The sequence below is a fragment of the Schistocerca cancellata genome, chromosome 3 (genome assembly GCF_023864275.1).
Source record: "Schistocerca cancellata isolate TAMUIC-IGC-003103 chromosome 3, iqSchCanc2.1, whole genome shotgun sequence".
NCBI lineage: Eukaryota > Metazoa > Arthropoda > Insecta > Orthoptera > Acrididae > Schistocerca > Schistocerca cancellata.
Genome location: NC_064628.1, coordinates 426,010,817 through 426,154,995, shown reverse-complemented (window position 1 = coordinate 426,154,995; position 144,179 = coordinate 426,010,817).

Sequence of the window (144,179 nt, the reverse complement as noted above, 5' to 3'; positions counted from 1 at the left end):
AAAATGTAATCACATGTCAGTACTAGTACAATATATTTGTGCAATGAATATCCGTTTATCATCTGCATTTCTTCTTGGTGTAGCAATTTTAAGGGCCAGTAGTATATATAAAGTGCAGGGATAGGTTTATGACTGGAAATGGAGAAAACAAGGTCAGGAAATACATCGTTGATGGGTAGATGGCGAAGGCGTATATAACTTCGTTTGCATATGTGTCGTGTCTTCCTTTTGTGTTGCTGGCTGTGGACGCAGTATCTTGTAAGCAGCACAAGGTCCGGTATTCATATTGGGAACAATATGCTTTGTGTAAGGCCAGGCAGATGCAAACGGTCGAGAGGTAGCATGGCTGTACCGTAAGAAGTACCCTCAGAGAGACCAACCATGTTACGCAACATTTAAAGCCCCATTTTGGGCGTTCATGTAGTCAGGGATCCTTTCAGGCAGGCGAATGTACAATGAGGATGTGCACTGTGCGTACAGCACGTTTGGAAGACAGGGCGTAACAGGATATTGATATTAACTCCAGCTCCAGGCAAATGGCCTGCCAACATGGTGTAAGGCAAAGATCAATTATTATTCTTTATGTGACGTGTGAATGCGTTAATTGCGTTCCATGTAGGCCATTTTGAACGCCTGTTGTGACGTAAATGTGATACAGCTCTTTACTGTGTTCCGGGATAAAGCCGCGTATGGTGGCCATTCGGTCTCAGACGCCTTGTCACGGTTCGCGGCTGCCCCCATCGTGTGTGTGTGTGTATGTGTGTTTGTGTGTGTGTGTGTGTTTGTGTGTGTGTGTGTTGTCCTTAGCGTAAGTTAGATTAAGAAGTGTGTAAGCCTAGGGAACGATGACCTCATCGGCTTGGTCCCTTAGGAATAACTTTCCAATATTTCCGGGATGAAATGTGGTTGCAGGCACACTGTCCATATCCGGACACATCTTCATAGTGCCGTTTTGCCTCAATTTCCAGTCAGGAATCCGTCCCTGCAGTTGTCGGTTTTATTAATGGTCACACTTTATACGAGCGAGGATGGCTCCAGCCTGAATACCTGTGGGACTTTGTAAATGTGGCGAGGAGTGGGGTTAATATATAGGTGCGCTATTTGTGAGTGACATATTGAGAATCAGACTCAAACGAGAAGTACATCCAGATGGCCGAGACGGTTAAGGCAACCATTCTAGAGAAACGGAGCACCCGGGTTCGAATCCCGGTCTGACACATACTTCTAACCGTTACCATTGATTTATTTCAATGCCTGCAGGTAGCTGAAGTCCTGATTTTTCTTCATAACAAATAAGTCTGAGATCCCCTGTTGAGAGCACTCAGTAATTCGTGAGGATAAAGAAATAGTTTTGTTTCACAAGAAAGACATTTTGTCACTCTGTGCTGCGTGTCAACTGATCATTTTCCTCGAGACTATTCAGAATATTTGACTACAGGCTATGTTCCAAAATCGTATTGCAATTCGACGTCAGTGATACGGGTGTCTAATTTATCAGAGTACTCTCACTTCTTTTCATGAATATTAATGAGACCTGTTCAACTTTCCTGTCTTTAGCTACAAATGTCTTCGAGCCTGCGGTTCTATATGACTTAAGTATTGTATCAGCATACTGTGAAATGAAACTAATTGTTATACAATACAGACCAGAGTTCATGCATGTGTCTAGTGAGTTAAGCTGCTTTGCTACACAGTCTAAGTTACTCATGTTGGCAGCAGTTCCATATTTACATTCAGGAATAATTTCTTCGTTTTCTTTGGTGGAGGAATTTCGGGAAACTGCACTTAGTTAATGCACTTTAGTGCCACTATAATCGATAAGACTACCTTCTCTATCGCACAGTTAAGGTACTGATTGTGTCTCGCTTCTGCTGTGCTGCACACGCAACAAACTATCGTTATGGGAACTATTAAATGTATTTCTTATTCACGTTCGCGATTAATTTCTGAGCTTCTGTAAAACATCATAATCTTGGGGACATTGCATTCTTTTACATTTGAGATACATTTTTGTCTGCCTCTGAAACAGTGTTTTAACGTGTTTTGTGCACAAAGGTGGGGGGGGGGGAGAGGGATCATTCCCCTTTTTTTTATTAATTTATTTCGGATCAATCTCTCCAGTGGAGTCGATAGCATTTGAATTTATGCCACAACTAGTCTATACTTTTACGGTTAATTCGAAAGGAATGGAATCTGTCTCTTAAGGTGTCAAACGAATTTTTGTCTTTATTTTTTCAATAGATATGTTGTGTGTCTTTTTTTTTTCCAAGAGTGCTAGTTCTGCCAGGTATGCAGAAGAGCTTCTGTGAAGTTTGGAAAGTAGGAGACGAGGTACTGGTGGAAGTAAAGCTGTGAGGACGAGGCGTGAGTCGTGCTTGCGTAGCTCAGATGGTAGAGCGCCTGCCAGTGAAAGGCAAAGGTTCCTAGTTCGATTATCGGTCCGGCACATAGTTTTAATCTATCAGGAAAGTTACTTTTAAACCCATTGTTCCTATGTTACCGTTATTGTGTTTGAACGGTACCCTTTCAGACTGAAACTTTTTTTTTTTTTTTACTTTCCCTCGACCCTCTAACCGGAAATACCGTAGTGTAGCCGTTTTGTGTGTGTAATGAACACGCGGTCTATTCAGCGGAGCTGTGAATTATGGCGGAGCTAAGTGAATTCGAACATAGCAATACTGTTGGTGTTCATATGAAAGGTGCTTCCGAACCAAGGTAGCCGAAGAGTTTGGTGTTTCAAAATCAAATATTAGTACCGCATACAGGAAAAGCTGAAGAACATCGTCCGCTATGACACATCACGAAGGAAATATTGTTCAAAAATGTTCAAATGTGTGTGAAATCTTATGGAACTTAACTGCTAAGGTCATCAGTCCCTAAGCTTACACACTACTTAACCTAAATTATGCTAAGGACGAACACACACACCCATGCCCGAGGGAGGACTCGAACCTCCGCCGGGACCAGCCGCACAGGCCATGACTGCAGCGCCTGAGACTGCTCGGATAATCCCGTGCGCCGGAAATAGTGTGTTAGACGGTAGTGACAGACCGTCATTGAAGAGAACTGAGGTGAAAAGATGACTCTCAAGCTCTATCAGCACCAATATATCACTAAGAGAGCTCCATTAGCTAGGAATTGCAAGGCGAACTGGAATTTAAAAAGAAAGTCAACAATAATAGAAATACCTGTAACAGGAAAAGGTACGGAAGCCAAAATATGTTGGCTACATACCAGTGGAAGATAATCATCTGGTTAGACGAGTCCTGTTTAACATTCTTTCCAACTTCTGGCAGAGTTTGCGTCTCAGGAGTGATATATGGTGCATGTTCGGTGATGATTTGTGAAGCGACGTCTTGGAAATCCATGATACCCATGGTTAGTGTGCAAGGTCGCATGCCCGCCAAGGGTTACTGAACATTCTGGCTGAAAAGGTCCATTCCGTGATCCACGTTTGTTCCCCAACGGTGTTGCTGTGTTGCAAGTAGAAGGGGCCCCTGTACACACAGCTCCTATCGTCCAAGTCTGGCCATTTGAGCACAAGGATGAATTACCGAACCTATCCTAGCCATCGAACGTCTCAGATGTAAATATAATTGAGAATTTTGGGTCTGTTTGAGAGAGAAAGTTGCGTGATCGCTATGCACCTTAATCACGGTCACACGAATTTGCTCCTACTTTTGTAAGAAGCGAGGTACAAGATTCCCTTGAAAATCCTACTGATGGCTGCTGTGGCCGAGCGGTTCTACGCGCTTCTGTCCAGAACCGCGCTGCTGCTACGGTTGCAGGTTCGAATCCTGCCTCGGGCATCCATGTGTGTGACGTCCTTACGTCAGTTAGGTTTAAGTAGTTCCAAGTCTAGGGGACTGATGACCTCAGATAGTGCTTAGAGCCATTTTCACTATTTGATGATGCGTCTACCTTAAGCCATCTCGGTGGTGGCCCTGCTCGAGTGCACAGGAGGAAGTGTGCTTTGAAGCCAGCAACAGATTGGCGAAGCCGTCAGAGCGTTTTCTGCCAACCTCGGGATGCGTTCTGCCTAGTGTGGTAACGGTAACTTAGGACTCCACGAACATATCCGAAGGTAAGTAGTTAATTGTGCGATGAAGAAGATTGGAGGGAGATGAAAGATTGAGTTATGAAAGCGGTTTAAAATAGATGTGGGTAGAGTAGATACACGAAGGTGCAGATGTAGGAAGGTAGCATTGTGTGACAGGATGTAGCAGTGATGTGTTTTTTATAATTTTACAACAGAGGAATATGTACGAATATTTATAATCGCAGTTACTTATTTCGGACGAAGTAGGACACCTTCAGATATAGGAGCCGAATTAAGAAGCAAACCGTAAGTATAATCTGTCATCGAAGATATCTGCAACAAGATAATCGTACATGTATCGTGTTACTTTAGTGGCAGCAGCTGATTACTGGACAAAGTCACCAACTGGTTTCGGAAATCTGCTGTGGTGGTTGCCACTGTGATAACGAACACAATGTGAAAGCCTCAGGAATAAGTTATCGGTGGGACCTCCTAGTCATCCATCATTTCTCACAATTTGAATTAATTTTTTATCGAGATAGTCATAACTGAAAAAGAACTAATTTGCACCAAAGAACTCAAACAATTGTAAAACAGTTATTGACATTACAAGATCCAATGTTGTGCTTCATACTCAAAACAAAAATTAAGGGAGCACGAAAAATTTAAAACTCTTAGTTGAGGCAGTACTGAATGACAATTAGAAAAACTATTCGGTATTGAATAATTTATAAATTTAATAAAACCAAACAGTTTAAAACGCCTCGTTATAGCATTACCAAGTTATCAGAGGACCCCAAAACAATTTAAGAACAACAATATTCATGAAAAGTCCGTTCCAAGAGAATGAATGAAGTAGCAAAAATACAGCTGAATAACAAATATTTGAGTCAAGGGCAGTGAGTTCGTAACAGCACAGGATTGCACTGGCACTGACGATCAAGGGGTAAGTGGAGCCTAAGTACGTTAGGCACAGAGGAATAAGCGGCTGAAGGTTGCAGAAGGAAAGGAAAACTCCATTGAGATGGCTGAGGAAGTGGCATAAAAGGTGCCCGAAGAGGTAAGCGACGGCGTCAGACCTCGCGCTGCCGGACAAACAGCTTGCCGGAATCGCGCCGCTCCGAGCAGACGCACGAGGCAATACACAGCCACTCCACTGTCACATACACCGAGGTGCCGCAACCAGGACGAGAATAGCTGGCAGGTAGGAAACTGTGTAAAGAACGAATCGCTCTAGCAAGACAGATCCAAACCAATCGCTAATACAGACAAAATAACCCTTCACCAAAGGAAGCGCTAGATAAGTAGACACCTCCACTAGGTGCAAGTAAAAGGCAAATTTTTAAAAACAAACTGAATGAATTTATTGTCCACTAAGTTGAAATTTGAGTATCCATTGTGTTTTAAATTCACTCAGCAAAAGCTCTAAAAAGACACACATAAAATTTAATATAATCTGCAACACCAATTAATTAAATTGAAAACAATTACATTTAATTGCCCTGAGGGATAGTGAGAAAGGTCAAATAGTATCCTCGAAAGTCTTCGGTGTTGAGACACAAACGTAAGGCCCGTGACTGATGCAGTCACATAAGAGAAGACAAACAAGACCTTTCCTCAGAACCAGACAGGACAGTGGCGAGTAACTAAACAGTTTATCCTTGTTAACGTGCTCGATAAACACCTTCAAGGCCTGGTCAGAGCACGAATCTAAAACAAACACATATTAAAACATGAACATACATTAAATGAATAGCCACGATTAAACACAAATGAGCACAAACTCTTACGATACGAGTACCCCACGAGACGAGAATATTAAACAACAGTAACGTGCCCCAAAACCTTTAGCTCAGTACAGTAACCTTAAATACACTATTACGTCGCTATGAAGGGCACTGATCACAACATGCAGAACAACTTTTATACATTATTTGGACAGAGTGAGAAAGACCTTAAAAAGAGAAAAGTTACAAGTGGTAACTCTCAAGGCTATATTGAATCAAATACACTCACAGTAACTTTAATAAAATGCCAGAGAGCAATACAACGAAGTTGAATGGCAGAGGCGGACCGCCCCGAACAATTGCGATTGAGCGTCTCGCAAAAGATACTAGGAAACTGTAGACTCTCGTAGGATGCGCTCTGCGTGAAAGTTAATGCAGCATAAACCGCTAGAAATACGGTGGGCTGATCCATTTAGTACACGAATGGAAATCACCTTTCCGAACACGGAGCTCTCTAGGTTTCCCATTGATCAACCTTGCACCGTAACGGTCCCCGCGTACAAAGCAACATACTTTTCCAACAAGGTCACCTCCTTGTGCTCCAACGGCCACCTCCTCCCCAGCCCCCACCCCTCGCCGCTCTCACTCTCACTCACTCTCTCTCTCACTCTCTCTCTCTCTCTCTCTCTCTCTCTTTCTCTCTCTCTCTTTCTCTTTCTCTTTCTCTCGTTTCAGTCGCACCACCTCGCGGAGCGTCAGAGCAGTTATGTCACGCCAGTAGACCGCGAAGCAGATATTGGTACTATCCAACAAGCTCACACTGCATCTACTGATGACAATGAAACGAAATCATGTACCCAGTTTACAAAATTACATGCAGAGACTACAGTAAACATTATGTCGGTCAATGTGGGAGGAATTTTAAAATAGGGTAGGAGCAATCGAATGGGAAGGATTTTGTAACGTGCTGCATTTCTGCACCTAATATGAATAACAACTTTTCAGTTAAAAACGTAGAAGGAACTTGTCAAATCAACATTACGAAGAAATGACCTAATTAACTGCAAGTATGAAACTGAAAAATATATAGATTTGAATACGAAAACTGTATCAACGCTAAACGAATACAGTCAGTTTAATCGTACTATATATTCTAATATTAAGGGAGAAATTGTCGTATAAAATTCATATTTGTGTATTTAGATGGTTTGAGGCACTGTTTCGTATGGTTGTGATACATGGACCATGAGGAAATCGGAGCAAAAGAGAATGGAAGAATTAGAGATGTGGTGCTACAGACGAATGCTGAAAATTAGGTGGACTGATAAGGTAAGAAATGAGTAGGTTCTGCGCAGAATCGGAGAGGAAAAGAATATGTGGAAAATACTGACAAGAAGAAGGGACAAGGTGACAGGACATCTGTTAAGACATCAGGGAATGACTTCCATAATAATAGAGGGAGCTGTAGAGGACAAAAACAGCAGAGGAACACAGAGTTTGGAATACATCCAGGACGTGGGTTGTAAGTGCTATTCTCACGTGAAGAGGGTGGCTCAGCAGAGGAATTCGTGGCGGGCCGCCTCAAACCGGTCAAAAGAGTGATGACAAAAAAAATAGATGGTGGTAAATGAGAGATCAATATCGGACAGCAAAATTTTCGCAAAGCCATGTTGTTCACGTAGCAATACGAGGTCACACGCCTGCACTGCACGCGTAACCACCAGTAGGTCAGTACTAGTACACATGCAGCACACACATTAACAAATTAATACATCAACACATACATCTATGCCCATGACAATAATAATCGTAATTGAAGTTAAGTCTGGCGCGACTTTACAATGAGATCTAGAACTAAAGTGAAAACTCTTGTGGCTGTCGTAATGGATGGTATTGCATGGTTAATTGGATGATTTGATAATAAGCTTAGCGATCGAAAATAATCAAGAAAATTAATGTTGCAACTTCAACCGTTTTTCTGCCATTTATTGTATAATTTGGTAAACCATACTGATGCAGAAATCGTGCCTCCCAGAATCATGGAAATCAGAAAATAATAATTGTGTCATAAACTTCGATATTTTCCATTGTTTTACATTTCTGTTTTTATTGTTTCAGTCTCGAATTTTACCAACTAGAATTTAATTAACCCGTACTTTACCTTTTAATTGATTATAGAGTGTGAGAATAACTACTGATCAACCTTTGGTAAAATAAAACTGTAATTTTCCTTTTGAATAGTGGGAAAGTCTGTTACTCACCGTGAACAATGACAGGAGTCACTCTTGGTACGATGCAAGTTACGCTGCGGTTAAACACTGAACTCACATTCAGGACGACTGCGGCTGAAACGCACTTTGGTCAGCCAGATTTGGGTTTTCCATATTTGCCGCAAAACGTGTAAAGTAGATGCTTCTAATACAGGTACAATGCGTGCTCTTTGGTGTCTGCCATCCTAAGCGACCATCGAAACAAGTTTAGAATGAAACAGAGAAAGTGTTTTATTTGAGAATCTAGACTGGTACATAAATACAGCGTTGAGCGATATTAACAGCAATTCTGCCTCAGTATTCAGGAAGAGTATTACTCGCTAACTAATTTAAACATAAACAAGTATTCTACCAGTTTTGGTAAGTTACGATCGGCTGTCTCCAGCTTTTTCTTATGTTTCTGTCGATTAGCTAATGGAAATGGCTGTGATGGTTCATTTGCGGGAATGTTCAAAGGTGTCTTCTTTTAGCTAGTGTCTACCCTGTCTAGTGTCTCTACTTGATATTTACATATTTTTATTTAACTTTGCGGCCAGATGAGGTTTCTGTCTCTGTATTCGTCAGGTGCAGTGAAGGAGATCATTCTCCAAATTAAATCAATATAGTATCTTCTGAATCACCATTAAATTCCCAATTCATGAATAGATCTAATATCTGACATATTTACTTTGTTAGACAAATCCTAAACTTCATGTTTGAGATTATACAGGGTGGTCCATTGATCGTGACCGTGCCCAATATCCCACGAAATAAGCGTCAAACGAAAAAACCACAGAGTACGAAACATATCTAGCTTGAAGGGGGTAACCAGATGGCGCTATGGTTGGCCCGCTAGATGGTGCTGCCATAGGTCAAACTGATATCAACTGCGTTTCTTTAAACAGGAACCCCCATTTTTTATTATACACTCCTGGAAATGGAAAAAAGAACACATTGACACCGGTGTGTCAGACCCACCATACTTGCTCCGGACACTGCGAGAGGGCTGTACAAGCAATGATCACACGCACGGCACAGCGGACACACCAGGAACCGCGGTGTTGGCCGTCGAATGGCGCTAGCTGCGCAGCATTTGTGCACCGCCGCCGTCAGTGTCAGCCAGTTTGCCATGGCATACGGAGCTCCATCGCAGTCTTTAACACTGGTAGCATGCCGCGACAGCGTGGACGTGAACCGTATGTGCAGTTGAAGGACTTTGAGCGAGGGCGTATAGTGGGCATGCGGGAGGCCGGGTGGACGTACCGCCGAATTGCTCAATACGTGGGGAGTGAGGTCTCCACAGTACATCGATGTTGTCGCCAGTGGTCGGCGGAAGGTGCACGTGCCCGTCGACCTGGGACCGGACCGCAGCGACGCACGTATGCACGCCAAGACCGTAGGATCCTACGCAGTGCCGTAGGGGACCGCACCGCCACTTCCCAGCAAATTAGGGACACTGTTGCTCCTGGGGTATCGGCGAGGACCATTCGCAACCGTCTCCATGAAGCTGGGCTACGGTCCCGCACACCGTTAGGCCGCTTCCGCTCACGCCCCAACATCGTGCAGCCCACCTCCAGTGGTGTCGCGACAGGCGCGAATGGAGGGACGAATGGAGACGTGTCGTCTTCAGCGATGAGAGTCGCTTCTGCCTTGGTGCCAATGATGGTCGTATGCGTGTTTGGCGCCGTGCAGGTGAGCGCCACAATCAGGACTGCATACGACCGAGGCACACAGGGCCAACACCCGGCATCATGGTGTGGGGAGCGATCTCCTACACTGGCCGTACACCACTGGTGATTGTCGAGGGGACACTGAATAGTGCACGGTACATCCAAACCGTCATCGAACCCATCGTTCTACCATTCCTAGACCGGCAAGGGAACTTGCTGTTCCAACAGGACAATGCACGTCCGCATGTATCTCGTGCCACCCAACGTGCTCTAGAAGGTGTAAGTCAACTACCCTGGTCAGCAAGATCTCCGGATCTGTCCCCCATTGAGCATGTTTGGGACTGGATGAAGCGTCGTCTCACGCGGTCTGCACGTCCAGCACGAACGCTGGTCCAACTGAGGCGCCAGGTGGAAATGGCATGGCAAGCCGTTCCACAGGACTACATCCAGCACCTCTACGATCGTCTCCATAGGAGAATAGCAGCCTGCATTGCTGCGAAAGGTGGATATACACTGTACTAGTGCCGACATTGTGCATGCTCTGTTGCCTGTGTCTATATGCCTGTGGTTCTGTCAGTGTGATCATGTGATGTATCTGACCCCAGGAATGAGTCAATAAAGTTTCCCCTTCCTGGGACACTTAATTCACGGTGTTCTTATTTCAATTTCCAGGTGTGTATATTCGTATAGTACGTAAAGAAATATGAACGTTTTAGTTGGACCACTTTTTTCGCTTTGTGATAGATGGCGCTGTAGTAGTCACGAACATATGGCTCACAATTTTAGACGACCAGTTGGTAACAGGTAGGTTTTTTAAATTATAATACAGAACGTAGGTACGTTTGACACTTTATTTCGGTTGTTCGAATGTGATACTTGTACCTCTGTGAACCTATCATTTCTGAGAACGCATGCTGTTACAGCGTGATTACCTGTAAATACCACAATAATGCAATAAATGATCAAAATGATGTCCGTCAACCTCAATGCATTTGGCAATACGTGTAACGGCATTCCTCTCAAGAGCGAGTAGTTCGTCTTCCGTAATGTTAGTACATGCACTGACAATGCGCTCACGCATATTTTCAGGCGTTGTCGGTGGATCACGATAGCAAATATCCTTTAACTTTCCCCACAGAAAGAAATCCGGGGGCGTCAGATCCGGTGAACGTGCGGGACATGATAAGGTGCTTCAACGATCAATCTACCTGTCATGAAATGTGCTATTTAATACCGCTTCATCAGCACGAGAGCTATGTGCCGGATATCCATCATGTTGGAAGTACATCGCCATTCTGTCATGCAGAGAAAACATCTTGTAGTAACATCGATAGAACATCGCGTAGGAAATCAGCAAACATTGCACCATTTACATTTCCGTCCATAGAATGGGGGCCAAATGTCCTTCGTCCCATAACGCCGCACCTCACATTAACCCGTCAAGGTCGCTGATGTTCCACTTGTCGCAGACATCGTGGATTTTCCGTTGCCCAATAGCGCATATTATGCCGGTTTACGTTACCGCTGTTGGTTAATGACGCTTCGTCGCTAAATAGAACGCGTGGCGTGCAAAATATCTGTCATCGTCCCGTAATTTCTCTTGTGCCCAGTGGCAGAACCGTAAACGACGTTCCAAGTCGTCGCCATGCGATGCCTGGTGCGTAGAAATATGGTTCGGGTGCAATCGATGTTGATGTAGCATTTTCAGCACCGACGTTTTTGAGATTCTCGCGCAATTTGTCTGTTACTGATGTGCGGATTAGCCGTGACAGAATCTAAAAAACACCTACTTGGTCATCATCATTTGTTGCAGGTAGTGGTTGACGTTTCACATATGGCTGACCTCTTACTGTTTCCTTAAATAATGTAACTATCCGGCTAACTGTCCGGACACTTGGATAATGTTGTCCAGGATACCGAGCAACATACATAGCACACGCCCGTTGGGCATTTTCATCACAATAGCAATACATCAACACGATATCGACATTTTCCGCAGTTGGTAAACGGTCTATTTTAACACGGGTAATGTAACAGGAAGGAAATACTGCCCGCACTGGCGGAATGTTACGTAATACCACGTACTTATACGTTTGTGACTATTACAGCGCCATCTATCACAAAACGAAAAAAGTGGTCCATACTAAAACATGCATATTTCTTTACGTACTACACGAATATGTAATGAAAAATGGGGGTTCTTATTCAAAAAAAAAAAAAAAAAGAAAACGCGGTTGATAACCGCTTGACCTATGGCAGCGCCATCTAGCGGGACAACCATAGCGCCATCTGGTTTACCTTCAAACTAGACGAATTTCGTTCTTTATCGTTTTTTCGTTCAATGCTTATTTCGTGAGATATTTGGCCCGGTCACTATCAATGGATCACTCTGTATATATAGTAGGCCTTTGTAATGTGCAAAAATATTCCAGTAGTTCGTTGAAAATATAAATATCAAAATAGGAGGAACTGCTTTGGCCAGGTTTGCGAAAAATTACCACTGCGCTATTGTTGATGACAGGGACACAGTAGACAACGAGGGTCGGAAGTAGCTGAAATAAGGAGAGATGATATGGTTGTCTGATAGTGGAGAAATGAGTTCCATTTCGCAGAAGGAAAGTTACATTTTGTGATTACTGGAAGTACGCTATGGTGTGATGTGAGGAGTAGAGAAGTTGAAACCGGGAACTAGGACTGAAAGCTGTGCTATTCGGCCGGAGGTGCGTTGGGGGAATTTGTGTTCGGCGGTTTCGGGAAGAACAAAAGTACTGAATCAAAATTTGGATACCAACGAACCAAGCGAAACAAGAAAGTTGACAAGAGGTAGACAGTCCATTTAGTTAATGCTGTTCTTAGATGGTCAACCTCAAGGCTGTCAAAAATTTGCGAAACACACAACTCCCAGTTGAAGAAAGATTAATGGTGCTATTTGCTTACCCATACCTTCGCGCAAAGAAACTTGCCAATTAAACTGTGCGCAGTGGAATTAATAAACCCAAATTTTCGTCCCATCAATCAATCAATGAGTGTGGGTAATCACAAATTATCACTAATTGTGCAAACTGGTAACTAACAATGCAATAAATGCCAGACTTCCTTAACAACGATAAATTTCTTGAAATATTATCACATAATTTAGAAAGCGGTGACTCCTGATGTAACAAACACCGATAAGAAGAAGAAAGCCAAAACTGGAATGACGTGTATTTGAGAACGAATGGCAAGTACCTTAAGTTTTGTTCACGTCCCTGCCATACTACTAACTGCCTGCCTGACTGACCAAAATCCACAGCTATTCAAGAGTGCCAGCTTGCCATTCTCGGACAAAAAGGGAAGTGGTTGTGCAACTGTGCTGCCCCAGCGGTCAAGATGAACCCAACCATGAAATGATTTGGTGTTACTAAATTTACTGCGGCCCATATGGATAGAGCTGTATGTTAATCTCACCAATATCGAAATGAGAGTCTGCTGTCAGCATGTAGTGCGACTGTTTGCGATCAGCTGCTACATCGCCCATAGACGAGATCTGAATCAGAAGTCTGCTATGCGACGCCTCAACCTGAAACATCCTTTTCACAGTATCCCAAATACGAGCAGAATCCGAAATATCCCTGCTGAGAGCAGAACCCATAGTGTATAAAGAACTCACAGCGCATCCGTCCTGTAACGTTTTGTCGTGTATGAAATTAGCGACTGACAATCAGAAAAGTTGGAATTACCATCCCACCAATGATAAAACTAAATTGATGTCGTTGTACTCCTAACAAAGCAAGGAAACTGCGGGAATCGAGTGCAGTGATACGCCACTTCCATAGACCTGAGTCTAAAAATTTCATGTCACGATATTCCAACCAATCCCTGCGTCCTTTTTTGGGCCTATGGAACGCTAATTTACATTGCGGGAACATGAGAAAAATATTTAGATAGGCGCCGATCTGTCGGTCGAAACGTGTGGCCATTAGTTCCCCAGACAGCACGAGTCTGTTAGAAAGTTTTCTAGCTCTATACAGCCCCTATAACGTTCCTCTTAAGAATCGCTCAGAAAAACTGGCAGTGCTGTTTAAGAATCCTCCTTCCACCAGAGAAACGTTTTGTCGACGTTCCGAGCTGGAAAACTTATGGCTGAGGCACCCGATTCGCATCATCTCTCCAAGAAGCTCTGCTCTTACAGGGATCCCCCGTACCAGCGATTCGACATTTTTGCCTCGTGCTAAGCCCAGCAGGAGGTTATGATGGCTCCTTTCTTTGCAAGTCCAGTCTGTTTTCAGGCTGACGCGGCTTGCTGAAGTCGTCTTGATACACACCCAATACACACGTTAGGTCTGCCTGCAACTGCAAAAATAAAAAGAAGAAAAAGGAGGAATCACCTACGCAATCACCGTCATTATATTGAAAAATAAATGAATATTTAAGCAGTCTCTACGATTTTGATTGTACTTATATGAAATGTAGCTCATTTGCTTTTTAACGTATGGTGAAGAGAAAATAGACGTAGCTCATACCTTCGCTTTTCAAATTCACTGGAAAGTAGTCATGGACTTATTGTTTGGGTGCAATAGCACTTACAATATAGGTTTAAAGAAAACGAACTATTAATAACCGGGAAGAGGTAGAAGAATAATGTAAAATGGCTCTGAGCACTATGGGACTTAACATCTGAGGTCATCATTCCCCTAGAACTTAGAACTACTTAAACGTAACTAACCTAAGGACATCACACACAGCCTTGCCATAAGCAGAATTCGAACCTGCGAAGGTAGCGGTCGCACGGCTCCAGAGTGAGGCGCCTAGAACCGCTCGGCCACAACGGCCGGCAGAATAATGTAAGATGCCGAAGAACTTTCAAGAAAATGGACTCAGAAAATCATGAAGAATTAAAAATTCAAGACAACGGAAGGACAAGAATTGTGGTGTTTTCGTGAAAGAAGTGAGGGAGTTTGGAACAATATCACAGACAGTACGAGAAAAAGGTAACAGATATTAGTTCTGACTACAGGAGAGACGAGGACGTGAACTACAGCGAGAGAAAACTGTCCAAATAGAAAATAACAATTTAACGATTATTCATTTTCGTGTGCTGTGCGGAACGTATTCAATTTTGTTACTTGACTACCTGATTGAGGTTTTCAGCTTTCGATACTGTGACTCTTACGAAGGTACCTTTTCTTCCACATTTCTATCTTTTTCTCTTCATCACCTCCCACCTTGCCAGTTCCCTCCCGGAAGCCCGAATGACGAAGTTTCGATTACAGTACTGTAACCGCTAGACTACAGAATTATATGACAACGATGCAACAAAGATTAGCATTTAACTTCTTTTACACAATTACTGTATGTGATTTGAGGTGGTCGTTGCAGGTAAATTCACTGAATGACATCGAATGTTCGTAAGAAGCCATGAGGAGGTGTGATACTTTTCATCGCATTAGAAGTCATCTACCTGTAACAGTCCCGAATTCGCTCTCTCTCTCTCTCTCTCTCTCTCTCTCTCTCTCTCTCTCTCTCTCTCTCTCTCTAAATTAAGAATGGCTCTGAGCACTATGGGACTTAACTTCTGAGGTCATCAGTCCCCTAGAACTTAGAACTACTTAAACCTAACTAAACTAAGGACATGACACACATCTACGCCCGAGGCAGGATTCGAACTTACGACCGTAGCGGTCGCGCGGTTCCAGACTGAAACGCCTAGAACCGCTCGGCCTTTCCGGCCGGCCCCGAAGTTTTTACTGGATTCTTGTAAGAGCCTGTTAATCCCGTTACAATAAGCAGATCTGTGACGAAGAGAAGTGAACTCGTTTGAACGTACTCAGATACCCTAGGATTTGGTCACTTGTATGGGACACACGTTCCTGTAACGTCTCCACATTGTTAGTGACTTTGCCGGCCGCGGTGGTCTAGCGGTTCTAGGCGCTCAGTCCGGAGCCGCGCGACTGCTACGATCGCAGGTTCGAATCCTACCTCGGGCATGGATGTGTGTGATGTTCTTAGGTTAGTTAGGTTTAAGTAGTTCTAAGTTCTAGGGGACTGATGACCACAGCTGTTAAGTCCCATAGAGCTCAGAGCCATTTGAACCATTTTGTTAGTGACTTTAAATTTCTCCATATCACGAGGTCGAAAGGAATAACGTAGAAGGTAATTGGAATCAGTTCTAGTAGACCCCCACAACCTACCCACGAATAGATGAATGTTTTTATTTGTCCTACGTTATGAAGATTACAACATGAAGTGGTGCCATTCGTGCATGAAACACTGCCTTTGCCTTTCTGGAAGAATAGCCTTTTCAAACAGCGTGTGTAATTTGTCACTCAAAAACTGAGGATAAACAGCCCCTTTTAATGCTCCTGGTGAAGAGTAAGACCCGGTGAGTCTTTCGGAAACGTTATCATTATTAACTCCGCCATTCCAGTGCCATCTAAACACAGCAGCATCACCTGGGTGGCGCATACACTATCTGATGTAAACTACTCGGACACCTATTAGTGGACATTAATATGGGGTGTATGCATCATTTGCTCTTTCCGGACTGAAATCAGCTGGGGACACCGTCAATGGGTGCCTGGATCACTTTCAAGGAACGGTAGCACATCTCTCCTGAACAGCCGAATCCTGGTTAGGTAGTATTGTTCGGCGCTGGGTCTAGACCGACGTTGACGTTCTAACTAATCCCAGAGCTGTTCAGTTGAGTTCACGTAGGGACATGAACAAGCCAATCCATTTCAGAAATAGTGCCCAAATCAGTGCCGTGTCTCACAGAAGCTGCTTTATGACAGTGTACGTTGTGGTAGATATAATAGTAACCATCTTCTTCGAGCTGTTCCTCTACTGTAAGCACTAAACAATACTGTAACATGTTTTCAAGGGACGACAGAATAAAGCTGCTTTATGACAGTGTACGTTGTGGTAGATATAATAGTAACCATCGTCTTCGAGCTGTTCCTCTTCTGTAAGCACTAAACAATGCTGTAACATGTTTTCAAGGGACGACAGAATAAAGGGACGACACTTTAACCATGAAATACACCCCCTTATACTTTAACACCAGGTCCTCCGTACTTGTTCACATGATTGCAGGTACCATTCAACAAAAATGTGATAAACCCAAACGTTTTCATTGGTTTGGCACAGGGTATAGCGTAATTCATCACACAAAATCACTTGTTTCCAGTCATCCACTGTCCAGTGGCGTTACCCAATACACTACCTGCTTTTCAGGTATGACTTCAACCATTACTGAGCTACCCTAACTTCATAACGTTAAAAATTATACAAAATTATTGCGTAACCTAGACAGTAAATTGCTTCTGTTAAATCAAAGAAACAATATTTTGGCCATATCTTGTCGTTTAGCTCTTCTAGTTTCCCACAAAAAAATTAAATAGCGTTTCCTATGACTATTCTAATCCTGAAACCAAGCAGCGCCTTTGTGGTAACTACGTGTACTTATGTGTGTCACTACTCTGCTGTACTTAGTGTCCTGAAACACCTTTGAAAAAACTGGTAGCGTAAATACTGCCCAGCAGCTGTCTCGAAGTGGCTCCACGAAAGTGTAATTCACGACATATGGAGGACATTTTGTTACAGATGAGTGAGTAATGAACATAAATATAGGGCCATTGATCTTCGTAATTCTACCTGAAATTTCGTGACAGCCATGGGAGTCTTTACTACTTATTGGTGTGACAATAGAATAACTACATTTTCGTTTGAAACTTCCTGGCAGATGTGCCGGACCGAGACTCGAATTCGGGACCTTAGGCCTTTCGCGGGCTGGTGCTTTCCCATCTGAGCTACCTAAGCCTAACTCAAGACTCGTACTTACAGCTTCGTATCAGCGCACACTCCGCTACAGAGTGAAAATCTCATTCTGAATATATTTTCGTTTGTTTCCTGTGCCTGAGCGCGAAACTGCAACTTTCAATAGTTCTGTATACCTGGCCCTTATAACTAAAGTGCTGCTATTCACCTTGGTCTACATTGTAAGAGGACCCATATTTCTAAATCTCTTGTTCTGTTGTAAAGAAATAATATACTGATTAAGGTAGGTAAAAATTAAGATGCCATCCCTGACAATGAAAGAAGCCACGAAACGGCGGTGTTAATGTTCATGGCACTGAACCGCATCTCGCCAATGCAGTAAAATGACTTCATAGGGAGACAAGTTTCATCATTTTTGCGGCCACACACGGATGCACAAAAATGTGTAAGTCAGATAGAAGATACTAAATTGAAGAATTTCACGTTGGGAACTGACACAGAATTCATCAAACGACCACGGAATAACAGCACGGATAATTATAATGGACATGTCAGACAGAAGAGTCTCTATTCAATACACTCTTGCTGTAGTATTCACCTGTCACAGGACCTGAAACTTAAAGCTGAAATATCATAGTCATCAGGACAACTGACAAGCCGAGAAAAGCAGACCAACTGCTGTCACTATCGTTTCACGGCAGCACGACACGTCTGTGCCAATCTTGCATAAATAGTGCTCATTTCATGTGGAAGCATTATTAGTCTGGATTTCAGCCACCAGGAGAAAGAACTTCCGCCAGTCAGCTGTTTACTTACCTAGCTGTCTACAAGCTTCTATGAAACAGCTGCTCCCTCAATGGGACACTGATGCTGACAGATACAGGACCATCATCCATGTTGAGACTGACATGAATAGTATAGGTGCCACCAACCTCCACGCCGTTGGAAGCTCTTAATAAATGACGACCGTTTGGACACACCATTTTCCCCCCTGTAAACTACATAGTGCCTGCAGAAGCATCACAGCCACCTCAGCTAACTAGCGAGCCATCAGGACAAGTAATTGAAGGTATGAGAGGGAATGGCAGAGAGTGTCTGCTACTACCAATGATGTGCTGTAGCGCCAAAGAAACAGGCATAGGCATTCGTATTCAAATACAGAGATAAACAGACACAATACAGTGCTACGGTCGGCAACGCCTATGTAAGATAAATGTCTGGCTCAGTTGTTTGATCGTTTACTGTTGTTACAGTGGCAGGTTATTAATAATTAAGTGAGTTTGAATGTGGTATTATAGTCGGCGTACGAGCGATGGGACGCATCATCTCTAAGGTAGCTATGATGTGGGGATTTTCCCGTACGACCGTTTCAGGAGTGTACCGTGAATACCAGGAATCCGGTAAAACATCAAATCTCGGACATCGCTGCTGCTGGAAAACGATCCAGCAAGAACCGAATCAACGACGACTGAAGAGAATCGTTCAACGTGACAGAGGTGCAACCCTTCCTCAAATTGATGGGTCATCAACAAGTGTCAGCGTGCCAATCATTCAACGGTACATCACCGATATTGGCTTTCGGAGCCGAAGGCCCACTCGCGTTCCCGCGATGACTGCACGACACAAAGGTTTACGCCTCTCCTGGGCCCGTCAACATCAACGTTAAACTGTTGACGACTGGAAACATGTTGCCTGGTCGGACGAGTCTCGTTTCAAACTGTATCGAGCGGATGGACGTGTACGGGTATGGAGACAACCTCATAAACACATGGACCTTTCATGTCAGCAGGGGACTGTTCAGACTAGTTTCTTTGGCTCTTTAGTGCAGTCGTGGCACCATATTTTGTCTGTATAAGCGAGGACGGCAAGGAGATGTGGGCAGGACAGCAGAAGTCGAAGAAACAGCCATAGGCTCTTCCAGGACAGCATTTGAGCTTTTACAAAAGCATGACCATTTTGCCATAAAGTAGGGGTGTTAGGGCGGCTTTATCGAGCAGTATTGTTTGTCTCAGGTGTGTGACTGACAGACGGACGTCGAGCTTCATTATTTGCTCTGGGAAGGAGAGCATTGTCCACCACAGGCGTTGAATGCACGCGCGTTTCTCTGGCGCCAAGTTTAGTTGTGGAGAGTATAGATTTTGCATTTTAGGATTACTGTTATGCTGTTTGTAGGTGGGAGATCTTACGCTGTGTTATATGTGCGCTGTTGGTGTGGGCAGCTTGGCCATTGGAAAGGAAAATTTTTAGCGACTGCCTGAGCTTGGTGTCGAGGAGGGAGGAGAGGAGAGGAGAGGAGAAATTTTCGAGGGATCCGGTGGACGTCCACAGTAGAGGAAGGTGTGGGCAATTCTGCCGAGTTGCGCTGTGTGCTCCCTGGCGGAGAGCTGCCACAGGGGACAGTTCGGTTTTTACGGCGCGCCGGTTGTGATTCTTTGCACATGTCGGCGCGAGTGTACGCTGGCCGTCGCCTTTGCAGTTCCGCACATGCGGCCAATCTCCATACCACATGTTGGGCAGTTCATTGGTAAGCAAATTGGCAGGCTAGGCCTGTGGTTATCTTTGCTGAGGACGTAGTCTTCAATGCAGCGAATCCATCTTACCTGCAGCCCTGCATTTCAACCAGACTATGTTGTACTGACGTTCAACTAGCGATTCGCACTCTCTGTCAATACCTTACACGCAGCCAGAAAGCGCCGTTGTTATTATCTTGAGAGAGGCGTTTTTTATTTTGACCCGCTTCCCCTTTAATAACTTCGCCAGCCATCAACAGCGTCTATCATAGTATATTTTGTTTCATGTTTCCTTTTTTGTAATTTGAGCTCTAAGGTAAGTCTCATAATGCACATGTTGGATTTGTAACAATGTAAGATGAAGGGAGTAATATATCATTTTTGTACTCTACGTCCGTACCATATTAATTATAATACATTTTGGTGAGCAGGGGGTACGTAAGAAAGGTAGGAAAACTGCCAGAATCTTACAGGTAGGGTCTAATGACATGCTATCAGACAGGTGCAGTTTTCTTTTTTATATTTAATGTTAGAAAGAGATTATGAACGAATTAGACTCACGATAATTTTAAGTTGCTCTATGTACTAATGTATGTACGCTATTTTCAAGTGTGTAATTTGTTGTATGTTTCGTATGTTTTGTGGTTTCTGCACCACATATGTTTTACTGAATTTGACATCGGTGTTGTGAATTTTTGGAGGGTTATCTTCCTGATGTGCCTGTGCGTTTGAGCACGGAGGAATTGTGTTCACTGTAGGTAGGGTTTTGTTGATACTTGTTTGACGTCTAAGTGATAACTAGGAGCAGTTGTTGATGGAAACCGCGAAGTAGCTGATTCTCTTAACATGGAGAGAAATCAGAGTATAGGTAGAGACAAATCAGGAGACTGGGCAGTTGTTCTTCCCACATAATAATCAAATTAGCCTAGTTCAGTATCACGTTTAGATGATTCTGAAGCCGACTGTGAAAGCACAAGGCTGAAGGTATCGAAGACATACGTCACAACAATGTTATCGTTCTCACTAGAAATTGGTCAGTGACTGACGATAAAAGGGCGGTCCCATCTCGAAGCAAACAACGCAAGTAGGAATAAGACGGAAAGCATCTTGGACTTTTTTAGAAGAAAATATCAGCGAAACAGAAGAAACAAAACGAGCGGTTGCAGAATTCGAAGGTAGGCCAACATAAAGCATCAAGAATGTATTAGGAGGGATAGCTATGTACAAGAGGCAAGCAGGCCAATCAAAAGAGGTCGCAATTGAAGCAAAGAGGGACGTTCGTGTTGCTAGACGGCAGGCAACTGGTGCAGGGAAAGAGGCTCTGGTGACCAAGAAGTACGCTAGGAAAGCCATGCGTGTCGCCTATAAAACTCAGGAAGATCTTACCACAATGGAGGAAAAGGGACGCGAGATAATTCGGGAAACTCAGGAACTGATTTCACAGCACTCTGAGTAAATTGAGACGCTGGAAGACCAGCAGACTTAATTGTCACTGCTGGAGCAAGACCATGAGCGTGTCATCGAGCGAGAAGTGGAGATCATGAAATATACGACAGACACACATAACCATATAAAACAGTTGTAAATACAGGGCCCTGACAGACAGATGGGGGACGAGCAACATCATAAATAAACTGTACCAGAGACGAGTAGACCTACCACACATTCAGATATTAGTGAACCGTCAAATGTCGTCGAATCCCTGCAGCAGAGATCTACTTATGTTTGGCTGTCACCCCGAGCGTGCACAATGCAAGTGGCTGGCCTCACAACGGTACCGGAGCGGTTACATAATTGCATGTCATGTAGACGGTTCGATGCGCAAATGCCTGTTGGCAGCAGTGAAATGCATGGCCATAGTAGTGCACAAGACGATGTGGAACCGTGCGTGGTTCCTGTTTCCGCCATCATGTATTTTACACCCAGTTTTTACCCTACTTCCACCTCACTACGTTAATTTAAATTGCTACTGTCTATGAGTTGCTGCTTTTCCTCACCGTAACTATCGCTAGTAGCGCGTATCAAATATCCCCTTTCGTAGTACCTTTGCTCGACTGCTACTACTTCCGGGTCATTGTCTGTCGTAAGCGAGTTCGGGTCGCGAGTTCGGGCTGCCAGTCAGTTGGAACGCGTCTGGAGCGCAGTCGTGACCTGCCCGTCGGTGAGTGGTAGTGCGGCAGTAGTGCAGTCGGGTTGGAGCTTTGAGGGCTGCGTCGACATGGCTCGCCCAACCATTGCCGCCTCACATCGCTTGAGCCGGGCCACGGTCTTGGTGGATCGTCGTTCGGTCGTACTACCGGACGACGCGTTTTGATCCCCGATCGTTCAAGAGTGGGCTGTGTGTGTGTGTGTGTGTGTGTGTGTGTGTGTGTGTGTGTGGGTAGGTAGGTGGGTGGGTGGGTACTGTTCAGGTCTTTGTGCAAGTGTTCATCAGACTGTGTGTGTAGTTGGCGTTATGTCCTCTGACGACTATTTTAGGCGTTGTCGGCATTCCGCGGACAGTCGGTCGGTTGCTGCCGACCAGGGAAGTTATCTCCGCGGGGTGCTGTCGGCTGGGTCCGCTAGCAGTCCCTGCGCAGTGTCGTAGCATGTGTCGAGCTGTCCGATCGCTACGAGCTTCATGGTTCACCGACCCAGGACGTCAAAGGTCAGTAGTGGTTTGAAGTACCATTCATGTTGTGTGGTTCTTTTCGGCGGTTCGCTGTTGGAGAGGTTTTCCTGTGAACTGCACCGAGTGTTTGTGCTGCTGAAATTTAGCCGCTATGCGGTGGAATTACCTGTATTGGTTGACTACAATTCAAGTGCATCAGCGGAATTTTCTGCCTTGTCGCCGTTAGTGTTCCGATTACCTGTCCTGGTCACTAACGTAATTTCAGGCAGTGGCCTTTCCTCACCTAATGTCGCTTTCCAACACGGTGAGTAGTTTTAACAGCTTAATATGTATACATATTTGATTGTGAACAATCACGCCCGTAACATTTTGTGTTTGAATTCTGATGTACCGATTGGTGGCGAGCAAGTCGTTTGTCGGTCGGTCTGTGTCTGTCCCTTGGTTGGGTTCCGATGGATCAAGTGTAGTTGGGTTCACATGGCTCTAAGCACTATGGGATTTAATTTCTGACGTCATCAGTCCCCTAGAACTGAGAACTACTTAAACCTAACTAACCTAAGGACATCACACACATCTATGCCCGAGGCAGGACACTAAGTGTAGTTGGGCTCACCATCTGTCTTACCTAAGTGAAGGAGGGCAGACCGACCCACTGGAGGCTTCTCAGTGCTGCCTTTACTGTCTTTCTCACCGGGGTTTGTCTGTTAACAATGTACCATAGCCAATGATAAAAAAATTCTTAGTTTCACTGTGTTCGATGTAAGTAAGTTTGAATTCCTGCAAGTGGATATTTGCTGAAATGTTATGGACGTTGTGTTGTCTTGTCTTTTCTTTAATCTAGTTTCAGCTACTTAAAACTTAAGGCTTACAGTTATATGTTTTGAAAATTTTGGAAAATTATTTGTGGGCCTTCAGTCTTCGAACCTTATTCTTAAAATTACCTTTCAATTGCGGCCTTCTGCCTTTGAAAAGTTATGGTAATTTATTTTAAAATCTTTAAAATGTTACTGTGGGCCTTCATCCGTTTGTATTGCATCTTGTTTATGTTTGTCTATCCACCCTTGTCTTCAGGCTTTCAGGCTAGCTGTAATATACACACTCCTGGAAATGGAAAAAAGAACACATTGACACCGGCGTGTCAGACCCACCATACTTGCTCCGGACACTGCGAGAGGGCTGTACAAGCAATGATCACACGCACGGCACAGCGGACACACCAGGAACCGCGGTGTTGGCCGTCGAATGGCGCTAGCTGCGCAGCATTTGTGCACCGCCGCCGTCAGTGTCAGCCAGTTTGCCGTGGCATACGGAGCTCCATCGCAGTCTTTAACACTGGTAGCATGCCGCGACAGCGTGGACGTGAACCGTATGTGCAGTTGACGGACTTTGAGCGAGGGCGTATAGTGGGCATGCGGGAGGCCGGGTGGACGTACCACCGAATTGCTCAACACGTGGGGCGTGAGGTCTCCACAGTACATCGATGTTGTCGCCAGTGGTGGGCGAAAGGTGCACGTGCCCGTCGACCTGGGACCGGACCGCAGCGACGCACGGATGCACGCCAAGACCGTAGGATCCTACGCAGTGCCGTAGGGGACCGCACCGCCACTTCCCAGCAAATTAGGGACACCGTTGCTCCTGGGGTATCGGCGAGGACCATTCGCAACCGTCTCCATGAAGCTGGGCTACGGTCCCGCGCACCGTTGGGCCGTCTTCCGCTCACGCCCCAACATCGTGCAGCCCGCCTCCAGTGGTGTCGCGACAGGCGTGAATGGAGGGACGAATGGAGACGTGTCGTCTTCAGCGATGAGAGTCGCTTCTGCCTTGGTGCCAATGGTGGTCGTATGCGTGTTTGGCGCCGTGTAGGTGAGCGCCACAATCAGGACTGCATACGACCGAGGCACACAGGGCCAACACCCGGCATCATGGTGTGGGGAGCGATCTCCTACACTGGCCGTACACCACTGGTGATCGTCGAGGGGACACTGAATAGTGCACGGTACATCCAAACCGTCATCGAACCCATCGTTCTACCATTCCTAGACCGGCAAGGGAACTTGCTGTTCCAACAGGACAATGCACGTCCGCATGTATCCCGTGCCACCCAACGTGCTCTAGAAGGTGTAAGTCAACTACCCTGGCGAGCAAGATCTCCGGATCTGTCCCCCATTGAGCATGTTTGGGACTGGATGAAGCGTCGTCTCACGCGGTCTGCACGTCCAGCACGAACGCTGGTCCAACTGAGGCGCCAGGTGGAAATGGCATGGCAAGCCGTTCCACAGGACTACATCCAGCATCTCTACGATCGTCTCCATGCGAGAATAGCAGCCTGCATTGCTGCGAAAGATGGATATACACTGTACTAGTGCCGACATTGTGCATGCTCTGTTGCCTGTGTCTATGTGCTTGTGGTTCTGTCAGTGTGATCATGTGATGTATCTGACCCCAGGAATGTGTCAATAAAGTTTCACATTCCTGGGACAATGAATTTACGATGTTCTTATTTCAATTTCCAGGAGTGTATTTTAATTATTTTATTTGTAATTGTCACTGCGTATCTTTAGTCACTTGAAATTTACCTAGCTGATTTTTAAGATTTCTTGTTTGGAGGCCTTCAGCCGTGGAAGATTTGGAGTTTGAATCTTGTAGTTGTAAAAGTTCGGCTATGTGCCGTTTTGGTTGTAAATGTATTATTAAATTACAATAAATTAAGATTTTAAGCTGAATGGTTGGTTCAAATGGCTCTGAGCACTATGGGACTTAATTTCTGTGGTCATTAGTCCCCTAGAACTTAGAACTACTTAAACCGAACTAACCTAAGGACATCACACACATGCATGCCCGAGGCAGGATTCGAACCTGCGACCGTAGCAGTCTCGCGTTTCCGGACTGAGCGCCTGAACCGCTAGACCACCGCGGCCGGCAATTTTAAGCTGAAACTGACGCCAACCTAATTTGTCACTTTCCACAATCCTGATCACCTGTTCTGTCCAGCAGGTTTAGCGGGTGTATCAGATGTTTCATGAAATATAGATTGCGTCAAAGTCACAGAGACAGGAATGAGCGCATATCCAACTGAAGACCTAGGTTTCAACTGCAAGCGTTTCATATAGATGCCAGATATTCATAACTATCGGTATAGTGAAATCACGCTACATCTCAAAGCCTGGATACCTCAGTATGACAATTCATTGCATCCTGCTTTGCCATTACGCTAGAAGCGTGAATTTATCTTGCAGACATATGAAGGGTTTGGTGGCGGTTCCTATGAGAAACTTGTCTATCATAAGAGGAATTAATTGAGGCATTGTTCGGAACATACAGGTGGAAATAGATGCATCATAAAATCAAGCTGGATTTAGTGATGTGCAGTGACCTGGATACATCAGGATTCTGAAGCTCAACGAAACTTTAGGGTCAATCATAATGAAGTCTCTAGATTCACCATGGACTTCATGTGACATTATACGAATGTGTTATCTAAAGCTCTCCATCCTGTACCAACAACTTGTAGTAGGTATAGGCGTTTAGAAGTATTCTCTCCTAGCTGAAGTATGTTTATGAACCATAAAATGCAAATGGCATGGAAAATAATAACGATGGGTCGTCCAGGAGACGCGACGGTCGAAGAGACAGTCGGAATGGGCACTCAGGTTAACAGCATCATTTTGGACCACCACCCGAAAGACGACAACGATGACGACGACGACGACAATATTTAATTTGTGGGGAGATCAATTGCGCTGTCATAAGCACCCATGCAAAGTCGCAGCTCTTACACAGTTCAATATTTTACACAGTTCAATATTTTACACAGTCCAATCTAGCTACTATCACGAAAGATGATGATCATGATGATGATGATGAACTGATGAGGATAACACAAACACCCAGTCCCTGGGCAGAGAAAAGACCCAACCCGGCCGGGGATCGAACCCGGGAACCCGTGATCCAGACGTAATGGCGCTAGCTACTATACCACGAGCTGGACCGTAAGAAGTGCCGGCCGGGGTGGCCGAGCGGTTATAGGCGCTACAGTCTGGAACCGCGCGACCGCAACGGTCGCAGGTTCGAATCCTGCCTCGGGAATGGATGTGTGTGATGTCCTTAAGTTAGTTAGGTTTAAGTAGTTCTAAGTTCTAGGGGACTGAAGACCTCAGAAGTTAATTCCAATAGTGCTCAGAGCCATTTGAACCATTTGAACCGTAAGAAGCAGCAGAAACCTTGCACTGCTGGCACTGAAACGAAAGTGGAAGGACAAATCTCAAGCCACTATCCATCGGTTTTACTTTCTGAGTTAATCTATGTCTGATATATTGCGCAAAACAGCACACGATGTAAGATATCTTCCTGAACTTTTTTAAACATATTACGAACGAGGTATCCCACAGAATAGCAATCCGTCCCCTGTTACCGTATTTACGAATCGTCAGCTTAAGGACCTGATTCACGAAATCTGGCCATTAAGCGTTTTTGGTATTATCTTGAGGGAGGCATCGTTTTACCTCGACCACTTCCCGTCTACTAACTTTGCCAGCCAGCAACATAATCTGTCGCCGTGTATTTTGTTTCGTGTATGCGTTTTGTAATTTGATCTGTAAGCTATTTCTGGAAATGCACATCTTGAATTTGTGATGATATAAGTCTGCAGAGAGGAATAAAAATTCATTTCAGTTTCCTGTTCATCCTAACCATTCGAATTATAATAAATTTTTGTGGGATGAGGGTATATCACAATGGTAGGAAACCTTACATTCTCAGAAGTGTGGCCACCTTCCACCTCAGTGTTTCCAGTTCACATCTGTCACTGATGTGTTGCTAAGTCTCAGATGATCACCTCTAGCTCCTGCAGATGAACTCTACTGCTTGTGGCTAACTTTCAAGTGTGCAGTCTGCGCTGTGACAACGCGCAGCTAGGTTATTCAGTTCCGAAGCTGCTAGCTGGCTTGGTAGCAAGAAAGGCACTGTATGCTGGGTGCACTAGGTCTTGCTGCTGGCAGGTGACGCTGTCACTGTGCTTGGATGTGCACTTACTGGGTGGATACCACTTGCGGGCGCCTTCTGTTGGTAGTCTGGACAATGCTAGCTGTCTGGCCTCTCCATATCTCGTCCCTTATCAAAATTAAATTGCTGACGTTCCAATCTCGTTTCACTAGTTCCGCACACCAGGTGTCCAACACGCAGCAAACCATACCATAAAGCACTGCTGATACCCACAGCAGTACATATCACAACGCCAACCTCTACAGTTCTCTAATTTGTAACACCGCTTCATTACTTTAAAAGTTTCTAACTGTGCATCATGGTCGGACAGAATGTTACTAATTTATCTCACACTGTGCCCATGAACTAGAGAACAATCAAGTCTATGTCTATGACTGTGCTGCTGTCCCCTTGAACTTTAGTTTGGAAGTGTACTATCTGTACCATGTGGTGAAATTAGACAGAATCTATTAACATTCTTTATACTGGAGAATCACTCAGTAACTTTATACTGAAATCTCCTGACAGGTCAAATTCGTATCTACCTTATGAACTGAATCAGGCACAGTGTCAAGCATAGAGAGGGAAATCCTTTTGGGTGCTCTCTGTTGAGGCTAATAATGAAAAGTATTTTCCTTGAAAATTCAAACGCTCCCGCACAACAATGAAGCATTTGAGATTGAACTGTTTGGGAAGTAATGGTATGTTTGAATTAGATGGTAACTTCTTCCTTCTCAACAATTTCTTTGAAGAGATATTAGCTAAGGTGTACCACTCCTATAGAAGCCTTAGTACTCATTTTATGTGTAAGTGGTGGTCTGAGATATCAATCAAAATAATGTCAGTGTCGAAGTCAATTAGGAAGTTACCTACTTTTGTACACAATTCCCGTAATATTTCGATGAAGTAAACGTATTGCGCCTTCTCATCTGTATTTTCCTATCAATGAATTATTTTCCAGTGTAGGATGAATTTCCTGAACAGATATACCTCTAACCACACTCCAGACAAGAAAAGGTTTAACCCTTCTACACCGTACCACATAAGTTTGCCAACGTTACCAACAACCACTTACCAATCGTATTTAGAAACAGGCCATGTCTAGTGTAGCCGGGCTTAAGAATGCTCTCATTCACTGGCTTATCAACTAGGTGCTGATCGTATAGCCGAAACAGATGTACAAAGATCACATCAGTAGCGTGTGCCAGTAGCAATCTTGTGCAAGTAACGGCTAATGTGATTAGCCAAATCTTTAACAATAACAATACCAGTCCCTCCTATTATCATTACCTGATCCTCTTTAGTAAAATCTTTACACAAAGCCTGTAAGTCTTACGTCACCTTACTTTGTTGCAGCTAATGATTCAAAAATACAGATATGTTGGTACACCTTATCTAATTTTTCCACGAACAGTAAGCCCGCATCGCACCCTTGGCGGCAACATAGCAGCAGAATCCTCTTCAAATGGCTCTGAGCACTATGGGACTTAACTACTGTGGTCATGAGTCCCCTAGAACTTAGAACTACTTAAACCTAACTAACCTAAGGACATCACACACATCCATGCCCGAGGCAGGATTCAAACCTGCGACCGTAGCGGTCGCGCGGTTCCAAACTGTAGCGCCTAGAACGGCTCGGCCACTACGGCCGGCCAGAACCCTCTAGTTCACTGTTTGCCTGACTAACTAGCGCTAACAATATTGCGTGTCTGCTGTATATTATTACCTGCCCTTGCATCTTCTGTAGGCCCATCTCCACATGACCCTGACAACCCGTTACACTTATTATCAACATTCAAAATGGAACTTACAGAGCACCTTCTCTACTTGGTGGCCTTACTATCGATGGCTCGTTCTGACCTCTCCTCCCTCTCTTTATTCTCTCCAATTTCTATGTAGCTTCCTGTAATTACGCCCTTCAGGGCAAATACTCTTCTTACTTTCTGTTCCACTATAGACCGTATCCCACCGCATGCCATCCTGCAGTTGCACGGGATGGCACCGCTGGATACCAAAATACACACATCAAAAAAATTTGGCATCACCCTGGTTCTCAGAACCCCTGAAGATAGACGTTGACTGTGCATATTGTATCACAGACACAGTCCCTTTGACTGTTCAGAGATGTCACGATATCCGCCCAAAGATGTAAACAACCTTGCATGAGCAGCGCCTATTAGACGGAAGGGTCCGAGAACCGATCAGTTCATCTACATCTACATCCATACTCCGCAAGCCACCTGACGGTGTATGGCGGAGCGTACCTTGAGTACCTCTATCGGTTCTCCCTTCTATTCCAGTCTCGTATTGTTCGTGGAAAGAAGGATTGTCGGTATGCCTCTGTGTGGGCTCTAATCTCTCTGATTTTATCCTCATGGTCTCTTCGCGAGATATACGTAGGAGGGAGCAATATACTGCTTGACTCTTCGGTGAAGGTATGTTCTCGAAACTTTGACAAAAGCCCGTACCGAGCTACTGAGCGTCTCTCCTGTAGAGTCTTCCACTGGAGTTTATCTATCATCTCCGTAACGCTTTCGCGATTACTAAATGTTCTTGTAACGAAGCGCGCTGCTCTCCGTAGGATCTTCTCTATTCGATCAACCCTATCTGGTACGGGTCCCACACTGTTGAGCGGTATTCAAGCAGTGGGCGAACAAGCGTACTGTAACCTACTTCCTTTGTTTTCGGATTGCATTTCCTTAGGATTCTTCCAATGAACCTCAGTCTGGCATACCGACATCAACATTATATGATCATTCCATTTTAAATCACTCCTAATGCGTACTCCCAGATAATTTATGGTATTAACTGCTTCCAGTTGCTGTCCTGCTATTTTGTAGCTAAATGATAAAAGATCTATCTTTCTGTGTATTCGCAGCACATTACACTTGTCTACATTGAGATTCAATTGCCATTCCCTGCACCATGCGTCAATTCGCTGCAGATCCTCCTGCATTTCACTACAATTTTTCATTGTTACAACCTCTCGATACACCACAGCATCATCTGCAAAAAGCCTCAGTGAACTTCCGACGTCATTTATGATTGTGAATAGCAACGGTCCTATGACACTCCCCTGCGGCACACCTGAAACCACTCTTACTTCGGAGGACTTCTCCCCATTGAGAATGACATGCTGCGTCCTGTAATCTAGGAACTCCTCAATCCAATCACACATTCCACCTGGAAGGAGATACACCGCTCGTGTTGTCTGTAGTTCACCGATGCCTAGACGGTCAATACCGCGGTTAGATAGCGCCTGCTTTGTTACTTTGTGCCACTAAGGGATCTCAAAAAGAGAAGTGTCCAGGAGTCTCGGAGTGAACCAAAGCGATGTTATCATACAATGTAAGCTTTCACGGCCGGTATTGTCTTCACTTAAAACTTTCGGGCTGATAGGCCGTGGTCGAAGTATAAAACACTCTCCTGACGTTTCGTCTCCGACTGCGGGAGACATCCTCGGAGGTAAAGCGGCGAACCACGGCCTATCAGCCCGAAAGTTTTAAGTGAAGACAAAGCGATGTTGTTCGGATACGGAAGAAATACAGAGAGATAAGAATGTCGATGACATGCCTCGCTCAGGTCGCTCAAGAGCTACTACTACAGCGGATGTCAGCTACCAACGGATTATGGCTCATGGGAATCCTGACAGCAAAGCCACCATTTTGAATAACGCTTCTCGTGCAGCGACAGGACGTCGTGTTACGACTCAAACTGTGCGCAATAGGCTGCGTGATGAACAACTTCACTCCGGATGTCCATGGCGAGGACCATGCTTGCATCCAGGACGCCTCGCAGCGCGGTACAGATGGGCCCAACAACATGCCGAATGGACAGCTCAGGATTGACATGACATTCTCTTCACCGACAAGTGTTGCATATGTCTTCAACCAGACAATCGTTCGAAACATGTTTGAGGGCAACCCTGTCAGGCTGAACGCCTTAGACACACTGTCCAGCGAGTGCAGCATGGTGGAGGTTCCCCGCTGTTTTGGGGTGGCATTATTTGCGGCCGATGTACGCAACTGGTGGTCATGATAAGCGCTCTAACGGCTGTACGATACGTGTATGCTATCCTCCGAGTAACAGTGCAACAACATCGGCATCATATTGGCTTGCTATTCGTCTTCATGGACGACATGAACCCTGTCCAACATGCCTGGGATAGACTGAAGAGGGCGGTTCATGTGCGACGTTACCCACCAACCACTGTGAGGGACCTAAGCCGAATCGCCGTTGAAGAGGGGTGAATCTGGACCAACAGTGCCTTGCTAAACTTGTGGATAGTATTCCACGAAGAATACAGGCATGCATCAATGCAAGAGAACGAGCTACTGGGTATTAGAGGTACCGGTGTCTGCAGCAATCTGGACCACCACCCCTGAAAGTCTTGCTGTGCAGTGGTACAACATTTAATGTGTGCTTTTCATGTTCAATAAAAACGGAGGAAATGATTTTTGTGTTGATCTCTATCCCAATTTTCTGCACAGGTTCCATAACTCTCTGAACCAAGGTGACGCAAACCTTTTTTTTAAATATGTGTAGCTTTCTCACCACATTCCCGCCATTGAAACCACTTGGTACGCGTGCCTTGCATTTCACTAATTTACGACAGTTTACGCCCTAAAACTTAACTGTATCTTTGAACAAAGGCAATGAAATACTCGGCTACTTGGCACACAAAACAACACGATATTAATTATTAGTAAATTGTATACCTTATCTTCATAAGCACAAGAAAGCTCAGTTACCGGACGACAAATGGAAACAGCGTGAGCACTAGCTATTCCCAATATCTGCAAATAATACTCCTCACAAACATCCGACAAATAAACGAAAAGTATACCTATTCAAAAAAGCAGATAAAATCACACTTGACGCCTTCCTGAGAGACAAACTCCAGTCCTTCCAAATTAGCAATGTAACTGTAGACCAGATGTGGCTCGAATTCAAAGTAGTAGTAACTCAGCAATTGAGAGATTTACACCACATACATTAAAAACAAATGACTGATCTTATCCCCATGGCACACAGAACAAGTCAAATCACTGTTGCAGAAACAACGAAAAAAGCATGCCAAATTCAAACGACCGCAAAATCGCCAATTGGCGATCTTTCACAGAAGCTCGAAATTTAGAGCGAACTTCAATGCCAGATGCTTATAATATTTTCAACAATGAAACTCTGTCTCTAAACCTGGCAGAAAATCCAGAGACATTCTAGTCTTATGTAAAGTATGCTAGCGGAAAGACACAGTCAATGCCTTCTCTGCGCGATAGCAATGGAAGTTCTGTCGATGAAAGTGCCGCCAAAGCAGAATTACTAAACAGAGCCTTCCGAAATTCCTTCAACAAAGAAGACGAAGTAAATATTCGAAAATTCGAATCAAGAACAGCTGCCAACATGAGTAACGTAGAAGTAGATATTTTCAGAGTAGTGAAGAGATTTAAATCAATTAATAAAAGGAAGTCCGCCGTTCCAGACGTATATCAAATACGTTCCTTTCAGAGCATGCTGATGTAATACCTCCGCACTTCATCATATTCAACCACTCGCTCGACGAAAGATTTGTACCCAAAGAATGGAAAACCGCACAAATCACAGCAGTCTTCAAGAGAGGCAGTAGGAGAAATCCAGTTAATTACCAACCCATGTCATTAACATCGATATGCAGCAGGACTTTGGAGCATTTTGGCCTATCGACATACAGTCAAAACGGATTTAGTGAACGTCGTTCTTGTGTCACACAATTAGCTCGTTATTCTCACGAAGTGGTGAGTCCTATTGAGAAGCGATTTCACATTCACTCCGTACACTCCGTATTTCCAGATCCTCCCCCCATGAACCATAGACCTTGCCGTTGGAGGGGAGGCTTGCGTGCCTCAGCGATAGAGATAGCCGTATCGTAGGTGCAACCACAACGGAGGGTATCTGTTGAGAGGCCAGACACACGTATGGTTCCTGAAGATGGGCAGTAGCCTTTTCAGTAGTTGCAGGGGCAACAGTCTGGATTATTGATTGATCTGGCCTTGTAACGCTAACCAAAACTGCCTTGCTGTGCTGGTACTGCGAACGGCTGAAAGCAAGGGGAAACTACGGCCTTAATTTTTCCCGAGGGCATGCAGCTTTACTGTACGGTTAAATGATGATGGCGTCCTCTTGGGTAAAATATTCTGGAGGTAAAATAGTCCTCCATTTGGATCTCATGGCGGGGACTACTCAGGAGCACGTCGTTATCAGGAGAAAGAAAACTGGCGTTTTACGGATCGGAGCGTGGAATGTCAGATCCCTTAATTGGGCAGGTAGGTTAGAAAATGTAAAAAGGGAAATGGACAGGTTAAAGTTAGATGTAGTGGGAATTAGTGAAGTTCGGTGGCAGGAGGAACAAGACATTAGGTCAGGTGAATACAGGGCTATAAATACAAAATCAAATAGGGGTAATGCATGAGTAGGTTTAATAGTGAATAATACAATAGGAATGCGGGTAAGCTACTACAAACAGCACAGCGAACGCATTGTTGTGGCCAAGATAGACACGAACCCCGCGCCTACGACAGTAGTGCAAGTCTATATGCCAACTAGCTCTGCAAATGGTGAAGAAATTGAAGACATGTATGATGAAATAAAAGAAATTATTCAGATAGTGAAGGGAGACGAAAATTTAATAGTCATGGGTGACTGGAATTCGGTAGTAGGAAAAGGGAGAGAAGGAAAATTAGTGGGTGAATATGGATTGGGGGTAAGAAATGAAAGAGGAAGCCGAGTGGTGGAATTTTGCACAGAGCACAACTTAATCATAGCTAACACTTGGTTCAAGATCCAAAAAAGAAGGCTGTATTCATGGAAGATGTGGTGTCACCGCCAGACACCACACTTGCTAGGTGGTAGCCTTTAAATCGGCCGCGGTCCGTTAGTATACGTCGGACCCGCGTGTCGCCACTATCAGTGATCGCAGACCGAGCGCCGCCACACAGCAGGTCTAGAAAGACTTTCTAGCACTCGCCCCAGTTGTACAACCGACTTTGCTAGCGATGGTTCACTGACAAAATACGCTCTCATTTGCCGAGACGATAGTTAGCATAGCCTTCAGCTACGTCATTTGATACGACATAGCAAGGCGCTACGTTCAGTTACTATTGATATTGTGAATAATGTACAGTCAAGAGCGACGCTCATCATTAATGGATTAAAGTTAAGTATTCCACCAGCTACGTCCGTTTTTCTAAATTCTAATTTCCTTGTCCTGTTCCAGACCTCACGCCAGCCTGCGTGAGCTAAAACGCGTGCCTTTCGGCTTCCTCTAGTAACACGGTGTTGGCTCTCCTGCCAACCCACAACAGAAGAAGCCTGGAGATACTGACAGGTTTCAGATAGATTACATCATGGTAAGACATAGATTTGGGAACGAAGTTTTAAATTTTAAGACATTTCCAGGAGCAGATGTGGACTCTGACCACAATCTATTGGTTATGAACTGTAGATTAAAACTGAAGAAACTGCAAAAAGGTGGGAATTTAAGGAGATGGGACCAGGATAAACTCACTAAGCCAGAGGTTGTACAGAGTTTCAGGGGTAGAATAAGAGAACAATTGACTGGACAGGGGGAAAGAAATACAGTAGAAGAAGAATGGATAGCTTTGAGGAAGGAAGTGGTGAAGGCAGCAGAGGATCAAGTAGGTAAAAAGATGGGGGCTAGTAGAAATCCTTGGGTGACAGAAGAAATATTGAATTTAATTGACGAAAGGAGAAAATATAAAAATGCAGTAAATGAGGTAGGCAAAAAGGAATACAAACGTCTCAAATATGAGATCGACAGGAAGCGCAAAATGGTTAAGCAGGCATGGCTAGAGGAGAAAATGTGAGGATGTAGAGGCTTATCTCACTAGGGTTATGATAGATACTGCCTACAGGAAAATTAAAGATACCTTTGGAGAAAAGAGAAACACTTGTATGAATATCTAGAGCTCAGATGGGAACCCAGTTCTAAGCAAAATAGAGAAAGCAGAAAGGTGGAAGGAATATATAGAGGGTCTGTACAAGGGCGATGTACTTGAGGGCAATGTTATAGAAATGGAAGAGGATGTAGATGAAGATGAAATGGGAGATATGATACTGCGTGAAGAGTTTGATAGAGGACTGAAAGACCTAAGTCGAAACAAGGCCCCGGGAGTAGACAACAATCCATTAGAACTACTGACAGCCTCGGGAGAACCAGTCCTGACAAAACACTACCATCTGGTGAGCAAAATGTATGAGACAGGTGAAATACCCTCAGACTTCAAGAAGAATATAATAATTCCAATCCCAAAGAAAGCAGGCGTACACAGATGTGAAAATTACCGAACTATCTGTTTAATAAGTCACGGCTGCAAATTACTAACGCGAATTCTTTACAGACGAATGGAGAAACTGGTAGAAGCCGATCTTCGGGAATATCAGTTTGGATTCCGTAGAAATATTGGAAGATGTGAGGCATTACTGACCCTACGACTTATCTTAGAAGAAAGGTTAAGGAAATGCAAACCTACGTTTCTAGCATTTGTAGACTTAGAGAAAGCTTTTGACAATGTTGACTGGAAAACTCTCTTTCAAATTCTGAAAGTGGCAGGGGTAAAATACAGGGAGCGAAAGCCTATTTACAATTTGTACATAAACCAGATGGTAGTTATAAGAGTCAAGGGACATGAAAGGGAAGCAGTGGTTGGGAAGGAAGTGAGACAGGGTTGTAGCCTCTCCCCGAAGATATTCAATCTGTATATTGAGCGAGCAGTAAAGGAAACTAAAGAAAAATTCGGAGTAGGTATTAAAATCCATGGAGAAGACATAAAAACGTTGAGGTTCGCCGATGACATTGTAATTCTGTCAGAGACAGCAAAGGACTTGGAAGAGCAGTTGAACGGAATGGACAGTGTCTTGAAAGGAGGGTATAAGATGAACATCAACAAAAACAAAACGAGGATAATGGAATATAGTCGAACCAAGTCTGGTGATGCTGAGGGAATTAGATTAGGAAATGAGACACTTAAAGTAGTAAAGGAGTTTTGCTGCTTGGGGAGCAAAATAACTGATGATGGTCGAAGTAGAGAGGACATAAAATGTAGACTTGCAATGGCAAGGAAAGCTTTTCTGAAGAAGAGAAATTAGTTAACATTGAGTACAGATTTAAGTTTCAGGAAGTCGTTTCTGAAAGTATTTGTATGGAGTGTAGCCATGTATGGAAGTGAAACATGGACGATAACTAGTTTGACAAGAAGAGAATAGAAGCTTTCGAAGTGTCGTGTTACAGAAGAATGCTGAAGATTAGATGGGTAGATAACTAATGAGGAGGTACTGAATCGGATTGGGGAGAAGAGGAGTTTGTGGCACAACTTGACTACGACAAGGGATTGGTTTGCTAGGACATCAAGGGATCACCAATTTAGTATTGGAGGGCACCGTGGAGCGTAAAAATCGGAGAGGGAGACCAAGAGGTGAATACACTAAGTAGATTCAGAGGGATGTAGGCTGCAGTAGGTACGAGGAGATGAAGAAGCTTGCACAGGATAGAGTAGCGTGGAGAGCTGCATCAAACCAGTCTCAGGACTGGTAGTTGTAGATATGGTTGTAGATGTAGATATATAGATGTTCACTCAATGTTAGTGTACCAAATAGTAAACTCAAATGAAACGCCTGCTGAGACTGTGTTATACTGGAAGACTCCATAGAACAACTGGCACCGTGTCTGTATTTCGGCGAGTTGCATGCGCAGTGACGATTTGACTGGTCTATAGAGGAGAGAATAAACACACACACACACACACATACACACACACACACACACACACACACACACACACACACACACACACACACACACACACACAGAGAGAGAGAGAGAGAGAGAGAGAGAGAGAGAGAGAGAGAGAGAGAGAGAACTATTGTGTCAAAACCAATTACCACAATGCTGAGTAAAAATATCAGTCAGACACTGCTTGAATAATATAGGCAAAAATATCATAATTAATAAAAGAGTAATAGGAACGTTCTGAATCGCGAGCAGCCGCCGATTGCGTCACGTCAACGGATTATGACACGAATTATGGTACGGAAACATTGCACTACATCTTCATTACCGTAATTACTAGAACCACCCAAAACAGGCGTAGGATTACCCATAAGTATTCAATCCCTCATGTTATTCTTTCATATGTTTCGCTGGTGCATCCTACACTGGCCAAGAAGCGTTTTCCCTCGGTATCAGGAATATTGATTACTGGAACAATGGCAGCCAAAACATTCTCCCCAAGGTAAATTCGGACATTTTCAACGAAACAATATTGCTATCTTGTATATTTAAGTAGTAAACTAATTGATAGATATAATTAACCGTGTCATTTCGACATGTGTTCAACTTCCAATACAGGGGCTGACCATTTGCTCCACTCAAGGAAATATTTCTTCGAATCAGGAACGGGACAACGAGTGAAACGTGCAAGCTTAAAGATGGTGTCATATACACAGAGAGCCTTATGCCTGAAGGTTCCCGAGAATTATAGCTTCACAGGACGTGGGAGGGCACCAACATAACACGAGAAAATGGAGAACAACACATCCGTTTGCGTATGACTGTACCATCTGCGTTAAGTCGTAAAACATGAAAGCAAACCTAAACTCAAACCGGGGTGTATGTAAATTTTAACACCTCTTTTTGATTCTCCGGCCTCACTAAACGCCAAAGTTGCTGGGTAGTCTCCCACAGCCATAAAAACTAACTGCGACCATCACTGGTACTAAAGACGACACTGCGCCGCCGTCACTGCGTGCACTGCAACATTCACTGCTGTTCTGATGGCTGCCTAAGCGATAACGAGCAGCCAAAATTGGCCACCGACGAAGAACTTCGTGGAATGTGGCAGATAGTGCTAATGAACACCAGGAACTTACACGGTTTACATCTTAGTGCGTATTGTACCTGTTCCATATATGCGGCCTGGGCAGTAAAAATACGGCGAATGTCATAGTGCGCCATTTAGTTCTACCACAGTCAGAAAATCTCACAATACTAGCGTATCCAAATAACAGGAGCTATCAAGAATAACACTGATAAGTGACTTAACGCTAATATTGGCTGAAATGAGTACTACTTCCAATTTCCAAAACATTGGTCTGCAAAGTCACTGTAAGTTCTGGGAAGAAACTTAGTGCGAGACTCATATTATTACTTTTATCGTTGCAGATAAAACCAGGGGACCACGACGCATTACAAAGTGTCGTTCGCAGGCGTATATTGGTCTCTAAATGCTTTTCAGATCAATGCTGTGACGGCAGAATCTTTCATATTCATGGATAAAATTATCACATCCCAACAACATTGTGGTGAAGGACATCATCATTATGCCAGTGACTGTTAGAAGTTTTTATTACACTTCTGCAATTTCGGCCTCAGGCCATTATCAAGTGATATGATGGCTTTAAGAAAAGTTAATGTAATGTAAGCTGACACATTTTTACGTCGTCGTAAGTAATGTCTTGAATGAAATTCAGCTAGTAACAGTGAATACATTATATAGGTCGGTGTCAACAAAATATTTTCGCATTCTGAGGAGAAAGTTGGTGACTGGAATTTCGTGAGAAGTTTCCGTCGCAACGCTAATGGCCTTTCTTTTAATGATGTCCGGCCCAAATCCTGTATCATTACTGTGACACTTGAAAGGTCTCTGTTGAATCCCTTTCATGTTAATTTCTTAAATCTGTTTTCATTTACGGCATAAATTCCTCTTCTAAATTTACTGTGGCGTTTCTGACTATCTGGGAGGAGACTGAGTAGTGGAACGTGTTACTTTTACTCATAAACAAGAACGATCTGTCACACTACTACCCTTTGAAACACAGTTTATTTGTAATTCATGTCACACAGTCCCATACGGAACCTACATCGGCTTTCTTTTATATACTGTCTATGATAAGATACTGTCATCCCCCTTCCCTTCTGCGTGAGAGAATGAATGAGCAAATTTATTTCTAGTTGCGTGCTTGAGGGTAGCGGACAAGCCTGTCTGCTAGAGAACAGTAGCAGCAACGTCAGAACAGGTAGCTACGCTTTCTAAAGGCAGAGAGGTTTCTATTCTTAGTCCATTGTCATGTTGGTTTAGGAAGCTGCCTCTCTGGTCACTTCCGCTTGTATCTGTTAGCATGCTCGGTAGGAGCCCAGGTCAGCCCGTCCGCGGAGAGCGTCTGAGGTGGTAAGATCTCCGGCTAAGCGCGTGTCTGCTAAGTCCGTAGGTCAATGGATTTCTTAAGTTCAGCCTAACTGAAAATTTAATCACCTTTATTTCAGGTTTAGCTCTAAAACATCTAATGTTATCTTAAATTGCAACGCAGTGTGATTCGAGTGTACAGTTCAGAATATCTTCCAGTAGTTGCTTTGTCACTACTTTGTGAGTAAAGTGGAACCACGTGTTGATCAGTAACTGTAACTAAGATCATCAATCTCAATTGCGATTGTGCGTGAGATTATAACGTGTCGTCTTGACAATATTTTTCAATATACCAACTTTTCTTTATGTTCAACCCACGTGGGGTGTACTTTGTGAGACCAGTACCACGTGCTTATAACAATTGTTTGACCCATCAGGTTAATAGTAAGACGATAGTAACCAGTTCGAGGTTTTTCTTTTGTACATTGCGTTTCGAGGTAATTTATTTTAATTATCAAACTCATTGTGGAGTTACACTCTTTGTGTAAACCAAGTTGACCACGTGAAGCTTGTGGTGTAAGCATCAAAGTAGCCCTCAGCTATTCTTTTCAGGAAGATTTCACAGAGAGTTAGTATGAATTTAGTATACCAGTGTGTGGTAATTACATGACGGACAGGATTGCGCTACGAACGCAACTACTTTCAATGGAAATTGAATCGGTTGGCTGTGGTTACTTTCCTCTTGCATATGTTTCAACGTTCTTCGTGTGTTATTTTATGAATGCAGTGTTGTATGCAGTCTCCCAATCTTGGCTCCCTATTTGATGTGTTTCGTAAGATTACAAACTCACATTTTCACAATCCTAAATAAGGCAACAGTTCAGTTATGAATCAAGTTTAATATGCTGAAATTTCAATGATCAATGTTAAAATAAATTTCCAAATATAAACTGATTTATTTCTTTTTATTTAAATTCACTTTTTTATATATATATCACCGGTTGTCTTATGACAATTAAAAGATAGTTAATGTTAGTCTGGTTGGGAATTTGGTAAGCTAGACTGGATACCTGGTGAAACAGTTTCTCAGTAGTGCAAGGTTAACTTCCCCAGACAGCTCACAGCTTTTAACCCACTTTTATTGTCTATCAGCACCGCTTTCATATCAAATTAAGGCAACAACATTACACTTGGCGACCCTGTTCTATGATTCCGCTAGACTGTGGAATCTCTTAAACGTTAGATTGCGAGCGCTGTATATATATTTTTTTTTTTTACCTGCCGCGCTCAAACAACTTCTGCGATGTGTCTGAGCAGACTTTCAAAAGATCCACGGAATCCTTGAGCAGCGTTGTGGTGTTTGTCTTGTTTTTTTTTCTATATTTGTGTGTTTTATATGTATGTGTTTTTTTTCTCGCTTGTATATTGCACTGACTGCGATCAAAGATATAAATTTGTTTTGGGTGTGAAAAAGTGCGTACTAGGTTGGGTACCTTTCGTGTGACTGTCGTAATTTTTGAGGGATACATTCATTCTGATTAGTGTGTTGCGTACCGGGTATAAATTGAACCAATGCAGACACGTAACCAAGCAAAAAGTAGGCGGTCCAACAACTTAAGCAACATGGACCAAGGGGATAATCTGACTTCGAACATCAACACGTCGGACCGTTCCAAAATTGCATTGGGGATTACTTCAGAGGAAATGCAAAACTGGACGAACGGGCTCACATCACAGCCAGAAATTAATTTGCCTCCAACTAACCAAATTGATTTAGCAGAACTCATGAAAGCCTTATTCCAACAAAATAATGAAAACGCAGAGAAATCTGAAAAATCGATCCGAGAGCTAGGTGAACAAATGACGCAGAAATCTGAAAAATCGATCCGCGAGCTAGGCGAACAAATAGACGAAAAACTAATCCAGCAGACAAATAAAGTCGACAAGTCGATGCAGAGAGTGTCCGATGATGTCTCACAAAGAATAAACAATCTGGCAAGTGAAATAAAAAGTGATATTATGAAAGAATTAGGCCGTACATTTGAATAAATCGATGATCGTCTGCAAGCCTTAGAACAGGGCAAGCGCAGGCGCGATGCGGAGTCGAAAGAGAGCGTGGAACAGCTACTTAGGAATTTCCAAGCGCTGAGAGAAGGGAACGCCAGCAGGTACTCTCCAGGGTTCAGGAGGCGGAAACGCATTGTCCCGCGTCCGTTAGCAACACAGTAGCGGACAACAGTCAAGCGATTCACGCACTCTAACAGCAAGTAGAACAATTGAAGCAGACTGGCGTGGAAGACAACAGACAAATGCATGATAAGATTGCGGCATTAGCGGATATCATAGGCACGATGAAGGTGAAGGAGAGCGATAACACTGCTACACCGGTAGCGGTCGTAGAGACCGAAGAAGTGCGTGCGCTTCTTAGATTTCAGAAGGGACAGTTCGAAGTGAACAGGCAGCACAACGCTGTAACAGGCGAATTACAAGAACGCGTGGCGCATCTTGAAAGCCGCATGGGGTGTGATTCCGAACTCGCCAATAGCACTAAAAATAGCTGTACAAACAGTGCAGAGAGGGACTCCGGCCATGAGCGAGATTTTGACGACAGGGAGGAATGTATTTTGAGGGGCAGACATGAGAAAAATAGAAACATTCAAGGGCATCGCCGGGAGGAAATGCGGGGATTTGATTTCAAACATTTCCTTACGGTGAGAAAGTTTGAGATATTTCGAAATTCGCTAAAAGGAATACATCCACGAGCATGGCTCGAGCAATTTCAGTTCTGTCTTCCCCCCGACTGGGCAAGTTCACATAATATAGAATATATTTGTGGCTATTAGGAAGGCGAACCGGCGATTCGCATGAGGTCGGCAGCGTGTCACTGCAACTCCACTCGGGAGTTTCGACAAGCCTTTCTCTCCGCTTATTGGTCGGAAGCGGCACAAGATAGTGTCAAGCATGGCATAATTATGCTGCAAAATTTGAACCAGCCGGGTTTCGGCAGCCCAGCACGCCTATTCGACCACATGCAGCAGGCAAATCAATTTCTAAACGACCCATACGAGCCTGTGGAACTAATTAGGATATGCATCACCAAATTGCCGATGAACTTGCGCCACGTCATTCTTGCGGGCCGATGCAAAGCGGACGTGAGAACGTTTAAGACACTTCTCCAAGAGTATGAATATAATACAGCAGAATGCCCGCCTAATCAGGCACAAAGTTATTACGGGGCACAGCAGCGCGATCGCAGTCGTGGCCGTAGTACTAATCAACGGCGTGACTGGTCGTCGCGACGCGGACGGAACAATAATCAGGACCGGTTGTATAGAAACTGGGGTAACACTCGCGAGCACAGGTAGAACAACGGAAATGATCGAGGATGTGGACAAGATCGTGAACGCTACAGGTACGGCAACCAGAATCGATACTACGATGAACACGGTGGGAATAGGATTGTAGGCGGAGCACCACATGATGATGAAATTCGGCCGGCCAACCCTAGACATAATCCAGCAAATGGATATCAACAAAACCGGCAATGACAAATGATCAGCGCAGAAGGCGCCCAATCGGAACAAATGAGTGACATGGCAAATGAGTACATAGGGTGTATAGACAGGAGAATGAATTGATTGGTTTACATTTGTGATATATGCATTTTGAATAACATGTTGGTAAAAATAATGATAAAGATGTTTCTATGTGGTTGATTGAAGTGATGTTTGTGGTATTTTTTCCCTTGTGCAATTAGGATTTAGGTTGGTTCAAATGTGAAGATAAAAGGTTTCTTTGTGAACGAGTGAAATGCTGTTTATGGTTTTTTGTGTAAATTGAAAAGAATCGCTCCTGAGGGAAGCAAGATCTGTATTGAATTAATGCAAAACTCAGGGGAATATCCGATCTGTGGGTATTATGGGTCTGGCAAACCCAGGACCCCACCTGTTAGTACCCTTGTTTCCGATTTTCTGCTTTCAGTGCTACTATCTATCTATTACTATTCTATATCAGTCAGTATAAATGAGGATCTCTTACTTTAGTATGCGTGCTGTATGAATATTTTAAGATTGGAGAACTCTGAGAAAGGAATGAGTAAGTTTGGAATCTTGAAAACAGGATGCGATAATACGATTGTTTAACCAATGGCTTCCCAATATACGCTAATATGTTCATATTGATGATATATGTCTCTTTGTTCTTTATAGCTGAGTACGTAAAGTGCTGTCTGTGGATTTCGTAAGTATATTGATTCCCTTCAAGGTGAAAGAAGAGTTGTGGTTTGTGTAATTTACGTGGCCCTGATACAGTATTATGGCAGTCAAATGACGAGCAGTTTTCCAGCAAATGGAGAATGGAACGGAAATATGGATCCTTTTTGTAGTCTTGACTGATGTTGAGCCAGAGCCTGAAAAATTATTCTGCTTTAATACTTGTCCTAGAAAAGTGACGTTTATGTGTTTTGCTGATGCTGTGAGCATTACAGCTTACTGTTTTCGCTGGTGCGGGATGCACTGCAGCCTGTATGAGTTGAACTGAAGAAATGTCCCTCTTGAAGGTAGAGGAAGATTAAAAAATTTTGATTGTGGGACTGAAGGAAAGCTTGGTTTAATGTAATAAGGATGAAGAAAAACGTTTGTCATTTGAACTGCAGGAGGATTCGGATCTTTCGTGTAAGTTCAATAGGATATTAAGATGAAACTGTTTTACAGAATAGAGGTGACCACAATTTTGCCATTCATGGGAAATGAATCCAGAATGACCACCACAGGCGAAGTAACTGATTTGGAAGCGAAAGGTAACTTAAAGAAGGAACGAAATGGGTAAGAAAATGTAGTATAACCTGTATAATGAAAATATTTTTACCCTTCTCAGAGTCATCTGTGTGATTAATTCTTGTGATAACGTAATTTTAAATGAAATTGTCTTACTGTTTTATGTGTGAATATATGAGTACGATAAATGTATAATTGCGAGTCTCTTATCAGGTGTGTCAACTGGTATAAATGTTTTGGAGTGTAAATAACCATTGTTCTTTTTACTGTGTATGTTTAAGGAAAGTTTCTCCATATTTATCATGTGGCAAGACATACGCGGCGAGCGTCAGGAAGAGGACGCATTAGAACAATGTTTTAGTGGTATAAACACTGTGTTGACGTAGCATTGAAGTAGCTTGTTGGATTAACTAGTAGTGGATTGAAGTAGAATTTTGAGTAATACATGTTTATGGGTAGTTAGTTTGTAGTATAGGCAACAGGTGTGTGTGTGTGTGTGTGTGTGTGTGTGTGTGTGTGTGTATAACATGTGAACCCTATGCTGTCCTGACCTATGCTTGCACAAGGGATAATCCTATTCATTTTAGTGAATTACTAAGTAGCATTTGATTTATTAAAACGCAAGTGAACCACATTAGTGATGTGGATTTAGGTATTATATTGTCAGTTCATTTAATTTTTATTTTTATACTGTCAATTCATTTCAATTTTATTTTTTTATATTGTCAAGTCATTTAACTTTAATTTTTATTTTGTTGATTCGTGTAACTTTTTTATTTAAAAAAAAGAATAAGTCACACTTTTGTTCTTAAAAATTGTTAAAGACAATACCAAGCAGTATTTTGTATGACATTTTGTAATCACATAACTATGATGAACAATTTCTGTGAATGAATTTGAGAACGTGAAAACGAATCGGCTAAGCTCTTACCAGACAGCAGGAGCAGCGTGGAGGTAGACTAGGTGTTAACAGGCGGGTTTCCCAGCAGGACACACTGTCAGCCGGGCCACTTCGGAAGCACGCTCGCCAACAAAAGAAGGGCTGCGGGGCAAACACTTTCCTTTGCACCCGGAGCTAATGGCCGGCCACACCAGTGCGACCCTTCGTGGAGGCGATGACCTGAGATGGCCGAGCGGTCCACCGTGCGGAAATCCCTCCGCTGGCAACGCACCACGCGCACGCGACCGTGACGAGACGGCCGCGGTGAAAGGACAGAAGACAGGGGATAAAGGGGCGTGGAGCCGTTTGACAGGTACTGTCAACGACGCCTATCAACATTTCCTGGCGGACGCCCACTGTCAAGTGACAGTAAATCATAGTTCGATGTTCTCTGGTAGCTAAGGGTGGCACAAAGGAGAGCCATTAAGTGTCATCCTTGCCCAGGAATATTAACCTGGTGTGCCCAACGAGGATACCGCACGAATTTAACAACACAAACATGGAACCAAATCTAGATGTACGTGACACGGGCCACCAAGAGAAACTTCATGAGAGGGCAGAGACGGCGGGATTACAGGCAACAGATGGACAAAAAACCCTACTGACAGCTGCGGCGACGAACCCCCCACCTCCCCTTATATTGTGCCATGGAACAGTGGAACTACTGAGTGTGTCAGTGAACAGTGATTATACGGTTCTTAGTCCAATGCATATACATGTGTTTCTGTCAGAGAAACTTTGACTTGGTGTGTTTTGCAAGGGTTCGATTTATTGGTGTTTATTAGACTGACTCTTCTATTTTGCAGGTGTTCTATTTATTGTTTTTTTTTGGACTTTGACTCTTCTATTTAGCAGGTGTTTTATTTATTGGTTTTTTTAGACGTTGACTATTGTACTATCAGAGCTGTTTTATTGATCAATCTGTTCTTGTGTGATGTATTAGATTTGTGATATTTTGTTTCGTAAATTCATTCCTGTGGCGTTGCTTCGTTTATCAGTCAGATAGCTATTCATTCTCATTGGACTGTGATCGATTAGCCTTTGCATGGGGCATATTTATAGTGAGGAACCCCGTAAGGGTAACAATCACATAATTAATTGTGGTTTCAGTATAATGACACAGTGAGCATTGTTTGTTAACTAACCGAAATATAGTAGAGTGATTAAATTAGTGCCACAAAGTTATTTTAATTCTACAAATTATTATTTTTATAAGATATAGAATTTTTTGCGATAACCACTTTGTAAAACATGTTTTTCCTCTTTTTTTGGTTTGCGGAATGTGCATTGTAATGTTCTGCTTTATAATACTGATGTTATTTTCATATTTATTTTTTAATTGCTGTGGCATCTTTGCTATTTTCATAAATTTTACTTGTTAATAAACAGTCATAAATTTTCCTGTGACCAGTTGGCTCTTGCAATGAGCAATTACTGGTGAACTCCATAAGGGTAACAACCAGGAATTGTTCTCATATTAATGACACAGGAACCATTGCTTTTACTTGATGACCGAATTAGGTCTACACTATCTTTTAAATAGGTGTCACAGATTGTTTTTTTTTTTTTCTCTTTGAAATTGGTAGATTCTAAAGATGTGTTGTAATTATTGTGTTTTAGCAAGTAGCTGGTGACCTTTTGCCTTTTCTTTACATTTTTGGTTTAAGTTGGGTGTGAGAAGCCTGCTTGGGTATGTCCTAGCATGGCCAGAAAATTCCCAGCAGAGTCTTTTCCCGGAGCATTGGGGTTATGAGAGGTCTTTGTAGGATTCGTTCAAGTTAATTTCTTAAATCTGTTGTCATTTACGGCATAAATGCCTCTTCTAAATTTACTGTGGCGTTTCTGACTATCTGGGAGGAGACTGAGTAGTGGAACGTGTTACTTTTACTCATAAACAAGAACGATCTGTCACACTACTACCCTTTGAAACACAGTTTATATGTAATTCATGTCACACAGTCTTATACGGAACCTACATCCGCTTTCTTTTATATACTGTCTATTATAAGATACTGTCATCCCCCTTCCCTTCTGCGTGAGAGAATGAATGAGCAAATTTATTTCTAGTTGCGTGCTTGAGGGTAGCGGACAAGCCTGTCTGCTAGAGAACAGTAGCAGCAACGTCAGAACAGGTAGCTACGCTTTCTAAAGGCAGAGAGGTTTCTATTCTTAGTATGGTCCTGTCCGTCCATTGTCATGTTGGTATAGGAAGCTGCCTCTCTGGTCACTTCCGCTTGTATCTGTTAGCATGCTCGGTAGGAGCCCAGGTCAGCCCGTCCGCGGAGAGCGTCTGAGGTGGTAAGATCTCCGGCTAAGCGCGTGTCTGCTAAGTCCGTAGGACAATGGATTTCTTAAGTTCAGCCTAACTGAAAATTTAATCACCTTTATTTCAGGTTTAGCTCTAAAACATCTAATGTTATTTTAAATTGCAACGCAGTGTGATTCGAGTGTACAGTTCAGAATATCTACCAGTAGTTGCTTTGTCACTACTTTGTGAGTAAAGTGGTACCACGTGTTGATCAGTAACTCTAACTAAGATCATCAATCTTAAATGCGAATGTGCGTGAGATTATAACGTGTCGTCTTGACAATATTTTTCAATATACCAACTTTTCTTTATGTTCAACCCACGTGGGATGTACTTTGTGAGACCGGTACCACGTGCTTATACAATTGTTTGACCCATCAAGTTAATAGTAAGACGATAGTAACCAGTTCGAGGTTTTTCTTTTGTAAATTCCGTTTCGAGGTAATTTATTTTAATTATCAAAATTATTGTATAGTTACCCTCTTTGTGTGAACCAAGTTGACCACGTGAAGCATGTGGTGTAAGCATCAAAGTAGCCCTCAACTATTCTTCTCGGGAAGATTTCACAGAGAGTTAGTATAAATTTAGTATACCAGTGTGTGGTAATTACATGACGGACAGGATTGCGCTACGAACGTAACTTCTTTGGGTGAAAATTGAATCGGTTGGCTGTGGTTACTTTCCTCTTGCATATGTTTCAACGTTCTTCGTGTGTTATTTTATGAATGCAGTGTTGTATGCAGTCTCCCAATCTTGGCTCCCTATTTGATGTGTTCCGTAAGATTACAAACTCACATTTTCACAATCCTAAATAAGGCAACAGTTCAGTTATGAATCAAGTTTAATATGCTGAAATTTCAATGATCAATGTTAAAATAAATTTCCAAATATAAACTGATTTATTTCTTTTTATTTAATTTATCTTTGCATATTATACCTCACCGGTTGTCGTATGACCATTAAAAGATTATAATTAATGTTAGTCTGGTTGGGAATTTCGTAAGCTAGACTGGATACCTGGTGAAACAGTTGCTCAGTAATGCAAGGTTAACTTCCCCAGACAGCTCACAGCTTTTAACCCGCTTTGATTGTGTATCAGCACCGCTTACACCACAAATTAATGCAACAATATTACACACTCTCCCCAATATTTCGTCCAATATGATAAGGATCCCACACCGCTCAGCAGTATTCTAAAAGATGACGGACAATCCTAGTCTGGGCAGTCTCCTTAGTAGACCTGTTTAATTTTCTAAGTGTCCTGCCATTAAAACATAGTCTAAAGTTAACCTTCCCTGAAACATTTTCTGTGTGTTCCATCCAATTTAAGTAGTTCGTAATTGTAATACCTAGATATTTCGTGGAATTTACGGCTTTTAGATTAGACTGATTTATCGTGTAATCGAAGATTAACGAGTTCCTTTTAGCACTTATGTGGATGACCTAACACTTTTCGTTATTGAAGGTCAACTTACATTTTTTACACCATCCAGGTATTTTTTTCTAAATGGTTTTGCAATTTATTTTGATCTTCTGATGACTTTGTTAGTAGATAAACGACAGCGTCATCTACAATCAACCTAAGACAGCTGCTCAGATTATCTCCCAAATCGTTTATATAGATAAGGAACAGCAAAGGGCCTATAACACTATCTTGGGAAACGCCAGAAATCACTACTATTTTACTACGAACTGTGACCTCTCTGACAGGAAATCACAAATCCAATCACATAACTGAGGCGATATTCCATACGCACTGAATCTCACTACAATCCGCTTGTGTGGTACTGTATCAAAAGCCTTCCGGAAATCTAGAAATACGGTATCGATCTGAAATCCCTTGTCAATATCCCTCATCACCTGATGTGAATAAAGAGCTATTGTGTTTCACAGGAACGATGATTTCTCAACCCATTTGACTGTGTATCAAGAGACAGTTTCCTTGGAGGAAATTCATAATATTCAAACTCTATATATGTCCTAAAACCTGCTACATATCGACGTTAACGATATGGGACTGTAATTTGGAGGATTACTCATACTACCTTTACTGAATATTGGTGTGACCTGTGCAAACATTCCAGTGATTTGATACGAACTTCCAGGTGAACGGCTCCTTGACAGCACTACTGCGTGACGGAGACGAGCTGGTGGCGAATCTATTATGCTCTGCGGAACATTCACGTGGGCATCCAAGGGGCCATCGTATTCCGTACACGGCACCACGAAGGCCAAGAAGTATCGTACACTGGCTTGCAGACCACGTACTCCCCTTCATGACGATGACGTTTCCGGATGGCAGTGAAATTTTGGCATTTCTCAATAAGACAATGCGTCATATCACAATGTGGTGGAGTGGTTCAGGGAACACATTGAGTTCCAGTTGATGTGTTGGCCCCAACTCGCCAGATTTGTACCCAATCGAACATATATTTGATGCGACCGAATGTGGTGTCAGAACTCATCGTCTCTTCCCGGAATTTATGGGATTTAGGAGACTTGAGTGTGCTGATGTGGCGTCAATTCCCTCCTGCGACCACCAAAGTCTCAATGCCGCCATGCCAGGACACGTCGGAGCTGTTATACCATCTGTCATACAGGTGGTCATCATGTTCTTGATGATCAGTGTACAGCAGTCTTTGACTGGTTGGATGCGTCCCACCGGGAACTTTTCATCTCAGAGCAGAACTTTTAACTTAAGTCCTCAGCGTTTTGCTAAATATATTTCAGTCTCTGCCTGATTCTACAGTTTTTACTTTCAACAGCTCCTTCTCATACTATGGAAATAATTCCCCGAAGTGTTAGGAGACATCCACTCTTTTTAATGCTTCCCCCAAATTCCTTACGTCGCCGATTCTGTGCAGATAATCTCCTTCTTCCGGACCTTACCAGTTTACCTAATTTTCAACATTCATCTCTACCTGCATATCTCAATTACTTCCTTTCTCTTCTCAGTCTTTGTCTCACCGTCATTACTGCTGTGTTCCAAACTTTCACTTTCAGAAACTTCATCCTAAAATTAATGCCTATGTTTCACTCTAGTACAACTCACTTGGTCAGGAAAGCCCTTTATGCTAGTGCTAGTCTGTTTTTTATATCGTCCTTGCTCCATCTTCTGTGTTATTTTGCTGCCTAGCAAGCAGGATTCGTTAATTTCTTCCATTTAAACATCTCCAGTTATTTTAAGTTTTCCCTGTTCTGATTTCTACTGCTAGTCATCACTTCTTGCCGTTCTCATAGCTGCCCCATCCCATTCCCTATAACTCTGATTTCTCTCGATCCATATTCTGTACTCATTAGACCGTTCATTCCATTCAATAGATCCTGGAATTCTGCCTACGTTTCACTCAAAATAGCAATCTTATCCGCGAATCTTATCACTCATATCTTCTCGCCCTGAATTTTAATCCCATCCTTGAACATTTCTGTTATTTCCAACATTCTTTCTTTGAAGTGTAGATTGAACAGTGTTAGCGAAAGACTACATCCCTGTCTCACCTTCTTTTTATTCCTAGAACATTGTCCTTGTTCTCCCAGTCTCATTATTCCCTCTTGGTTCTTCTTTTTTCCAAAGGCTACACTGTGTCAGCCTTATGGAGACTTAATTCTTTTTAGATTTCTTCACATGTTTTATGCATCCGTTTCCCCTTAGCTTCCCTGCACTGTCTACTTATTTCATTCCTAAGCGATTTGTATATTTGTATTTCTAATTTTCCCGGGCGTTGCTGTACATCCTTCTTTCGTCGATAAGCTTAAATATTTCTTCTGTTACTGTGGTGTCACCGCCAGACATCGCACTTGCTAGGTGGTAGCCTTTAAATCGGCTGCGGTCCGTTAGTGTACGTCTGACCCACGTGTTGCCACTATCAGTGATTGCAGACCGAGCGCCGCCACACGGCAGGTGTAGAGAGACTTCCTGTTTGCTAGCGATGGTTCACTGACAAATTACGCTCTCATTTGCCGAGACGATAGTTAGCATAGCCTTCAGCTACGTCATTTGCTACGACCTAGCAAGGCGCCTTTATCATTTGCTATTTATTTTGTGATGCATGTACCGTCTGACCGATGTTCACCAATTATGGATTAAAGTTAAGTATTCCAGAAGCTACGTACCTTTTTACTAAACTCAACTCCTACAACTGTTCCAGACCTCACGACAGCCTGCGTGAGCTTTAACGCGTGCCTTTCGGCTTCCTCGCATAGTGGCTTGGCTGTCTTGCCAAGTCACAACAGTTGCCATGGTTTCTTCGTAGTTAACTCCTAGCAGCAGTGAAGAAAAGACATCTTTTCGTACTTTTTACCGATATCTACTCCTCTTCAACGGAACGGCCTACAAAGCTTTTCACTATAGCATCATCTGTAGCATCGTTTCTCCCTTCATTACATACTCGTCCTTCCCTACGGCTGTTCGTATGCGCTGATTCTTCCTGACTAGTCCACCTCTTAAAGTTTCGGCTTGTGATGTCTGCATGTATACCTGATCTATCGTTGTCAGTGTCGGTTTGCCATCGATTCCCATGATAACATTGAACTGATCACAGTTATTCACTATCTTGCTAACTTCCTACTCAAAGACTTTTACTCCGGTTATACGATATTCTGCTGCTGTCGACATTACGCTCTACTCGGCTGATCAGAAAACCTAGTGTTCTTCTGATTTCACTTCACTTAACCCATTATAACTAGACCGAGACTTGGCATTCCCTTTGTAGATATTTTAGCTTTCCTACCACGTTGCGACATACCGAATTTCACTCCCCGACCCGTAGAGCGTTACCGTTCTGTTGCTTCTTCAGTCTGTTTTTTATGCTCCCATGTCCCGTGGCAGTACCCTCACGCTAATCCGAATGGGAGACTAGTCCGGCATCTTGTGCCTTCGGAGAAATCATGATGACCGTTTTTCCAGTTACAGGCCACATGCCCTGTGGATGTACGTTATGCGACTTTAAGGCAGTGGGTTCTATTGTCTCCTTTATGCTGATGCCGTTGATCTTCCGGATTCGTCCACCATTTAGGGGCAATTTCCCACCTCAAGGGCAAGAGAGTGCCCACAACCTATGTCCGTTCTTGCGCTCTCTTGACAATACCGTTGAGGTCTTATGCCGGAAGTCCTGTACCACCATTGTCGGTGGTTTTTGTTTAATAGTAAGGCAGCAATGGAATTACAGATATTGGCTGTGAGCGGGAATTGTTTGAAATCAATGAGGAAAATGCTGTGGCGCGCACAGCCACACAAACGCAACGGTCGGCTACAGCGGCAGAGTCAAGCGGCGCCGGCAACTTAGTACCGGCGCGTTCCGCCAGCCAACGCTAGAGGCGTTTCCGCCAAACATTCAATCAGCCGCAAAACCACGCACGCGCACGAGCCTTTTTCCGGCACGGATGGTCACACGATGATATCGCCATCCGCCAATCAGGGACCGCCAATGGCCGCCAATCATCACTCTGGAATCAGCGGAGGGAGACTGGCGCCGCGGGGTTAAATAGCCGGAAGAAAAGAAAGCTGGCCAGCACCGTCCTCTTCCCGTTTCCCAGTGTGGCTTTCGGCCGTCCTTCTCTACCGATGACCTTCTCCTTTACCTGACTCATCTCTTCTCCGAACAGCTCAATTCCCGTCGCTCCGCTATCTTCCTTCCTCTCGACATCGAACACGCCTATGACCGTGTATGGCATTCCGGTCTCCTCTTCAAACTCCAAACCTTCACCCTTCCTCTTAACTACATTCGTCTGATCGGGTCCTTTCCTTCCCAACGTCATTCCTACGTCACCATCCATAACACGGATTCCTACACCCTCTTCGCCTCCGCTGGTGTGCACCAAGATTCCGTCCTCTCCCTCTCCTGTATCTTCTATATACGGTGGACATGCCGCTGCCTTCACCCCCCATCCACCTTCTCCAGTACGCCGATGACACAGCCTTCCTTGCCGTCGCCCCCACCTTGCAGCGCTGCCAACGCCTTCTCCAATACCATCTTGACCGATTCACCATTTGGTACAACCAGTGGTTGCTCAAGGTCAATCTTTCCAAAACCCAGGCGATCATCGTAGGCAAAACCACCCGTTCCTTCCGCCTCCTCGACTTCTATGTCACCATCTATGGCCGTCCTGTCGCCCTCACTGCGATACCTTGGCGCCACCCTTGACCGTCGCCTCTCCTGGACCCCCCCATCTCCGGACAATCCAAGCTAAGGCACGCTCCCGACTCCTCTAGCTCCTTTCTGGCCGTACATGGTGTCTGGACCCCTCCACCATCCTCCACACCCATAATCCCTCATCCGCCCTATCCTCTACGACACCCACCCTGCCTGGATCTCCGCTCCTCCTACCTTTTACAAATCCCTTCAAATCCTCGAACGCCATGCTCTTCACTTCGCCTATCGCATCTGTCTCCCCTCCCCCACGCGGATGCAGTACGACCTTATTCCGTTCTCCCACCTCCTCTTTTTCCTCGAACGGGTACGGATCCTTTACACCTCCCAGAAAATCGATCCTCCTCACCCCCTTGTCTCTCAGATCCTCTCCCACTCCCGTCCGCTGCCGCGCCTGTATTTCCACGTCCCACCTGCTCTCCATATCTCCACTCTCCTTACTCTCTCCCAAGGTGGCTTCCGCCAGCTCCCCCTCCCTGGTGATGCCCTCCTCCCCTTCATCTTCCCCTCCTATCAACTTTGATCCTCCCCTCCTGTGTTTTTTCCTCAGGGCACTCTCTCTCCCTTCTCTCTCCCTTCCCTCCCTCCTCCCTTCCTCCCCACTGCTCCACGAGCTTCCCCTATCCCCATATCTCCATTCCTCCACCCCATCTCCTCTCCCATTGGTATCTCTGCTCTCCCCTCTCCCTCCCCCACCATCTTCTTCCCCTCTTGGCAGGTCCCGGGACTCGCACACGTTAAGTGGACATTCGCGCGCTGGAGATCATCGCCCTCAGTTTTTCGTGTGTGTGCCGTTATGTTTGTGATTTAGTGTTTTTCTCTGCCCACACTCCTTCGTTCACGTGTACCGTCTAAATCATCACTGTTTGTGCACAGTGCCGACGGTTTTTCCTGTTTTTCCATCGAGTGTGAACGGCTTCATGTTTTTAATTATTGTATCTTTTGTTTTTTAACCACAAGTCTGTTACTTTTCTGTCTTCATTTTCTCTTTTATTGTACTGCTTGTGGCTGAAGAGCGGAGTAAAATTTTCCGCTGCCAGCCCACCTTGTATGAGGTGCAAAATAACAATAAAGAAAAAAAAAAGAAAGTAGGCGTTTTTCGACCCGCCGCAGACTGCCGCCCGAAAATGACTTCGACACAGCCGGAACGCCCAGGTGCCACGTCTTCGCTACGCCGACTAACGATCCAGGACTCTGCGTGCGTCTACTTCCTCCGCATCCGCCGGAGAGCGTCGAGAGAAAACCAGACAAAGGAACGTAAATTCAGTTCAGTTGCTAATATTTCAACTCAATAAGGTGGCATAATTCTTTGGCTTGTTATAATATTTTGCCAGGAGAAGAAGCTTTTTGTTTTTCGAACGAAGTTTATCTTTTTGTAAAATTAAGCGGTGGGCTTGTTCCACCTAATAAAAATTTGTTCTTCGCAAATGAGTGTTAATCTGTGGATATAACAGAAATTTGGAAACTTTGTCCCGGACGGGATTCGAGGTCAGGTCTCTTGCTTACTTGGCAGATACTCTGACCACTAAGTCATCTGGACACAGTGGTCATTGAATATCTAAAACCTACCCTACACCCCTCCTGTCGGATCCAAATTCTCGACTACTTATATATTGCCCCTTCCCCAGTGTCATTACTCGCGGCATTTCGCAGATTCCCGTAAGAAATCGAGAGCGGTGTGCATCTTTGGTGAAGAAATAACTGGCCCTCTTGTCTTAATTAAATGTAAGTGTGGTGTCTGTTCTTTCGGACGTTCGGAAATGCGAATGTCTGTAACGTCTTTGTGTCTTAATTCACAATTTTTATTTAAAGAAAGTGAACGAATTTGTAAATCATGGAGGGTGGGAAGTTAAGGGAAGCACAACTAAATTGTACGGGAATACAGCTGTGTACTACGCGCCCCTTATGAAGTGGATTACCAAGTTTTTCTTTATCTTGCTTTATGTAACAATCATTCATAACTTCCCGATCTTTATGTCTCACTCAGGCTCCGAATTCATACTGGTGGCGTACATATATTTGTAGCGAATACTTCAGTCGCGTTACTGCGCAACAATACCGCTCGAAGATATTTTTCAATATTACTGCAGCAAAAGTTTCCGTCGTAAGCCAGTTTTACGCGACGCACCCAACAAGCCATCTTCCCACAGTCGCATATGGCGCACTGTCTCCCCTCGCCCCTCCTTGTCGGCTTCGGCAGATCCCGTGAATACCATGTACCCGGCGAATCTCGGCATGTCCTTGGCCAAACTTTTATACCCCAGAGAGCGCCGGCAAGGAAAGACGCGGAGCGTTTTATGCGGCCTGGTGGAGCGCGCCCGCGGTCCCAGCACGCTCCCGTCGCCGTCGACGACGCCAGGCAACCCAAGCGGCGCTGAGCGGATTACGCTCCGCCGTGGGATTGCCGTGTGGCGCGCGCCTGTTCGCCGCCCGATACCACCCGCACAGCAGGAAAGGATTCCGGGACGTCTGCCCCCTGGCCACGAAGCAGCCCGCCTTCCTTCCTCTTGCTCAATCGGCCAAATAGTTCTGTGCATTTTGTTAACACAGCAGTGCCTCTGTTTTTATGCCCTCTTTTAGATACACACAAGGCCTTATACGTGAATCTAGATATCTCAACAGAAGCTGGAGGCAACGACCGCCATACGCGACTGTGGGCAGTTCGCTTGTAGGCTGCGTCGTGAGAAACTGACTTATATATACAGTTACGTGAGTACTCTGCAATTGACACGTAACTGACTGGCAGAGGGTTCATCGAACCACTTTCAATTTCTCTACCGCTCTGTTCTCCAAAAAGCACGCAGATAAAAGTAAGACTTAAATCATTCCCTGATAACTCTGATTTGTTTTATTTTATTGCGATGTTATTTCTCCTTATGTAGGTGGGTGGCAACAAAATAGTTTCACATTCGGAGGAGAATGTTGGGGACTGAAGTTTCGTGTTAAGATCTCACCGGAAGGGAAAACGTCTTTGTTGTAATAGTTCCTACTGCAACTCGCATATCATATGCATGTTATCCTCACAGCTACCTCGTGATAATACAAAAATAGTTGTCCTTATCAGAATTGTTCCAATGTCCTCCGTAACCCTGTCTGATATGGAATCCATAATTCACAGCAATATTCTGCCGAAAGACGAAAAAAGCAGTGTAGGCAGTTCCTGTAGTGGACCTGTTGCATCTTCTGTGTATTCTGCCAATAAACCGTAAAATGGTTCAAATGGCTCTGAGCACTATGAGACTCAACATCTTAGGTCATAAGTCCCCTAGAACTTAGAACTACTTAAACCTAACTAACCTAAGGACAGCACACACACCCATGCCCGAGGCAGGATTCGAACCTGCGACCGCAGCAGTCCCGCGGTTCCGGACTGCAGTGCCAGAACCGCTAGACCATCGCGGCCGGCCAATAAACCGTAGTCTTTGGTTTGTCTGCCGCACAATACTACGATATCTATCTGATCTTTCCAATTTCCTTGAAATTCCAGCTTATAAATTTGTGTTGTTTATCTTTTAGCCGAATTTGACGGATTTCTTTTCGTACTCTTATGCGTGACCTCACACTTTTCCTTATTCAAAGACAATTACTACTTTTTTCAACGTAAAGATAAGTTCTCGTGTACTACATGTTCCAACTGCTTTTGATCTCCCGGTGACTTTACTAGGCGTTAAATTACTGCATCGCCTGGAAATAGTCTAAGAGGGCTCCTCAGATTGTCTCCCAAATAGTTTGTATAGATTAGGAACAGCAGAATCCATATAATATATACTTCGAAGACGCTGGATATCACTTTGAGTCCTTTGCCGATAATACTCACTCCTTTGAGCGAGAAAGAGCTACGTTTCGGAAGAATGTCACTTTCCGAATCCGTGATGAAAGTGACAACAGATTTGCGGCGTAAATATTCGGTGGAGTGACATTCAAAAACATTCTGTAGCTTATATTATATTTAAAGAACTAAGTTTGCCAAGATCGCTAGCAATTATTTTTATCACTTTCATCGAATTCGACAGATCTATGCTGTCATCCCCGTATCTGTGGAAACCGGTCTTTGTAATAAAAATAATTGCTAGTGGATTACAGGCCACATGTCCTGTGGATACATGTTATTTGCCTTTAATGCAATTGTTTGTGTTGCCCTTCTGCAACCTCATTGATGAATTATCGACCTTTATGGGATGTTTCCCACACCGAGGGCAACAGAGTGCTCTGAAATTCTTTCCGTTCTGCGCCCTCTCGGATATGAGCGTTGGCAGAACGACGATGACTTCTTGTGGAGGAATTCTTCGGCCCCGTTGTTAATAACTTTTATTGAAAATTTAAGCGGTTGTGAGGCTCGGACCCGGGATCACACAGAGACGCTACTCCTAGATCATAATTTTTATCAGATCGTGTACTAAGGGAATCCCAATAACTACTGATGGATGAAGAGATATGCCTGTAGTTCTCTGAGGCTATAGATACTGCGATAATTAATTGTTCAGTTGAACTGAAATGCACATACCTGAAAAGGCCAGTCGGCTCCGGCAAGCTGGAAAGAAAAAGTTGCGTACAAAGATGGTAACTGCAAAGAAAGCACGGGTAGCAGAAGAAATACTTCAGCTGATCCATGAATGAAGGTAGTAAAACAATGTTCGGGTGAATTCAGGAATATAGAAATATAAGTCACTCAAGAATGACATAAATAGGAAGTGCAAGGAAGCTAAAACGAAATGGGTGCAAGAAAAAAGTTCAGAAATCGAAAAAGAAATGACTGTCGGAAAGTGACTCAGCGGATAGGAAAGTCAGAGCAAACTTCGGTGAAATACAAAGGATGTGTGGTAACATAAAGAGTGGAATGGCAACCCCACTGATAATGCAGAGAAGAGAGTGGATAGGTGCAAAGAGTACACTGAAGGTCTCTGCGGCGAGCATAGGAGGGGGGGGGGGGGGGGTGGTCTTCTCAGATGACGAGATAGAAAATGAAACAGGAGTAGACAGGGCAGAGATAGAGGATCCTATATTAGAATCAGAATATGAAAGAGCTTTATAGCACTAAAGTTCTAGCAATGGAGATGGGATAGGTAACATTCCATCTTAATTTTATAATCATTGGAGGAAGTGGCAAAAATAAAAAAAGGAACACTACTGTTCATGTTGGTGTGTAGAATGCATAGGACTGGCGATGTATCATTGGACTTTCGGAGAAACATCATCCACAGTGTTCCGAAAATTACAAGGGCCGACTGGTGCGAAAATATTATTGCACAATCAGCTTAGGAGCTCATACATCTTTCTTTCTGAAAATATTAATATACAGAAGAATGAAACTGGAAACTAAGAATCAGATAACGATCAGTTTCGTTTAGGAAAGGTAAAGGAAACAGAGAGCCAGTTCTGACGTTGCGATTGATAACAGAAGCAAGACTAGAAAACCCAAGACAAGTTCATTGGATTAGTCGATCTAGTGAAACATTGTACAACGTCAAATAGTGCACAAGCTTCTAAATTCTGACGAAAACTGAAGATTGGTAATATATCACATGTAACAGAAACAAAGAGGAGCAATGAGAATGGAAGACCAGGAAAGTAGTGCCTCCCCGGATTAAAAATGGTGTAAAACGGGAATGTAGTCTTTCACCTTTTGTGCAACCTATGTATCAAAGAAGCTGTAAGGGGGGAAATGCAAGGGTCAAGAGTGGGGCTAAAATTCAAGGTGAAAGGATCTGTTGAATGTAATGGGCAGTCTGATGAGAGCAGAATATGTTTCAAGGGTAAATCGGGGTTAGAGGAACGTAATGAGAAGTTGCAGGTACGATAGCAGCGAGAATATTAACATCAGAACTGGGGACCACGAAGTAGATGGAATTACGGGATTATGCTATCTAGGCAGCCAAATAACCGTGACGGACGGAGTGAGGGCGACACAAAAACTGTGTAGCACTGGTAAAGGAGCATTACTGATCAATAGAAGTTTACTAGTATAAAACACAGGCATTAATGTGAGCCGTCCGGTGTGGCCGAGTTGTTCTAGGCGCTTCAGTCTTGAACCGCGTGACCGCTACGGTCGCAGGTTCGAATTATGCCTCGGGAATGTGTGTGATGTCCTTAGGTTAGTTAGGTTTCAGTAGTTCTAAGTCTAGGGGACTGATGACCTCAGATGTTAAGTCCCATAGTGCTCAGAGCCATTTGAACTATTATTGTGAGGGAGATATTTCTGACAATAGCATGGCATGGCAGTGAGACACAGACTGTGAGAAAACCGGATCAGAAGCGTTTGAGATGCTGTTACAAATAACATTGAAAGTTAAGTGGACTGGAAAAATAAGGAATGAGGAGATTCTCCAGAGAATCCGGGAACAATAAAAATACGGAAAACACTGACAAAAGGAAGGGACAAAATGGGAGGAAGTCTGTTAAGACATCATGGAGTAACTCCCATGCAGCTAGTCGGAGTTATAGATGGTAAACTTGTATATCTAGCAAATAATTCAGGACGTAGGTTGCAACTGCTGTAGACTGCAATTGGTACTCTGGGATGAACAGGTTGGCACAGGAGATGAATTCGTGATGGATAGCATCAAACCAGTCTGGAGACTGACGATTTCGCATATCACTGAAATATCAACCGCGTTCTATTCCAAGTAAATTGTAAAGCAGTTGGTGATATTAATGGGGTAAAACTCGGGTAAGATGCAATCTCCCACTCAGACATTTGTGTGAAACTGATTCTATGCTTTGCACAAGAGAAGTTTTCAAGCCATGTGCTCTCCTAAAACGAAATAAGCAGAAAAGCAATGAAATAACGCATAGCGATGTACGACTATCACGTCAAAAATTATTTAAACTTTCAGTCGTCACGGAAAGCGAAAACAGTCGCATTGTAAGTAGATGTTATGAGTAGATCTCTCTTTGGATACAAGAAATATCACTCAATTTCTTCTTATTTCACCATGATCCATTTCTAGGTTATCAGCTCCAACTTCTCATGCAACCGATATTTATAAGTCTAGTCAATATAATGAATATTTTTCCTAGGATTGCAGACTGCTCTCAAAGCCGTCCTGCTGTAGTATGCTCTTTAAAGTTGTATCCACAACAGCACTCAGGGAAGTGAATTAATCACACTGAATGATACACAAACGAACCACAGAAGTTTACTGACAGATTTCAATTTCCTATTACTGTCTCCATGGATTTGCATCGTAGGTTCGAATAACTTAATTTTCAAACATTTTTTATTCGAGTCTTTGATCACAATATCAATTCTTTTGATGATGACCGATTTCAGTCAGTAATGACCTTCCTAGATCTACATATAAAAATGCATACACGTAGTGAGCAGTGTGTCTTTTAACACAATACAGCAGTACGTATCACAACATACTATCATAGAACCAGGGAAACGTACAGATAAATTCGGTAAAACGTACCTTTTTCTACACCATGTCCTAAAGCGATAAGGCCGTAATGGCATCGTCAAAACATAAATATACACAGCACAGAATCTGAAATGAAGTGTACAATAGGCCACATCGTCTACATAGTCGTTTTTGCAACTGGCTACTCAAGTACATTATGTGTTTGCCTACATCCTACATAGACGTCGCTACTGTGGGCTTAGATGTAGTCATCATTTACGTTAGAAACATAATCTGATAGAACACATTAGGTGAAATACGTGTAACAGACTTTTAAATATTGATAACTATTATACAAACCAATTGTGATACAGTAAACGACGAATGCAATTACCCATATAAAATTATTTAAAGGAAATATATAAAGGTAAAAGGTCTGACACTTTATGGCGAATTTATGGTAAAAATTAATGTACGTAATCCACAACATGTAGCACTTATAAATTTTATATGAAAGGTAAAATGTCTGTATTACAGCTGAAGAAAAAGACAGATCAACGATCAGCGCCCCCTATTGGGGCGGTCACCAGGACGTTATGTAGGCGCGCTCCGATCGTAAGAACATAACCGCTAGAGGGATTCACATACATCGTAATATGTCTCCCACAGAAGACGTTTTAACAGCATATTAACAGTCAATAAATTAAGTTATCTAGTCTGGCCATACAATCCATGAATAGGTAGGACATAACCAGTTACAGGATTAGAGCTACGGATGTATGGATGTAAGGTAAATGCCTACTGTTCTCAACATAAATCATCAAGCAAGGCTGGATATCAATACGCGACGCATTATGTGGTTATCGCAACACGAGTGCGCGATGCCGACGAGTGAGGATGATGCGCGTGCGACCAGAGCAACCGCCTCGGAAGCGCCAGAGTCGGCCGCTGGTCGGTCGGTCGGTCGGTCGGTCGGTCGGTCGGGCATGGCCGCTAGACGCCCCAACGGCTGCTCTACACAGGACGGAACCCAGGTTGACGACCCAGGCTACGGCACCTGTAGATGACAGGGCAGAACGTCAAGAACGACTGTCGACAGGCGCTAATCGACTGCAGAAGACTATACACCACACGACGAAACAGTGTTCGGACCTCAGCCACACGTTACACCACGACGGACGCGACAATGAAGACGACCACCAGAACTACGCCAGGAGACTCGATATATGTCGCGAGTAGGACAAAGAAACGCTGAATGACATACAACGCATTATTCGCTTTTCACGGGAAACGCAAGAGCAGGATAGCGGCACATGTCTGGAAGCTCCAGCTATGGACTCAGATGTCGAATCACAGCACCCCCACCAAACGGAGGACGATGCGGAGATGGCAGCGGCCTTTCTAGCAGAAAACGACAACGACTCCCCACACGCAGATGGCGATTTCACGCTCGTACACAACAAACGGCGCAGAAGCAACACCGCCCCACTGACACCTCAAGCTGTGCTCCTGCACCCACCAAAAAGCCACAGGCACAAACTTCTAGTGCCACAGAAGCCGTGAACAAAGATAGAAAGGTGCTTCGCAAAGTGCCCCCCAGGCACTACTTAGTACACGAAGGATTACGTGCACCTCAATGAAACGCTCAACGGTCTTCTAGAGGGCAACCTTAAAGCTATATTCGAAAAGGACAGCATCAAATACCACTTTGGGTCTTTCGAAGACCAAAAACGTTCAGTAAAATTCTTCACGACCGACAGCTTCTCATATTTCACGCACCAAGCAATAGACGACTGAGACTTTAGTTGTCAAACGCCTTCCGGCGTTACCGAAGAACAACTTTACTATGCCCTCAAGGAAAAAGGCTTCAGAGTGCTACAAGTCTATCAATTTAAGGAACGTGACGAGATGACGAAACAACTGACACCGCAATTTGTGTACCGAGTCACCCTCCCATCCGGAAAAGACAGTGAAAAGATATATGGTGACAAGTACCTGCTGTGCACACGATTGATAATAGAAACCTATAATAGCAAAGAAGGACCAGTTCAGTGCCGCCATTGTCAAGGTTTCGAGCATACGGCGAATTACTGCAGCATGCCAGCCCGCTGCGTCCGCTGCGGGGGCTCCCACAAATCATCGAATTGTGCCCATCCTACGACGGCGCCCCCAAAGTGCGCCAATTGTGAACAAGAACATCTTGCGACATACCGTGGCTGCCCCAAATTTCAGAAACTCCTATGGAAATATACTAGAAGTACACCAAAGAAGTCGACCCATAAGCGGCCTATAATTGTCAAGAACTCGACCATGGCGGCGATTCAGGCCACTCAACAACAAACGGCACCTCTCCCTGCGGAAACATTCGCCTCTCGACCGCAACTGGCACCCAGAGTGACTCCACGACAGACAACACAGCAGCGCTGTTATTCCGAAGCAATGTATGCCCATCCACTGACGCTAACACCAGTGGCGACATCACCTGCCTGGTCGACCACCTTTACACCAGCGTTAACAGATATTGTTCAAGTACTCATCACCCTCCAGCAGAAGCTGACGTCCATCCTCTCTCTTGTAGAAAGCGTACTGACAGCTTTTCAAACACCCTAAATTGATAGACGGCATCATACAAGGAATCTCAACTTCTACATCTGGAATGCCAACGGCCTGAAATTGAAGAAAATAGAGTTCACGGACTTCTTACATCGCCACAGAATAGACGTAGCATATGACTCCGAAACACATCACCGCGGGTCAACCGACCTCTGCTTGAGGAACATGTACATCTACTGGACGGACAGACGGGACCAACGGGGTTGAGGGAGCGCAGTTCACGTCAAAAAATGCATTCGTCACCACCAAGAACTTTTACCCCAACTCCAGACCTCAGAGGGCACGGCAGTAACAATTCACACGATGCTAGGAAACATTAGCTGTATTGCAGCTTACTTTAGCCCACAGAAGCCTCTCCACCCAGAAGATCTATACGCATTTACTGAGGGTTACGACATGATCCCCCTTGGAAGTGATCTTATAGTAAACATGTTGCCTGGAATTCCCGTGAGACTAAACGAAAGGGTCATATGTTTTTACACTGGTTGAGGATTTACATGTTTCTCTCCACGGCCCGCGGGAACCGATGAGGATGAGTATACCTTACGTCCAGACAGAAGACCCCGATACGATGTTCTGGACATCGCCATAATCAAGATCATCAACCCGAATCTCCATCTGCGAACGCTGGATGATCTTTCGTCGGATCACAGACCGGTGTTAGGAGTCATCGAGAGGGCCACTTTAGAACTCCCACTGCCGACGACAAGAACTTACGACTGGCAGTGGTTCCAAACGTACCTCAACAACAATGTGCGACCAACACAGGTTGTTACTACCAGAGAAGTGATTGATGTGGCAGTCGAAATACTCACGATGAAGATTAACGGTGCGAAACAATGGGCACTCACGCAGTGCCTGCAACCAGACGAGTTTCCACCACCGCTGTAGGATCTTAAGACAAGGCGCAATCGATTTCGGAAACGATGGGTTCGGCACCGCCATCCATATGATAGACGGGAGAGACACACACTAACCCGAGGACTCCGGCGGACAGTTCAGGACTGGAAGCAACACACGTGGGAACTCCGAATGGAGAACTTTCTATTACGCACCAAAGATGATTGGCGATTAGTTAAAACTATCAGATAGCAACAGCCACCCAAAAGGGCAATTCGAGTGCCCCATGGCGGAGCTGTATGCGGATATATACCACCAACAGGTGACTAGGCCCCCAACGGAGGATGGAGATAATGCACTGCACCGTGCAGAGGAGGACACAGCGGCGGAATGGGAAGCTATTTCGAACGTCCCGATTAATACTATGCCCCAGCTGACAACGCTGGAGGAAATTCGTAGAATTATCAAGTGTACCAAACACACCTAACCCGGAACGGGTAGAATAGGCAACACGGAATTGAAACACCTACCGAGAAAGCCTATCGTGGTTATCACCCAGATAGTGAACAGCTGCCTCAGGACTGGATATTTCCCCGAGGCACTTAAGATTACTAGAATAGTCCGAATACCAAAACCGGGCAAGGATCTCTCACACCTTCACAACTACAGACCATTAAGCTTCCTGCCGACGCTGGGAAAGGTACTGGAACGTGTCTTACTGAAGCGCATGCTGGACATCTTTGTGGCACACATCATCATCCTACCGGATCAGTTTGGCTTCCTGGCGAAGCTATAGGCTGAGTTACAACTACTATGCATCACGGAATCTACCCAAGACAATTTCAACAAGAAATAACGTACCATTGGAGTGTTTCTCGATATAGGTAAGGCTTACGATAAAGTATGGTTACGCAACTTGTTCGCAAGCTCCGACGTACCACTCCGCTGCCGGGCTGCTATTTAAAACTTCTCGACACTTTTCTCCCGGATCGCAGTTTATATGTCCACATTGATGACAAGAATTCAACAACACAGCCTGTCCTTGAAGCACTTCCACATGGAAACGTCGTATCTCCACTGCTGATTAATCTATACATTAACGACCTCACGACGGCGCCACATGTTACTGCCAGTTCCTATGACGACGACACAGCGCTCCTGACTGCAGGAACCAGAATGGACCACCTCGTCACAGTGATGCAGCGCCAACTAGATTTAGTCGACCGCTGGACCCACAGGAACAAAATAATCGTTAATGGAGAGAAAACGAAAGTTATTGTCTTCACTCGTAGGAGACCCATTGTCAATGAACGCCTACGGATATCAGACCAGCCACGCCCCTGGGCAATAACTGTAAAATACCTTGGAGTGCATCTGGACGCCAAAATGCTGCATAGTAATCATATTATGGAGAAGAAGACGTCTGGCCTCAAAATTCGGGGAGCTCTCCTCCCATTTCTGAAGAGCTGGAACCTCAGCCAACGCATGAACCTTCAGCTGTACCACGCCACAGTCGAACCACCTATTCTATGTGGATCGACCTCCTGGGGTACTACGTGTGCCACTAACTACAAGAAGTTACAGGTTTTACAAAGCAGATGCCTACGATCGATCACTGGAGCCCAGTGGTGGACCCAGAATCATGATATTCATCGAGCCTTAAGCGAATCTGGTCTCTCAAACAAGGTCAAGGAGAAGGCGCGAAACTTATTTCGGAAGTTGGACATGATACGCGACAGTACACCTCAACACACCACAGTAGGTACGGTAGAAACATCACGAAACCACAAATATAAAGTACCGAAGGCGATAGTATTTGAGCCCCCGTAAATGTTATCCCTACGTAATTCTACATAATTTACGGACATAAAGTCCCTTAGCAAAAAAAAAAAAAAAAAAAAAAAAAAAGTTCTGTACAGGACTTTATTATTTGGTAGTAAATAAAAAAAATTGGTTCAAATGGCTCTGATCACTATGGGACTTAACATCTGAGGTCCTAGAACATAGAACTACTTAAACCTAACTAACTTAAGGACGTCACACACATCCATTCCCGAGCTAGGATTCGAACCTGCGACCGTTGCGGTCACGAGGCTCCAGGATGAAGCGCCTAGAACCGCTTGGCCACAAAGTCCCTTAGCACTTCTACACACTGTTTTGAAACACACACCAAAAGCAGCTAGTTAAAGGAACCCTCTGTGGGCCCAAACTAAAGCTGATAGAAGAATAAATAAAGAAAAAAAATTTTTTACCCTCTGTTATCGTGCTTTGTCCATTGAGTACCCTAGTGGGCTCATGCTTTTATGCCTTGTAAATTTCTAACTCCTCCATCAAGTCGAGAGCGCGACCCTTCTCTGCCCTTTAATTCTGTTATTCCAACAATATACAGGGTGAAATGTATTTAAACCGACAAACTCCGGGAGGTTGTAGGGGACATCAAAACAAATATTTTTCAATAATGTCATTTTTTCCTATGAGGAGTATTTACACCGGTAGAGGAAAATTTCTCTGCCGGCAAATTAAGTAAACCAACAAACACTTTTCCATTTTTTTATGACCAAGAGACAACAACTAGGTAGCAGATACGGCCCAATTAAACAGTGTCCAACAACACCGACATACACATTAACGAAGAACCGCACTTGATGAGCGTTAGTAACTGTGGCATGTGGGTTATCCTCACTCCAAACATGCGAACTGTGCATGTTGAAGACTCCATCAATCCCGAACGTTGCTTCATCGGTAAACAATACACAGGATGGAAATTTAGGATGAATTTCACACTGTTCCAGGTACCACAGCGAAAACTGTGCTCTGGGTGGATAATCCACTGCTTCCTGGTTGTGGACACGCTGTAAGTGAAATGGACGTAACAATTGCTCTCGAAGGTCTGTTCTTACATTCGTCAGATTCGTCCCCATGTGACGCACCGTTGAACACGTCCTGATTGAAGGATCCCGCTCCACATGCTGCAAGACAGCTTCCTGAAATTACAGCTTTCATACCGTGCGACGGCATCCCTGTCCAGGTAATCTGCTAAATGACCTGGTCTCACGCAGACGTTGGTACACAGCATCAAAGGTCGTATGATGCGGGATACGGCGATTAGGATATTGTTGTTGATAAACCTGCTGTGCTGCTCGTCCGTTGTGGTGCGCTATGCAGTACGCACCAACCATATCAGTGTACTCACTCCAGGTGTATCGCTCCATTAGTAAACAGAGACAATGCACTACTACAGTGGTGGACAGCAGTTGGCTACAACCGAGGTGCGTAATACGTCATCTAACTACTGAAGATCGTAATACGGCCTCTATCAACTGAAGAGCGTAATATGGTCTCCAACGGTTTAAATAATCCTCGTAGGAAAAAATGACGTTGGGGAAAAATCCTTATTTTGATGTCCCCTACAACCTCCCACAGTTTGTCGGTTTAAATAATTTTCACCCTGTATAGGCTACTGACTTTTCATCCACTTAAGTTTTTCCTCTATTCAATGTGACCGAGTTACGAAATGCCTACATTAGAGCGTTTATGAAAATTGCGCTCATTTTATACATTTTTTTCGTGTTTGTAATCGAATTTAGGAGATAATAAATTCTAATTCTACTAAAATATGCATGCACTTCCAAAATCCGCAGTATCTTCTCGACCTATATTGCTTCTAAAGCACTACTGCAGAAGAACGCATTCTACTTTTGCTACCAGTTGCTGTGGTCAGGAAGAGGCGTGAAACAAAAAAATGTAAAATAGAGACCGTAAGAGTGTTGCTAAAGTTTTCCGGCCAGTGCGCAGAAAAGTGCAAGAACAGAAACATTTCTTAAGGTCACGCTATCACAGCCATATGCAACACCAGGCTGAGAGGGTCACGTAGCTATGCAGCAGCAAGAAACTGTCAACAGACTAAGCAGGTTGCGTACGTGAGCACACTTTGTCCCTTTGGCGGCAGTTGCAAAGCTCGAGTTACACATTCAGCAAAATGTCAGCCAAGACAGAGACAGAGAGAGAGGGGGGGAGAGGGGAGAGAGAGGGAGGAGAGAGAGGGAGGAGAGAGAGGGGGAGAGAGAGTGGGAGAGAGAGGGGGAGAGAGAGGGGGGAGAGAGAGGGGGAGAGAGGGGGGAGAGAGAGGGGGGAGAGAGGGGGGAGAGAGAGGGGGGAGAGAGAGGGGGGAGAGACAGGGAAAGAGGGGGGGAGAGACAGGGAAAGAGGGGGGGAGAGGGGGGAAATAGGGGGAGATTGGCGGAGAGAGGGGGGAGAGAGAGGGGGGGAGAGGGAGAGTGGGGGGAGAGGGGGAGAGAGGGGAGAGAGGGGGTGGAGAGGGGGAGATAGGGGAAGGAGTGGGAGTGGAGGGGGAGGGGTGAGGGAGGGGGAAGGAGTGGGGGAGAGAGGGGAGAGGGGGAGAGGGGGGAGATGGGGGAGAGAGAGGGAAGAGGGGGAGAGAGGTGGGAGAGCGGGGAGTGAGGGGGGAGGGAGGGTGGAGAGAGGGGGAGAGAGGGGGAAGAGAGAGAGGGGGGAAGAGAGACACAGAGAGAGGGGGATAGAGAGAGAGAGAGACAGAAATTGAAGGGCGAGAGAGGGAGGGGGAGAGCGGGAATGGGGGGGGAGAGAGAGGGGGGCAGAGACACAGAGAGAGTGAGAGAGTGGGGGGACAGAGGGAGCGTGGGGACAGATAGAGGGGGTGACAGTATGACAGTAGGAGAGTGGAGTTTGGGAGAGTGGTATTTCGGGAGAGTGGGAGTATGGGAGAGGAGGAGAGTGGGAGTGTGGGAAAGTGGGAGGAGGGAGAGTTGGGGAGAGTTGGATAGAGAGAGGGCAGTGAGAGGGGTGGTGAGAGGGGCGGTGTGAGGGGGGAGAGAGGGTGGTGAGATGGGGTAGAGAGGGGGGAGAGGGGGGAGAGGGGGGGAGAGGGGGGAGAGGGGGAGAGAGGGAGAGGGAGGAAGTGAGAGCGGTGGGGGGGACTATGAGAGGGACACGTTTCGTTAGATCTTGTGCCGTGAAGCATAGCCTATCGCCTTGAACTCATTAAAAGATGGCAGAGGCTAGACAGTGCAGTTAACAAATGCACTGCGGCAATATATTGTTAATCTAATACATCGATACGAAGAACACTGACCATAGTATAGAAATATCTTTTACTAGTTGTAATGAACAAAGGCTCACGCCATTGCCTCCCACTTCCCTCTATTAGTAGTGTGGTTCATCAGATCTGAATTCGACTGGTCATTAATATCCATAGCGTTCATAGCGAAGTAATTGATTCAGTGATTATTACGATGTAGTGACATCCGTATGCCAGATGTTCTACTGCTTGTCATGAGCATGTTTATCGCCATTCCTTAGATTACCACGTCAAAATAACTATGACCTGCGACTTGCGGGAGATTGCATTGGCCATTGCCTGCCATATGAGGGCTGGGGAATCTTAAGGCCTTCCAACATCAGTCAGTCTGGCGGTGAATATAGCAACTTCATTGTCCACTATTGGATGAGAGGGCCATCTGGTACGTCTCTTGCTGATCATTGTTGCAGGCACTTCCGGGTGCTAGGGCCTGGCTTTGCAGTGGTTCCATGATCAGCCAGCTACAAGATTTCTGAGAGAACGGTGCATCCCGATGGGTCATTACCATTGTCATCATCTAGAGCGGGATCGTCGACACTAACAGCATGGGAACGCACTTGTCAAGCTAGAGCTGCACCTACGGACTGCCAGAGGGTAGCCCACTAGACTTCAGCTGAACTGCTGAAATAGCGGCCTCGGCGACCAGTAGGGCTGAGTCATCAACAGGAGCCAGAAGAATCCTAACGTGTCACTGACACAAGACGTTACTCAAGGCTGATGAAAAGACACAAATGAAAAGTGGAATCAATAAAGGTTAACTTGCGGATCGTGTTTTATTAACACTGAACAATGCTCTACAAATCTGTAACACCACCCTAAAAATATACATGTACCCCCGCTTGACTCCCCCACAATGCCAGTGATTTTACTGGTACGCAATTTTTTTTTTGTATGAAATTTTGTTCGCGTTTAATTTATTTAAATCTAGAATTACACACAGAGTGAAAATATTATCCATGTAAAGAACAGAGAGGATGATATCTTGGAGAAATGAAGTGGGAGTATAGAGTTGAGGTGGAGTCGGCAAGAACTTTTCAACAACGCTTAGATAGCGTATGTGGTCAGTTATTTTGTATGGACAAATGTGCAGAGTAGTATGCAGTCAATCTGTGTGTTCAGGTGAAAACAACGTGGTAGAGAACAGCAAAATTTAATTATCTATGGGGAAGTTGTGTAAAGAGAGTACTGAATGTCAGGGACATAATATAAATTTCTGAAAAAGAAACAGTTAGTATGAAACAAGCTCTGTTCATCCCATATTGTAGTAGTGAAAATTTTTTAAAAAATCAAGTAAACACGGGTTTTTCAAATGCATATCCGAGGAGCTATGAGCACTTTTTAAAAGAAGAGATTTGTTTCCAGTAACGAAGATGAGTAAGTGCTCGTAGTTCTTAAGTAATGTAGTTCAGAGCCCATGTTCAATACACAACTTTTTTCTATTTTGATAGAAGGAACGTTTCACTGAGGCCTGGAAAACTATTTTTGACACACTGTGCGTAATATGCGATAGCGACCAACGGAATGTAATGTGTTGTTACTCATGTTACGAAAACCCATATACAGGACGAGTAACGTAAGACGTATCACCCCTTTTATTTCGTGAACGGTTAGACATATCAAAACGCTGCTTTCGGAAAATGTTAGAGCGTCGAGGGTTACGTATTTTTTTTAATTTGGTTAATGTTTTTGTGTTGTTATCAACCGAGATATTGAAGTTATTACATTTTTTTAAATAATGGAAACGCATCCCTTTTATAGCTCTTGGTAAGACAATTACAGTGATACAGCGTTTGGTAATGCTGTCTTTGAAGCTTTTCGTTATAAAATTTAAGAAATGTCCTACAGTTTCAGAGTATGGTGCACGGAAACGGCATTTACAGTGCAAGCATTGCCTGCGTGCGAGATAAAGCTTTATTTCCACTTCAACCAACTTGCGACCTAGTTGCAGTTTCAGATGCGGTTCACCTACGTATTTTGCGTGCGAATGTCCATTTAGAAAGCCTGAGATGAAGTAAGGTATCGCACCTGCCGAAGTCGGTGTGGATTTTCGGCTGCCAGTTGTGTGTGTTATGCAAATTTACCTCAACGTGGTTCGTAAACGCTGCTTGATCGGTAAAGATATACATTGCATAAACGTAGCGTCCCCACTTAGATGCTGAGGGGCAAACCGACAAAAATCTGTATGACTATGAACACCACAGTCGTCGAGTGCTTGATGTAGTGACAGATGATAGAGATGGAAATTATGTCGATGCTGGATGCGAATGAGACTCGTCTGGCTGATTCCACATTCCTTGGAAAACTGTTGTACCACTGTGCGATTCCTTAGCATCGTAGCTAGAACAACTACGATATTTCTTTTTACAAAAAAATGGTTCAAATGGCTCTGAGCACTATGGGACTTAACATCTATGGTCATCAGTCCCCTAGAACTTAGAACTACTTAAACCTAACTAACCTAAGGACATCACACAACACCCAGTCATCACGAGGCAGAGAAAATCCCTGACCCCGCCGGGAATCGAACCCGGGAACCCGGGTGTGGGAAGCGAGAACGCTACCGCACGACCACGAGCTGCGGACATTTCTTTTTACATTCAACACATAAAAGTAGTATATCCAACTTTTCCTCATTGGTTTACATGTGTGCACGCAACGAATGTTGAAGCAGAGGTGAGTGACCTACAGCGCAGACAAGTAAACATGCAAATGTGTTGACATCCTGACACAGCGCAACACGAGAGCTCTGATTGTGTTTGGACCGCTAATGACGATTCGTGCCACATTTCTGGAGGACGATGGCTGAAACCCGCTCGTGGCCGTCCTGATTTAGGTTTTCTGTGGGTTCCCTAAGTCGCTTAAGACAAATGCCTGGGTGGTTCCATTGAAAGGGTGCGGCTGACTTTCTTCCCAATCCTTCCCTAATGTGATTGTACCCATGACCTTGTTGTTTAACTTTCTCAACCAACCAACCTACATTTCTCGATTTCTCTTTACGGCAGTCTTCAAGGTCAGCATTAACAAATGCTATGTCACTATAATTCCATTTTTATTAGTTATAGAACCCAGTTATAAAAAGTATATGGTTCAATTTAAAAAACGTACTTGCTTCAGTATCCCCATTGATACCAAGGTTAAAATAATTACACAAACAGGAATAAGTACGCGCAACTCGACGCTCTAAGAGTTGACAAACACCCAGTATCGATAAGTGTAATCCTTCACGAAATAAAAGATGTCTTACGTGACTGACCCTGTATAACGAAAAATTTTACAACAAGCACGTATCAGATGTCGAAAGTTTGAACTCGTGGGTCTAAAAGCCTTGGTTTATTCCAAACCTGAATTTCCCGGTATTTTGCGCTTGGAAGTAACTGTCGCGATTTTAACAACTGATTTGAATAAATGTCAAACAAAGAGCCTTCATACAGCCGCTGCAGCGCAGAAGTAGAAACACCGAATATTCCACGATACGTTCATACGTAAACACGCAGGAATAGTTTCCTTGCACACATATGTAGTAACCGAAAAATATTGACAATGGACACAGTTATGAACAACATAAAGGGTGATCTGCATCAGTGCAGTGCTATAGTTGGACCAGACGGAGAGTTTAAAGACCTTTCTCCTGTAACTGATGAAACATACTGTTTACTTTAAAAAAAATTATTTTAGGCTAAATTACACAAAGATTTGTTCGTTCACAGGGTACGCATATCAGGTCGAGTTCACGAATGTAGGTTAACGGTGTATAGGACACATTTACGATGAATAATCCGTCGGTCCAGATAGTCTGTATAACACTTTCATTGAGAGTAGCAATATACACTGGTAAAGCAACCGAACGTAACAGCCATGAGATCAACTGGCTGTCAGAGTTTCCAGCGCGGAACGCTAGTAGATTGCCAGTGATGTTACATTGCACAGCAGTGCTGTAACACATTAATTGTATTTACATTGCTTCTCTGTAGTGCTGCAAGCACACACGTTATCCTATTACGCCATTCTCAACAAACATACATACACATGTAAAAAAAAAATAATTTATTCCTGTGGAATATAAATGAAATTAGTCCTACTCTCCCAATCCGAACAGGGTCTTCGGGACTATTCCCTTGGTCATCACCGATGCGAGTACCGGAAATCTCAAAAACATACCCAAAAGTAAATTTCTTGGTCTCACACCCAGCCCTCTTGGATATTTAGCTGAAAGGAACGATGTCATGCAACGGCCAACCAGGTGCAGTGAGAGAGTGATGTGTAAAAGAGCCAACTGGACCTTACTCTGAGTACTCAAACACATCTATGTCGAGAATTTTTTTTTTGTCTGAGACGCAGCGTCCCATAAATAATTTAAATAATTAAAAGTAGTTTCCATTACCACCCGACATGCATTTTGGCAGTTTTATTTTGCATACTGAGCAAATGCCAGAACACGAAACCCCTTTCAAACATTCATTGAATTTCTTATTCCTGTGCCCTTCTACGATCTCGTTGGTATTTCATTCTGAAGTTCTTAATTCACATCGGTCATTACCCGAACAGCGTACTTCACCCGAATAATGAAACGTGTTGAAACAAATTACTGTACATACGTGTGAACGGTGTTTGTCCAAGAAACACATACGTCGCTGAAATTCATATCTCGCCCTGCGTCAATCAAAAAAAAAAAAAAAAAAAAAAAAAAAAATTGTAACCAGCAACACGATCATCAGAGGAATAATCAAAGTACAGTTACAGCAGTTTTCGTGAGGTATTACTATTTATGAGAAGGATCCATCAATACTAAATTGCCCACAAGTCTCTTTACTTATTGAAAACAATTTTATTCGTAAGTGTTCACCGGTTTCGACCCGACGTAGATCGTATATGGAGCATACTCTATAATTTAGGGTAAAACGGAGTAGAGAGAAACATGTAATGCAGTAAAAATTAAGTCAAACACAAATTATTTGATGTAATATCCAGTGATGGCGTATTTAGACGATAGCACAGGGGAAGAACTGGATAGTACCCACTGATGTCAGTGCATGATTGCCCACTTTCTACTCTATTCCATCTTCTCCACAAGTCGTCATTGGGTGTAAGTTCTTGTAAATTATGTTTAAATTTTTGTTTATTAAATTACTTTCTTCCCTCTAATCTGTTGTACTTTGAATTGTTCCATATAGGCTTGAAACAGGTCACCATTTACCAATAAAGTGCTTTAAAGCGATCCAGACTGTTTTATGCAATATTTTACAAGTAGTTCATTGCTACTGCTAATATTTTTACCAAGATTATGGACATGATACATGAATATCTATTTCTCAGTGAAAAAGTAACATTTAGTTCTTAACGGTTTCGACTGGAAACTATTGTGTACCAGGATAGTGGTGGGGATGAAGACTACCAGAATGACGACTTTTATGCTCAGACTGGGCTCAGTATTGGTTAGATTAACAGAAAGCAATGAACGATGCAAATAATTTTAATAATTATTAATGAACTGTCCGGCTCTCCTCAGGGCACGGAACCTAACCTCAGGTCTGCCCCGCGCTGCCTGTGACCTGGTTCCGGAGTACGTGCTGCAGATGAGATGCTCGCTTCTTGGCCAGCGCACAGCAGGGCGCCTCCTGTAAGCCCTTCAGTGAGTCCAGAAGCTGCCGTGCTTTCAGCCGGCCCGCAGGGTGGAGCCACCGCAACCTTATTGTCCGGGGTAAACCTACCGTTTCTTCGATCCAACTACCGCCTGCCATGCGCTGTAGGTGTGAGATACACAGTATCTCTTTCGTTGCTCTCTGTCTGGTTACTATCAGCTGAGAGCCAACACTGCTGCTCGCACAGAGATCGCAGCGCGGCAGAAAATTCACTTTGTTGATGCATCCGTATGTAATGAGCAAGTCGATCGGTTCTGTTTACCACGTGTTAAATCAATCGACACTCTTATCTCAACATTAGCTTAAATATAAATCTAAAACACTTAACCTTTCTATTTCACTGCAGTTTGGCATTAAGGTTAATAAGCAAGGGTGAGATGTAACTGCCGCTATTCAGCGTTTTTAGAAGCAAGAAACACGAATGGATATTAACAGACTCTTTTGTCTCTGCTTAGAAGACCAGCTTAATGCTTATTAATCAACAGCACTAAACAGGGTAAAACGGAATTCGCGCAGTCGAGCATCCCAGCGCGACTAGTCACATGCAAGCGATAAAAAAATCTCTCACAAAATTTCGTTCGGCGAGTACATAGGGCAGAAAAAGGACGTTAAAGAGTGGCAGTCTCGCAGCACTGTAAACATATGTAGGGTAACTACCCCCGTCACCTTATTATAGTTATGCTTACAGTAGGTCCAGTGGACAGTGTTTCGGGTTAACATGCAGAAGGTTTGAGGCATATGTTTCTTATTTGATAAATGTAGTCCCGGTGGTACGGTATCAGGCATCGTAACGATCAACAGCTATTGCAGCGTGTCATATAGAAAACATCTGCACTTACATGGAAAGGTGGTCAGCTTTGAAAGAAGTCCTTTCCACGGCGTGGGCGTCTTTTACTGATGCGAAACATGTTTTCTTTGTACCCTCCTAAAATGGCCCCATAGATTTATACCAACTATTATTCTTGCCCCATTCATGTCCATTACAATTCGTTAGGGCCATACGTTACCAGTAGGACTTCAACATGCTTTGTGAATAATGTCCCAACTCTGTTAATAGTGGTACTTGTTATCGCCATAGTCCCACTAATCATGCTTTTCAACATGGAGTCTGGTAACCGCTAGCTGTTTAGTAGATATAGCAGTACATTTTTATTATAATGATTATTACTATTGTTCTATAGATAGGATCGTGGAAACATCACATCAATAACTATTACGGAAAATGTGCAATTCGAAATTGAAAATTTCACGATTGGCGGTGTCGCTATTATTTTGACTGACAATTCGTCATTTTTCACCAAAAAAAACTATTATTCAGGTAAGTTCACAAGGTTGATGACCGAACAGCATACAAAAACTATGCCAGTAAGAGTCTCCCGAGGCAAACAAAAGATCACTTCTAATTTTCCACAAAGGTTCGCGGTACCACACACACACACACACACACACACACACACACACACACACACGCACGAGCGCGCGCGCGCGCGCGCGCTGGTACGAGTCCAATTCAAAGCCGAAGACCTAATCTTCAGCAGTCGAAGTACACGAGGTCGGCATCTGGAGTGCACTGAACTTCGGGGCAGGTTCTAGCCCCTAAATAGCTGCCTTCAGCCAATCAGGTTTTGGCATAGTGATACTTCCTGCATACCGTGGCTCAAGCTCCCGCTGCAGGAAGTAGTGCTCAGAATGTCTGTTTCCATCATTTTGTATGTAAATAGCTGGTGTTTACCATGGTGCTATTGGTACGCCTTGGACATAAACAACACCATCCTCTGTGCTGTAATATGGGTTGCCCACCCTCAGGGGCTTCCTTGGCTCCAGCATAACACCCCCTCCCCCCTAGGAAAAGCTGGTGCGGCATGGGCGACCGCCAGGGAGAGAGTACCAATATAGCACGGTGCTGTAGGCTGAAGGAGGCGGTGGAACCCAGCTGCTGGAGAGTAGGGTGCCGCCATCTGCGCGTGGCGGCTGGAACGCTGAAGCAGTGGCTATTGCGAGGCAATGTCATGCTGGGCAAGTGGCATGGGGCATTCGAATCATCCAACCGAGGCGGCGCCGAAGAGGGGCCGGGAAGTAGGTTCAGGGGAAGGTCCTGGAACCACCCCGGGTCCAGAGTATGTGGCAGCATGGGACTAGCACCCGACGTCTGCTGGCTATCGCTGGGAAGATCATCCACCAACTGAGGAGAGAGCAGCAATGTAGGCCCCAAGGAAGGGGCCAGCGATGGGAGAGAGAGCGTTTTGTTCTGCGGCTGCTTGAGGAAACGAGGACAAAGTTGGTTGTGGTTACACAAAACCACCCTGTCATCCACACAAACGTCGAAAAGTTGTGGGAAACAGGGCCGGATAACGACACCCGGAAGCCAGCTGGGCCAAGGCCCAAAACCCCAAACACACACCTTGCTTCCAGATGAATATCAGGAAACGCCGGGCACGCCTCAAGGTCCAACCTGCTGCTGGAGGAGATGAAGTAGGGTCTGAGGCTGGCGATCATGGAGCACTTCGACTGGACTCTTGTCACCCACCAGTGCGGCCCTGTAGGTACTGAGAAATAACATAAAAGACTCTTCTGGAGAATGGTCCTTTGTGTACTTCTTCATCTGAATTTTAAAATTGTGAACAAGGCGCTCCACCTCTCCATTGGATTGGGGATGGAAAAGAGGGGTAAAGACGTGGTTGATACCATTTTTGTGGCAGAATTTGGCGAACTCTTGACTTCGAAATTACGGGCCATTGTCTGATACCGAGGTGACAGGAAGGCCTTCAAAGGAAAATATTTCTGACAGGGCCTCAATGGTATTCACTATGGTGATAGAGGACCGTCGGATAATGAAAGGGAAGTAAGAGTAGGCATCCATGATGAGTAACCAATAAGTGCCGAGGAATAGACCCACAAAATCCACATGGATGCATTCACATGGGAAGGAAGTGGCTGGCCACTATTGGAAGGACCGGCATGGTGTGGGAAGTGCCTGGGTACATTACTGACAACTCCTGATCATGCGATCTATGTCTGCTGTCATATCTATCCGGAAGACATGGTGACTTGAGAGGGTTTTTGTCCAAGCAATACCCCAGTGACCCTGATGTAAGACATGGAGAATTCAGAACCGCAGGGAAGTTGGTACTATGACTTGTGGATTGGCATCATTTTTTTGCATGGGGCAGCATCCTGTTGATGGCTACCAGTTGATGGTGGTTGGAGAAGAAGAATCAGAGGTCAGCCTGGGCGCGAGACGGAGGAAACGTTGCCCAGCCAGGGAGAACATTGGGGGACATCAGTTGTAGGAGTGGATCTGCGGATGTTGCTGTGGCCACCCTCTCAGTTGGGACTTGGAAAGCAGGTAATGAATCCTGTATGTCGTCATCGAACTGAAAAATTAGGAAGTCCGACGAATCGAATGCCAAATCATGGCCAGAGTTGACTCGAGACAAGGTATCGGCGTTAGCATGCTGGGAGGTGGGACAGAAATGGATGGTGTACCTAAAACGTGAAATGAACGGCCCATCACTGCAGGTGGTGGGAAGTTTTCCGTGTGTAACTGGGCTGATGGGGAAAATAAGGCCATGAGGGACTTAAGGTCAGAGAGTAAGCGGAAAGACATACCAGCAAGGTACAGGAGGAATTTGGTACAGGCAAACACGATGGCTATGGCCTCCTCCTCTAATTTTAAATATTTGCGTTGGGCATCTGTAATGGATTTAAATATGTATGTCACCAGCCATTCCAGTCCAGGTGGTAGATGGTGTGAAAGGACACCCAAACACAACAGTCTAAGGCGTCTGTAGCGAAGAGGAGAGAAAGACAGGGGTTATATGGCATGACACACGGCGCCGAGTGTAACCTCTTATTTAAGGTTTGGAAAGCTGATTCACAAGCCTGGGACCAATGAAAGCACACGTTCTTTTGGCATGGGTGATGGAAGGGCTCTGGAATGTGGTTGGTGGAGGGAATGAACCAACAGTAAGCAGTTTTACCCACGAAAGGCCACAGTTGGTGGACATTGCACAGACGAGGAAGGCCTGTTTTAGCAATGATGCGGGAGAAGGTAGGTGATACGCCATCATGGGAATTGATGTGACTCAGGTAGGAGACAGTCAGTTGGAAAAAGGAGCATTTAGCAAGGTTGCATTTTCTGCCCGCTGTTTGCAGGCACAGGAACAATTGTCACAGATGACTGACATGTTCATCCACGGTACAGCCAGTGACAACGTTGTCCTCGAGTAGTTTATACAACCTGGCATGGTGCACTAGCGATGCCATACATGAGGCAGTTCAACCATAACAGCCCAAATGGTGTGTTAATAACGGCCAATTGAGTAGAAGGAAAAGTTTCCCACCTTTGAGCCTGGAGAACAGGTCCTTGGGCGGGAAGTTTTCAACCTGTAGCTAAGTCGCTACAAACTCGAATATGCCCATCTGGTCTCTTGAGGACAACCAAGGGTGTCGTCCATGAACTGTAATGGACCGGAGTGACTACTCCCTCAATGATGAGACGGTCCATTTCTTGTTGAAGAGGCTGCTGGAGAGCGTGGGAAACATGCAAAGCTGGGAAGTACTTCAGGTTTGCAGACAGTTTCAGCTGGAGTGACGAATGAAAATATTGAGCACTGCCGATGCCCAGTGAGAACAGGTCCTGCAATCCTATGCACAAGGTATCAACTGCTGGAAACAGAACCTGGGAAGACACCAGATGAACATTGTCGTCGATAGCGAAGCCATAGGCCTAGAAGGCATTAAACCCAAAGAGATCAGTAATGGCCACAATGTTGACCACAAGGAAGGTAACGTCCCAGCGAACCGATTTATACAGGATGGAAGCCATGAACTGACCCAAGAGGACGCTCGCTTGTTTATTATAGGTAAGGAGGTGCCAAGATGTGGGTGCCAAGGGGGAGGGGAGAGCACACCAATCTTCGCATAAGAGGAATAGTTGATCAGTGAGACCGCTGCTCCGGTATCCAGCTGCATTTGCAACATCCAACCGTTGACCTAAAGGTCGATCATCAGCTTGGAAGATCCTGAAGACTGTATCTTGTTGATATCCATTGGGATAGACCCCTGACAGTCATCAGATGAGGAGGGGCCTGCCGAAATCGACACACCAAACTGACATGTCTGTTACGGGTACACACTGCACAATATGCCCACCAGGGCAGTCATCCCATGCATGGTTCTGGAAGCATCCTAGGCAGGAAGGCAGCCGGAGGGTCTGGCAGCGCTGGAGAGGGCGTGGGGTTCTCCGTGTACCGACGGTCTGCGCCAGACATGCGGAGCCATCCGAGCGCGTGAATTCCTGGACAGGGCCACCGCTCTGTGTAGAACAGGACAGTCAGCTCTGCTCATCGGAATGGATGGTGGCGACGTCTTCGACCTCTGCCAGACATGTAATGCGCTCCTAGGCGTCATGGTCGCGGAGGGCCGCCACTTCTGCCTAGGTTTCCAAACGCTTGTCAGCCGCTGTAGAGACTTTGTACTTGAATGCTACATCAATGATCTGGTCTAGAGTAGGATCGTCAAGTCTGAGGGCGTCGCGCCAGAAAGCCGCATCACGGGCAGCTTGTATGAGGTTTTCGGGGACTATCTTGTCTGCATAGGTTTCTTTGGAGACTCGTGTGGTGAAGTGACATTTCTGGCTGAGACCTTGCATTTCCGCTGGCCACTGTCGATAGGACTGGCCAGCCTTCTTATGACACTTGTAAAATTCGACACAGGCAGCCAACATGTGGAACTGTCCTTGGTAGTAAGCTGCGAGAACCTCACAAATCTGGGAGAAAGTCAAAGAATCCGGAGGTCGAGGTTGGAGTTTCGTCAAGAGAACATACGCTTTGGACAGTTGGCAGGAGAAAAAGAAGGAACGACGGACAGCCTCTTCGACAATCTTATGGATTTGAAAACACAGCTGGAGCCACTTCTCGTATTTTTCCCATTCTTCAGCATCTTCAAAGAAAGCGGGAAATGGATTGGGCGACGGAACTGGTGGTTTATCAAAAGTTCCGTAAATAAACTCTCCTGTGTATCCTGAGATTTCTTGCAAAACTGTTGAAAACCTTGTGGTGAGTTGTACACACTTTGGATCAGCTGCTGAATTACAACTCTCACCATGAGGAAGACATGCAGGCACAAACTGGTCACCAGTTGTGTTGTGGTTGACAATTGGCAGTTTTCACAAACACAAATTTATTGAGGTAAGTTCACAAGGTTGATGACTAAACAACAAACGAAAAGATAGACACACACTGGTACGAGTCCAATTCAGAGATGAAGACATAATCTTCAGTGTTCGAAGTACATGAGGTTGGCATCCGGAGTGCAGTGAACTTTGGGGCAGGCAGTACGCCCTAAATAGCTGTCTCCAAGCAGTCAGGTATTAGCACAGTTATACTTTCTGCATCCTGTGGCTTGAGCTCCCCCTGCAGGACGTAGTGCTTGGAACTTCTGTTTCCATTATTTTGTATGTAAATAGCCAGTGTTTACCATGGTGCTTTTGGTACGCCTTGGAAACAGACAACGCCGCCCTCTGTGGTCTAATATTGGTTGCCAGCCATCAGGTTCTACCTTGGCTCCAGCATAATAGAGATGAATCATGAAGAACAATATCTGTGAGACGGTGACGCACATTAGACGGAACAGTGCGGACGACTGACGGCGTGTTTATGCTGGATGCACTGTCCACTAGACAGGAAGTAGTTGTGAGAGGAGTAAAATACGCGTGACAGTCTTCAACACACAAACGTACACATATCGAACTTCCTCATTGCAAACGTCTAAACCAGTGTGGCAGACGTCTGACATACACAAGTATTGATTATATGATGTGCTTTTGATCCTTGGTGCATCTGATAACCGGGCTGGTGTTGCCGCTCGTGAATATGGTGCTAGTTACCCTCATCAATATCATCAAGATAAAAACGTGTTTCGTCATCTGGAGCTCCCCCTTCAGCAATCAGATTTTCTCCTTCGACCACTGCGTGACGGAAGTCGTCCACAGAGTCGCCATACTCCAGCTACTGAGGAAGCTATTCTGGAAGTCATACGCAGAAAACCTCAGCGAAGAACACGTAGCATAGCAAGGTAGCTATATGTCTCACGAAGCAGGGTTATTAACGCGCTGCACGAGCATCGCTCGCACCTCTATCATTATGCTTTCATGCAATACCTGCGCTATCAGCAAATGCATTTCTGTGAATGGTTTCGTCAACATCTGAAAGCCGAAGATGACTTTATGAGCAAGTAATACGGTCGGATGAAGCCCCATGCACTCTTAAGAGTGTCTTCAATATGCACAATGACCAGCATTGGTGTGAGGTTAACCCGCACGTCACCTGCGAACGTGGATATCAAGTTCGCTTCCGTATCAGTGTGCGGGCCAAAATATTGGGCGACAGACAGGTGTTTAGGCCCCTACATGTTGCCTGACTGGCTGACAGCATGAAGGTATCATGCATTCCGCTCAAACTATCTGCCTGATGCGCTGTAAGGTGTTCCACAACATGTTCCGCAGAGGATGTAGTTCGAACATGTTGGTGCATCTCCACACTCTGGAACTGATTTGCGACAGTATTTGGACAGATTATTTCCAGGGAAGTGGTTAGGTCGTGGAGGTCCAGTTCTGTGGCCACCACGTTCACCTAACCTAAATCCCACTCTGCCCGCATCTCGTGGCCGTGCGGTAGCGTTCTCGCTTCCCACGCCCGGGTTCCCGGGTTCGATTCCCGGCGGGGTCAGGGATTTTCTCTGCCTCGTGATGGCTGGGTGTTGTGTGCTGTCCTTAGGTTAGTTAGGTTTAAGTAGTTCTACGTTCTAGGGGACTGATGACCATAGATGTTAAGTCCCATAGTGCTCAGAGCCATTTGAACCTAAATCCCATGGACTTCTTCATGTGGGGACACCTGACGGAAAACGTGTACTCTACTCCGCCAACGAATGTGAACGAATTGGTAGCGCGTGTTCATGCTGCTGTTTTTACTGTGGACGCAGCACTGCTGCGGAAGGTCCAATGCTGTATGATCCGACGGGTTGCGCAATGTTTGGACGTGCAGGGAGGTCACTTTGAACATCTGTTGCTCTGAGGACAACATGTTCTGTTGTGAACGTCATGCAGTCATTAATGTGGACATTATTATTGTCACATAAGAAACGGTGTATATTACTGTATGAAATATCAGAATGAAACTAGCAAATAAAAAAAAATGTGTCCCAATCCAGGATCGAACCCTCGACATCCTGGAAGCTAACCGAAATACTATCCACTGCACCAACTGTACAGCTCGCCTAACCTTTGCCGACAGAGTTGCCAGATTGCCACCCTTTAACGTTCTTTTCCTGCCGGATGTACTCGTCGGACGAAACTTTGTGAGATACGTTTTTTATCACTGGCATGTGAGGAGTCGCGCTGTGGAGCGGTAGTGCGCCAATTTCGCTTCTGACTCTATATCGACCATTAATAAACTTTCGATTACAGTTGAAAACTGCAAAAATCGCTGCGCAAATTAAATTACTTTTAAATAGTCACCTGTATGAAGCATACAAATAAAAAATCCGGATAAATACGAGGACTCTCGCACCGCAATACTTGGATGACGATAACGAAACCAGCGGCCGTACTTTAATGTAATGTGGTTTATTATTTTTATCTTCTTCTACCAGCTTCGACACCATAAGGTGTGATTTTCAGGTTCCGAACGTAGCCTTCAGTCCACTACTGTTTTCATGCGCAACGAACAGAATCGTATGCAGCGGACCAAATTGACTGGATTCCGTACCTTCCATGGCAATAACAAGTCCAACGTCAGATAAAAATAGTCAATAATGTTACATTCAAATACAGCTGTTGGTTTTGTTATAATTATTCAAGGAGTAAATGCGAAGTGCAGTTTAGCAGAATACAAATTATTTGAGGTATGCAGTAAATAAAGAGAACATGCAAGAAGACAAACACTAAATGTGGAAAGGTGTAGGTGTGTGTGTGTGTATGTGTGTGTGTGTGTGTGTGTGAGAGAGAGAGAGAGAGAGAGAGAGAGAGAGAGAGAGAGAGAGAGAGAGAGAGTCTTCTTGCGGCTGGTACTAGTGCACGCAAACATGCACTCACTGTTTTATCAGTATTTGCTCTTAATGCTTTCTATTATCTCACATTTATTAACACACTTATGGTACAATTGTCTGTCAATGTCGGCATTTTCTCTGTTATAGCACCCCATTCTCCAGTTGTTTACAGCTTTTGTATCCTGACTGATGACAGCAGTAAATCTGATGATGGACTTTTAAGCCGCAAATCAGTTAACTAATTTAATCCTCTGAAACATCCACATCTTTGTACTTTTCATTCCTACGTTCCACAGTGGCTGCAAGGTTCGTGTACGAGGCATAGTGGTAGTAGTTTTCATAATATTTGTCATCAGGAGTTTTTTTTTTCTCTCTCTCTTGTATTTTGCTGAGAATGTGGACGCAGGAGATCACTTTCCGTTACAGATCTATGACGTCACCATGTTCCCGTTTTGCTTTCTTTTGGTTTTTTGCAGTTTATTTTGGTTTTTACTGATGCAAGTGACAGTGTGGAGACTAAATTTAGGGATGCCGTATTTTGCATCTGTAACTATGCTGAATGACGTAACTGATTTGAATTGGCTACCATCGCAGATATTTGAGCTGGATGCTTCTTTGCAGAAAATCAATTCACGAATAACTCTACATTGCCTGGGCAGCTACTTCATTCACCGTTACCATTCATGGGCTCAGGATAAAATTGTGTTACTCTTCGTCACTTTTCAGTGCAAAAATATTTACTTCATGAGTTTTCTGTTTCATATTTATGTTTAGGTACCTGTTACGTAAAACATCTAAAAGGGGCTGACAGTCTTCATTCGTATGTAAGTGAATTACTGAAATGTGTGTTTCCTGAGCTATAACATAAATTTCAGATTTAAATACGTATCGACTCTCTTTTCCCTCCAATTTTACAGTTCTGTTTAACGACCAGAAGCCGTTGCACCACGAACATGCTTACACGCATTGCACCTTGCGTGATTTATTTGTCAGGGATTTGCGATAGAGATTTGCTTAACGTAGCTTTTGGCAAAAGCAGCGCGATTTATTTCTGGTGTTACATCACAGGTAGAGTGTAGAACAGAACTGAGCTTCGTTATCTTGCTGTGCAGTAACGAATTATTATCGGTGCCATGAAGAAAATTTGATCAACCAGTTCACGAAACAGGAAAATTTAACAGATATCTATATAGATTCATGTTTGTATCAGTAACTGCATATGGTTATTTATACGTCAGTGAATGTCAAAAGTTTTATTTTTGACAACTCAACAGGAAGACATTGTACTGTCATTGTGGTTACAATATCGCTTCAATACCATTCTATTCTGTAAGTGCTGCATATGTACGTTTCATTTCCAGAAATTAGTACAGCAATATTACGTCCATGTCACCGTATACAGATTACACTGCTTAAATGTTACACAGCCATAACAATTATAGTCTTCCGTTTTACATTCGGAGTACACCATATAAACATTACAGTGCTATTCTAGTATTACACTGAAACATTACCCATTCAAAGGTATAATCTCTAAAGATTACTCACATATAATTTGTAATATAAACATTAAGTTAAAACACTTCGAGCCACACCCAGGACTATGTTTACACTGGCATATTCTGATTATCAGCCATTAATACTCTGTCCATGCTCTGCAGTTATCTCACCCGTAAGTGTTTGGTGTGCTCCGGTTTTCTGTATATTTATCTCATGTTTTATACCGTTGTAATTTGTGTTGAGCAATATTGTGTTAAACTTTGTTTTTTTGAAGGGAAATTACAAAAAGTATTGGTACATATTGACCACGTGCCGTTCAGTACACTGGGGTGACAACAGGCATGGGATACCTCCCAGTATGGTGATGGACCTCCTTTGGCGCCGCTTAGTGGGGCGACTCGACGTGGCATGGATTTAACAGGTCGTTGGAAGTCCCCTGTAGAAATATTCAGCCATGCTAACTGTACAGCCACCCATAACTGCGTTAGTGTTGCCTGTGCAGGACTTCGTGCACGAACTGACCTCTACAATACGTCCCATAAATCCCCAATGGGATTTATATAAGACGATCTGGGTGGCCAAATCATTCGCTCGAATTGTCCCGAATGTTTTCCAAACCCACAGTCAACAATGGTGGCTCGGTAACATGGTGGAGTGTCGATCACCAAAATTCCAACATTTTTTGGGTACATGACTTCCATGAATGGTTGAAAATGGTTTCCAAGCAGCCGAGCACGACCATTCCCAGTAAACGCTCTGTTCATTTGGACCAGTGGACCCAATCCGTTTCATGAAAATACAGCCCACACCTGAGCCACCACGAGTTTACACAAAATGTCTTGAGAGAATGCGTCCATGGCCTCTTGGGGTCTGCACCTCACTCTAACGCTACCATCAGCCTTTGACGGGTGGTTTGTGAGATTGAAGGGACCAGACTGCGATGGTCATCGGACCCATCAGTCCTTACGAACAGATATCTGGACTCAAATGACCAGGCCCCGGCTTTCCAGTGGTCTACGGCAAAACCGATATGATCACGAGCCTAGAAGATACCCTGCAGGCAATGTCATGCTGTTAACAAAGGCACTCGCGTTGGTCGTCTGCTGCCATATTTCTTTAAAGCAAAATTTCATCATACTCTCGTGACGGACATGTCCGTCTTATATCCCACATAGCTTTCAGCTGCTATTTCACGTAGTGTTGCTTGTTTATCAGCACTGACCACTCTACTCAAACGCTGCTGACTTCGCTGAAGACCGAAGGCCACTGCATCGTCCGTGGTGGGAGGCAGTGCTGGAAGTTTGTATTCTCGACAGGCTCTTGACACTGTGTATCTCGGAATACTGAATCCGCTAACGACTTCTGAAACGGAATGTCCAGTGCGTCTAGCTCCAACTACCATTATGTGTTCAAAGTCTGATAATTCACGTCGTGTGGCCACAATCACGTCGGCAGCCTCTCCCCATGAGCATACAAAGACAGCTCAGCCGAAGGACAACCCTTTTACAATTTGTGTGAGCTATACTACCGCCTTCATTATCTGTGCATACTGCTATTCTCTGACTTTTGTCTCCTTAGTGTAAATCAGCTGAGGGAGGTCTTTCATGAGTGAATCTATAAGTGGGTATTGCACATACTTAGTGACATTTCTTCAGCAACTCTAGTACAGAAAAACTATGGTACCTGCTAGAGACAGGTTTTATTGGATACAATTTTTGTGGTAAGTACTTGCCTCTGTAGTTTTGTTAAACTAGGATTTTTCTCACTGCTCTGATCTATCGGAACAATTGTATAACTATTCCTTTAACTGGATGGCTATGCTGTTCTTCCCTTCTGAAATACACATTTTGAGGTTACAGTACTGTTGGTAAAGGTCTGTGGTCTTGTAATCTTTAGGAATGAAGTATCCACCTGCTATTAAAAGTTGTGAACAGGCTTTAGAAGTATTTTTGGTCATTCAGAATGTGGTTACCGTTTAAAACTTCACTGAGGTGGCTAATGTTCCACGTGGGGGGCTATAGGGTGAAACATTTACCACATCACAGTACAAACACTACTTTGTTCAGGTTATACTACATATGTTGTACAAGCAGGTGGTACTTTCTCAAGAAGAATTTAAGAGAGGGCTATGTTTACTTGACTACAACATTTTTACTATTTCTGAGGATCTATTGATGTATTTGCTGAGTGTAAGACTTTATTTTGAGTGTGATAATGTATGAATAGCATGCATCAGCTGTGGAAAAGTTTGCGAACACCGTATCTTATTTGATGCTCTCTTCTCAATGTATGCATATATAGTACAAGTTATTCGTTGTCCGGTACATATTGTGCTTTCTTTTTTCCATTATGTTGAGAAATGTCCTTTTGTCTTTACTGTAAGGTGAAAACGATGCCAAATTCTTGGGAATGTCCTTTTATGAAGTCAGGTAGTAATCCACGGCGGATTTACACAGTGAATGCTCATTTGTCACTTACTGAGGTGTAAAAATATTGTTCTTTTTGTCTGTATATTGTAGAATATTTATGTGCTTGAATTTCTATTGGATTTTACATTAAACACTGAAGCAGAAGCGATATTAGTTTGTATGGTGCAATGAGGGAAGTCATTTTAGTGGTATTACCGTATTAGTAAATTATGTAGATTCATGTAAATATATTTTCTTGAGGCAACTGTGATATTTTCTCTGGGTTATAATCTCGGGTAATGAAGGCCGACTGTACTGTGTATGGAGTTCGTTCTTGTGAAAAATTGCGATCTCTGTGAAGCAAAATGTAGTCGTTGCTTGTACAATACGAATTCTCTGGTCAGTTTTTCTGAGTCGGGTAATTTAAGCAGTGTAATTTAGGTGGAAGCACATGAAAATCACGAGCCTGAGGTAAACAGCATGAAAAATGGTTCGACTGGCTCTGAGCACTATGGGACTTCACTTCTGAGGTCATCAGTGCCCTAGAACATAGAACTACTTTAACCTAACTAACTTAAGGACATGACACACATGCCGGCTGGAGTGTCCGAGCGGTTCTAGGCGCTACAGCCTGGAACCCCGCGACCGCTACGGTCGCAGGTTCGAATCCTGCCTCGGGCATGGATGTGTGTGATGTCCTTAGGTTAGTTAGGTTTAAGTAGTTCTAAGTTCTAGGGGACTGATAACCACAGCAGTTAAGTCCCATAGTGCTCAGAGCCATTTGAACCATGACACACATCCATGCCCGAGGCAGGATTCGAACCTGCGACCGTAGCGGTCGCGCGGCTCCAGACTGTAGCGCCTAGAATCGCTCGTAAACAGCATGAAGGTAAGGATTTAAAATATGTACAGTACAAGATAGGCTAAACAACGAACTCACAGACCGGAACAGAAAAATAGAAGAACCTTTTGAAGGGACTAAGGATAAACACAGACAAGGTAAGAAAGAAATTATGATAAAGATCCCTGTTCTAGAATCATGGGGAGTAGAAGCACTTGTGGCATGTAAACGAGACCGTTCGTAATCATTATTTGTTTCAGAGACAACACAACACTCATTCAGCCTGCAGTGCGAGAGAGAATTTGTGAACGATAGTTTCAACTAGAGGCATTGTTTGGGAATTGAAAGCTGACAGGAATGAAATATTTCTGCGGTAATGGCTTGAACAGTTTTATTCTTCACTGAAGTCAGCAAGGCCAGTTAGTCATAAATCACAATTTACGTCGCAGTTTCGAACCCTGCCTCGGGTATGGATGTGTGTGATCTCCTTAGGTTAGATAGGTTTAAGTATTTCTACGTTCTAGGGGACTGATGACCTCCGAAGTTAGGTCCCCTAGTGCTCAAGGCCATTTGAACCATTTGAACAATTTATGTGCAGATTCAACGAATGTAAACCAGCCACTAGAGACCGTCCACTAGTTTGCAAATATAAAACACATGGAGATTTTTATCATGCCTTCCTGTCATCTTGTTGAATTCAATCAACACAAGACCACATTCCGCATAAGAACCAATGAGCAGATTTTTCGAATCTCACGTGTCATTTTAAATATAGGGATCAAAGGTATCTATTTCTGTGTAAGCCTTACATATTTGCGTAACTACCTAACTTTATTAGCAGTCCAAGTACGGCACACGCCAACAGGTCGTTCTATGAATGATACTGGAACATTTTAAGATCTTGTACGAAGACTAGAATCTGAGAATGCTGACCGCCCACAAAGGAACAAGAATCAAGGTAAGAGACGAGAATTACAACCGCAACATGACTAGCCAATGAACAAAACACTGCCAGTCCAGAGGGCAGTTTAAAAGTGATGGTCTATGCAATATGAATGAAGTACGTAGCCGTTCGAATTACATGGCTCAAATGGCCCTGAGCACTATGGGACTTAACTACTGTGGTCATCAGTCCCCCAGAACTTAGAACTACTTAAACCTAACTAAGGACATCACACACATCCATGCCCAAGGCAGGATTTGAACCTGCGACCGTAGCAGTCCCGCGGTTCCGGACTGAGCGTCTTAACCGCGAGACCACCGCGGCCGGCTTCGAATTACATGTCAATGAAAATGAGATTAACTATAATGCTGATGTGGGTCGATTTAGCCCAAAGCAACATACTCAATGAAGGATCAGTACGCAGAGAAACAGACTTTTTGAAGTTACAGCACTAGACCTATGTAATAAACAAATCTAAATTGGGACCACCTGACAATCAGTAGAAAGAAAAACCTGTTGAAGTTCCAATCCATCCCATACTTCCAGAATGAGATTTTCACTCTGAAGCGGAGTGTGTGCTGATATGAAACTTCCTGGCAGATTAAAACTGTGTGCCGGAGCGAGACTCCAACCCGGTACCTTTCCCTTTCGCGGGCTCTCGCAGGAGAGCTTCTGTAGAGTTTGGAACGTAGGAGACGAGGTACTGGCAGAAGTAAAGCTGTGAGGACTAGGCGTGAGTCGTGCTTGGGTACCTCAGTTTGTATAGCACTTGCCCGCGAAAGTCAGAAGTCCCGAGTTCGAGTCTCGGTCCGGCACACAGTTTTAATTTGCCAGGTAGTTTTATTCTTTACATTTTATTCAATCTACGACTAGCTTAGGACCGAGACCCATTTTAAAATCATCCTACAAGGCAGAAAACCAAATGTACACTAATTTATAGTACATTTGTCACATGCCAATATTACAGAACGTATCATCCAAAATTTATGTAACATAGACGAAAATTACATTTCAGAAGATGTCAAAATTATACAACGAACAGTTACAGTGCATACAGATAATTGGCAGTTTTCACCTTCCGCTGAAGTAAGGGAACCGCGGGTAGTGGGCCAGGATATAGAAAACCTGTTTTGTTTTTGTAGGAGCTATCAACAGCGTTGTCGAACTACTGCTCGGCACATACCAATCTGAAGTGTATGTAGAATACTCTCCAACTTCATCCACTGATGTTCACCCACAACGAGAATGCAGATCTCACGCAAGAGCTTCTGGGAATAAATGTTCTTAGGAACATTTGGACAGGGCTGAAAGAATAAAAACAGGCTATGTGTATTGCAACTCCAGGAAGCGTGGGATGTATCAATTTTTGTGGTGCCTGACTGTGGAGAACCTGAGAGAACTATAGATCACGTAGTGCAAGAGCGCCTAGCAAGGAAATATCAAGGATCCTATGAGAGATATGACCAATCACCCATTTCTGCCATTACCTTGTTGATAAATTGGACGTAGAAATAGAATAATAGGAGTGTTTACCGAAAAATAATGCCTCCACCTTCGTAACCCTTCAACAGTTAGTAGCATTGGTACTCGGCAGGTACTGGCTGGTTCCGTAGCCTCCTCTCTACAGCTCCAGTTGGCGGAAAGCCTTAGAAATGACGGTTGTGCTGTTACAGTGTAAAGTGTGGAACCCCCGCAGACGGTCGGTCAAGGCGATTTAAGGAACGTGCAGTCATTGAATTCTTGACAGCAGATAGTGTCACTCCAAAGGAGGTTCATCAGGGAATGAAAGCAGTTTATGGTGATTGTGTTGATGGGAGTACTGTGCGTCGTTGGGGGAGTAAGTTTAAAGATGGTGAGGCGCGAACATCTGACCTGCGTGTCAAACAAAGAGTTGGACGTCTTCTGACAGCAACCAGAGTTTCACAAGCAAAATGTTCACAGATTGATCCACGACGATAGCCCTATCACCCAGAGAGAAACTGCAAGCACAATCGATGGCTAAAAACGGTCCAAAAGGAGAAGGGAAAAGTTTTTCTGCAGCATTATAATGCCAAACCACACACTTCACGTGCCGACACAGCAGAACTTCAGAGAGTGAATCTCACCTCCGTACGGAATCATCCATACAGTCCAGATTTAGCACCGTATGACTTCCATCTGTTCCTGATAATGAAAGACCATATGTGGGGACACCCATATGCTTATGATGAAGGCGTTGAGGGAACTGTGAGACTGTAGTTGCAGAGACTGTAGTTATCTTCCGTGACAGCTTCAGAAAACTTTTTCATCGTTGGCAGAAATGTATTATGATTATGCGGAAAAGCGAAATTTTGTAATTAAAGATCATATTCTAAGGATTATTTCTGAGTTTGATTTATTAAAATATTCCCATTCAAAACCAATTAAAGAAGGTGGAGGCGTTACTTTTCATTCAACCCTCCTAAAATGGTCTCTAACCATCAACAATACAACAATTAATACAATAACCGCACAAGCCAACGATAAAATTAGTACTTCTAAAATCTTTACCAAAAACAGTCGGATATATACAGTTGCTGAGCAGTAATACAGAGGAACCCCACAAACGGCGAATATTACGAAGTTGTATACCATGTTGACACGTAAAAATGCTTAAATGTGAACAGCTACATTAGTATTGAATGAAACCAAAACAATGAGAGATCAAAAACCTTCATATTTTCCGATCATTTGCAAGCATAATACCTTTAGCAAAACAAATTATACAAAATACGTGTAGATGAAACCACTTTTCCATAATGAGTCTCACGTGAAAACAAACATTACACCACAAAGTAGAAATGGGGAGGTCAAGTGGATAACATGGCTAGAATGTAAGTATATAATCAGCAGTAATAACGAAACTTACTGAAATTTGACCAGAAATGAATATTCGCCATTTATTTACAATCAAATAAATATGAACTGCCATATCTCATTCAGGAGTAATCGTACAGATAACACATGCTAAAAAAAATTAACCAAACAAAAAATGGCTCTGAACACTATGGGACTTAACATCTGAGGTCATCAGTCCCCTAGAACATAGAACTACGTAAACCTAACTAACCTTAGGACATCACATACATCCATGCCCGAGGCAGGGTTCGAACCTGCGACCGTAGCGGTCGCGCGGTTCCAGACTGAAGCGCCTAGAACCGCTCCGCCACACCGTGGTGGTAGGGGATAGAGTATAAAATATACATCATTTTGGAACAGAGCAAAGAACCGAGGAAACTGATAATCGAATTGTTCATTCAACACTTTATCTGGCTGCTTTATTTTGCTGTTAAAAATCTCAAGATCCTCCAAAATACCCAACAGCATACCTTTCGTTGCGGGATGCAATACTTTCAGTGTGTTGTCTATAGCTGTGTTATAAAAGAATTTTGTGGTTTAGTGTCTATTTTTACGTGTGACACACTACAAAAAAAGTTATTTTATCTCCACGTAATTTGTATAGTTTGATGTGGTGAGAATTTTTTGCATGTAAGTGGTCGGAAATTATGAAGATTTTTATTCCAGTATCGTTTTGGTTTCTCTTAATACTAATATTGCTGTTCACATTTAATGATTATTACATACCAGAATGGCATACAACATTGTAATACGTGCCGTATGTGGCGCTGTTGTACATTACTGGTCCGTGATTTTAAGTATTTGACTGTTTTTGGAATGATTTTGAATGATTAATTTTATTGTTGACTTGTACGGTTATTGTATCAAATGTTGTCTTCTTGATGGTTGTAGAACATTTTAACAAATAGGAAAAGGTTTCGTATGTCCTGACAGGGCGCCACCTTCACGAGGATCCCATACGGTAGCGGTAGATGTAAACTGCCAGAACAGTTGGTTGCACATTTTTGAGATCTTCGGAAATACCATTTTCAACTATTTTCCGTAAGTTTTGAGACGATATTCTGTAATTTTCACTTGTGCTTAAAATTTGGTAATAACTGCATTATAGACGAGTATAAATTTGGTTTTCTGCCCTGTAGGATGATTTGGAAAAGGGTTTCGGTTCGAAACTAGTCATAGAGTGACTGAAAAGTTAAAAAAAATTTCCAACTTTCGACTGGTTCTCCATTCTAGTGAATAACAGAAGTTACCAATGCATGCCCGAAGTTCTCACCACCTGACAAGGACAACTTAGGCAAGAAACAGAGATTGGAATGATGAACACTGCAGATAACGGTGCAGTGGTGAATTTAGGGGTTACATGGGATGCGTTATTGAAGGAAATTGAGAAAAGTTAAGATTCTATATCTACATCTGCATACACATTCCGCATGCCACAATTCTCTGCATGGCGGAGTGTACCTTGTACCATACTAGTCGTTTCCTTTCCTGCTCCAATCACTAATAAACCATGGGGAAAAAGACTTTCCACAGGTTCCTCATGAACTCTAATTTGTGTCATCGTATTTCCGTGGTCCGCACGCAAAATGTACGTTGGTGATAGTGGCATCATTCTGTGGTTTGCATGATATGCCGGTATCTTTAAATATCTCTATAGGCTTTCACGAGAAGAATTTCAGTAAGTGCTGATCGAACGTACTGTTAACAAATCTAGCTGCTCAGCTCCGAATTGCTTCATTGTGTTCATTTAATAAGACCTAATGTGGATTTCAAACACTCAAAATTGGGTCAGATTAGTATTCTGCACGCATTCTTCATAGATGAACTACATTTTTCTAAAATTCCCTCAATCAACCGAAGTCGACCATTCACCAACCTCACAGCCACGCTTACTTGTTCATTCCATTTCATGTCACTTTGCAGTGTTACTCTTAGACGTTTAAAAGATCCTACTGTATTGAACTTGATGCAACAAATGCTGTACCTCAACGACCTCAACGTCATTGGATTTTTTTTCCTAGTTTCTGCAATATCTTCTATTTTTCTCCACATTTGGAGAAAGCTAACATTCGTCATACTAACTAGATATTTTGTCTAAGGTGTCTTGTATCCCCCTAGAGTCACTGAAGGACATCATCTTCCCAGGCACCACAGTGCCATCAGCAAACAGTAGCAGACTGCTGCTCACATGGTCTGTGAGATCAATCATATATAGAGACAAAAAGAGACGTCCATTGCAGACCTTGGGATTTTCCTGACGATATCCTTGTCTCTGATGACCATTCTCCATTAAGGACAACGTACTGGATTTTATTACACCAGACAGATCCTTGGGATATTCCTGATGCTATCCTTGTCTATGATGACCATTCCCCATTAAGGACAACGTATTGGATTTTATTACACCATACAGATCTTTGGGATATTCCTGATGATATCCTTGTCTCTGATGACCATTCCCCATTAAGGACAATGTACTGAATTTTATTACACCAGATAGATCCTTGGGATATTCCTGATGATATCCTTGTCTCCGATGACCATTCCCCATTAAGGACAACGTACTGGATTTTGTTACACCAGAAGTCAACGTACCATTAGGGAGTCTGCATTGTGACACCACGTCAAACGCTTTCCAGATAGCTAGGAATATGGAATCTGCTGTTGTCTTTCATCCATGGTTCGCAGGAAATCTTGTGAGGAAATGGCAAGTTTCATTGAGCTTTGCACAAGGTATGCTTTCAAAATACATGCTAATATGAGGTGAGAAACATTTTCGTCCGAAGGAAATGTAATATGTTCGAACTCAGAACATGTTCTAGAATCTGCAGCTTACTAATGTTACGGACGCCGGTGTGTAATTTTACAGGTCCTTTCTTTTACCCTTCTTATATATGGGAGTCAGATACACTTTTCTCCAATAGCTTGGAACTTTACTCTAGGAGGAATAGGGTTAATAAGTAAATGACGACGTTAAGTGCAAATGCTACTGTGAGGCCCGCCGAAGTGGCCGTGCGGTTAAAGGCGCTGCAGTCTGGAACCGCAAGACCGCTACGGTCGCAGATTCGAATCCTGCCTTGGGCATGGATGTTTATGGTGTCCTTAGGTTAGTTAGGCTTAACTAGTTCTAAGTTCTAGGGGACTAATGACCTCAGCAGTTGAGTCCCATAGTGCTCAGGGCCATTTGAACCATTTTTTGCTCCTGTGAGAAGAAGGAGCTGGCGGAGTAGAGGAAAACTTGACAGGCTGAAGTGGCGCTCTGCATTAAGGGGGGACATAGGGAAAAATTGCCAAAAACAATGATAAAAAGTTCGGCACCAGATAGTTCTGTAGCGCGTTAGAAATAGTGTCCCCAATTTTCACAGTTTCGTTCGAACAACAAATGTTAAAAATACCTGTCTTGTTTCAATCAATGCGCCGCGTCAGGCACACTTTTCTAGACGACACTCTTCTTTTTTGCGATGTTCATAGTGGTAAAGTGTTTAACTGGGTGGCTAAAGCTCGCTAGCCGGCCGATGTGGCCGAGCTGTTCTAGGCGCTACAGTCTGGAACCGCGCGACCGCTACCGTCGCAGGTTCGAATACTGCCTCGGGCATGTATGTCTGTGATGTCCTTAGGTTAGTTAGGTTTAAGTAGTTCTAAGTCTTAGGGGCTGATAACCTCAGAACCTAAGTCCCATAGTGCTCAGAGACATTTGAACCAAAGCTCTCCACTTACGTGTGAATAAACAGTTTCTACGAGTGAGTCAACCTAATTCAGCGGAAAATAATTGAGAAGCTAAGACGACGAACAGTTCGCAGAAGAAACTTTGAACTGGTGTACACGTTCAGTCCACTAAAGACGAAGTGAATAGTGGTTTTAGGGTAAATTATTCAGAAATCATGTGTTCTATTATTAGAAATTTGTGTGTATGTGGTAACTGTGGCAATAAATCTGTAAGATTATTTGGCAGCAATGACAGATATGGTATTGTGTGCAATATGCACTTGTTTTGTGACAGCTGATAAACTGACATTAAATTCAAAACATCAACTGCTAAGAATTGGGTGTAAAGAGTCAACACTAGATTCTGCTATGAAATGAGATGTGTTGGTGTTGGAAGGGAAGTTAGTAATTTGTTTTGTGCAATATTGAATATTCCATCTCCGTCTGCCCCGTACTCAACACTAAACAATCATCTTCAGAACTCCTTGGAAAAAAAATGCAATAGCAAATTGTCATCGTCAGTGAAAGAGGCAGTTTTATTTAAGAAAGACATTCAAAGTAGATGAGACTTTGCGTTTTATAGAACTGTGTGTTTCATTTGATGGAACATGGATGAAAAGGGGCCACACCTCCTTACAAGTTGTTTCATCAGCAGTAAGTGTTGACACAGGAAAATTTTTGGATTTGCAGGTTATGTCCAGATATTGCTACTTTTGTGAACCGAGGAAGACGTTAGAGAATAAGGAAGAAGAGAGACAGTGGCAAATAAAACACAAATAATATGCAGTTAGAATTATGATGAGTATAGTGGTGGCATGGAGCCAGCAGGAATGAAACTGATATTTCATCAGAGCGAAATGAGGCATTGAGTTAAATATGTGAAATATCTTGGCGATGGAGATTCTAGTGTTTACAAATCTGTTATAGATAGCAACCCATATGGAAACGGATGCAACATTGAAAAGCTAGTGTGCGGGTGGAAGAAGAGGATGGACGGGAGACTGCTGAAACTGAAACAAGAACAAAAAGGTGTAAATCTCAATGGTGGAAAGCCACTGGGTGAGGCACAACGCCAGACTGACAAAGAGATCGACAATTTACAAATATATTATGGCAAATCAATACGGCAAAACACTGGAGATTTGAAGGAAATGCAGAAGGAAGTGTGGGAAATATCTTTTCACATGTTGTCAGCTGATGAGAAGCCAGTAGATGAATTGTGTGATATATCCTGTTGCAAATATAAGCAGGCAAAAGCAGAAAATAAAACCTGTTCACATAAACCCTGAAGCAGCCTTAAACACCATAAAGCCAACATTCCAGATTCTAGCTCATCCATATTTGTTAAAGAAATGTACACGTGGTGGACCACAAAACCCGAATGAAAGATTCAACACTGTCATTTGGAAGAGATGCCCAAAAATAACATATACTAGTAGCTCATCTACTGTTGCTAAAATTGCCACGTATGATGCATGTCTGGTGTTTAATGATGGTAACATTTGATGAATAAGGACCATTAGTGGGCTAGAATTTCGTGCACTTGGCTTCACCGAGAAGCTATTGAAGAAAACAGATACTGCAGGTGTTGCACGTCCTGAACCGTCTGTGAAGCATATAGCTAAAAGGGCACGCCAGAAACAGCAGATAAAAAGGAAACAGGTACACGAAGAACAATAAGACCAAATGTATGGTTATGGTCTACATTAAAGTAATAGTTTATGGTGTAAAACCTTGTAAAATCTTTTATGTGCATTTCCTGTAGGTTTCATTTTTCAGTGTATAAGGAACATTTGCCCCTGAACCACTGGAGATAGAAAAGGGAATTTTCTGCAGACTTTTTGGTAGTATAACAAAACGTCCTGCGGTAAAAAAAAATTCTGAGTGTATTTCTGTCAAAATTATTTACTTTTCTGAAAAATTAAAAATACTGTGTTTCATACGCATAATTTTTTGAAATAAATTGTAAGATCTCTAAAACTGATATTAAAAGACGGTTCCACAAGTTAGCTTGTCTGATTACTACGAATTACCTACCACAATACGAAAGTTCTTAGTAAAGTAATTTTTGTGAAAATGTTCCTTGTGTTATAGCATGTGTTCCGAAAATTTCCAACAATGTAATGATCAAATTTTTTGAGAACAAGTTTCAAAAAATTCTAGAATGCAGCCCATAACATAATTACCTCACGTGCCAAATTTGGTTCCAGTATCATTAAAAAACCTAAAAGTGTGTTAAATTATGTAAACACGTCCCTTTTCTACTACGTCCCCCTTTAAAGCAGTCAAGAGACTAATAAAAAAGTAAAATACTTGATTTGTCGTACCCGTTCACGAACAGATGGTAGGACTATTTGTTATGTGTATGTAACTAACATGTGGAATATGTATCTTCACTAGCAGTCGTAAATTCTCTAGTAGAGCGGCCACAAGCACTCATGTCGTGATAGTAAGCGGCATTTATTTCACTCTAAGTAACTCGCTACTGTTGTCAAGTCCAAAATAAATATTGTGAGACACTTCCGCCACAACTATTGTTTCGAAAGTGTGTTCACTGTCTGTACTGTACTTTACTGTATGTTGTACTGATTCACTTATCATTCACAATTACCATTCTTTTAGTGTAATAACTGCGTCTACATCTACATGGATACTCTTCATACCACATTTAAGTGTCTGGCAGAGGGTTTATCGAACCACCTTTAGAATTCTCTATTATTCCTATCTCGTATAGCACGCGGAAAAAATTTATACCTTTATCTTTCCGTACGAGCTCTGGTTTCCCTTATTTTATCGTGGTGATCGTTCCTCCCTATGTACGTCGGTGTCAACAAAATATTTTCGCATTCGGAGGTGAAAGTTGGTGATTGGAAATTCGTGAGAAGACCCCGTCGCAACGAAAAACGATTTCTTTTAATGATGTACAGCCATAATCCTGTATCATTTCTGTGACACCCTCTCCAATGTTTCGCGATAATACAAAACGTGCTGTCTTTCTTTGAACTTTTTCGATGTATTCCGTTAGTCCTATCTGGTAAGAATACCACAGCGCGGCTGTATTCTAAAAGTGGACGGACAATCGTAGTGTAGGCATTGTCCTTAGTAGGTCTGTTCCATTTTCTAAGTGTCCTGCCAATAAAACTCAGTCTTTGGTTAGCCCTCCCCGCAACATTTTCTGTGTGTTCTTTCCAATTTAAGTTGTTACTAATTGTAATACCTAGGTATTTAGTTGAATTTACGGTCTTTAGATTAGATTGATTTATCGTGTAAGCGAAGTTTAATGAGTTCCTTTTAGCACTCATGTCGATGAACTCACACTTTTCGTTATTTAGGGTCAACTGACACTTTTCGCACCATTCAGAAATCTTTTCTGAATCGTTTTTCAGTTTGTTTCGATCTTCTGATGACTTTATTAGTCGATAAACCACAACGTCATCTGCAAACAACCGAAGACGGTAGCTCAGATTGTCTCTCAAATCGTTTATGTAGATAAGGAACAGCAAAGGTCCTATAACACTACCTTGGGGAACGCCAGAAATCACTTCTTGTTTACTCGATGACAGACGATATTTCATATGCACGCAGTTTCACAGCAAGCCGCTTGTGTGGTACAGTGTCAAAAGCCTTCCGGAAATCCCGAAATACTGAATCGATCTGAAGTCCCTCGTCAATAGCACTCTTCTTGCGAATAAAGAGCTAGTTGTGTTTCACAGGAACGGTGTTTTCTAAACCCAAGTTGACTGTGTGTCAATAGACCGTTTTCATCGAGGTCATTCATAATGTTCGAACACAATATATGTTCTAAAATCCTGCTGCGTATTGACGTTAACGATATGGGCCTGTAATTTAGGGGATTACTCCTACTACCTTTCTTGAATATTGGTATGTCCTGGTTCATTTTTATTATTAATTGGATTGTTCCTCGTTACACATGGCAGAAAACTATTTTTATTCTCTCCCTGTTTCACTCGAGTTATTCATACAACTGATGTTATCAGATATGTCATGACAGCCTTTTAACTTTTCTACAATGAGCTATATATTGCAGCCCAATCTGGGACTGTGTCCTTAATTGTGTAAAGTACTAGGATGTGATGAAATGTAATGCCTCCGAATTTTCTATTCTGTTCTTAGTATCGGTGTGGCTATTACATGTCATGCATATTACTTGGGAGACTTTCCCTATATTCTGATGCAGGATGCAAACCTCTGCAGCCAGAGGACTCTGAATTGTGGAGCGTAACATGGCGATGTGTGACGTAAATACGTCGGTGTGTGTAAACCAATGTGCTGTGATCGCTTTCTAACAACCGAAAACTTGTCTCCAATTGAAATCCATAGAAGAATGAACGCCATGTACGGCAATGATATTGTAGACACCAGAAATGTGTTACTATTGGTTGTTCGTTCTCATCATGAAGGAAACGATTGTGCTAGCCTCAACGTGTGTGACAGAGCTTTGTGTGAAACTTCCTGGCAGATTGTGTGCTGGACTGAGACTCGAACTCGGCAAATGATTCCAATCCGGGTAGGGCGACATTCTGACATTGGACGATAGCGAGAGTAAACCATTCACTTCCAGTACTCCCAGTGGCAACGTCAAGACTGAAATTAACTCGACATCCACGAAAAAAATCGGTGCATTAAGTATAACACTTTGTGCAGTTCTAATTGTGCCAAGTTTATTCTCCAGGCTTATTATGTGTTTGTACACTGGCATTGTGGAATGGATGCTAAGACGATAGCATTGAAGCACTGTGCCTCGTCGAAGTGTATATCACTACGTCGCCATCGCATGCCAGGCTACAAACACATAATAAGCCCGGAGAATAAACTTGGCACAAATGGACCTGCAGAAAGTGTTATACTTAATGAACCGATTTTTTTTTCGTGGATGAGGAGTTAATTTCAGTCTTGACGTTGCGACTGTGAGTACTCGGTCCAGCACACAGTTTTAATCTGCCAGGAAGTTTCATATCAGCGCATACTCCGCTGCAAAGTGAAAATCTCATTCTGGAGAGCTTTGTGTGTTTACAAAAGTTACGAGTATCTTCGAGGACCGCTTGGATAGTGATGAATGGGTGAAAGCAGAGATGAGGTTGTGGTTCCGTCAGCAAAATGAAACATTCGACAGTGACAGTTTCAACGAATTGATCTCTCAACGAGAGAAATGTGTTTGTCATCAGGATGACTTGGTTGAGAAATAAATGTGGTCAAAAACGAACATGAACAGTTACTTTTGTGGCGGCGTTCGTAGCGACAAACACTTCGTCGTAGAAACGGCTTACGAAGTCACCGCCACACTTTTAATAGCGGGCCGACCGGTCCGCTGGAACAGTGAACAGAAAGATGAAAACCCAACACTCTGATTAAATAAAAGTCGGTACTTATCTTTATTAACGAAGATACAGAAACACAGTAGTGAACTCCGTGTCTACAGAAATCTGTCTAGTTCGAGTCGGAGCGGCTAGGTCAGCGTCGGCTGACGACAAACAACAACTCTGCTGCGATGAACACACAACTGACTAGCAAGTACACAAATCGGTGGCGAGTCTACCACTGAGCGGCGAATACAGAACTGTCCTAGCGCTCGCGACTCCAGCGCTTAAGAAGCCAGAAGCCAGCGGTGGCGCGGGCAGACTTGCGGCGATTTCCTGTATCGCTGGCGCTGCTTATGCGGACGGCGTCCGGACTTTGATGCTGCCAACCTTTTGGCATCGGGCTCGGTTGGCATTACTGGCTAGGATATAACAGTTACAACAGCAAGGAACTCCTTTTTTTTATGAGGTCACCAGTTTCGATATGTTCCAGACGGAGTAGGTGCTACGACTCCACGAACGAAACCTGCTGAGCAGTTAGCTTTCGTGCAGTCGTAGCGCCAGCTCAGTTTCACAGCTACCATCTACCATCATGGTATGAGGTCTAAAGATAGTCTAAAACAGACCGAAATAGGTAACTTCATAAAAAAGAGAAGTTTCTTGCAGTTGTGACTGTTTATGTTCATTTTTAAGTAATAAGAAAACCACTGTTTTCCAAGAGAAATGTTCCCAAAATATACTAAGTAAATACGCAGACATGAAAACAAAGATGCAGAATGTTAATAAAATATTTTTTTCATTTAAACAGCTTTATTAGTTTTAGCATAAAATATCCGGAGACCTTTCATTAGCGCGGCCTGGAAATTACACCCGTAGGCAGATCTTTGAAATGATGTGTGAAGTAAAACATCTTATATACGTAACAATGAATTCTTCAAGTTAAATTTTAGGGTTGTTACTAACCGGTTAATGCCAGTTCATCATCGCATCAAAAGAGCACGTCAATGTCTCCGTGGCAGCCACAAATGTTTTCGTATGAAGTGGCAATATTCAGACCAGTGTAAGTTGTGGGATGCATGCGCATAGCTCTGTAATGTTGTCTCTGGTGATTCAACCTTTACTTCGGCCGCGGAAGGTGTTTGGTATTCCAGCAGCTCGCCACTACAATCGGCAGCCTGCGACAGCGGGCGAGTGTATCCGTCGTTGGTCGCTGATTGACTGCCCTCGTGGGTCACGGCGCATGTCGCGACCTTCCCTTGCTACGCTGCTGCCCTCTTACCAGTCGTCGTAGGAACCTGTTAAAGGCGACGGGAGTTGAAAGACGATGGTGGTATTCTTAAACTGAGAGAATTAATGCCGTGTAGCTCCACGGCAACGGCCATGGTTCTGTTACTCAGGACGAAATAATCTGAGACGTACGCATTTTTATATCTATTAAAATACGCTAAATAAATAAATTAACATCGAATATGCAGCCGAATATACTTACGTAAGCAAAATTACTGCGTAATGAAATGTGTAAATGCAAACGTTTTCGCCGTTTCACAGAATGTGTAGACATTGTGAAATGATTCATTATAACACTTTCAACATTAGTCACACTGGTTGTCCTACTCAGTCTCAAAATACGTATTCAAAGCAAATACCAGGGCGCCCTGAAAAGTAATCCTTCCAAAATTTTTTTCTTGAAAAAACTTAAATCATTTTAAATTAAACAACATTCTATATCATTGCTCTTCCTGTCTACATGTTTAATACTCGACATAGTCACCCTGGCGACGAAAAAATTACTCCCAAAGAGAGAACATATAGCTGATATCGTCACTGTAAAATGTTTGACTTTTTTGATGGAGCCACAATCTCACCTCCTCTAACATAGTTTCATCGCTATGAAAGTAAATCCTCGAAGGAGAAAATCGGATGGGGGCGAGGTTATACTCTATGGAGGAAGATCGATAACAGTGAAAACAAGGCGTCGGAACGTTGCGCATATAGCAGCGCTCGTGTGCCTCTGACATTTTCATGCTGAACGAGCCGGTGCCCATGTGTGGACGAACTTTTCGAAATTTAAGCTCGATTGCAGCACGCTATTTCCCGATGACCGACATAGTTTCGTTACACTTCGCCATGTTACACGTGAAGTGGAAGTGTCGACTGAGTAATATTCATGGCCCGCCGGTGTGGCCGAGCGGTTCTAGGCGCTTCAGTCTGGAACCGCCCGACCGCTAAAGTCGCAGGTTCGAATCCTGTTTCGAGCATGCATGTGCGTGATGTCGTTAGGTTAGTTAGGTTTAAATAGTTCTAGGGGACTGATGACCTCAGACGTTAAGTCCCATAGTGCTCAGAGCCATTTGAGCCAATATTCATGACATGTAACATCACAACCGATATCGATAACATAACGAAAAATTCAGAGGCATTAAATTTTCGGCACGTACTCGTGATTTCGGAAAGATACCAATTAACCACTTGACCATAGCTGCAAATGAGAAAGTACAATAGTGAACCAGTAAAACTGAAATGGTGAAAGTGTTTTTGTTTCCACTTCTATTTTGGCGATTCTTCGTTACGGACTCCTATTAAAAGTAAAATAACCTAAAAACGTATTTTATACTAACAATAACAAACTTTGTTCTTCTTCAGCATATTTGTTGTGTAACAGCATAGCGATTGCTTTAACTGATTGTGATAAAGTTTCCATCTTACCTCCGTTTATTCCAGTCTTGTCTTCGGAACTACTGGTCGTACATTTTTATTGGTATAGAGTAGTAATACATTCCGTCTAACCCACTAATCCACTTTTTCAATCGCTTGTGTGCGATATCACAACTTACATTATTGAATGGGAGTTCACTTTGTTTCAATGTCTCATTCTCTTACCATTTTCCATAGTCCAAAAACTTCTTTTCAGCTATTATGAGCTTTGAAACCTCCTGGCAGATTAGAACTGTGTGCCGGACCGAGACTCGAACTCGAGACCTTTGCCTTTTGCGGGCTCTACCATATGAGCTACGGAAGTACGACTCACGCCCCGTCCTCACAGCTTTACTTCCGGCAGTACCTCGTCTCCTACTTTCCAAACTTCACAGGAGCTCTCCTGCGTAACCCTTCAGAATTAAAACTCCTGGACGAAAGGATATTGTGGAGACTTGACAGCCATGAGCTTTGTTTTCACATCTTACTTTAATATAGTAGAATTTAAACAGTCCATCCTTCGGAAAATATTATTAAGTTTCATTTCCTTGCAAAGAAAACCATTACAGAAAATAAATCATCTTACTTTCTGTCCACCGTCAGTTTCTTATTAGAGTAATACTGCATGTTTTTAAGAAATCGATTCCATTTAGCATTGAAATTCTTGTGTTGTCATTTTTTCCGCCTAAAAACTATAATGCCATCAAATATCAAATCCGTTGGGGTTATTCTGTCGCTGAAATCCTTGGATTGTGTTAAGTGGAGCAAGCTTTATTAAATACAAATCAGCATTTGTTATCATAAAATACTCGAAGTCGAAAGTCACGGGGCAGCGATAGGCAATTTTACAGTTGGCAGTAGTATAGCGTTAACAAGGTGCAAAAAGGTAGCAAGAGTTGTCTTTTTACATATGTGAAACGGTGGAGCTAGAAGCATGGGATATTGCACTTAGAAAATCGTTAAGTAATTCAGTATTTCGAGATCCATAGTGTCAAGAATCTGTCGAGAATGCCAAATTTGAGGCCTTACATCTCACCATGCACAACTCAGTAACGACAGAGACCAGCGGCGTTTGCATAGAGGTATCAGTGCTAACAGACAAGCAACATTTCGTGAAATACTCGTAATCGCAGAACTCTATTTGGGATATACAAATACCATATTCATTACGAGAGTGTTGCGAAATTCGGCGTCAGTGGGCTATAGCATCAGACGACCGACGAGAGTGCCTTTGCTAACAGTACGATATCACCCGCACCCCCCTCTTGGGATCGTGATACACTGGTTGGACCCTAGGCGACTGGAAAACCGTAATCTGGTCATATGAGTCCCCATTTCAGTTGATAAGAGCAGATGGTGGGATTCTAGTGTGGCGCCGATCCACGAAGCCATGGACCAATTTATTTCAACAAGGCACTGTGTAAGCTGGTGGTGGTTCCATAATGGTGTGTTTTATGTTTATATGGAATGGACTAGGTTCAAATGGCTCTGAGCACTATGGGACTTAACTTCTGAGGTCATCAGTCCCCTAGAACGTAGAACTACTTAAACCTAACTAACCTCAGGACATCACACACATCCCTGCCCGAGGCAGGATTCGAACCTGCGACCGTAGCGGTTTCACGGTTCCAGAATGTAGCGGCTAGAACCGCTCGGTCACCCCGCCGGCCATGGAATAGATCCTCTGGTCCAAATGAACTGAGCACTGACTGGAAATAGTCATGTTCGGCTACCTGGAGACCATTTGCAGCCATTCATGGACTTCATTTACCCGAACAACGATGGAACTTTCATGGATGTCGATGCGCAGGGCTTTAATTGCTCGCGATGGGTTTAAAACAACACTCCAGTCTATCCGACAGAATCATCTGGCCACCAAGACCACGGGACGAGTATCCTGTCAAACATTTGTGAGAGATAATCTGGAGGTCAGTTATTGCACAAAATTCTACACCTGTAACAGTTTGGCAGTTATGGACGGCTGTAGAGGCAGCGCGTCTCAGTGCTCCTAGAAGGGTTTCCAGCGACTTGTTGTGTCCATGACACCTCGAATTGTCGCGCTACGCTGGGCAAATGGACGTCCGACAGGATCTCCATGACTCGTGTAATCTTAGTGTATACTGGTTACTGATTTCCATATTACAGCTGCTGATAATTCATTTTAACTATTGGGAGTCCGTAGCACACTAGACTTACGCCTCCCTATTTCAAAACTAGTACCATTCACTAATGTTGTAGCTTCTCTGTGTAAATATAAATCTTTGTTCTGCAATTCAGCGAAATATACGTTGAATTCAGCTTTTTGCTGTGTGTATGTCGTAACGATGTCTTCATATGGTACTCTGTTGGTGGAATAACTTGTCGTACCGACTGAAGTGACATTTGATCAACTGCGAAGACTAGGTCCTCGCGTTTTTATTTTTACGTTTACGTTTTACGATTACCAGTACTCTGAGGAAGCTATTTTAATCATATCGCAGAATTCATATTTATGGTCAGAGTGTCATGAAGAGGGTTTGTTTGCATCTAACGCAAGACGTGGTAAATCTACAATGGCTGTCCAGTCCCGTCCCGGTCAGAAAGAAAGAGAATTTACTACAATTAATTTCATAATTTACAACTTTAGAATTGATTAAATAATTATGAGTTTATTGATGGTAATCATAGACCTCACTACAAGTTAATTACCAGTCACTGAACTAATTAAAGCAATTTATGCAATAAGCTAAGTTTTGTCTAGCCAAGAGTAACAATGGTTACTTGTCTGCTGGAAGGATCCTTTACTGGCGGAGGTGAAGTAACTCTCCCTTTCTCCATTTAACTAACTTCAGCAGTACGCAAGAGCGCGACAATTCACCACTTTTTGGATCATTAGTGCGCACCGGTGTTCTAGCGATAGAGTCTTTTATTCATAATCAAAACGATTTCGTTCCCAGGATCGAATTCCGCCGCTGCTTAAGTGTTGATTAATAATCAGCATTGGTGGCCGAAGACTTAAGGCATAAGAAGTCACCCTCATGTTAGCAACGGTCTTGTCAATGAGAGCGGAGGAGTGGACAGAGGTTCACGGCACTCCCTTGTCCTAGGCGTGGAAAACAACACTTAAAGGCGGAAGAATCAGTAATGATCAACGGAATGACGTAGAAGGGAATGGAAACCACTGATTTAAAGACACGCAACGTGTATCCACAGGACATGTGGCCTGTAATTGAAGAAGTGGCATGATGTTCTCTCCATTGGCAAAAGATTCAGGAATAGTCTCCGATTCGGATCTCTGGGAGGGGACTGCCAAGGGAGAGGTTACCATGAGAAAAAAAAATAATCAACGGAAGTATAACGCTCTACAAGTCGGAGCGTGGAATGTCAGAAGCTTGAACGTGGTAGGGAAACCAGAAAATTTGAAAAGGGAAATGCAATGGCTCAAGCTGGTTATAGTAGAGGTCAGTGAAATGAAGTGAAAAGAAGATAAGAAGTTTTGGTATAGGTAATATCAACTGCAGCAGAAAGTGGAGTAACAGGAGAAGGATTTATTATGAATAGGAAGGTTGGGCAGAGAGAGTGTCCCGATGAACAGTTCAGTGACAGGATTGTTCTTATTAGAATCGACAGCAAACCAACATCGACAACGAGAGTTCAGGTATACATGCCGACGTCGCAAGGTGAAGGTGAAGAGATAGGGAAAGTGTATGAGGATATTGAAAGGGTAATACAATATCTATAGGGGGATGAAAATCCAATAATCATGGGAGACTGGAATGCAGTTATAGAGGAAGGAGTAGAAGAAAAGGTTGCCGGAGAATATGCGCTTGGGACAAGATATGAAAGAGGAGAAAGACTAATTGAGTTCTGTAACAAGTTTCAGCTAGTAATAGAGAATACCCTGTTCAAGAATCACAAGAGGAGGAGGTATACTTGGAAAGGGCCGGGAGATACGAAAAGAGATTCCGAAATCAGATACTGGATTGTAAGGCGTACCCACGAGCAGATACAGACTCAGATCACAATACAGTTGTGATGAAGAGTAGGCTGAGGTTTAAAACGTTAGTCGGGAACAATCAATACGCCAAAAAGTGGGATACAAGGAATAACGAGATACGCTTGAAGTTTAAGGCTATAAATAAAGCAATAAAGAATAGCTCAGTAGACAGTACAGTTGAAGTGGAATGGACATCTCTAAAAAGGGACATCACACAATTTGGGAAGGAACACATGGATACAAAGAAGGTAACTGCGAAGAAACAATGGGTAACAGAAGGAAGACTTCAATTGATCGATGAAAGGAGAAAGTACAAAAATGTTTCGGGAAGCTCAGGAATACAGAAATACAAGTCGCTGAGGAAGGAAATAAATAGGAAGTGCAGGGAAGTTAAGATGAAATGGCTGCAGGAAAAATGTTAAGATATGAAGACATGGAATGATTGCCGGAACGACAGACTCAGCATACAGGAAAGTCGAAACAACCTTCTGTGACGTTAAATGCAAGAGTGGTAAAATAAAGAATGCAACGGCAATTCCACTGCTAAGAGGAGAGGTGGAAAGAATACATTGAAAGCAATAGGTTTGTTTATATATGAATCTTCTACTACCAGTCACGATTTTTCTTTATTTTCCGCACGACGCGTTTCGGGAAATGATTCCCACTTTCAAGGTTGTTTCTTGTGTGTCTTAAGCCATTTCTATTGATCTTGTCAATGTGTGAGAGTCTGCTTCATTTCGTTGACTTTTACTGCAATATTTAAGAAACAACCAACTAAAAAATCGCGTGTTTCTTACATACTGCAGTAAAAGTCAACGAAATGAAGCAGACTCTCACACATTGACAATATGAATAGAAAGGGCTTAATATACACAAGAAACGCAGTTGAAAAATGGGAATCAGTTCCCGAAACGCGCTGTGCGAAAAATAAAATAAAGAAAATCGTGACTGGTAGCAAAAGATTTATTTACAAACAAACCTATTGTTTTCACAGTCGCAGGCTTTCAAAAATAATTTATAATGGATCAAATCAGATTATACCGAAAGCCTCTATGACGGGTAAGATTTGTCTGATGTGATAGAAGAATAAACAGATTTCGATTTAGAAGAGATAGGGAATCCAGTATTAAAATCAAAATTTAAAAGAGCTTTGGAGGACATAATGTCAAATAACGCAGAAGGGATAGACAACATTGCTCCATAATTTCAGAAATCATTGGGGGAAATGGCCACAAAACGACTGTTCACGTTGGTGTGTAGAATGTATGAGCCTGTCGACATACCACCTTACTTTCGGAAAAGCATTATCCACACAATTCCGAAGACAGCCAGAGCTGACAAGTGCGAGAATTATCGCACAATCAGCTTAACAGCTCATGCACCCAAGTTGCTTACAAGAATAATTCACAGAAGAATGAAAAAGAAAATTGAGGATGCGCTATATGACGATTATTATGGCTTTAGGAAAAGTAAGGGCACTTGAGATTCAATTCTGATGTTGCGATTAACAATGGAAGAAAGACTCAAGAAAAATCAAGACACAGTCATAGAATTTGTCGACCTGGAAAAAGCGTTCGACAATATGAATGGAGCTTTATGTTCGAAATTCTGAAAAAAGTAGGTTTGAGCTATAGGGAGAGACGGCTCATATACAACATGTACAACAACCAAGAGGGAATAATATGAGTGGACGACCAAGAACGAAGTGCTCGTTTTAAAAAGGGTGTAAGACAATGACGTAGGCTTTCGCCCCTGCTGCTCAATCTGTACAGCGAGGAAGCAGTTATGGAAATAAAAAAAGGTTCAGGAATGGAATTAAAATTCAAGTTGAAAGGATATTAATGAGACGATTCGCTGATGACATTGCTATCCTGTGCGAAAGTGGAGAAGAATTACATGATCTACTGAACGAAATGAAGTCTGATGAGTACACAGTATGGACTGAGAGTAAGTCGAAGAAAGACACATGTAATGAGAAGTAGTAGAAAAGATAACAGCGAGAAAATTAACATCAGGATTGATGGTCACGAAGCAGATGGAATTAAGGAATTGTGCTGCAAGGCAGGAAAATAACCATTGACGGACGGAGCAAGGACGACATCAAAAGCAGACTAGCTATGGCAAAAAAAAGGCGTTCTGGCCAAGACAAGTCTACTTAATATCAATTATCGGCCTTAATTTGAGGAAGAAATTTCTGAGAATGTACGTCTGGAGTATAGTATTTAATGGTAGTGAATTATGGTCTGCGGGAAAACTGGAACAGAAGAAAACCGAAGGATTTGAGATGTGGTGCTACTGACGAATGTTGAAAATTAAGTGGACTGATAAGGCAAGGAATTAAGAGGTTCTACGCAGAATTGAAGAGGAAAGTAATATGTGGAAAACACTGATAAGGAGAAGGGACATTATGGTGTTACATCTGTTAAGATATGAGGACACGACTTCCATGGTACTAGAGGGAGCTGTGGGGAGCATAAACAGTAGAGGAAGACAGGGATTGGAGTACATCAAGCAAATAATTGAGGACATAGGTTGCAAGTGTTACTCTGTGATAAAAAGGTTAGCACAGGAAGGGAATTCGTGGCGAGCCGCATCAAGCCAGTCGGAAGACTGATACACCAACGGAAAAAAAAAATTCGAAATTAATTTGGAGTCAAATCTACATGGTAGGGCACTGCTTCCTGTCATGTTCCGTTAACTGGTGCTACGAGAGTTCTCTCAATTTGTACGCCAAGAAGCCGTGCTTTTGAAACGGCTGAGGCAGCAGCATCACCTCCACCTCCATCCCTTGTCATGCTGACTATGGGAAGCTTTGTACCCATGGATTCACACTACAATTTGGCTTCCAAATTAACTTAAGTACAGAGATAACTCTCTCCAACCCTATTATATTGTAGATTCTCGACATCTCGATAGAACATATTTTACGTGTGCGGAAGGTAGCGCAGCTTTGATTCATAACTACCCTGGGAAAAGCCTTGTGTGTAGGCAGCCTGGTAGACTGACATTTTTGGCAGTAGGACGCTTTCAGCAATTATGTTGGTTTCTACCACGTGCTCACGCTGCTTCCACTGCTAACATCCGGCATCTCGACTTCTCTTATACAACTCTTATACAACAGCTTCATTGCATTGGTCTTGTTATCGCATCTCGGAACCCATAACTAACACCTTTCCCTTCCCAAATTCTTCGCAGCTGAACAACTTCAGCTCTGTCTACGGACTGAACTCATCCACTTTTAATTGACCTACTTTCTGTTTCATTATTGGTCCTAGAGATAGATTGCAGTTGGGCAAATCACTAAGAGCTGTGAGTGGATGTGATAATACGCAGAGACAGGACTACCTCACATTTGTGTCTCTTTTTTTATTGTAAGAGGAATTAATTTAATTTACGGATTGTAACTAATCTGAAGCTTTCGCTATGTCCCCGTTTCTTTTACTACATCAACACAACGCAACATTCATGTAAGTAGTTAACAGGGTCTACCGATGGCTGCAAAGTTGAAGTAACGTGTCTGTGCACATGAATTTGGGCAAAATCATAAATTATACGATTTACTAATATACGAATATCATCAGTCACCTCCATAGGTCAAAGCAACTTCGTTTTTAACGCCGTCTTACACTATAAGTCAAAGCAACTTTATTTTCTAAGGCCGTCTTACAGTGCACAATTTCCGTTACAATTGGGAGATTAAGACTCTATATTTCTCTTACGGATTTTTGTGGCTTTAAGTGTTCTCTGTGAGATCTGCTTTATTGTAATGTCCATCCAAAGTTCGCCAGAACCTCCATTACAGAATCACAATGCTATTTGTGAAAAAGTGTCTCACAAAACGATTTACAGGGGCCAATGTGGAACTCCGTAATTTCGACGAAGCGTCATGGGAACTATGTAAATTGTGAACGTGCTCCAACTTGAGATCTGACTACACTGTTACAACTTCTGCACAATAGCGGGCAAAAAGCGTATCGAGCGAGCAGAGAAGCGGATGAAGTTGTTAAAGGCTCCAGCAGAACCACCATGGCCATGAAGCTGGAGGAGGAAGAGAATCTTCTTTTGGATTTGATTAGTGAATGGTCCAGGGATCGCTGACTAGAGGTGTGATTAACTTAACAGCAACTGTAGCCCAAAAATGTAAACCAGTGTTTCCTGAAAGCATATGTTTCAAATCGTCGGAAAACTCGATTTGAAGTCGGTACATACGACTTTAAGCGGAATTCGATGCCAGCAACCTAAATTGAATTTTCTATCCGCGTACGTGGCCAGTTTGCAATATCTTCAAAAAGTCTATTTTCGTTGCATGCATTTGTCTCATTCTGTGGGCACTGAAAATAACATTTGTTTCAAGGCTTCACCATTTTGTCAGAACTTAATGTTTTCCAATTATCCTGCGTATGCTGGTAGAAAATGTATTGAAAATGACTTATGCAAAATTATTTTGGTACACTCCAGCCGATCGCCAATGTTCCGGCTGCAAGGGGTTCTCCCCCCCCCCCTCCCCCGCCGGTGCACGGTGCACCGGCTACGGGGAGCGTTCGATGCGGACGTAAAAAATGATCACTTCAAGGCAACAGTATAATAAATAAATGATTTCATGAGATTAACTTTATTTTTTATTTTACTGAACAACATTACTAAAGTCTCTTTCTTTCATGCAGTCAGGTAGGTCTTAGCCCGCCCGTTTGGCCGTGCGGTCTAACGCACGGCTTTCCGAGCGGGAAGGAGCGCCTGGTCCCCAACACAAATCCGCCCGGCGGATTTGTGTCGAGCTCCGGTGAACCGGCTTGTCTGTGGATGTTTTTAGGCGGTTTTCCATCTGCCTCGGCGAATCCGGGCTGGTTCCTATTATTTCGCCTCAGTTACACTATGTCGGCGATTGCTGCGCAAACAAGTTCTCCACGTATGCGTACACCACCATTACTCTACCACGCAAACATAGGCGTTACACTCATCTGGTGTGTGACGTTCCCTGGGGGTCCACCGGGGGCCGAACAGCACAATAACCCTGGGTTCGGTTTGGGGCGGCAGAGGGGTGAAGTGCACTGCGGTAGTCGTCGTGGGATTGTGGACCACTGAGGTTGCGGCGGGGACGGAACCTCCGCGTCGTTTCTAGGTGCCCGGCTAACATACATTGATTCATACATACATAACATACATACAGGTAGATCTTCCCTCCCTTAAGATGGTCAGAGTTTCCTGACATGAAATTACTGATCTATACCTTCCGCAAACGCCTACTTTAGAATATCTGGAACATAAAGATTATCGAACTTGCAATCGTATAACTGATGAGACATGCAGCTGTACGAATTATTCTCATGCGAACGGGAGTCCAACTGAGATTACACTGTACTGGTTTTGGATTACGCAGTATGCGCATATTGGACCTTTCCTTCGAAATTCCAAGTGATTGTGCTAGAAAACTGGTAAGGTATTATGTGCGGGTGATTTATGCTCGTGGAGAGAGTTCTTGTAACGGGCTTGCCTAGCTGTTCGTATCGGAGTTACGCAGGTTAAAACTGATCTATTGCAACACATCCTGTTTTCATAAATACATCGGGCTACTGTGTCAGTGATCTACGACGGACACCCGACGCTGTGTACAATGTGCAGCTCCACTGGGCAGCTCCGTGCTGAGTGCTTGCTGTGGCGCGTGGCCCGGCTGCCGCCAGGGGACGCGGTCGAGTCCACGGCCAACGCTAATAGCATGCCGCTGACGTGTGTGGCCACAGCCGACAGGGTATTGCTACCATCACCTATTACCCCAAACAGTATCCCGGAAACGGAAAGCTAAAGTATCTCACAAGCTGAAAAGTTGGAATTTAACGCTGAGTCAGGAGCACGTATCGTAGGTAGTCGACGCAAAATGGGCCCTACAAAGAACACTGAAAACTGTGCAGTTCTCCTACTTCAGTCCGTACCGGATGACATTAATAGCACAGAAACGTGCAGTAAGGCATCTGAAGATCATATTGCAACACATCATAAGAATTAAAAAATAATTTCTCAATGGGGGTAGGACGTCAAACCGGCCGACTTGGAGCCAGAGAGGCATCACAGGACATTTTAATTTCCACTGTCTATACTTTTACAAATAAATTCATAAAACTTTCTCAGCATGACCAGGAAAGGTCATAGCAGTGGAAGTTCAAAAATATTAGAAAAAAATATATACATATATATATATATATATTACATGTGAAATGTCATCATTTATCACTTACTATTGGTTGCATTCGTTGCTATAGGAACACTTTTCTTCAGAAGTAAGGGAGATTCTTCGATGAATTCTTCGCTGATAATTTCGACAATAGTATGAACAAGACAGACAAAGGATGTCAACCTCTCGCACCTCAAGTAAAAGAAGAAATTACATACAGGTGTATGAAGAATACTTACAGGCATATGAAACTCTAGAATTTTCCTAATCTATTAAAAACTGTGCTAAAATTGAGATAATTAACCATAAAATTTGAGATTTTTCAAAACATGAAGTTTAAAATGTAACAGCTCATTCATTTTCTCATTAATTAAATAAATTCTAGAGTTTCATACACGTGTAAGTATGGTTTGTATGCTATGCAAAATTCATCGAAGAATCTCTCTTACTTGTGAAGAAAAGTGTACCTATAGCAACAAATTCAGCCAACAGTAAGTGAAAAAATGCTGAAATTTCACACGTAAAAAAAATTGTTTTGTTATACTTTCGAATTTACATTGCTATGAGTTTGAATCCTGAATCCTTCCTGGTCGTGTTGACAAAGTTTTATGAATTTATTTGTAAAAGTACAGGGAGTGGAAATTAAAATGTCGTGTGGTGCCTCTCCTGGTCCAAGTCGGCCCGTTTGACGTCCTACCCCCCCCCCCCCCTTAAGACTTTTATTAACGGTTCTGTCAACAGTTGCAGTTATTTGTTAGGCGGCTAGTTTCGAGCCCTTACAGGTTCATTATAAACAGGTAAGACTTCGAAACTATCCGCCTAATAAATAATTTCAACTGTCGAAAGTACCATCAATGAACGTTTTAAGGAATTCAAATGAAGCTGCTGTTTTCTGTCAACGAAATGCTGGAATTAAAAAAGTACTGCTCATGCAGCAACTGAAACGGTGACAAAAAATCCTCACATTTCCGATGCAATAAAATACATCGCTGATAATTCCGACAATAGTATGAGCAAGGCAGACAAAGGATGTCAAACTCTCGCATCTCAAGTAAAAGAAGAAACAGTGTCAAGAGCTCAACAGCTACAGCTCTGCACTCCAAGAAGGAAAACTGAAGACATGAAGATAAAACCTTACGTACAACATGCTGGGTCACTGAAATGGAGGCCAAAGAAGAACGTGAGACACAGATACGCAAAGAGACAGTAGAAAGCTTAATTTCTACAGGAAATGGTAATGACAGCCTTCATACTCTTAATTCTGAATCATTACTGCAAGCAGTGGACAATTAACCATGTGCGACCGCATTTCTTGAGATACAAGTAAATTCAGGGTGGCCCGGACTATTGAATGCGATTGGACGTGAATTTATACGTATAATCACACCGCAGCAGGATGGAGCGACGTCCCATACAACCGGCCGAACCTTGGAGCACATTTACACGATCTTCACTCCCGATAGTTTTTTTCAGAGGCCAGTCTGATCGCGGCCTTATGTAGCCACGCACGTCACCTAATCGATCAGTGTGACATTACTTTGTGTGGGGAACCGTCAAATCTAAGCTGTATCGCAACACTCCTCATGATCTTCAAGAAATGCAGCAGAACATTTCGGATCAGACTGCAGCAATTCTTGAAGTCCAGCTTCGATCATCCTTCAGAAACTTGCTGACAATGGACAGAAGTGACAAGTGATGAATGTAGGTCGCCTTCAACGTCTACTGTAGTCACCTCAGCGTTTATTTCCTTTGCCCTGTTTCTTTGTATCCTCGGGGCCAATTTTATTTGCCCCACCCAGTTCTAACGAATACTCTCCAAGTATTAACTCGAAGAATGGAGCAATCATGTAACATGTGACATTAAATACTAACACAATTCGAAATCTACATACAATATTTCCTCTTAAAGATTTACTGTATAATCCTAACACCGATTTTGTTGTGTTACATGATGTAATGATCCCAGACCTTAGCACAGCAGATCTCAATGGAGTTTTAACAGTGGCAATCGAATGTCAGTGTACCACTGCAGTTTTAGCTGGAGGTTGTAAATCTATGGACGATGTGCAAGTCTTAGAGGCAAGATGACTTATCATCCTTAAATTTCTTAATGTAATATTCGTACAGATTTAAGTCACCTCTGCAGCAGTAAAAAGATAGCCGGAGTAATTTTTGTAGGACTTAAATACTTCAGTTACTTCAAAATGTCTGAGCAAGACTTAATAATTCGGACCGTGGAGTAATGTTTTAAGAAGGAAAGATCAAGTGATTTTAATTTTTCGCATGAAATGTCCGATTTTGTCAGAAACAAATATCCGCCAAACGTCTCGGAAATAAAATATCCCACTACTGTTAAGCTTACTTTAACTTCAAATTCATAAGGAAGTAGATGGAACAGAATTTGTACATCATCAATCCTAACACTCTGTATTTTAGCAGTAGAAACATTAACAAATAGTTTTTATCCCACTGTGAAGTAAGATACAGTATAAATTTATTTAGGCACGTTATATATCTTGACCGTGATTATGGAAATTAAAAGATAGTATCCACGAATATGTAGCAGTAGACATAAAGCTACAAAACACTAGGAATACGTTCATACGATCAAAAGGAAAATATAGAATGGTGGACAATACTGGAAAGAGGAACGCAGGTAGTCATTGATTACATACGGAAAAGAGAAAATGAAACTGACAAATAACAGAGTAGCATTATTCCTGCTTAAGAGACATACATCGTGAGTTTTAACTGCTGACTAGTTCACAAACATAAAAAAAATGAAAGCAAATCTAACCAACTTGAAGAAGACGCTTCAGCGTTTTTAAGCAAAATGGAGATCACTTTCCATCCATGAAGAGGAACAGTCCTCACGCTAAGAGTCACTCAAACGGATAAAGAAGGAAGATATAGTCATCTGATCATGTGATGAAAATGAGGTAATACAACCGAAAGAATTGGTTCATGAAATTCAACACGTTTGTAAGCAATTATATGCTCGAACATCTGACGTAGTGCGAGCATTAGAAGTACCTCGTCCATATGAAACACTAGTGGAATATTGTAGAAGTTATGTTGTTAACGAAGTCATCACTCATGTCCCTACCATCAGACTTCGAAGAAAGTGTGATGGCGTTAGTACCAAAAGGCCGTGGACTGACGTAAACAAAACATGACCTATACTTATACTGAATGCAAACTACAAAATAGCTGTACGAGCAATGAAAGATCAATTGATCACGATAACACAGAAAGGAACAGAAAACAAAAAAACAGCCTTGCGGGAACATAGTACTCTAACCTTTACAGAATACACAGACATCTCACTATTCGCAGCGAGTAACGATAAAAGAACCTTAGATTTCACCGGCTTAGCCAAACTGTTACATCGAACCAATCACTGTTACCATTTTGAAAGTGTTAAGAAAGTGGTCTTTAGCGATCCATTTCTAAAACTGCTTGTGAAAATAATCATAGACATGAAATCTCAATTACACGTCAATGGACTTCACACTACATACGTCTAAGTTCAAGTAAGCGTCCCGCAAGGTAGTCCGCGCATCATGGGGTTACGTTGCTACCGCACACAAAGAGGTCAACAATAAACTGGAGGGACTTTACACGAAGTCCCTGAAAAAGAGAATGTATGTAAAGTCTTAGACATAAAAACACAACTTGAGTAATCCGATTTAACGAACGTAGTACTCCTTTAGCGAGCTGCTAATCATCCAGTATGACTACAGAGATCGTCGTGCGGGTATTACATTAATTCTGCAGTGAATTCATTAACTAATATTACCCTCAGCTATGCAGCTGGAATGACTCATTACACAGGTACCCTATGATGCACTTGGTTAACTGATTAGTTCGCTGCAATCCTGCTTCTACTGTTCGTAAATACTTCTACACTGACCATTCGTTATTTGACTAAATACGCGCTACAATCTGATTCGCATGTATATGACATGGATTAGCTCAGTCACAAAGCAATGACTAAGAGTTGGATGCCGTTGAAGTCCCGTTACATTGATGGCAAGACTAATGTTCGCAAATCACCTCTGTTGCCTCAAGCCGGCCAGAGTGGCCGAGCGGTTAAAGGTGCTACAGTCTGGAACCGCACGACCGCTACGGTCGCAGTTTAGAATCCTGCCTCGGGCATGGATGTGTGTGATGTCCTTAGGTTAGTTAGGTTTAAGTAGTTCTAAGTTCTAGGGGACTTATGACCACAGCAGTTGAGTCCCATAGTGCTCAGAGCCATTTGTTACCTCAAAAAAAAAAATGCATCTTAAGTATCGAAGGGCCGACGTCCATACTGCCACCGTGCGTTGAAATACAGCAAAGACATCATATGAAAATTTGTGACCGATCGGGCTTCGAACATGGACCTCCTGCTTACTAGACAGACGTGCTGATCACTGCACTATCATTTATTTTTTTTTAAGTTTGAGAATTTGAGCACCAGGTAGACGGAGGCGAAGACGGCAGGGGTCGAAGATCCGAGGCCTGGCCACAATGCCTCCCCCATACCTGCCACTGAATAGCTGCATTATTACTATGTATTCCATGCTTGTTCGCATATTTGCTTTGAGTTTTAGAACAAAATTGAAGTAGTAATTAAGGTAAAATAAATTACAGATTGCCGCCTCCAATGGCGTGCATTGCTTGTAGAATATAATTTATAACAGTCATACGGAAAAATACATAACAAACATTCATTCAGAAACATTTTCACAGCCGGCCGCGGAGGCCGAGTGATTCTAGGTGCTCAGTCCGCAGCCGCGCGACTAATACGGTTAGTTAGGTTTAAGTAGTTCTAAGTTCTATGGGACTGATGACCTCAGAAGTTAAGTCCCATAGTGCTCAGAGCCGTTTTTGGAACATTTTCACAATTTAAGTTATTAAGCACTGGAGGCCTTATATTTTTCAACAGATGAAAGAAATTTCGGAACCTGAGGGGTTTTGCCATATTAGAACAGTTCTGATTTTAGAACCAACGTAAAAGATGATTCCAGGAATTAAAAAAGTGAAAGAATAGTATTCTGCTTCTAATCAATAAAACTGTTCACCTCTTTGTAGCCCACATAAAGCAATACATAAAAAAGTTTGAAACCATTCCTTATATTTGTTATTCTTCGTCAACTTAAAATTTTCTTCTGCAATATAAAACATGTAATCTTCTAAGTTCGAATTTTTGTTTAACACGTAAATCACAAACTGTCCCAGAAGCCACGAATAACTGTTATGTTTTTCGGGCGTATTTTTCCCAAAAGCACTCGCTCCACACACAGTTCAAATGTTTCTAGCTGCCTCCTCTGCATTTACCCCTCCGTTATACCAAAAGTAACTATTGTGTTGCAGATGTTACACCTTTTTCCACTTGCGACGCAATTTGTAAATGCTTAACCGTAGTTCATGATTTTCAAGTATACAAAATCCAATGCTTAACTGCGGGATGAGAACTAGAACTTCATATTCGAAAATGACAGTTGATACATACACCGACAGCGTCCAGCGTCGCGCCGCGTTCACCTGGGCGGCGCCGGATTTCAGGTGGCGGGTGTTGTCTGGCCGGTGGCCGGTAGCGGCTGCAGCGCGAGGAAACGCTCGAGCGGAAGCTGTTATGATCGCGACGCAGCCACGAGTTGTCCTGCGGAATTGTTTCTGGAAGTACTTGTTATTGCTGCTGGGTAGAATGTGAAGCGAATTATCTTTGATGTTCAATCAGACTCGTTACTTCAGACGTGGGCCGAATTGTGGGAAAAACACTTGGACGCGAACAGGCAACTACGGGTTTAGAACACACGACGATCACCACTAAACCACGGGTTCACACACTCCGATAACATCTCGCAAGGAGACAACACTTCCTCCTGACACTTCCACATCTTACAGTGCTGCCAGATTGTGCAGATGGCCGGACTGCAGTTGTCAGGGACAGTCAGTTTTATTGGCCACCTTAAGTGAACGTCTCGGACTGTGGCGGCCGGCCGACAGTCAGTTTCTATGTCTATGACTGTACATACGGACGACTAGGGTGCAATGATTGGATGTGATGCTGATATTTCAAAATTAAAGAGCGCAGTCCATCTCTATTGCATACATTTCAGTGTGAAATGATCAAAATATGAAGCTCGTTCCTTAATACGAATAGAAGGCTAAGATGTTCTCACACCACAGATCACCACAAATTACTTGAAATAACCTTTTCCAACTGCTCTCTCAGAGTAGTTGCAGCAAAAAGGAAAGAAAGGCTTGGAAAAATTAGGGTTATAATAAAATAACACAGCTATAGAGATTTGAATGGATCACCTGTACTGTAATATCAGCAGCATTTTATCTGTGCCAGTGGTTCCTCATACACTTGGAAACTGCTACAAACATTACAAGAAAAGTTTTCCAAACTACTCGTAATAAGAACGTGACATGAATTTAAGGCTTCTGTTGGTATAAAATTCTTGCGGTGTAGAGAAGTTATCTTAGGCCTCATGGACATGCAACAGAAGGTCGTGAAATTATTTATCAAAATTACTTAAAAACATCTTCAGAAACGCTCTGAGAATATTATCATATAATAAGTCGACATCAATGAGTTTATGTCCACCTGTAGACATTGCGACAATAAATTTTAAACTAATAAGTATAAAAATTTATTTTGTTGAAGTAATCTGTATTCCCATAATATGCGCACTGGCGGTTATGTGGGGAAATAATTTAACTTCGGGATTTTATGGTTGGGAAGAATTAATTGGAATTTAATAATACTTTTACGTCATTTCAATCACATTTTGAACAGTTTCTGTGTCTTTTTTTGATAATTTCAGCCAAAAATTACAAAGATACGCTGTGATGTCCGCTGAAGGCTGTGAGTATAGTTCTCCAATTGCATGGAGTGTAGCTATTCAGATTTTTATCTGAAATCAAAAATGTTTTGATTTTACATTAATAACTTATTTTCAAGAATATGAAACTCAATTCAGGTGAAAATAACGAAAATTAAAAATTTTGCAAGGTTTGGAACCATTTACTTCGATTTTCACGATTTTTTCTCTAATTATTCAAATATAAATACCCTTGAAATCATATCATCTCACAAGTTGGTTCACATAATTCGTAATGTTCGTAATGCTGTGAAGTCTCATAATGATCGGTTTCATACTTTTTGAGTTAGACTGCACGCAAATGTGAAAAAAGTCATTTCGAGAAAAACTCGTTTGAAAAATTAATTCTCGGAAACTAGAAATTGAAAGAAGTTAACAAAATGTAAAATGTTTACCGACTAAGTTGCAATTCCAGCACCATATAGTAATCCTCCTTCCTCTTCTTCTTCTTCTTCTTCTTCTTCATAGGCTTCGTTTTGCGCTTGCAGCAGTGCTTTCCGACCTTCCTTCTCTTCCAGTGAACTATGTCGATTCTGCCGGCTCACACGCTGGTTATCCATTTCTTCGGCATAATTGAAGCTTTCCGTGTCTACTACAATTCCTGCCTCGTTCATGACCATCAGAACGAATGAGTTTTCTTAACTGAATAAGCCCGTTGCTAAATACGATGCCAATTCAACGACTTTTATTCCGGAGTGCAAGTGTTTAGGAGCTACTCGCCAAATAGTGGAACTCAAACTGTCATTTTGTGTGTGGCCACTTAAACATCTCTCCAGTAAATCATTCCTTGATAAATCTTGCGCCCGAGTCTGTACGTGATGTGAACTTGGTTCTATGCTCATAAAATCTAAACGAATGTGAATTTCTCTTTGATATTTTGATAGCGTATTTTTAGATAGTCAAGCTGACGATTTATGCAATAAAAATCAGATATTTTTATCCTCTCAATGTGGTTCCCCCCTTAATAAAGAGAGCTGGTGCGCTGACCAAGCTGTATGTAGTTTTTAGGCGATTTGCGACATCCGACAAAGTGAATACCGAGCTGCTTCCGACGTATCGAGTGAGTTAAATAATTCGCAAAGAATTTGAAACCGTGCTTACAGATGCACGTACACAGACACTAAACGCTGACAGGTGGCTACACAAATTCCATCTCAGGAGAAAATAGTGGCACCAGGAGCATCATCCAGCCACCCACAGCCAGTAACAGAGAAAAATCCGAATTAACATGCTGACCTCTAGGAGGCATGTGATAGTGCCAGGAAGAAGAAGATCCATATTCCAATCGAAGGTATTGAATAAAGTGAAAAATTGAAGGGAGGCAATGGAACCAACTAGAAATTGGGATAACATGTGGAAAAAGATTTTTAACAGAAATACACTATGTTTGATAGAAAATAGTTAACTTGCACCGACAAACGTCAAAATACACGCAGTAGGACCATATGATACGAACTTGTGTCTTAAATGAAGTCTGCTGGACATTTTAAGGCATAGAATGGTCATAGCACTATATGGCAACGTGTAATGGAATAGGTAGAACAGTCGCCACGCATTCTTATAATCGATTCGCCTCGAAGGGCTATCAGCCCACCACCTGCTCTGAGAACGGAGTATTATTCTCCACCTCTTGCGGGAATCTTAAAGTAGTGAGCATGAAGGACAGGGACGGCGAGTGCGGGTAGGTGGCGCTAGGTAGGAACGTCGGTCGGACGAGACAGTCCGCGCAACTGCGACAAACACTGCCTCTCGGTGGCGCAGTGGTTAACAAACCTGCCCTGTATGAGGGAGGTCCTGGGTTCAAATCCCGGTCCGAAGTCGCAGATTCCGCGAGAAGTCCCGATGCCGCTGACATCACCAGGTCGTTCCCTTCCACCTCCTTGAAATGACGGAGATATGTCACTATCGATGAACTGAATACATAGGACGCTACACACTTCCCAAATCAAAACAATAATCCAATTAAGAAGCTTTAAATTATATCTGTTAACGAAGTGACCAGGAAAATAGGACTCTAGTGGGGAATGCCCATCTTACACTACACTAAATATAAATACAGGGAAAAAGTTTTCGATGGTGCTGAGCTACAGGCGTGCAACATTTTTTGAAAGAATAAACTGGCAGTTGTGGGTGTATTACTGTATCATCTTCTGTCACACATAATTACAGGTTTTAAGTTATTATCAAGTACAATTCCAAATACCTTTAAGGCATGTGTTAGTCCTGTTGCCTGCCTTGGCCTTCCGTAACAGATATGACGTGTTATTAGTACAGGAACTTCTAGCATTGTACTTGATAATGGGATAAAAGACGAAATATAGATAGTACAGCAGATAAACGTAGTGATACGCAGTAAAATGGCGGTTTATTCTTTTCAAATAAATAAATAAATACAGAGTGTTTCAAAATGAATATAAGGGTTTCAGTGCTTTGTAACATTAATTACATTCCGTTTACAGTTATAAATGATACATAAAATGAAAGAGCAAGTACTACAGATTTTCTTACAGTGTTCTACGTGAGCACTATTCGTCACACATGGAGTCGATAGGAGAGTTCTTCCCAAACCATGATCAGTATATCTGAAGTAATTGTTGCAACACATGCTATTTATAAAGTAGGATGGATAAACTTGTAGGGGAGGCACATACACACGATCCTTTATGAACCTCAATGTAAAAATCACGTGTTGTCGCATCATGTGTGAACGTGAAGGTCATGAAAAACTATATCTGCCATCCGGCCCTTTGCGGGCAATCCTGCAGGAGGAGAGAAAATCGTTTAACAAATCGAATACTGAGATATACCAGTGAGACGGCGCATCATCTTGCTTCCAAATTCAGGATAGAACCATGGTTGTAAAGCAGTTCATCAAGTAAAGGAACACCAGTTACAGTTTCACATGTGTTCACATTTCCGCTTAGGTGAAATGCCGATATACAGCAGAAGATAATGAGATCCTGAAAATCTTCATCGTTTTGCCACAACTTTTCCATTATAATGTTGGCACATAAACTGTAATCAGAGGGTTTTAGAGATTCACGTAATTGCAAACGGTAAGGACGAAGATGTAAGGGTCTCCTTATTAGCCCCCACACAGACGTCACTGGAACTGCTAATTTACGAATACTCTTTAGAGCTAATTCTTTGGTGCTACGTATGAAAGACTTTCACTGTTTCAATATGTTATTCAGTTGTCTTGGTCGTTCTACACACTTTCTTTTGCGTACAGGTGTACAAACAAACCTTTTTCAGTTGTTCTTTCAACTGATGCATTATTTATAATTTTACGTTGAATGTAATAAATTGCACAACGCCTTAATACCGGGATATTAATTTTTAAACACCTTGTATCACATTATGAGCAGTCATAAAATCAATTTTGTCTACAGGCAGGAAACAATACTCCATAGGCAGGGAACAGGTTAATATTAAAAATAAAATTCAAGCACGACATACATTCTGTAACAACAACATGGAACAAAATTGAACACTAATAGATAACTACATAACATATCGTAGCAACTACCAGATCATTTGAATGATGCATGATATTGAACTTCCTGAACTTGTGCAGGATGTTCTGTTGCAGCTGCGCACTGGTTTGTGTTTAAAGAACAATGATGCTCCAGTGCACTTTGATGGTTGGGCCTGGCAGTATCTCACAAACAACAGCAAAGAGTAATTGGAAGGGGATGCCCGGACCCTTGGCCCTTGAGCACCCTAATCTCATCCCTCTCGACTTCTCCTGTTGGGGTTATGTAAGGTTCCTTGGTGCTCAACACCAGAAGGAGCAGTACCTGAGAGTAGTAGTATTTACAGCGTTTCATACCACCGGAGGAGAGTGCGGAATCTTTCAGTGAATCAGGCTAAACTTGATTCGTCGTTGCTCATTATGTGTAGCTCATGGTCGCCACCATGAACATTTACTCTACAATAATGATGAAAAACATTATTCTTACAGTCTTTGATTGTACTCCGCTGTCAACAAACGTTTTCCAAATTGCAGTAATCTGGTGTAGAAACTTTATTTCACATTTCCAGTTATAAGATCATTATACGGAGACGTCTCCCAAATTTTAAAACATCATTCTGTTACACGCTCTATTTTCCTTATTTTGTTCTAGAAACGAAAGGGTTAACCTCTGTTTTATCTTACACTTTTTAGTGCAGTCGAATTTCTGTTCTGCGGTGGCACTGCAAAATGAATTCCTTGTCTGCCTATTTGAGAACTTCCCGCCAAAATTCGAATTTAAAGCCGATACATGCTGTAAATTATCAATTTATCACTCTTTGAATTACTTTTTGGAACTAATTTCTTCCATTTTATACTTTCTGGTACAGTCTCTGTAATTTCTGCTCATTTTTAAAGAAAGAAATTTTAATCACATTCAATCATCCACCAGATCTTAAGTGTTTAATGACTTCTATAGATAAGCACAGTATTTTGGAAAACTGAATCACACGAAGTGGAACAACGGCACTCTGAAACATTTTTAGGACAAAATTCTTCTGCTTTTGCATTCTGGCACATACCACACATTTAGCCTTCGTTAATATTGAGAGAAACTGCAATTCGAAATGTGCAGGAATTCCAACAGACTCCCACACTGTCCTATACATGTAGCATTGGTGACATAAATGTATCGTCGTATATTTCCATAAATTAGCCCTATAGTATTAACTCTGTACTGCATGGTGTCTCAATATCCCCGACAACGTAAAGTGGTTCTTTCAGATATGATAACTAAAAGTACACCTTTGTGTCACATACTGATGGAAAGTAACTGCTCTGACGTATTTCGATTTGAATTAGTAGCAAGACCAATTTCTCAACTATGCTGTTACTAATAAACAAATACGTATAAACTGGACAAATAAGGGCGATATTATAATATCGGATTTAGCTCAAAATGAAATCAAACATATGATAAATTCAAGTGGTACATTTGTTTCTACGTTTACCACATTCATAGCAAGCAAGCCACACTCTTTAGACATTGCTACTTGTGAGCGCGACCACAGATTGTATTTGCGCCAAAGATGAAATATAACCTGCAACCTCTCGGCTTCTGTGACAATTTACGGGGTGTGTGACCAAACCTTCAGAAAACAGTCCGCTGCCAGACAAGAATAAAATGTGCCCGTAGTGATGGTACATGAAACAATGAACAATTTTTTAGGGGTGCGTCAGCGCATAATGGATTCAGTGCGACGACAGGTTGACGAATATATCCTTGATAACGTGGGACATATTTAACATTTCATCTTGGAAAGTGTCTCATTATGTTGATTCGCTCTTTTCGTGCGTTTCCCACGATTAATGTGTTGAGTTGAAGAAACAGTGTTCTAAAATACAAATGAGACATCTCCGGACTAATGTATTTTCTTCCTCTACGCGTGAGGAATGTTTCCTGAGAGATTGGCAATACTTTCTTTGTTACACCCTGTGTAACACGGATATATTCCTGTACATTCTCTCGGTATCAAGTGCATAGCGCCATTCTCTGTTGAGTGTCTCAAAGCTGTTCACACATATCGTAATTTTCCCGTCTTCGTTACTGATGGAGTACCAGTAGTTTAAATTATAAGCTAGTTTCCGTGCTCAAGCAATATTTTATGTATTTTAAATATGCTGTGGCTAGCAACAGCAGAAGTCTGTGCTTTATGCTTCGCTGGTGTTCCGTGCAGCGCTAGGACACTTTTCCATTAAGCTATCCTATATAACTACACTCAACATTCACCCATACTATGGCATACACAAAGGACTCTGAGGCCTTTATTATCCTTCACGGTGTGCAACCTAATTTATTGGTTCACACACGTTTCTGCCAACTTAATAAAAGCGTTTCTGAAGTGCCCACTATCGATTAACTGGTAATAGAGCGAAGCTGTATGGTTACTCGTGGACGACGTCGAGCTGGTTCACGTCATGCATAATTCCCGCTGTTGACTGGTTTCATTATATGAACAAAATAAAGTTGTTATTAAGGAGAAAATGCCAATGCCACCGTGAAACTCAGAAGTTGCATAAAATTACGTTAGAACAAATATTTGCTCCAGATTGTGTATGATTACTTACAACTGAAGTAACTAATGACAAAGGAATTATTATAAACACCGTGGGTTTCTTATGGTGATCATGGCAAAGTTATTACTAAACAAGCGTATATCAAAAACTGAGATGTTTCAAGAAAACTTTCTACATCGACATCCATACTCCGCAAGCCACCTGACGGTGTGTGGCGGAGGGTACTCTGAGTACCTCTATCGGTTCTCCCTTCTATTCCAGTCTCGTATTGTTCGTGGAAAGAAGGATTGTCGGTATGCTTCTGTGTGGGCTCTAATCTCTCTGATTTTATCCTCATGGTCTCTTCGCGAGATATACGTAGGAGGGAGCAATATACTGCTTGACTCTTCGGTGAAGGTATGTCCTCGAAACTAACAAAAGCCCGTACCGAGCTACTGAGCGTCTCTCTTGCAGAGTCTTCCACTGGAGTTTATCTATCATCTCCGTAACGCTTTCGCGATTACTAAATGATCCTGTAACGAAGCGCGCTGCTCTCCGTAGGATCTACTCTATTCTATCAAACCTATCTGGTACGGGTCCCACACTGTTTAGCAGTATTCAAGCAGTGGGCGAACAAGCGTACTGTAACCTACTTCCTTTTTTTCGGATTGCATTTCCTTAGGATTCTTCCAATGAATCTCGGTCTGGCATCTGCTTTACCAACGATCAACTTTATATGATCATTCCATTTTAAATCACTCCTAATGCGTACGCCCAGATAATTTATGGAATTAACTGCTTCCAGTTGTTGACCTGCTATTTTGTAGTTAAATGACAAGGGAACTATCTTTCTATGTATTCGCACCACATTACACTTATCTACATTGAAATTCAATTGCCATTCCCTGCACCATGCGTCTATTCGCTGGAGTTCCTCCTACATTTCAGTACAATTTTCCATTGTTACAACCTCTCGATACACCACAGAATCATCTGCAAAAAGCCTCAGTGAACTTCCGATGTCATCCACAAGGTCATTTATGAATATTGTGAATAGCAACGATCTATGACACTCCCCTGCGGCACACCTGAAATCACTCTTACTTAGGAAGACTTCTCTCCATTGAGAATGACACGCTGCGTTCTGTTACCTAGGAACTCTTCAATTCAATCACACAATTGGTTTGATAGTCCATATGTTCTTACTTTGTTCATTAAACGACTGTGGGGAACTGTATCGAATGCCTTGTGGAAGTCAAGAAACACGGCATCTACCTATGAACACGTGTCAATGGCTCTCTGAGTCTCGTGGACGAATAGCGCGAGCTGGGTTTCACACGACCGTGTTCTTCGAAACTCATGCTGATTCCTACAGAGTAGATTTCTAGTCTTCAGAAAACTTATTATACTCTATCATAATACGTGTTCCAAAATTCTACAACTGATCGACGTTAGAGATATAGGTCTATTGTTCTGCACGTCTGTTCGACGTCCCTTCTTGAAAACGGGGATGACTTTTGTCCTAACAGCTACATTATATTTTCAATAAAGGTGTAATTTCTTTTTCAATACGTGTTGCTGCCAGCGTTGCTATAAATATAACGCAAACGGTGAATAGAAATATTTTATTGTTAGTTGAAGTTTTGATTTTCAAGATACGAGACACATACCGGAGGTGTAGAGAACCGTGAACGTGTAAAATAATACATTTAAAATAGACAGAAGTAATTACCATATTAATGACATATATGAATGGCATCTGTTCTTTCGGACATACACACAGGGTGGATCACCTAAAACTTGCACCATAAATGGAAAGTGCGATTAATGTGCGGTTTTCACAGAATGGGTTGGTAGTCAGGGGCTCACAATGTTGGCCAATTAATAGATTGCAATAATACTTAAAAAGCGTATTTATTTGTGCAAACATACGCTTTTTAAATGAAACAACAGACTAAAAGTAGGGTAAATTTGTGTGTCTGTGATGATTGCTGGAGGATTCTAGTGCGAGTCGCTTACGACATATCTTATTTTGAAAATGTTCCGTACCGGCAATTTTTTGTGCTATTCAACCTTCGTAGTAGCTAGTACTATTTTGTATTTGCTTAGAGTGTGCTTATGTATTCCTTGAATGCATTGCAGCTTGCAGTGACAGTCCAAGCAGTAGGTGGTGAGTGGACAATGGTGGAAAAAGTTGACGTGCTCATGGCGTATGGAGAGTGTCGGAAGAACGCCGCTCGTTCTTATATGGAGTATGCGGCAAGATAATCCGATAAAGGCCAACCTTCTTGGCTGCTATTAATAAGTCTCTTCATTCAGTTTCGTAAATGCGGTAGTGTCACACCTACACAAAGTAACGGACGGAAACAAGTGATGACAGAGGAAGTGGAAATTAATGTTCTTGCTGCTGTTGCAATAGATGCGCACTTCAGTTCCCGCACAATAGCAAGAGCAAGTGGCATTAGTCAGGCAAGTGTCTTTATGCATTCTCCACCAGCATAGGTTCCATCCTTATCACATCTCATTCCAACAGGAGCTGCATGGAAACGATTATGAGATTCGTGTTAACTTCTGTACATAGGCTTCAAGACAGGATACTCCAGATGTATTACGTATCTTGCTTAATAATAATGAAGCCACATCTGCCAATCACGGCCACGTAAACCGCCGAAACGTGCACTACTAGTCTGTTGATAGTCACCGTTGGGTTCGTCAGGTGGAGTGTACACGTATGGTGTGGAATAGTAAACCATCAGATCATACATCCATTTTCATAGACTGAACACTGAAGATGCGCAAGTATCACAGCCCCTTAACAAACCATTTTCCACGGGTGCTACGAGACGTTCCTCTGTAGACAAGGAGTAATCTTATGGTAACAACATGATGGTTGTCTAGCCTATAGTAGTCGAAGTACTACAGCATGCCTTCACAAATTGTTTCGAGATCGTTGTAGGATTTGACGCACAGGAGCTGAACCTTGGCTAGATTTCACATCCGTAGACTTTTTCTGTGGAGAAAGCTGAAAGACTGTGTTATCAAGGACATACCAACAAAGCCCGATGGTATGTAACGACGTGTTACTGCAACTGGCTCGGACTTGTGTGTTGAAATGCTAGAACGTGTACAGAGGTCATTTCATCGCAGACTTTAAGATAACAATCCAGTCTTTGAAAAAAGCACACCAATAACAATTTCCATTTCCGCAATATCTGCGGTGCAGGTCTTAGGTGATTTACCCAGTGTACCCGAACGGCGATACCATATGTTAGTGCGGATGTGCAACAGCATCCGAACTCTTGAGTAAACACAGTTAGGCTGCAAATGAATGGACTGAACGAAAGGGGGCGCTGCTCTGTAGCGTCCTGCATCTAGAGATTTGGGTCGTATGGGGAGTATACTCGGATAGTCGAGACCGTTAAGGCAACCGCTTGCGGAATTCGGGGAATTCGGGCTCGACTCCCAGTGTGGCACAAACTTCCATATCACTGTCGGTTTCACTCAGTGCACCACCGCAGCTAAAATCGGATAATTTTTTAGTCATAAATGGCATCTGTTGCAGAAAATGTAAGGGGATAATAACACGGGAGAGAATACAACAGCTACACGAAAGGACGACACAGAAACGGCAATTTCTACGAGTTCATTTACACTAATGAACGAAAACAGTATGACACCCAATTTAACACATTGTTGGTCCACCTTTAAGAGCCAATGCAGCACCGATTCTGCGTTTCAGGTATTCGAGATGCGCTTGGAGACATGTGGCTCTGGCTCTGAGCACTATGGGACTTAGGAGACATGTGGCATCAAGGGTCCTCGTGCGGGTCATACCTTCGTCGGTGGCCGATTGAGTGGACGTCAGCGTTTCCGAACACGACCACGGACCTCGCGTAGATAGACGTATGATCCATCTCACGGCATGTAACGCTTTCGCTGATCCACGGTCCAGTCTCAATTATCCTTTCCCACTACAATAACTGAAATTGACAGTGCCATTGGGTAAACGCCGGAATATATAGGGGTCGTCCGTTACAGAGCCTGATGTTCAACAATTCGCTAGAAACAATTGTCCCTAAACGAGAATCGTCCACCGAGAATCGATAGCCTGCGATATGCTCTTGCGCTAGGCAGGCGAGCTACCACCACCAGCACGCGCGTGGGCGGCAAGCGGGACCTCCTAGCGGCCAGCCGCGCGGTGTAGGAAGTGAAATTCGGACAACACCGAGTGTGGAAAGTGAGTGAGTGAGTGAGTGAGTGCATAGACAGGGACCTACGAAGATTCTAGTTGATTCGTTGGTTCGTTGGTGGTGGTGGGGGGGGGGGGGGGGACCAAACCGCCAGGTCATCGGCCTACCGGATTAGAGAAAGAAGTCAGCCGTGCCCTTTGTAAGGAACCATTCCGGCATTTGCCTGAAGCGATTTAGGGAAATCACGGAAAAATCTAAACCAGGATGGATGGACGCGAGTTTGAGCAGTCGTCCTACCGAATGCGAGTCCCGTGCGCTGGCCGCTGCGCCACCTCGCTCGGTAGTGGGGAAAGTGGCTGCGCGTCATTCCACGTCGTCCTGCTGCTCTGAGTTCTGGGGCTCGACGGAGGGCGAGCAGGCTGGTCGGATACGACGAGAGGACGTGACCAATTTGGGCGACATGGGGGCGACTAAACAGTTTCAACCGCTATCCCGTGCAGCCGATGTGTCTATACGTCGTCTGGTCAGCGGACACACTGCCTGAGCCTACTCTGTAGTGTGGCCAGCAGGCTGGAGTCAGGAATGCACCAATGCAACTACTTATGCCCGGACAGGCGTCTACTGGAAGCCGTTTCGGCAGTAAAGATCAGAAAAGAACTCGGTTTACTCGGCGTAGACCCGCCAGGGAGTCCTGCGACATCGCCGAACTAGCCGTCTCCATAGACTCAACTTCTTAGTCTCGACCACTGCCCACTTGTCGGCTTAGTCTGTTGTCGGGTACAAGCTTGTTCGACCCCGTTCAGAAAAAAGAGAGTGAGTACACGAGTTTGCAAGTACAACCGCGCACTCGCGGCATTTCCGCTACATACGCCAACATTCTGAAAACAAATTCGGCATTAAACCGTAAATTACTATTCATTTATTTCACACAATCATGATTTCGTCGTTACAGTGATTTTGAAGTCAAGTTGAAATGTCATAAAAAGTCCGACGTGCCTAAATAACAGATGCAAGTTATGAAGCAGTGAATATTGTTGTGTTTATACGTACTTTTATATACTGTAAATGAAACATTTTTAAAAGTGTTTAAGTTATTTAAAAGTGAAACATCTATGCATACAATGTGTAACAATTTATTAATTTACACATGTTAAGCTCGAAGGGGCGATTCATAGTGATTAGTCGTGAGAAGAGAAACTTCTTAGCCGAGATCACTATAAATAAATCTCTTTGCAGAAGATCGGTTTCGCTAAAACAAAGTTATCGTCGTCAGATCCTCATAAGACATCTTGTGCCAGCTCATTCTTACAGCGATCTCGGTTAAGAAGCTTTGTTCTCCTACGTCAAACCTAACAATCAAGTTCACATATACACATTTTTGAAGCCATTATTGTCTTTGTAACGACAGTACCAGAAAACAGGAGGATGAAGTGCAATCTCTAAATTTGATTAATTACAAATTACAAAAATGAATCATAAGCTACACAGTTCTCTATTAGCTCATGAACTCAAGTTGTGTCCTAATGAATACACAAATAGCGCGTTTTATTTTGTCGCAGGGATACAGCAAAGACGCTGATCTGTGCCTAGATGGCACTGGACTAATTTTGTGTGCTTTTCGTTTGAAGAGTGGATTGCAGCGTGAAACTTATTCCAGATATCATTCCTTTGCTGATGGAACATATTTGAAATTGTATATTTTGTATCAGTTAGGTATCTGATCCCGACAATCGATAATTTACCTTTTCATAGTTTCTTTAAAGCAGCAAAATCGTATACTCATCTTCAGTATTAACAGAAAGTCAACACTAGCCTTATACTTCTGGACTCTTCAGTAACAGAGAACGAGTCGAAGGGTGTGAAGAAATCGCATCGCAAACTAGCTATACGTGTGGAACAACAGCGGAACGAAGGAAGCCCGTTATCACTGATGTAAGAGCGGCGCCTTTATTTGTGAAGTATGCAACCCGAACATCTGAGTCATTCTCGCTCTATTTCTGTATTGTAGTGGGCAGAGCTAGCGGAGGAAGTGGTAGTCTGCCACGGCAAAGTACCTCCCACAGCAACGCAAGTCAACTAAGATTGGCAGATTTTTGCCCTTAAAGATTATAACGCGTGAGCATGTTTCACAATGACAAATTTGTGATTGTGGGTGCTAATGTACTGACATAGGATTCACTGTGCCTCGCTTCTCATTGTGCGGTCCGATGCACGATTAAAGGTTACTGGCTTTCTGGCTTATGCATCTACCTTTCCTCCCACAGCGCCCCATCTTCTACCCTGTGGCTTAATCGCTCTTTTGTTATTCTCTGTTTAATTATGTATTTTGGGGGCTATTTATCTGAGTCACTGATTGCAGATAGGCCAGAAGGTAGATTGCTCTCCTAGGTGATGAAGAAAAATTCAACATTAAAAGGTTTTACCTACATGCAGTTTTGTGTATTTTGGTGACTGCTTATGGCCAGGTAAAATTTTTGCAGGGTTTGTTATCTCTTTTTGATCCTATTCTAGTAGTTTATTCTACACCGGAGAGTTTGCAGACCACAGTCTCCATGAAACATTAACTGGTGTTTACATTGTTCTAACCTTATCCATTGATGTTTACCTTGTGCTTAAGTTGTTTATATAACATTGTTTTAGACTAATTAACTAGTGCCTTAGTCGCTTAAATGCCAATATTCCTACTTAAAAAGTCCTTGTGCGTAAATTGTTTGAATTTTATCATTTCTAATGTAATTTAACTTGTGTTTGAGGTGATCACTAATTGCCTGGGGGGACCTGTGTTTGTTCATTCTTTTTAAACTTTAATTTGTTGAGAATTTTTCTTTAATATACATGTGTATATGTCTTAGAAGTATCCGATGTTGGCTTATCCTGTCAGCGTATACTGGTCGTGTCTAGACAACTTGGCGACGTCTGGAATTCAATCCTATCCTACCGGTCATCTCCACCACGGCTAATAAGACTGATCATTTTGTATCTACTCTTTTATAACTGAATTTTGATTTCCTTTCTAATGTTGACAGGAGAATAATAAATGGTTTTTTCATGGTGAATGGCGCTGGGATTCTCTGGTCCAGTTCACTCCCTAAGAAACCAACGCAGGCTGGCTGCGTTTCAAATCTGTCGTCAGATTTTCAACAATGATTACGTATCCTGCTATACAAAGCGGGAACGTCTCCGACCACAACATTCCATGATAAGACGCGGACGTCCAACACATTGTAGCTTACTCATGGCTTCATCTCTTTGACACAGAATTTCATACCAGTAATACACGAACACCCAACTACCTTACCATTCCCAAGAAACTGTATCCCAGGCGCCAAGCCATAACAGACCCTCTGTCAAAGAGGCTTTTGTCTGTGGATTTCTCCTTCTGCATCCCGTATCGTCGTTGCAAACAAGTCCCACTCGTCTCTGTTCTGCTTGTATAATTTCCTTGGCGCGGCACGTCCTTGCAGTGGCACCAATCGAAATTTTGCCTAGTTTTGCATAGTGATCATAATGCTATAAGCCATCAGTATATTTAAAACGCTCTGCTAATGGATGAGGATTCAAAGAAAAAGACACAGCCACGAAGTCTACGTGCGCCTAAGCACGCACTAAGAGCGACGTAGGAGAGGAAGCTGGACACCATGAAGTTCCGTGATTGCAGCCTGGTGACATGGGTAAAATACTAATCTTCAGGTGAGTTTTATACTAAGGATATCTGAACAGATGTCAGCCCAAATATTACGGCACTAATCCCAGAAACTCACTGTATACCTAACACGACGGAAAAATTTCAACAATCACGATACCTGTCTTCACTGAATGCCAGTACCTCGTGTAACACGGTGTAAGTTATTATGGTGGAAATAAATTAATTTCGTCAAGTTACAGCTCTCCAATTTCTTTACGACATTAGCCTCACCGTCTTTCCCCTGTATTGGCAAGATTTGTGTACCACTATGGACCATAAAACACTAATGAAAGTTACCAGTTTCCATACAGACGGTAGAAACACTTTGCCCTTTTCGGTATCTGTCTGTCACAATAGAAGTGGTGGTATGAAGTTCGTAGTGGAAATTTTGACATTAATATATAAGGCGTAAATTCTTTACGACATTGACAGTTAATAGTGCAAGAAGTACTTAATGATAAGTTGTCTGTGTTATTTCAGCATTATGTTAGTGAGTCTTCAACTATTCTTAGACGAAATTTTTACGTCAGCTTGTAACACCATAGCTTAGACACTACTTACCTTGTGTTGATTCATTTAGCTTTCAGTTTTGTTCACCATCCCATCGTTGATCTTCTGTAATAAGTGTATGATTAATTCGATACTGTAATCAAGTAATATGTACAATATGAGCAAATGATATGTTTATCCCTTCTCACATAATTTCTTTGCTTGGCTTTAATATTGAATAATTTTATTTAAATAATTTTGTCTAGAACTACCAATATGTGCAAATTATATGTTTTGTTTAAAGCGATTGTTTGGTGTTAAGTAAACTGCTGACTTTCACTTAGGGTTCTTAGTTATACTGTATTTAAAAGGTGTTGTGGTTCCACTCGGGAATGGAAGCATGTAGTGCGGGCAAAATGTGGTGGGCATGGATAGAAAGGTGGAACCAAGAGTCAGTCGGGAATGAGCTACTAAATCACCAACAGCTCATGAAACAGTTGTGAATTGTGCTGGTGCCAAGAGGACATTTTGTGCCGTTTTCCAATGTACCATAGCCTCAGATGGATGCAGTAACTAGCTGGAATTGTGGTGGAATTGATTTCTATCATCGCCACCAAGAAATGACAGAGTCCAGCAATTCTACTTGCAAATCCACCTACCAACTTGCACTCGTCACCACATTGCGCAATCACTGTAATGGAACAGAAGAACTATAGTAATGTACAGTGAAGGATCAGCTCATGGTAAGTTATAGTGTACTCAAATACAATGGAAAATTTGACTGAACTCTTGTACCTACCATGATTATCCTCAGTTACGTATCCCCTTAGGGTCCCTCCCACGCTAAAGTGCTTACCGAGTGTCCTTTATTGGAAGCATATTAAAATTAATATGGCAATAGAGTGTGCTAAGCTTAATATTGTTTGTTGAAAGGATCTTAGAAATATCTCAATTTTGTGTTTCACTGCAGTAAAAGTTTAGAACTGCAGCTGTTGATAGTTATATGTTCATGCTTGCTAAGTGCTGGTATCACTAATGTAATGAAAGTGCGTTTATTTTGCTGTACTCCAGTAGTCAAGATTTAGCACCCTCCCCCCCCCCCCAATTAAAAGTAGTCCAAATGCTCAAAGTTGCTTAATTATAGAAAGTTTCAATTAATCTTGCTATTCCTGTGAAGTTCTGTACAATATTGGGTTCCTCTTGTGTATTAAAAGTGCATGATCCACAGTTTGTCTATTCTGCTCATGCTAGATAACGATTAATAGGAAGACCACTATCTATGAAAACAGTAACTTCTTTATTCAAAAGGCAGTGAGAAGTGATTTATTAGTGAACTCCATTTAATTTTCTTTCTAAGCAGAAAGGTGTTTAGTAGTGAGAGACTTAATTTATGCACAATAACTCATTTTGCTGTGAACCATATCCACATTTCATGTCAGATAGGAATGTGTTTGAAAAGTAATATTGAACCCATGTCCAATTTACGATTTTACAGTGAATATTAATAGTAACGTTATTGAGCCTATTGAGTTTGACTAAGTCTTCAAGGTAATAGTGTGTTTCCTTATCTGTTATATTTATGAAAATAGTTTGTTCTGCTCTGTCAGCTTCAACCTTAACGCGTACATATTCAGATGCTGCAGTTCATTGCACTCTCGTGTGACAAACTATAGGCTGTGTTTGCCCATTAAAATTACTCATATCTATTTTCTTGAACAAGAATGTTAATCATTCTCATGCCTAATTAGGCCGGCGACCATTTTCTTTAGTCTGTGAACTGTGTGGATAGGTTAAATATTGTTTATTCCTGTTGAATTATTTACTTAATTCTTTCACTTCCGATAAGCCACCTCCGTTAGGTACATCACGGTCAACAAAGCAAAATTATTTTCAGAGGGTAACACTAATCTGCTTCTTTATACTGTCATTGCTATACGAACTGCCTCCAGCTTTGAGGTTGTAGTATAAAAGGAGCGGAGGGTAGTGTTATACGTGGCTTTTCCGTGACAGGACTATTTGTTCTGTTCGGGCATAGGGCTTAATAAACCAAACTTGGAATTTGATAACACACGCTACGTAAATGCAGTACCTGAGTGTTATAAGCTGTTCTCCTTCATCGATTCCCAATTCAACGAAGCACAAAAACAACGCCATACTTTTACAGCTATCAAAAATAGTAGACCTTGCATTGTAAGATATTTTGGACAGTCTTCCCAACATCCCGAGAGTCATGTAGGCACAACAAGTTTCTGTCATTTTAAAATTGGTATAACAAGTCCATTTTAACAGCTGCGAAAATTAATTAACAATAAAATTTCCATTTACTTCATGTCAACACATTCAAAAACAATTTCAGTGTTCATTTGGTTGTTTGGTAGATGTTAGTGAGCTACCAACAATTGTAGTAAGTTGTAACCTTAGAGAAACCCAGAACCCACTAATAACACACTAACTTGTGTTATTATGCCATTAAAACTCAGAGGCGAGTGAGAGACCTTTATGCTTTCCCGTCAAGAATTTGAAAAATATTAGTGGTGGAAGGACAAGTGTATCAGAATTTTGGAATTTCACCTGAATTCCAGAAACCTAATTGATCTAGTGTTGGTATCCAACTATAGAGTCTTATCACAGAAAGAACCTGAATCTGTCGCATATAACGTGCATGGGGATTGCCAAGATGTAAAACACGTCAAAGACATCAGTCTCTTGAAACGCTATCAATGCTTCGAAAGATCTAAATTACGCATCTGCAAGAAGAAATCAGGAGCAGGAGCAGCCTCTGCTGAGTGGTTACGAGCGTGCTGAGCTCCGTTGGACCTTCATATTTTATAATTATGAGGGTTCTGAGTCACGAACGAAATTTCTTTACGAGGACAGACGGCTTCTACTCATATGACAATGTACTGCGCGTGGAGTGGCAGTTTGACGTTGACGTGTGCTTAACTTAGATGTATTCGGCAACATTTCTGCCCGCTCAGCAGACATTTACTTTTGGATTTCTACCATTTCTTAAACTCAATACAATTTAACGCTCGGTGGTGAAATGCCACAATTCGGATTATTTGTGAGTGAAGTGATTCACTGTCGGTACAAAAAAGTGTACGCAAATATCTTAACCCGTTAAGGAACTAATAACTGAAAGCGCTTTGTCTTATGCGGGTAGTGAGATACAATGTTGTCTTTACAAGAATGACTTTTCGAAATGCTTAACACACGTAAAAGTTATCAATCGAATATTCATTAACCACATCTGAAAAGAACTGTCAATCACCGTGTCAGCGATATTGAAATCGGGTAGTCGTGTCAAGTCAGCGAATGATTTGTTTCCAATTGGGAATTGCTCGAAAACGAAGATTTACGCTTTTAATTGCCCTCTGTCAACGTACCGTATCAGGTTCCAAATGAACGGTATTAAAATCGCTGACGTGGTGTTTTATGACAGGTTATCTCCACCCCATACAGAGCACTTCATTATTTATTCTTTGTTTGAAGCACGTCCGCCATTGTGTGTGTCTGGCAGCCTAGATGAAATAGTCGACTGATACCGATACGTGGCTGCTAATTACTTATAAATCGAAGATAAACTGAAGCAAGAACGCACGGTGTACCGGGTTTTGCAAGATGGCTGTACAGGAAAATAATTTTAGTCCTTTTGTTCAGTATCTTTTGTTTTTATTACTTGTGCATAATTACAATTTAAAACAGTAACTCTTCTGAAAATTGTAATATCTAAAAGAAAAAGCACGAATACGGAATTCTCGTAAACCGGTGTACCAGCGATAATCGATCATGATTAGAGAGAGACGCCGTACGTGACAGAAACGATCTTTCGAAGCCAAAATGTCTTGTCCACACTGCCTATAAAATGCATACCTTAATAGCCATGAACACCTCTTCATCTTCGATACTGTGAAACAAATTTCGACTGCTAGCTCTTTGTTTTCCATATTCTGAATGGTTGTTGTTGTTGTTTATGTTGTTTTCATTCCAGACACTAGTTTGATGCAGCTCTCCATGCCACTATCCTGTGCAATCATCATCATCTCCGAGTAACTACTGCAACCAACATCCTTCTGAATCTGTTTAGTGTATTCGTGCCTTGGTCTCCCTCTTCGATTTTTACCCTCTGCACTTCCCTCTAATACTAAATTGATTATCCCTTGATGCCTCAGAACGCATCCTCCTTGTAGTCAAGTTGTGCCACAAAATCCTCTCCACCTGAATTCTATGTAGTACCTTCTCATTAGTTACCTGAAGATCCCATCTAATCTTCAGCATTCTGCTGTAGCATCACATTTCCAAAGCTTCTATTCTCTTCTTGCCAAAACTATGTATAGTCTATATTTCACTATCATACATGGCTACATTACATAGAAATACTTTCAGATAAAACCTTCTGACAAATCGATATTCGATGTTAACAAATTTCTCTTCTTCAGAAACTCTTCCCTTTCCATTGCCAGTCTACATATTGTGTCCTCTCTACCTCGTCCATCAGCAGTTATTTTGCTCCAAAAATAGCAAAACTCATCCACTGCTTTAAGCTTCTCGTTTCCTAATCTAATCCCCTCAGCATCACCTGATTTAATTCGACTTCATTCCATTATCCTCGTTTGCTTATGTTGATGTTCATCTCATATCATCCTTTCAAGACACTGTCCATTCCGTTCAACTGCTCTTCGAGGTACTTTGCTGTTTCTGACAGAATTACGAAGTCGTCGGCTAACTTCTGATTTTATTTCTTCTCCATGGATTTAAATTCCTAATCCAAAATTTTTCTTTTGTTTCCTTTACTGCTTACTCAATATACAGATTTAATATCATCTGAGATACAGTGATACATACTGACCTGAATATAATAGCCTGATACGGCTGCAACCAGTCATTTAAGAGTTTAAATGTTATTTAGTAATTAACTGACAGAGCACAGAGTATAAATGTTACCTAGTAATACATTGAGTGAAAAAAATCTCATTCTGACTTACACACTCCAAAATAAGCGTTAACAGAAATACATTGATTGATTGATTTTGAGGGAGAGTCAAAATCAAATAGTGAACTTTATGTCGTTGTGGGTACCATACGATCACCAACACATTCACCACACTACTACAACGGTAGTACACAGCTTCTTTGACTGTGGTGGGTCGCCTAACAGTACGGTATGTGTGGCTTATCAGTGTGAATTGTTACCTAAAGTTCCCTGTGACAAAATACGGAACACGTGTAGCATTATCAAGCCTCCACTGTGCATAGATCGAAAATTCCACAGATAGCAATTAACTAATTCAAAATATCGGCATACTGCTGCGGCAAAAGAGAGTATTTTCAAACAAGTAATACTTCTACTCGTCTCTCAGTCAAGGCAACTAGACGCTACTAAAGGAACTGTAACCTGTCAACTACACTAATGGCCATTAAAATTGCTACACCAAGAAGAATTGCAGATGATAAACGGGTATTCATTGGACATATACTAGAACTGACACGTGATTACATTTTCACGCAATTTGGGTGCATAGATCCTGAGAAATCAGTACCCAGAACAACCATCTCTGGCCGTAATAACGGTCTTGGTACGCCTGGGCATTGGATAAAACAGAGCTTGGATGACGTGTACAGGTACAGCTGCCCGTGCGGCTTCAACACGATACCACAGTTCATCGAGAGTAGCGACTGGCGTATTGTGACGAGCCAGTTGCTCGGCGACCATTGACCATACGTTTTCAATCGGAGAGAGATCTGGAGAATGTGCTGGCCAGGGCAGCAGTCGAACTTTTTCTGTATCCAGAAAGGCCCGTACAAGACCTACAACATGTGGTCGTGCATTATCCTAATGAAATGTAGGGATACGCAGGGATCGAATGAAGGGTGGAGCCACGGGTCGTAACACATATAAAATGTAACGTCCACTGTTCAAAGTGCCGTCACTGCGAATAAGAGGTGACCGAGACGTGTAACCAATGGCACCTCATAGCATCACGCCAGTATGGCGATGAGGAATACACGCTTCCAATGTGCGTTCACCGCGATGTCGCCAAATACCGATGCGACCATCATGAAGCTGTAAAAAGAACCTGGATTCATCCAATAAAATGATTTTTGCTTTTCGTGCACCCAGGTTCGTCGTTGAGTACACCATCGCATGCGCTCCTGTCTTTGATGCAGTGTCAAGGGTAACCGCAGCCATCGTCTCCAAGCTGATAGTCCATGCTATTGCAAACGACGTCGAACTGTTAGTGCAGATGGTTGTTGTCTTGCAAACGTTATCTGTTGACTCAGGGATCGAGACGTGGCTGCACGATCCGTTACAGCCAAGCGGATAAGATGTCTGTCGTCTGTCATCTCGACTGCTAGTGATACGAATCTGTTGGGATCCTGCACGGCGTTCCGTATTACCCCTCTGAACCCACCGATTCCATATTCTGCTAACAGTCATTGGATCTCGACCAACGCGAGCAGCAATGTTGCGATACGATAAACCGCAATCGCGGTAGGCTACAATCTGACCTTTGTTCAAGTCGGAAACGCGATGCTACACATTTCTCCTCCTTCCACGAGGCATCACAACAACGTTTCACCAGCCAACGCCGATTAACTGCTGTTTGTGTGTGAAAAATCGGTTGGAAACTTTCCTGTCAGCACGTTGTTGTCGCCACCGGTGTAACCTGGTGTGAATGCTCTGAATAGCTGATCATTTGCATATCATAGCATCTTTTTCCTGTCGGCTATATTTCGCGTCTGTAGCACGTCATCTTCGTGGTGTAGCAATTTTAATGGCCAGTTGGGTACTATTGTTAAGCAGTGCAATCAGCACTGCGACGTAAGATCATCAGAGACAATATTAGTCACCACTTGAAATAGCACGACGTTTCCTTTGGGAGGAATGCACGCAACAGGCAAAAGATGGTCATATAGCCCTCCACCACTGAAATAATCGCCAAAGTGAAGTATGAGGTTATACTGTTATTGCACATGGAAACAGCGTACGTGCTTTGGTTCGATATTGAGGAGTTTCATTTCGGAGGGAAGGAGCTATCATGTTTGAAAGTGCTCATGGCAACTGCATGAAGTTTCCCAATTGGTTTATTTATCAACACACACGGTCCAAATTGTTTTAAGTCGCATTCATTTAACACATGAGAAGCAGTGGTCGTTAAAAACATCATAACCTGCAGGACATCGATATGAGAGTCATGAGCAGTCCCCGTTTCATAAATAAACCGCCATCAGCTGTAAATGAACTTTTATTTACAGGAGCACGGTGCTTACAATCGAAGCTGCGCGACAACTAATAAAAAATACTGAAACAATAGTAAAAAATTCCGCCCATGATACAGGAGGAGGGCGACTCAGTTTTTTTCAAAATAAAAAACAGTGACCCACAACAAGCAGGGCGTCGTAGGTCAAACTGACCATCTGAAGAACTGACTTGCTAACAGCGCCTTCATCTACAGTTCAAAATTTCCAGCTAGTAACGAAGAAAGCCTGGTGGTCAATAAAACTTGATTCACACCAGGAAGCAACGGACAGAAACCCTCCAGCACAACGCTGTGCAGGGGCTCGCTGCCAGTCAACGTACTCGTGGGTGTCACCAAGTGCACTACCGCCACCAAACACAGAGTTTGTAAAGTTACAAATATTTTTGCGCGTATACATATATCATGGGAATGACTGAGGCCCCTATTAAAAAACATAACTATAGAAAGTATAAAATACTGGAGCATAGAAAGCAGATAAAGACAGACAGACCAGATGAAAGATGATATAACAAGCAGCCCAGGATCAATAATCAAACACTCGAAAAACTCTGACATTGTGTCCTTGGAAGGAAATCAAAGTTAGGTTGTATATAGTAACGTCTCAGCTTCACCTGCCGGTATAGCTTTAAGCTCCGTATAATTTCAGCCCCTTTGTTTTATTGATATGTGAGAATTTCCTATTTGTTGTCATAGACCTTAGATCATGAGGACAGGAATCAAGATGTTTTTGGTCGATTTTATGTTTCCAA